Here is a 144,179-nt window from a genome sequence, read left to right on the forward strand (position 1 = left end):
CAGGCAAATCAGAACTTAACCTTACATCGTACCGTCCCATTCCGCTGGCTAGCTGCGTCGCCCAAGTAGGAAAAGATGGTGATTACACGCAATAAGTAGTACCTGGAACGTTACCGAATATATTCGGCAATAATGTCTGAGTTTCGACGTGGACGGTCTTCTCTTAACAACGTGGTCGACCTGGTATCATCCGTCCGCATCTAAAAACATTTGAAGCGCTTGACCCCACTATTCTTCCTGGATAAGAAGGGTGCAGATGAAAACGTAACTCACCAGGCCATTTTGGACCCTTTGGAAGTTGCCGAACTTGGTGGTTGCGTGTTCTGCTGGATACGCAGTTATTTGTACAACAGATCACTCTTTGTGCATACTTGTACAGAACGAGACCGTGCGAGTTCTTTACATAAACTCCAGTTAATCTTTGTTTTCTGATAAAGTGTCGCTTTTCATAATTCGTCGTCCTTCATGACCGTCTCGGACGGGACGCACCTCAGGTGCAAGTTGCTACTACTTCGAATCATCAAGAACTACAACAGAGAAAATTCACTACAGGATTCCTTCGGTACAGTTTTCCTGCACATGGAAACATTAGAAAAACAAAGCCACGAGTACGATGTCTACAAAGCGTTCAAGCTCAAGTTCTCCGGACCTGCCTAGGATTGCGGATATGTGCCTCTACGGACGCAACCGTACTAATGGCCCAGGAGAATACATTCACTACCTACCTAACAGTTGACGCCCTGAGAGCACATTTTCGACACTTCTCCCGAGTCCCCTCTCACCATCTTGCCAGCCTTCCTATTACCAGGCCACGTACATCGTTTGCAAACACCATTGAAGTACATCGCGCCTTTCTGTCTTCCCTGTTCTCTCCACTGCGGAGCCTGCACCAACGTCGTGTGCTTTTTTCCATTCCCGGCACCAGGAAGAAGGTCGATTTATCGCTGACAAAACTAAAACATGCTACACCTGAACATTTGCATGAGCACCACGGAAACCCGCAGCACATCTACACCGACGGCTCAGTGAGCCCCACCAGTTCTTTGGGCTCCGTGCTCATCCCCGCGACAACTACAGTAATCAGAGTTAAGACATCTCATCAGACTTCTTCGAAGCGTGCAGAACTAACCGCTCTTCGTGTCGCAGTTCAGCATATCAATAAAAAAATCCCCAGCAATGGTCTATTTTCGCTGACTCCAAAGCAGTCCTCCAAGGCTTACAAGCTGCTCTTCGCCGTTGATCCCATGAACAACTGGTCGCGGAAATCCGAGAGCTACATCACTCTGACATCAATAAAGGGCACGATATTATTCGTGCGAAAGTACTGATACGCTCCCCAACACCGACCAAGACTCATCTTTGCATCTTGTGCCGTTGTCTAGCAACAACGACGCAACGTTAGGTCAAAAAAGGAGTCAAATTAACATCCACGACTGGGAGTCGAACCAGGGGCGGCGCGAACAGATCAGCTTCGCATGCCACTCCGCGAGAGGACCAGGCTACTGCCGCAGCTTTTTTTGTTTCTTTATTGCATGGAAAAATTGCCGAAAAGGAAAATCTGAATGTGCTACGCCAGGCTGCGTAACACGAGTCCACCATACCCCCGCACGTCCCCACCTTCCCGAACATCAAAATTCTGGGAGACACACACATGCATCTAGAAAGGAGAGATAGCTAGGCGGCTGTTCCAGGGCAGCATATACTCCCTGCACCAAAGCGCACTGCTCAAGGAAGAAAAATTTCGATGACTGTGGTGGCTCGGTGTGGCTGTCCATCATGCGGCTCTTCCGGAGACTAAATAGTCCCAGCAACATCAATAGATGACATGGCACAACACTGTTCTTCTCCACAGGCAGAAATTGGCTGTGGTTTACAATCTACGAGTGCGAAGAGACTATAGCCCACATTCTTTGCGTATGTCCTGCATACAGTTATAAAAACCAGACTCCCTGCCATGCGCTCGAGCGTCTAGAACAATGCCCCATTACTAAGATGAAGATTCTCGGCTACTGGCCGCGGCGATCATCGGCGGTGAAGGTCTCCCGTGCACTGCTCCGCTTCCTGGGAGCGTCGGGCCTGCAGGATAGGCTGTGGCTTCACCGCATGCTTCACATATCGCATGCTGACTTCATTTTCCCGCTACTCCCTTTTCTCCTGCGCCTCCATATCCCATCATCCCTCCCCCCAGTGCAAAGTAGCGAACCGGTTTCTTCTTCCGATTAACCTCCCTGCCTTTCCTTCTCATTTTCCTCCTCATCCTACTGAACTGCCTTACGTCTCTCCTGCAAAAAATCTGTCGAAGGTAAGGCTGCATGTGGCACATATGCTTTGGATCATTTGCGTTCATTTTTATTTTTCCGTATTTTACTGACAACAAACTCATGAGTTTTTTTTTTCTTGTTTCATTTAAATGTCTCAGCCGCAGTCCTCTAAGATAGAAAATGACATGCTGCATTTTGCAGCATTTTGGCGCGAGGTGTATTTGATCAAGCCCGCAATTCTGTCTGCACATCAGTGCTACTATGCCTCATATGCATGCACAGTGCGCAGTTTGCCATTTGCAATCCTGTCGGAACCGGAACAGGGCTCCCGACGAGATTGGCGGACCGCGCTGGGTTGAGAATAGGGATATAATTTGGCAGGCCTGGACCGGGCTTAGTGCCTCGGGTTGAGCCATCTCCACTGTGACGCTTTTGCGGTGGCGCTCGTCGGAGCGAGCCCTTCACCTCACGATGAATTGGCCATTGTTCGCTCTGTGCGTCGCGCCAACAAAAAAACGAATGCTGCGTCAGGCTCTCATCGTGTCTCATTTCGCTCGCACCAACAAGTTTTCGCGAGCACTTCTTTCAAGATAAGATCCCGATTTTCCCTCAACATGTAATTAGACGCCAAGTACTGTAGTCATGTATGAGGTTAGAAAAAGCGGTACGCTCAAATATGTGGTCTCGTCGAACTGCGATCTAGTTACCGCTCCTTCTCTCGAGCGGTGGGAGACCGTGCTGGCTAGCTCTAACCCCAGAACGCAAGTTTTGGCGGTGGAGTGGGCTGACAAAGTCGTCGAGGGCTGCGTACTCTCGACCACTTAACGCGACTTCTTACCAAGCTCTTTCCGGCGAATAAAATGTTTTACAATCAATCCTGGAATGCCCGGAACTGCCCGTCACCCCTGCCTGATATTCGATTTGCCAGAAAAGAAGGCTCCGCGCCCCATCCTGACTGTTCCGAAGCGTACGTTTTATAAGGACCAACGCTTAGCACTAGCCCCGACCTCTCTCCCGTTCGCCCGCACTTAATTACACCACATGGAGACGCACCAACGCTCGTCTCCTCGGTGACCACTACATTGTCTTCACCTCCCTGCACCTACTAAACTTCTACAAACACCGTCAAATACACCAAATGGGACAAATTCCAAAAAATTCTCAAATCCCTGCCCGTATCCACATACTCCTATAATAAATGGATCCAAGCTTCCTTCATACCGCACAGAAACAGGCCAAGCGCATTGATACCACACAGCCCCGCGACTGATCGCCACAACCCGCATCTGATCCGCTTGTGGAAGCGACACCTCCAACGGATGAGTTAACGATCCTCATCTCGCAACTCGCCACACTCACAAAAAGCATCGTGGCTCACTGCTCGGCCCTAGACGGCACCTGCTCGAACCAATTATGTGATCAGATCAACGGAACCCTCGATGATCAAAAATCCTCCCGACATCTTCTCCGCTCCCTTCTCGGTCCTCAACCCCCTCCCACCCCCACTTTATAGAAATTTCTCTTCAAGGTCTAGCATAGTAGACACAAATCTTGAAGGACATATATATATCTCCCCTTCTTCCGTCCTCCCTATCGCGTTAACTGCATCTAGTCGAGCTCGACTGGGCTCTCGCTTGAAATTAGAGCGCATGCACATCTGCCCCAGGGATGACGCCATCGCCTACACTGTGCTCATGAATCTCCCTGAACGAGAAAAAACCCGCCTTCCCCCCCCCCCCCCCCCCCCCCCCAAGAATAGAAATAGAAGTCTGTATGGTGATGATTCCCAGTCCTGGCAAAACCCCAATGCTTCAAAATCTACGCCCCAACTCCCTCACCTTAAGTGTGGGGAAGACGATGCAGGGGATGGTCCTGGACTGTTTTCTGTTTAAAAGACCTTGAAGCCATTGCCTTTTTCCCGCACTCAAAATGGCATGCGCCCTCATGCCTCCACCCAGGACTTATTTATCCTCCTGCAACATGCATTATTCAACACCCCATCCTTTCAAGTGCACGCGCTCATCGCAGTGGACGTGCGCAAAAGCTTTGACAGTATCTCCCATGACCACATGCTCGGTGCCACATATAGAGGAAAAAAATACAGGGGCGCTTAATTATCATTCTGCGATGACAATACATGAGTTAGTAAGTCCGCTCCTTGCTTGGAGAGTTTCCCGGCTTGGCGCATTAATCAGCGAAAGCTGATTGGCCCTCCACCTCACACGGTAGCCGCCCGCCGGGTAGTTCCCGTGGCAACCACCCTCAAGTAGTGCATTCCTCCGCCCGCGTCAGAACCTCCTCCGTCCACGGTAGTCACCCCCAGGGTTCTTCCCATAGCAGCCACCTTCCGGCCTTTCCCTCTACCCACTGTGGCACCTACCAACCGTGGCAGGTCATTTTTTCGTTGAATCATTCTCATTTCTTCCGAGTCATTCATAGTCATTTTCATTTTTGGGTTCTTCCCATGGCAGCCACCTTCCGGCCTCCCCCCTTCGAGTGGATAGGGGGAGTTCCCTCTATTCACTTTGCCACCTGCTAACCGTAGTAGGTGTACACGACACTGCGCCGCCGTACTCCAGGGACTTTTGTCACGGTGGAGCTTCTAAGCGAACGCATTAACAACTACATCAACCTACGAAATATTCCGAAGCCCACAGCCCAGTTCCGCCGAAACGGCACGCTCACCCTACCCGCGGCACATCCTAAGGGGCTGTGCTTTCCACAACTCTGTTCGACATTGGCATATAGTCCCACTTGCCCAACAGCTTCAGGAAGTCTCCCACGTTTACCACCTATTCTACGCCGATGACGTCACTCTCTGGTGTACCCACGGGTTACTAGGGGAGGTGGAGGCAATGCTAACGCGGCCTCGACTTGATCTCCTTTTAATCCAGCGGCGCGCTTGAACCCACCCTGGCGGCAAAAAAATGAGCTCCTGCTCCTCTCTCATAGCCCCCTGCCAACGCTGTCAATCACCTCCTCTCCTTTTACGTAGATAACACCCCATCCGTCGCATCCCAGCATGCAAAGTCCTCGGCATCAGCCTCCAAAAATGCTCCCATCAAAAACCGGTCAATTCTGCCGTCACCGAATGTGACTCGATCACTCATCTAGTTCTGCGAGCGGTCAAGAGACATGCGGGTCTGCGCGAGAAGCAGGCATGTCAACTCACGCATGCTGTGGCCCTCAATCGAATTCTCTATTCCGCACCCAATACACCAAGCTCTCCTCCGCCCTCCACACCCTTTACAAGGCTGCTCATATATCTGTGCACATCTCCACCAAAAGCCTTTACGTCACAGGTCTGTTCCTTCCCCTTTCACACTTCAACTCCGTAAGGACCGCCAGATTACCGGCTGGCTCTCAGGCACGCACCAGGGCTGACAGCTTCTGCGGCAGACTGCAATCCCTTGTATCGACCTCTCGCAATATATTCCAAACATCCCTCTTCCCTACAATCTCCGCCTAGCCCTCATCCCACGGAACATATCCCCAAACCTACAAGCAGGCCGCCGACAGGCCGACGCCCCACGTCATCCTGCCCCTCCTTTCTCCTGTACCACTGCTTAAGCGGACGGGACCTTGTCCTCAAGCGGCAATATCGGAGCAACCTCGTATTGTATCTGCGAACCCCATTCCCCTCCTCCCACCACCCACACGACGGGACCTTACACTACCCCTCCGTCCACCACCGTCCTTGAGTTGCTAGCCATCGTTCATGCCATCATCTCATTCACCCAACTTCCCTCCTTTCCCTTTTACACCATATACACAGACTCGATGGCCGCAGTTCGTGCTCTCCAGTCTCGCAATGTCCCCGAAGACCTCCACGATGAACTCTGACGCCCCCTTGTCTTTGAGACCCGCCTATCAACTGTTACGTGGATACCTGGCCACGCTGGGATCACAGACCATGAGCTCGTAAATCAGCTCGCCCGCGACACACTTCATCGGGCATCTGCGAATGCTTGGTCAAGTCCATCCACCGGTCACGAAGCCCTCCTCTATAAGACGCAAATCACGCAACACTACCCTCATTCGCGTGAATCCCTGCAGACGGTTCCTTCCCCGATCTGAATCTCTCCATTGCTCGCTCCCACCTCTTTCGAAAAGCAGCTAAACACACTTCTTTCTCCAGCCCGACCATGAACCTCGCTCTTCCAATACCCTATTGCACTGCCATCCCTCTACTTCTCCCATCCTCCCGCTCCACCTGGAGTGCCAGGCGGCACAACTGCCGACCAACTAGCCCGGGTGCGACATGGCGGGAGCTTAATCTGTCGCCAGATAAAGTGGTTCTCTCTCTCCCACTTCCTCTCGCATTTCTGGTCGGCATGAATCACAGAGGATCTTTTAGAAATGCTGCGTGCTAAACTGACGTTCCCAGGAAAAAAAAAAAAAGAGATGACAGAACAGAAGCCCAACTCGACTTTCTGTATGTATCCTTTTTTTTCCTATGAACGTCAATTTAGCGCACAGCATTTCTAAAAGATCATGCACCAACTAGCCCGTCAGAAAGCCTTACTTCAGCACAGATGGTGCAAACGACGTGATATGCGCTACTTGTGGCCATATTAGGGAAGATTCCCCGCCATGGTGGCTCAGTGGTTACGGCGCTCGGTTGCCGACCCGAAATACGTGGGTTCGATCCCTGCCGCGGCGGCCGAATTTCGATGGAGACGAAATTCTAGAGGCCCGTGTGCTGTGCGATGTCAGTGCACGTTAAAGAACCCCAGGTGGTCGAAATTTCCGGAGCCCTTCACTACGGCGTCCCCCATAGCCTGAGTCGCTTTGGGACGTTAAACCCCAATAAACCAAACCATTTTAAGAGAGATTCATGATTCGCTTCCCCCCCCCCCCCCCTTTTAAGATAAAAGTCGACTGCAATGGCGATTGAATATAAAACTCTTACATCGGTCAATGTCGCTTTTGACGCCCAAGTCACTATTGCAGGCGCATCAGATTCGCGCCGATTTCATTTGTGCTTGCTTCGGTGAGACGGCCAGCGGAGAACGTTCTGCAATGAGCGCCGATGCAGCCACGAGTTTTTCTGCTCATCGAGACAACAGAGCACCGTGTCTCGACGAAGGAAGTGTAACGGTCTGAAGGCATGCATGCATAAAAATGATCACCCGTATAGCAGCTTGTAGCATGTGACAATTTACATTGCCACTGAACTCAGCTGACGCGGCCATTTTTATCCCAAAAGGCACGCCTACGGCCGAGACCGATGGCTCCCCGGTATTCGTCCCCACTGAACTATACACGCCTGCACCGCCCCGGACCTCGAGGATCTCGCTATAGTTGTCGAGCCGAGGCCATGCAACGGATTCCACACGTACCAGCAAAACTCGCCAACTGGAAAGCATATCCTTATAAGATGCATGGTCTCTCAGGAAGCGTGCAGGCGCTTCCAACGAGGCAGCCTCACTGCACCGCGGCACCAAACTCGTTGCGCAATTTGTTACCGCAGGTTACCAGGCCACTCGGCTGTCCGCGGGTACGAACGCGCACACGCGCTCGCCTTCGAGCAACGGAACCAGGTTGCCATCGGAATGTCTAGGGGAACTAATGAATCCCATTGAGTAGCCCAGTCGGTCTCTTTACTTCCAGATGGTTCTGACATTCCGATTGGTTCCAGACCCACAGTGGGAAGTTTTTCAACAGGAATGTCCACTTGGAAACCAATGACTTCCTCGAATGGCATTACTCTCCACAATCCCAGAGCAGAGAATCAGGTTCTTGTAAAATAGATATTAGCAGCTTAATCTGCTCAATTATCTTCGTCATTTCCGCCACCACTGCAGTAGTGATTAAGTAAAATAACTTCGTTCGACGGACAAGCGGTGTGCTGGCTCTGCAGGAGGAGGGTCCAATGAAAGGGAATATAAGCCTGAAGGAAAAAACCTGTCCAGTGGACATATACTTAACTCCTTGGTGTTGTGTCACCTCTTCAGGCTTGAAGTTTTGCTATGGGTTCTACGTCTTGCATGCTTGCCAATGAAACCAATTATTTTTTTGCCTGGGCGGTGCAATTGCCGACATACCCAGTGTAAGTCTAACCCCACCTGCACATAAACACCGCTACCGCCCTTTTTGAGCCTCGTGGGAATATTGGCAGTCCATCTCGTTGCCTCAACACCAGCTTCTCTTGGTGGGCTTCTGAAATGAGACCACCCTCGATAGCAGAATAGCTTCCTCCCTCTCTCAAGCGGCCGACGACGACGAGCTTATCCTTGATTTGCAAACCGCGCCGAATGTGAAGCTCTGTGGGCTAGCTGGTGATTGTGTGAACGTAGTTTCAACGAAGTATTTTTCTCGAAAAATCAGTTATTGCTCATGTGAGCCCTCTTCGAAGTTTCCGCGAAGAAGCAAAAGTTGGTTGAAGTTATGTTTAAATCAAACGTGAAACAGGGTACAATGACGAATCCTATTTTAGAACATTCCACTTGCGTTATTCTTTCATCTGACTTTATTACACGACAGCGTATACAGCTCGTTCGGTCGAAAAACCAGCGGCGTCGGCACCGCGCGTCGTAAAAAATCCTATCATGCCAACCGTTTGCCGCAGAATGTTCCGGTCGGTGTCAAACGATTCATGGTGCAGCATAAACTTCCTAGTTAAGTTAGAGACTAGCTCGCGGCAGGGATTCGAACCAGCGACCTATAATCGTGGGAACCGCTATAATCGGGGGCTGCGTATCATGCTCGGTTCGGGTGTCCACCGAGACATGACTGTTACTGCGTCATTTCCTTTTCTACAAAAAAAAAAACAAAAAAAAAACAATTTTCGACTTTTACAACGGGCAAGGCGTCGCGCCGAACGAGCGATGACGTTCCGTGGACTCCCTGGCAGCGCTGCAACACGCTGTTGCGTTTTAATGAAGCAATGCAAGAATTTTCCGCGTTTTCTTGGTTCAGTAAAAATGCAAAAATAAATGGTATTTTACCAATTTTTTCACAAAAAAGTTGTAACGTCTCAGTCATGTTTTTCCTGCTTTAACCTATACAGTACTTAATGCGTAAAAAAGTAATTTACAACTGTTAAACAGAGCACTTTTAAAAAAATACTTCCAATGTTCACAAAAGTGACCTCTTACTGAGATTTGAAAGGTTGTGCGCTAAAAAGACGTACACAGGAAAAAGATAGAGACGACCTTTCAAATATGAATATGTACCAACTAGCCCGTCAAAAAGCTTTACTTACTGAGATTCAGACATAAATTAAGGATCAAGGCCCTCCAGATAAAATACATGGGATGGCTACACATCAACTTCATTGCTTGGCATCTAGAAATTTTAATCCTAATAAATTCTAGTAAAGTAAAAAATTCTAGTAAAGCAAAAAATAATTGAAGTCCGGAACCAGCCTCCCCGGTAAGCACTGCCGAACTGCCTTCACTGCAGAACACGTACTACCGCGCTCAATATGAACTTCCACGCACAAAATGTGATAGGAGCTCAGTTCTCGAAGCAGTGCGAGCTCAGTGGTGCTAGAAATTGTTCGAGTTAGCTGTCGCTGCACACAGCAAAGTACACTGAATGTCTGTGCAAGTCGGGCGCTCTTTGATATGGGCCACTGATTTACCAAAAGTTGAAACATCAGCTTGAATGAGCACGAAAAACATTTAATGCACAGAATAAATCGACGTTAGTTGGGTGGGCCCTCATTCCAGGAGCCCATAGTCTTTTGCCGCCGCCGGGTCACCAGTCAAAGGTGATCTTCCAGATGGGCTGGACGGCGGCCCCTCTCAGTCCTCAGTTGTTGGGTTATTAATTACCGCAATATCTGGCTTGTTCTGACATACCCATACCATGTGCTATAAGCCATTTCACCGAGGCAGGCGCAATGCGGATCGTGCTTAACATATAGCTGAACTTGACATTGCAATTCCCTTAAAATGACCCCTTGATCCCAGTTTAGATTTTTGTGCGGTTCGGAGTATACTTTCCTCGTTAATCTCATATGCTGAGGTAATTCCCTGCGAATGTTGAGGGACCTGGGGTAATAGCGCGCGGGCGGGAGCGCGCCCGGCTCCCAACCTCTCCCATCGGACGCGGTGCAAGCTATTATGAGCGCAATAAGTGCGTGTCGTCACCTATTTTTCAGGCACTAATATGCACCGTGGCTCTCTGCAAAGCGAACAGTGCCGCTTGGCGTCAGAATAAATACATCGTAAGCGACGCATCGCAAGCACTGCAGGCACGTGCATGTTCTGCAGTGAAGTCTCATTTCAGTAGTATCTACAGAGGTTGCGGACTTCTCGCCCGAAACAAAATTTGCACTAATTAAAATGTCTAGATTACAAGCAACGAAATTGGAGTGTATTATAAGCCATATCACGTATTTTTATCTGAAGGACCTTGATCCTTAATTAGATCTGAGTCCCAGTGAAAAGCCACTTTTTGGGAATTTAGAAGTAATTTTCTTAAAAAGTACTGCAACAATTTTAAATTATGCTTAGCGTTAACCACAACAACAGGTGAAAGCGGGGAAAAAAATGACTGAGACGTTTACGTAAAAAAATATATTGAACGCCACATTTTTAGTTTTACTGAACCAAGAAAACACGGAAAATTCTTGGATGGCTTCATTAATGGAGTCAGAAGAACAACGCACGTGAAATATTCTAAAATAAGATGTCATTATAGCCTGCTTCACATTTGATTTAAAAATAAAATGTGAAACTACAACTTTTGCTTCTTCGCGGAAACTTCAAAAGCGTTCACATGGGCAAAAAAAATAGCAAAAAATACTTGATTGAAACTCCATTCACGCAATAGCTAGCTAGCCCTTTTTTTTTTTTTTCGAAAGAATCGGCGGTGGTTTCATTTGGTGTCTGTAACGTTCCGAATGGAATGACCCATATTTGAGCATGCGTAATTAGTTTATGGCCTCTGTTATTTCTCTGGCGACTATATCGGCTTGTACCAACAACTTGGATCAAGGTGCTGATGACAGTGCAACAAAAGGTGATCGTCTTTATATACCTATTAGCTCACCCGCGCACCTGAGGAATGCTAAAACACTACGCACAAGGCTGCTTTCTTTCCTCAGTTTCATGACCGAATGTCTTCTAGAACGCCTGCCAATTGGTACATCGCTTTAGAACATCGGCCAATTGGTACAGCCTTTGTCAGAAGTTTAGAGCCCAGGGGGTTTGCTTCTGGGCCACACTGCTTTGCTCGTAATGCGTCCTCGGCGTCCCAAATCTCCTGAAGGTAAGAAGATTTTTCGTCCTCCTCCCTTCGATGCGTAGGACTTCCACGAGTGCTACAGCAGCCGTGCCATCATCCGTGCCCGTGATGCGGACGATGAGACACAAGAAATGCCTGACGCGTCATTCGTTGCTTGTAAGCACGACGCACAGCGAGCGAAAGAAGGCAAATTCATCGCGAAACGAAGGGCCACAGAAGAGCGCTTGCTTGGCTTGCTTCGACAACAGCCGCCATGTTCCAGGCTGGAGGCAGACTGGGGACAGCTAGAGCAACTGCTAGGGGAGAGTGTAGAACATGGTGCACAGAACTAGGGCGGCTAGGGGAATAAAACTAGGGAGAAATCTGGCACTCTGTCCTCACTTGAATACCGCCAGCTCTGCCACCTCAGTAGTGTGCTTGCCTTTTACAACGTAGTCTGGGGCTGACAGGCTATACCCTCAACCTCACACCCAGCTCAATTAGCCTTATCTCCCCCCATAACTACCGGGAAAACGCAGCTGACCGGTCCCACGGCCGCAGGGCTTTCGGCTCCCCACTGCCTCTTCTGCAATGAAGACTGCCCCCAATCCACCTGAAAGCGCGCCGATATCCATATGGCCCGGAAGAGGAATTTAGAGCCCCGGGATCACGTTTCCTTTTTTTTTTTTTTCATTTTCGCAAGCAAGCTGGTTGTGTCGCATGCGACTTTCCTCGAACCGAAATCGATGATAGAACGGTTTACAAAATTGCAGGGCGTTTTTTATTGGAATAACAGTACAGTATAAAAAAGGCCAAGAAATAATTAAAATGGTAATCCTTCTCAACAGAAAAGGCTTGGGCAGGTAATCCTTTTTGTTGTTAGTGGCTATTTATTAATAAAAATAAAAATGGAAGGAAAAGTAGTTGCTATAGCCGCGGCATCTGCCATCGAAATCTCAAGTACCTGAGCTGCGGCTAGCGGGAGTAAATGGACAGGGAGACGACAGGAAGAGTATAAAGAAAGGAAGGAGCGATAGTAAAAAAGGATAGGGGTAGGGCGACAATATACACTATGTACAAATACAGGATATTCCTTGTTTCCATACTGTGTATTTGGTCATGTTCTGCTTTGCTATAGCTCAGTTTATTTTTGTCTCAGCACAGTGAAATTGAACTGTATTACTTCTGTGAACAGGAGAAATAGAGAGAGAGATGGTTTACTGGGAAAAGCAGAGAAGTTGGCCAGAAAAATGAATATCTGGCCTGCTACTCTACACTGGGGAACGGGAAGAGGAGAAAAAAAAAGAGGGTCACGATGGGGGATGATGATGGTGGGAGGAGGCAGATGAAAATGCATATGTGTAGCAGACTGTAACTGCCACAAGCAGTGTATATGCAGTAAATATGCGCAAAGCCTCACGTTGTTTTGTGACCAAATCAAACAATTCATAAATCAACCTCTTGTACTTGTGGATGCAAATGAAGATTGCTGTGCACTGCTGTACAGCACCTGCTGCTGTGACATTTAATGAACACCATTGCACACCACTGCACACCATTGCACACCATTCCAACACCATTTGTTGCCCTCTCTTCAGAGAGGAACTTGGTGCTGCTGTCTTCAAACTCCTTGACATCATCACCAAACTGTCTCACATGTCCTCCGACTCATCACTGTTATGTAAAGATGAAGACTCAGATTCATGAGCCAGTGCCTGGGCACCCTTTCGAGGAGGGATAGCAGCCAACATGGCCTCAGTCCATGACCTTCCCTCAGTCACCTTGAGCAAGATTAAGAACACTGCAAACAGACAACAGATTAGCCCTAGGTTACAAACAAGAACCGCACAGCGTGCAGTGTAGAAAAAAAAATGACAGCATTTTCCTCAAAGGAGTATGAACAATACACTTTTTGTTGCAAGTTTTTTTTTCTTTGGAACAGTGCATAATACATCAGTATACATGGATCATTACATAGGATTTGCCTATGCCCAAAAGGTAAATAACCTATAACTGAATTTCTTCTCTTCACCGTTTCAGCTTGGGTTTTAACAGTTGAATGGCTGCTATGACAAAGTTGACTTTGGAGATCATGCAAAGCATAGAAAAATGCTGATTTAACTGCTGCTTTGTTTCAACTCACTACATCCCTTAAGCCAGCCTGCCTAGAGAAGCAGAATGACAACGGATGAAGAAGCAGATACGATATTGCTGTTTTTGTATGCTTCAAGTGAATGCACTCAGGACGCACAGTCAGCCAGGCAAAGTGCACTGCAGTACCGAAGGCAGTGGTTTCCAATCGACCCTATCTTGTGCAATCTGCAGCCACCCTGTAAGCAAACTTCCTCATCACACAACACAATCCAAGTCGCTGAAAGCCTCGGCTAGGATCACATTCTCTTTGTGTACACTCTGTCAATCATACAGGCGACTGGGTATTCATTTTGAACATTACATGTCTTAACAGGTTCATTTTCTCTTTCAGTTTCAACTAGGTTACCATCAACTACACCTGCTTTTTGATCAACAATGCTCTTTCGGGTCTTTAATGTCACACTTAGTTTTCCTTTCCACTGCTCGCTGTAAGTTTTGAGTGTCTTTTCAAGCCTTTTGTTTATGTGCTTCACTTTCACAGGTGAATATTGGCAGGGTAAACTGATCACATACAGGATGCGTCAAAAGCTCCCAAGTCACAGGGTCTCCTTTTCAGATGGTGTAGTGAGCATTTACGACACTCCCTAACCTCGAAATCTCTGTAGAGGGTAGGAGAGGTATCATTCTCACCTCCAAGGACTTTGGTAGCTTCATAGGCAGCTTAAATGCCACAATATACTGCAGAAAAGCAGACTCTGTAGCCTGAAGCTTTTGATGTATCTTGTACCTTCATATCAAGAAATGCTAGAGAGCTGCTGTTACATCATCATGAAAGTGTCAGTAAGATGCACTCAAACCCATTATTATTCTACTCCTTAATCCTTTCTCCTGGCCTGGATCTGTAGTGACCACTAACCAGGTCTAGAGAAGGGTATGCCGCCACTGCTTTCAATACCTCACTACCTATCATAGAACGCTGTTCCTTTGCTAGACTGCAACATATTTGTCTTCTTAATATTAATTTTTAAGCCCACCACTGTATTTTTAATGTTTAGATCCGCAATCAACTGCTGTAACTCTTGCATCTAATTCTTTCAAATCCAATGCTCTAGTTACTTCCTGAAAACATAGAGAAAAACTATGGTCAGATTGCGTCTCCATACCTGTCAGCCTTTCTGACTAGCATTTTTTTGCTCTTACTGTGGAAAAGTATGGTTACTGTGCAGATTCTGCATATGTATTTTCCAACATGTTTAGTATACTTCCTTACTGCTCTGGTTATGCAATGCCTGCATGACTGATGGTGTACTGAATCAGTTTTTTTTCTGTAATCTATACTGGCTAAATATAGGGGCTCATTATACAAGTCTGTAAATTTCTCCATGACCTGACTGACGAAATAAATGTGGTAGTATATAGTCAATTACCATTCTCGGAACCAGCCTGTAGCTTGTAATGTCTAACGGTGCTCTAATTTTATTAGCCAATACCCTAGTAAATGTCTTGCATGCAACGCAGGGTAAGCTAGAGGGTCCATAAATTCTGCAGTTTCTGCCATCATTTTTTTTTTCTTTCTGAAAACTTGTATTATGTTCACATCTCATGATAGCTTCATTTCTCAGTGCCACTGCGGTGGCTCAGCGGTTATGGTGCTCAGCTGCTGACCCGAAAGACGCGGGTTCAATCCCGACCGTGGTGGTCACATTTCAATGAAAGCGAAATGCTACAGGCCCGTGTACTGTGCCATCTCACTCCACGTTAAAGTACCCCATGGGTGGTCGAAATTATCCGGGTCCCTCTGCTACGGCGTCTCTCAGTGTTGCTTTGAGACGTTATACCCCATAAACCAAAAGCCAAACCATTTTTCAGCATTGAAAAAGCGTAGCTTGTTGGGCCAGTTGGTGCATGTTACTAAGGAATAGAAAAACCAGCTAAACAGGACGCGTTCACACGGCGAAGAAATACACATGGACAGTGCTGGAACACCTGGCCAGTTCCAAGCTGAAGGCAAATAAGGCGAAGCCAGTCATGCAAATGACCCACCTGTCTATGAAGTGAAGGCGATCTAGGAAGTGAAGGCGATGGCGTCAGCACCATCGCCTTCACGTACTGCAAGGCTCGATATTATTCATACTGTATTTGGAATGAGCTGCAACCACAGGACGTCATCAACCTCTTGGGTCTTCAGAAGCCCTCTGTGGGCTATTGGGAACGTATCTGCCGCATGCTCAAGACTGAACTTTATTCGCCTTATTTGCCTTCAGCTTGGAACTGGCCAGGTGTTCCAGCACCATCCATATGTATTTCTTCGCTGTGTGAACGCATTTTTCAGCAGATCTGTGGTCACTTGATCAACCCGTGCTACTTTTCCACTACACACAACTTGTAAAGATTTCTTTACTTGTACTTCAGTATTCAAATTTCTTCAATAACATTGCTTTTATGAATTGTACCCTGGCTGGCGCGGCCAATGTACGAATCAGTACAGAATCCCTCTGCTACCTCATCTATCTTACCTAAATCAATGATGACACTGACATCTTTATCTCTTTCTATGCACAGTCAGCATCAAATAAAACGCAAACAAGATAACGAAAATGGAAACAGCAAAACGAGTACTCTTAATTTTCACTTCAATGGTGCGCAGACCGTCGCATGGATGTGTTAATAAACCTAGCTAATGTATTTCTTCTGCACAACCTAATATTTTTGTGTTCTTGTGTTCATGTTTTATTTGACGCTGATGATGCATCTCATCTGTACCAACCCCTAGTGTTCCCTTCACTGCTACCAGGATTTCCTCCATGCTTCTGTGTTTCCTTTAAAGTCTCCAATATTACACACCTGAACAATTCTTGCTACCTGCTTAGTGATGAAATTAATCATTGGGGCCCAAAACTTTCATGAAGTCATGTTTCTTATAAGCCTCACTGTTTGCTAGGACAACTAGCTAGTATCCTGCGTAGTTCCCCTACCTCCCACTTCAATTGTCCATTCTGCATCTCCATTAATATTCTCTGGCCAGGTTGCCATGCATAGTCTGCACACTACATATATTTTCCTCGGCTTAAAAGGGGTACCCCATTTCTTTGATAAGGTTGCTATGCATAGTCTCTCCTCTATGTCTGTCCTCTTAGGTGAAGAAAAACTTGTCATTTTCCAAATAAAAATGTCCACTGCTGCACATTGCCCCCTTACTGCTACTAATATGCTTACCATCAACATAAAACTTTTTCCCCACTCACTTTTAAAATTTACGCCCATACTAGCCGTTGCGATGCTCTGGTTACGCTACTTCACAACTCTATACACTGCACGATACCAAGAGTGATGCAGTATGGTAGCTTCCATATTTATTTTCTGTATTGGGGCTCCTCCATGTCCGCTTCCCTTTCTATCATTTACAGAAGAAGACATTCACGGTTTATATTATTGATTGATATTATATCAACAGCTCTCCCCTGAAACCTATTCCGTGGTTCCCAATGATGTCCATCCAGGTATAGCATCAGGAAATTTGAACTCCCAGAAGCTTTTGCAAAGCACGGCTCTGGAGTACCTGGTCATACTGGATATGCTGAAGTGTCATCAAACGATATATGAATATATGAATAAGTCAAGCGTGATATAATGAACACGGACATTATGAATTGCTGGCTATATCAACCTGCTCCTAAATATTCTTAACAACCCATGCAATTTTTAATATATATATACAGGGTGTTTCACCTAAGACTTTCTGCAATTTTTAAAAATAAGCTATTTGAATTAGATGCGCGCTTTTTCTGGCATAGCATTGTCAGTGGTGTAGTACATCATAATGCATCTAAGACGTGCTAACTAGCAGGCTTGTTAACCAATATTTAATAGTTAACTTTTAAACTATTACCGATGGGCTCCTTAATTATTGTGAGGCATGCAGCCCACCATAAGTAATGTCCATATCCGTTTTTAGAATTTCGAGAACGCGATTATCCTCGGCGCTGTGGCCCAACAAATTTCTCTTACATCGCGCCAAAATACATGCGGTTTGAGCAGCTTGCAGGCAAAGCAACCTCTCCAGTGAACCTAATTCGTCGAGATAGCCAAAATTTGTTGGGCCACAGCGCCAAGGATAATCGCGTTCTCGAAATTCTAAAAACGGATATGGACATTACTTACGGTGAGCTACATGCCTCTCAATAATTAAGGAGCCCAACGGTAATAGTTTAAAAGTTAACTATTAAATATTGGTTAACAAGCCTGCTAGTTAGCACGTCTTAGCTGCATTATGATGTACTACACCACTGACAATGCTATGCCAGAAAAAGTGCGCATCTAATTCAAATAGCTTATTTTTAAAAATTGCAGAAAGTCTTAGGTGAAACACCCTGTATATAGCGAAGTATACGCTTCGTTAAAGGAAACATATTTATTCGACTCGACGTTTCGATCGGAAGACCGATCTTCTTCAGGAGTGATTTTACTTTGTTAATGAATCCCTTAATGTTTCCTTTAACGAAGCGTATACTTCGCTATATACTCTTGTAAGCAGTCAAGTACTTCATTCTTTCGCAACCTATCTATATATATATATATATATATATATATATATATATATATATATATATATATATATATATAAAATCAAACGTGGTTTGCTGTAAAACAGATATATCGAACTGCCGAAGCTGTGCAGGTGGCAGGCTTTGCCTCCCTACACAAGTGACTACTGGTGGTGCGGCAAGCTTTCGCGCCACAGTTCACGCTTCACCTCGCACTGGCCAGCAGCACCATGGAAGATATAGCGGTGTGAACCTTTGGTAGCTGGACAGCCAGCACCCTTCTGCGCCTCTCGCACCTATCGATAGTGCACTGGAATCAGAGGTATGGTCGGTGGTTGTAGCTTTCCAGCAGCCATCCTCTGCTCACATCGACTTCACAGAGGTAGTGAAAACGGTGATAGCTTTCGTTCTGACATCTCAATTTTCACATGACACCGGTGTAATGCAGAAAAGCCACCCTGCCGCCGCCATGTGCTGGTGGCGCTGTGCAGGGAAGCCAACTTAACTGACGTTTGGTGCTTGGTCTTTTGCGGCTTCACAATCACCGTGAGCAGCTTTGAAATGGCACTAAAACATCGGAAAAGGTCTCTCCCAGTTGCCATCCTTTCACTGACAAAATTGTGCTTATCCTGCTCGAGTGTCGTGAAATTTTATCGTAGGAATATCAGCTATATCGATTTTTTTTTACCTGTTTGCTATAACAAGGATTGACTTAGATGTTTACAATTTTAAAGCATCATTGGGCCATTAGTTACTAGGTGCCGAGTGAAACTGTGTCAACTAAAATGAAATGAGTGAGGCTGAGTAGGAAAGTTAGGGTGGTCTCGGATGAACCAGCAGATGATGCGGGTCAATGCAAAACCAAAAAGCCGCCGCGGTGGCTCAGTGGCCATGGTGCTCGGCTGCTGGCCCGAAAGACGCGGGTTCGATCCCGGCCGCGGCGGCTGGAATTTCTTTGGAGGAGAAATTCTAGAGGCCCGTGTGCTGTGCGATGTCAGTGCACGTTAAAGAACCCCAGGTGGTCGTAATTTCCGGAGCCCTCCACTACGGCGTCTCTCATAGCCTGAGTCGCTTTGGGACGTTAAACCCCGATAAACCAAACCAGCAAAACCAAAAAATACTCAAATGCCACAACTCCATCACTGCAACTTTTGGTTTTCTTTTCAAAAGTGCTCTTTCCAAAATGAACAGCAGCCTCTTCAGGAGCAGGCACAGCAGAAAAAAACAATGGCAAAGGCAAGCTTCATTAATGGCAGCAGCATAGAATGTCTGCTGCTCTATTTCTGAATGTGGCATGCTACAAGCAGTACAACAGCCCCAAAGCTGCATATCAATGCATCTGGACATAGGTACCGCCCTTTATTCTTGTGTAAAACAATTTTTTTTTGCCATCTTTTTCCACACCGCCCAGACTACATAAAAAACAAGTTAAGACCTTTCTACTTGAAGTTAAGTTTCTACTAGAAAAGGTAGAGAAAAGCATTGGAGATACTGGATGGGAACTAGCACATATCTTAAATTCGGTACAGAGCAGATTCTTTAGTTAGCTGTTGGCGACTGAAAAGACAGTGTTTGTGAAAATAATGAACTACACATAACGCATTTTATGTCCCAAAGCATAACAAGGGTCCAAACCCTAATCAGGAAATTTCCCGGAATTATCTGCTGAATAAAACCAAGGAAAATCAAATGACATACCTGTTCCTTCAAGAACTTGATTTGTACTCAATTTTCAACTAAAATACACTACCCAATTAAGTTTTGAGTTCTCAATTTAAAAAAAAAAAGTAAACATAAAAACAAAGGGCCCTAGACAGGCAATGTCTTCCTACTTTGTAAAGGGACCCTCCGTAAGAAGAAAGCACTGTAAAGGAACTCTTTGATGGACCACTGCTGAAAACTGAAGGGTTTGGTATGGGCCCATAGCTACAATACCAGACTCCCTGTTGGTCATGCAGTCCTCTACCAGGCTGCAAGTGCAAATATATGCTGTTGTCAGCCTCAAATGGAGGGGAAAAAAAAAAGCCATCACATTCCTTCATGCACTCCACATGCCCCCTGTTTCAAGCTTCTGCTGGAACCAGTTGCACAGCCGGCACTGGTGCTTTTGTAAACAGCACAAGCGCACACAGTAAACGCGTATCACACAGACATAATTCCAGTTGATAACAGCATGTGCTGCATGAATTCCAAGACCTCTTGCTGTCATGCCTCTGCAAGTCAGTGGAGAGCAAGCACACCGTTTAATCTACTTTCTTTGTTACCAGCCATAATTTCTACACAACACCAACAAATCTTGTTTATCTGTGATGCAAGCCTGCCTTATTACCTCCAGCACACTGCTGAGGAAGTATGGTGCCAAGAGCGAATCCCATGCAAACAGGCTGGTGGGACAAATCAGAACAGCTCAGACAGGCAGCCATTGATCGCAGCAATTAGCATGCAGCAGTTGCTTTTTAGAGTAATTTGCACGGAGTCGGGGTCGTATACTGGCAAAGAGTCACTCGCACTACAGGCGCACCTGACATTTGAGGCAGGCATACATTTCCTGCCAAAACCACAGGCTTGTGTGCACTCAAACCTTACAGAATTCGCACTTCTGAAATGTACCAATAAGGCTAGCAGTTGCTGCTCGCTTCCTTCAATGTAAATCAAAACACACAATTTTTCAGAGCAAAAGCTAACTTAAGTATAAGCGCTCGAATGTGGTGCTTCACATGCCACTGCCCCCTTAGCACGGTAAGTGGGAGGAGTGTTCTGTTTCTCTCTCAAGAGGTGGCAGCTCTTATAGCAAGCCAGGGTGCATTTGAATTTATTGTGCACAAACTCAGCAAGCATAGCAGTGGACACAGGAAACTGAATGAATTCAGCTTCCAAACTCATAAAGTATATCCATGAAGTTTGTATTCAAGAAAGCGAGTAGCTAAAGCCAACGAGAATGGGATTTAAATATTGATACGCGTGAGAAGCCTGAGTGATGTGGGCAAGAAGCAGTGGGATGACAAAGTTTAAAACTGCTACACAGAAAGCAATGAGCAATTTGTGAGGTTTAACATCCCAAAGCGACAGATGGGCTACGAGGGATGCTGCAGCAGAAGGTTCCGGATGAATCAGACCACCCATGGTTTTTTTAATGATGTACAGCACACGGGCGCCTTTTGCGTTTCACCTCCATCAAAATGCGGCTGCCGAGGCCAGGACGGAACCAAGGTCCTCTGGCTTAGCTACTAAGCTGGAGGACTTGGGTTCAATTCCAGAAGGAGTTATGAAGTTGTAGATGACAGCCCATCTTTTCAATCGCCCAATATGCTTGGAATGGTTACATCAATTATCAAAAGAAGTACATGACTGGATCATGAACACTGCCACCCTGAAAAATTTGTCTTAGCCAGCCATTCACCACAAGCTGGTAAACAAGCATCACTCCCTTTTGAAAGGAATTCATACCATATTTTTGAGAAGTCATTTTGGAAAACCCAGACTCACACTCACAACAGCACGACAGTGTAAGTACAGTCCAGCTACTCCAACACTACAACAGCAGTCTCCTGAGCACACCCACCAGTACCACTGCACAAACCTCACCCTATAAAAGCCAGCGTGGACATGGCTTTTCTGGCGCCCAGCAGCTGGGCTCGAGAAGCGACTCCCCACGACTCCAACTTACCCTGGTCAATGGTCAACACCTGGCGAGTCTTCATGACCAGACAGTTCCCAATGGGCAGTCTGGCGTGTTTCACACCCTGCTCCTCTGCCAGCTTGTGGCACAAACCCTGAATGGTAAAAGATGGTAAGACATAAAGTTCTGCTGTTTCAACAGTGGTAAATGGGACACAACACTTCGAGCAAACTTCTAGAGAGGGTTGCGCATACTTCGATCACAGAAATTTCTAATCAAACTAATCCTCAGGCCAAGGAAGGAGCACACAATCCAGATTTTGGAGAAAGTGAGAGCACCGTAACTCAAAATAATAACAAAGAAAAACAAAAGCAAGTGAACCAAATTCGGATCTTCAGTGGAACTCTGCACAGAGTGCAGAGGCTGGTTACATGCAGTAGGAACATTTGTTTTCTCCACCGAGGCACTCCGCCCCTTTCATAAGGGATTACCTTTTCTGTGCTCTGCGTGAAGCTGCACCTCAAAACACCCATATCAGCACTAAGTCTGGCTGGCCTCATAAATTGCGCATATCTGAAAAGCGGCACCACAGTGAGGGAAAAGAACAGTGACAAGTCAAAAACCTTGTTGCGGTTATGGTCTACAAGACCTCCAATGATGTATGCCTTCCCTTCCTCCACTTCCTGGAGCTCATTCTCAGATTCACTTGACAGGTAGACCACATTCTCCTTGCCGAAGCAGCTTACATGGTCATCCTCTGACTTGTGCACCTGCACAAAATGGCATAACCAGAAACAATGAAACATGCAGTCTCACAACAAGAAGCAATGCTATGAACACTGTGCAACAAGTGACTGCACAAAGCGTGGATAGGCCAGCCAGAGGAGCCTTTAGTGCACCCCCCTTTTTTCGCTTTTTTTGTTCTGAGAACACAGAGTACAAACTTTACAGTGCTGTCGGACAGGACCCCAAGCAATGCTCCCATGCACAGTGAAATTTTGAGCACAGGTGCGTCTGAATTTTCGCATGTACTTTCAAAATAGCGACAAATATCATACCAAGCATGTGAACACACAATCAGCGATATGAGTGTTCACCAGCACAATGTCTTAATCACCGTGCTTCCCAAGGGAAACAGGTGATGTCAAATACAAGGTGGTGCCAGTATTAGCACCAATTCTCCCAAGACCTTAAACAATAAGGAAGAAGAAGTGCAAGGAATGTCAGCTAAATTAAAGATCTGGGACAGAAAATACAAAAATAAAGCGTAAAGAATTTTTTCCTACTCTGGCTGTGTGCTCAAAACAGAAATGTGCTCAAAATTAACACTGACAATGCAGAAACACATTTAATTTGTACACACTTCTTCAGAACAACAGGAAGTACTAATCATTTTCCTCCCGACTTACTGCACCAGAAAAAAAACAAGACATTCTATAAGAACCGATGTCTGAATCCGCTGTATGAGGAGAACAGTGCATATCCATTGGAACCTCACTGACACATTCTTGGTTTGTACAATTTCGTGTCTCGTAAGTCTAAAGTCATAAGCGAAAAAAAAGTTCACAGCTACTGCTTTTATTCCTGGATAACCCAATCTCAGGCAAGTATGATCATAAATTCCTCAGATTCCGGATGTATGATATGTTTAGCGACCAGCAGAAGGTGCGCTAACATAGCAGCGAGCTAAGCCGAGGGGCATGCGACATCAGCAGAAGCGCAGCAGAATGTAAGGGCAGCTTTCTGCAGGGGATAATTACAATGGGGTGAAGCACTAAAAAAAAATCCGACGGCGATGCACGACCATACAAGTGGGTCGAGCCCAGGGGCACGCTACACAAAGAGCAGAGGTGCAGTGGCTTCCCCACAGTGCATCAATGCAATAGGATGAATCGTCGGATAGCGCCAACAATGCGATAACGAGTGGGCAGGGCAGAGCACGCATTGAAGTACTCGGCAATTCGGCTATACACAGGCAAATTCTGTGGTCGGTGAAGACGCCCCTCACCTCTCCTTGGTGCTGTCACTGGACACAAAGCGCAGCAGCAGTCGGCTGCCACAATGGCTTCTCAGCAAAGCGCAAGTGCAATGGGGTGAAACATTAAAACATAATGGCAGTGACAACAGAGAGGTCCCAGTAACTTTCACCTTTGCCGGACCGGATATGTCGCGAAGTTTATCCCACACTAAGGACAACGAAAATGCCAAGAGAAGTCGAAAGCACTAGAAATGCTTTTCAGACCCTGCACCAACAGGCGTTCACCGGCCTTTTTAGTGAGTAAAAATGTCAACAAATGCCCTTCTACTTCATTCTTCCCGCATTTTTAAAAACCTTATTGTTTTGGATGATATTAAGATAACACACTTTTTCCCGCACTTCTAAAAAGACCTGTCAACCAGGTTTACTGCAGTGCACCTCTTTGTCCTTGATACACATATGAAGGAGGTGTCCCTACAGTGTATTCAGGCTCCCTGCTCCCTTGTTTTCCGAAAGCGATTCCCTTTCATATACAGAAGAAGCTACTTGTGACATTATCATCTAAAAACACACCACAACATGTCCAAGGCGTTGGTACAATTTGCCTCAAGAGCATCCGCTATCATGGAGACATCAGGTGTTTGAGCTCACCAACAGAACCAATAGCTACAGTCACAGTCACCAGCAAAAATGCTCAGCAAGGCAATACCCACAAGACAATACCCACATTTTGGACAATGGAATACCCTCTGACAACTAATAACACAATAAAGTCATTCCCAAACTCTGAGGCTGATCTCCAGAGTAATCCACATTTTCTGCTGGCTAAGTGCTGTCATCCATTCAGTGCTACATGAAACGGAGGACTTTTTTGGCTTTTTATCAGCAAGCAAAGGATAAAAAATCTGCAATGTGAACAGCACAGTGTGTGACTGTTTTTACTGCCACATCATCATTGTAGATGCTTCAACAAATCACACTGTGAATTTGAATTCTTGAAACTCTATAGCTCCCTGCAGTTCCCAAACAAATGTTGCTCACAACAAAAATTTGGCATGTGCCATATTCAGCAAACCACGTATTTGTGTACACAGCTATAGTCAAGACAACAAAATCCCTACCTATGGCAACCCAGACAATTAAGCTGCCAGTTAAGGGGGATCGCGATTTTCAGCAAAATTTTTTTTATTCCTTGATGCATTTACATGAAGTTTCTTTAACATACTATTAGAAATAATATTATGACTACTCTCACAAAGTTTCACTATTATATCTACACAAAATTGGTTTCTAATCCATTTTTCCTCTGAATCTTGTGGAAAGGCTGCAGAGTTCAGAAAATGTGGTAGAAAGCTGGTTCAACATTCATTGCATTTCTACTGGTGTGCTGCAGGTCAAGACATTCTTGGAATTTTTTTCACAAAGCACAAATTTAGGTTGTCAATTTTTGCGATGCACTGTCCACTGACATATCTAGAGTGAGAAGAAAATTTCATACAAGCAGTTTAAAATTCACAAATTTTAAAAACAAAATGTCTTGACCTGTCCCATGGTCCCAGGAGTGCAACAAAACAAACGAGGGTTAAAATATATCGAACAGCCATGAAGAAATGTGCTCCACAAGGTGAGCATCTAGGCAGAAGACCATAATGGAGAAAAACACCCACTGTTCGAGCCTTTCCCACAATGCACAGCAGCCATGGTTCACGACACAATTTCTTTAGAGTAGTTCACAGCCAATTTCAGCACTGAAACTGCGGGTTATTAAAAAATCAATTTTTCTGGCCACTTTTTGGGATTTCAATGTTGCGTCCTCCCTTCAAAGCATGACCCCCTTGAGCACAACATGCATACTGAGCTCACAGAAATTAGGTAAACCTCATAGGAGATCGCTACTTCAGCACTATGGTACACTTTTATTAATTTTGTAACCACAGGTTACTTGTCAAGCAGGCCGAATGTGATATCCATGGGGCACAGTCAGAATAAACAGGCTTTCAAACTGACACCTGCAGGCACAATGCATTCACTCCCAGCCTACACGTTTCGAAGGGATCAGGTGAACCTGGACCACACTCTTTTCATCTTTAGCAAGCAGGTGAACGAGGCAGTTTTCAGTTACGAAATGTCACAGTGACAATGACGCCATTTATGTCGGAAAGAATACCCTGGATAGCTGACAGTGGTATAGTTCAATTCAGTGAAGAGTTGCTTTAGAGCCTAGACGGTGCATCACTTGACAGCACATTAGTACTGCCCCAGCAGTGCAATGTGGTTATAAGAGTGTGACCGGGACAAGCTGAAAATGAAGAAAATGTGGCTGAAAGCAAATGCCCAACCTCAGAACAATTGAGACCAATATTCAGGAAGTTGCTTCAAGGTACACTACTGGCATCCTGTCAACAAGGGCAGACTTGCAGCATTGTGTCCATACACGAGATTAAACCGGAAGCATAGGGCTGTTGAAAAGAGCTGCAACTCTCATTCCGACACACTAATACCCGTGCCACATGGACAGATTTAATGCCATTAAGTGCTTACTGCCTTAAGTTTTAATGGCATTCGTGCAGTGCCACACGCATAAATTTAATGGCATTAGCCTTACTGCCATTCGCGACCTACTGAGTTTGCCACAACTCATTCGCCCGTGCAACCCGCAGCAGTGGCTGAGTGGTTACGGTGCTCGGCTGCTGACCCGAAAGACGCGGGTTCGGTCCCAGCCGCGGCGGCCGAATTTCGATGGAGGCGAAATTCTAGAGGCCCGTGTGCTGTGCGATGTCAGTGCACGTTAAAGAACCACAGGTGGTCGAAATTTCTGGAGCCCTTCACTATGGCGTCCCTCATAGCCTGAGTTGTTTCGGGACGTTAAACCCCAATAAACCATTCGCCCGTGCAATGCGTATTCTCGTTCCCATTCCACACGCAGAAAGGCATTCAGCTTTGTTAGTAACAACTTCCTAACCAGTAGGAAATGGTTAATTCTTAACATGAGGCATCTATACTGCATTTTCGGTGCGAAGAGCGCCATTTTAACCAGCCTTATTGACAGGTACTCTCGACTTGTGCGCTGACATGCGAGTTTATGGCTACTTCTTCGACTTGTAAAGCAGGAACAGCCATATTTTCTGGAAAATTGTTTTTACATTACATTTGAACAACATTCGCGATATATTGTGCTCATTAGCAATGTTTATATTCAGACGAAACTTTTGACTACCTCGCAAGCGTTATCGTCATCGTCACTTTCGATAATGGAATGTGGACGTGTAGCACCAACTCCGAAAATAATGGCATTAACAAACTTAAGGCCTTAAGTATTTACTGCCATTTCTTGTGCGCATGTGGCACGGGTATAACTCTGGAGTAAATCACACTCGTTCTCCTGGTAAATAAAGCTCCCAGGCTGTTCACCATCCTGCGGGTGAACAACTGACGGCAGTGATGCAGACCCCAACGGACGCAGACCTCAAGAGACCCAGCTCACACAGCCCTGTGAAGGCCAGGTAAGTATGATTCTTAATAGCCAGCAGACACATGCCAGAGCTTACGGCCATGACATAAAGCGAAGGTGACACTACTTGTCCCAAAAAAAGTCTCTAAAACGCAATGAGCACAGAAAAGACTCACAGAAAGACTTGCAGAAAGGATCGCAGCAGAATGGCACCATGAGCTGCAGCTAATGGTGCCATAGTGAAGCACCACCAGCAGCACCTGTTCGCTTGGTGGCTGCTTTCGGGCTGCTCATTGAGTGCACTTCACAAAAAGTTGTCGTAACTGCACCTGCTGCAGTGTGTAGGTTGCATCTAAAACTGCCAACTGCAATACCATCGTATTTCACTCCGCAAAGAAATAAACTGAGGGAGCTATGGCAACTTACATCCCATCTGTCAAAGCCGTGCATGTAGGATGCACTGTTCTTGAACAACCCACTGATGCCAGTCAGGTAGAGCTTGAAGGAAAAAGAAAGGGAAGTGTGAAATTTAAGGCACAATCCTTTTGGCCACAAACAACAAACCATGAGGGAGGTACAGAGAAAATAAAAAAAAAAGACTGCCATACAGGACATGCCGACAAAGGTACAGGTGAAAACACGTGTGGCACTTTGTAGTGCAAAGGCAAAACAGAAGGCTGATCAAGCTGCACTGCAAAGTTTAGTATTTAAAGCCTTTTTGCAACGAAGGACTCAATACAAAGTTTGAGAAAGGAAAGGCCTGCACCCTACCTTTAACACTGCCAAAATGCAGCCATTTGGGCATACTTCCAAGACAAGCACACTACAACGGTTTTCCGCAATTGCAGTGTACAGTACGGTCCACTGTTAAAGGGAACATGCGATCGCGTGCCCTCCGCGCTTCACGAAGCCCTGCCGCCTAGATGCGGCGAAAATAGGCGGCATCAGGCGCATGCGCGGAATGACCGGCCGTCATGCTTACTGCGCATGCGTCTTGTGCCAGCAATTCCCGCAAGTTCTCGGCGGCAGCGCTCCGCGAAGCGCGGAGGCCACGCGATCGCATGTTCCCTTTAACAGTGGACCGTACTGTACATCATTTCGTATATCATTTTCATTCATCTACCCCTTCTCCCAGCATGCTACATGATTTCTGCATGTGTGAAAAAGGCATCTACAGTTTTGCAAAAAATATATAAGCCACAGGCTTTGCTACAGGGCCACTCAGCAGCAAAGCTGTGGTAGGGTGAGGACGGTATGAGGCGCGTCTGGAAAGTAAGAATACACTGCATGCCACCCACTAGTTACAAAGCTAGTCGAGCAATGAGAACAGTACCACACACTTTGAACCTAAAGTCTACCTCTCCCCTCCTGTTTACAGTCCTCCACCAGCGCATGACTTAATCGCACACATGACAAATACCTGCACTGATCCAGACTTCTGCCAAATGCAGGGTACAACCCGTGATGAGCCTTCTTAATGCATGCAAGAGGCAGACCACTAGCAGCCATTCCCAGTCTGACATCTGCCATTTAGGAAGATGTCAAGAACCGACAGAATATGGCAAAGTGGTGCCGCGAATGCTTGGAAGGCAGAGGCGACGTTTACAAGTAAAAAATGAGTGGGAGCCCGTCTGTGGTCACTGGTGACCTTCTTTGCAAAATTGAAGATGGACTTCGTTTGAATAGGCCGGTGACGATGAGGCATATCACATGAACTCGAACTCCGTGCCTCTAGGCACAATAAATAATTCTGCTGCATACTGAGGAACCTGGGAACAGTTGCAGCAGTACACAGTAGGTGGGAGACTTCTACGACCACGGAATCCAAAAGCCGATTCCCATGCTAAACAATTGTTTGGATCATGGCGGCAAATATGTGGAAAAATGAAATGCAGAATGACTACTGCTGAGTTTAAAAGTTTTGTGGAGTAAAAATTTCCCCACAGCCATGCTAGCCTTGTATCTTTATTTTCCAGACACGCCTCATAGTTCCCCTCATCCTTGAGGGATTTGGAGCACTGTTGACACGAAGCGATCCACCCTGCATAGCTCGAAAATAAATTTGGCAGCCTGTGTTTTTTTCACAAAACTTGGTAAATGCCCTACGCCACCAATAAGAACTATCAGTCCTGGAATTTGAACAAGCAGACCTAAGCCTAGGCTTGAATATAGTCCGTACAGACTACAGTGGACGACAGCAGAGGTTCCGTAAAAAATACAAAACCTGAGGAACAACACCTGGAACATCCTGAAATAAATTTTTAGAATTAAAAAGGACGCATTTTCAACAGGATACATAACAGTAACTAGCCCCTAAGAAAAGCACTACTCTGGAGAAACATGAGGTTTCAAAACGCCTAAAAATATGTACAGCAACCAGGTGAACAGACGGCTCATTACGTAAATAAACTAAGAAGGCAAGTCTATGAAAACAAGAAAAGCAAAATAAAACTTGGAATGAATACATTTTTAATTGCAAAAGTGAAATCTTGCCATTACCTGTTTACACTGAAGATGAAGTGACAGAAGACGGAACAAAAACATAGCACAAAAGCGGACTTCTTTCATGCTAAGAAAAAAAAAAGATTATACATTTGTTGTATACCACCTGCACAGGGCCTGCCTAAACACTATTTTGCAAGTTGAACCTTCTGCCCAGTACACCAGGTATCACAACCAGGAAGTGATTTGGCAGTTTACAATGTCAGGATGTAATGTGCCCATCATCTGTGCGTGGTATCAACCTAAATCTAGCTGCTGCGTTTATGTAGTACTAATTTCATTCCAAAAGAGTGCAATGCAATCAAATATTATGCATGTATCATTATGGTCAACACATCCAAACAAGTCCTTTTGAATCAGTGTTTTCATGTACCAAAGAATGGACCTTAAAACGACTGAGGTGCAGCTCAGAAACATTTTGGGAACCCTATTTGGTTACCTGCCAGCCTGGAAAATGCTCGACGAGTCTTCCAAGAAAAGTTTGGTGCGAATATAAGGCCTGCAGGCTCACAACAGTGTTTGCGAGAGTTCTGCAAACCGGAGTTGGTTCAGAACAAGGGAATAACGACTATTTAAATCCACCTGGGTGCAGCCACATGGCTACACAGGAAAGGTCTACAGCTTTCTCAAATCTTCATAGTATACACCTGAAAAATCTGCCCAGGTCTGAGGCCCAGGACCAAGACAAATGCTTCAACTGCGAGGATTGTGAGGAAGCTGTCTAGCCTTTCGATGCGGCCGTATGACTGTGCTTGGGTGGGCTGCGGTAGTAACAATAACCTCTCTGCTGACCAGGCTCTGCTTTCACTCCAAACTTTGCTTGGAGGGCTCTTTGAATTTTTTCAGGGCTTTCAAGTGACTAAATGCCTGGTGTTTCAGGAAAAGCCCACCACTGATATCTAAAAATAGGCATTCTGAGCTACAAAGATGGCTTCTATGGTATAATATACCAGCGTTGGCAGACATCAGAAGACAGGCGAATCATGTTAACCAAGTTCTGAGAGTCAACTTTCAACTATTACAGCTAGGCACCTGGTTGCAATTACAGAATGTCAGCGATATTCCATATCAGTTTTCACAACTTCAAAAACATGATTACCCTCGGTGTTGTGGCTCAACAAATGTTGGCCATCTCGTGCCCCTATCAAAAGGCGTGTCTTTGGCACATGCAAAGCAACGCCCACCAGCGCATGTCTACTGGTGCAGTGGCAAGCACCTCAGTGTGGGCGAGACAGAGAAGCTCACGTGACATGTGCCACACAGGAAGACATAAGCCTTGCTGTCCACAGTATACTGCCAAATAAATCTGGTTCCTCTGCTATCCTGATTACAATCCAGTTAGCAAAGTCTGTCTGGTTTTAAAAGTACTGGGGCTCCAGCTATTAGTAAGGTCACACCCCGATCTCTGCCTTAAATTAGCCCGTTCTAGTAGTTAAAACTTGAAACAAAATGTTGCCAAACCACTGCCAACCAAAATCCTTAAACTGGTTGGTTCCTATTTTTATCACTTTATAGCAGCACAATGTTCTTAGAGGACAAGCTGAAGAAGTACACCAACCGTGACAGCGGAGTAAAAGATGCAGAGCCCACGTCAGAGGAGTGTCTAAAATGAGCCCTGAATTACCACTCAAGCATGGCAAATTAGCAAATTCAGGGGGAAAAGCATGTGGCTATGACATACTCTACGTACAATGAAATGCTCGAAACAAAGCAAAATGTAAGCACTATTTTCTTTCAACAGCTTTTCTGTCTAATTCATGCTTTCATAGAGCAGCAGCCATGTGACACGAATGTCTATGTCCCTATGTATGGAGGCTGGCACCTGTCTTGCAGGTGCAGTTTAGGAAAATTTCTTTTGGTACAATATTTCAGACCCCTCATTTCATACTTTCCTGCAGCAGCTGTGCTGCCACTTCTTGCCTCGCTCCTTCATGTTTCGTGCTGCACAGGTCTGTCCTACCCCTAATGGCTTTCACTACCTTTTCTTCTTTCTTCGGACTAAGCTGTGTTCTTTCAACATTCGTAGACAGTGCGTGCCGCACGCTTTGCCTCAGTGACCCAAGGTCATCGAGAAGCTAGCTTCCTGGCATTCCCTCGCAGCTCACGAGCCTGGTGGGTGAGCTTGCTGTGGGTTTTCTCAAAGAACAGCGAAAAGGATTCACGCTACATTCAGTTTCACGGACTCCAGAACGTTTTTGGGAGTGGGGGGGCAAGTATTGTCTTTGCTTCATCACCATCATTAACAGCCGGACTAGACCCACTGCAGGGCAAAGGCCGCTCCCATATTCCTCCAATTAACCCGGTCCTGTGCTAGCTGCATCCACTTGACTCCTGCAAACTTCTTATTCTTATTAATGTTTTAATTCATTGAAGCCGTTACAATTTTACATAATTGCATCCTCGCTTATTCTACATCAGTATATACACTTTAAAAATGGTTGAAAATTTCATAATTACTGAAACCTGCGCAGACCGCGCAAGTGAGTAAACGGATTCAAAAGCTGCATTTTTAATATTTCTGATGTCACGCTCGCACTGAAGCAAATGTCAACTGATATATTCATGCAAGTAGACATGAAAGTAGGCACTAGGTACAAAGCTATAGTATCGCAGACTGACGAGCTTCAAGGCTAGCATGACAAGAGGACGTTGGGCAGGAGAGGTTTTCAAAGGAGGCCGAAGGTTGTTCGTTCTGCCGTTCTAGATACGAGCTCTTTCATAACGGCATCCAAATGCAGGTCCGCAACTGTCTTCTTGTGCACGTGGAGGAGGAGAAGGTGTGTCAGCCTCCTCTGCGTCATTCGATTGTGCAGAAATGTTTTTACTCTGAAAGAGCACTGAAAGACTGCTCTCCTGAAGCAGCTGACACAGGCACAGAAAACACGAGTTGCAGATACCGGACAACCTGGTCCATCACATTACGCATGTCTGCAGACTTCCCCTGCAGAATCTGTAAAATGCGTTCACTTGCGACAGGACCATCGTCACGCAGGAGCGTTGGGAGAAGCACGAAGCACGGGGCCATCTTCTCTTGCTGTTCATACGAGATGCAGTATTAAACCTTGTTCTTGTTAGACAATGCCATCGTCCTTTGCCGGAATCTGCCGATGCTCTCCACGGGACACCGGACCGCCAGGTCAACGCTACCCTTGGGGCTAGCATGCGACAGCGGTGGGATGTCGCAGGTGAGCCCCATGTAACGACCGGTATAAGTCTACGTTTGGTACATCTATGTGCTTAGACCGAAGTGGCGAGCACCGCCGATCGGGCGAACTGCACCAGCTATCGGGAAAGATCCAGGGAGGGGCAGCGCCCCCCCTTGAAAAAAGTTGGGTGGGCAACCACCCCCCCTGCCCCCCCCCCCCCCCCCCCGGTTCCGGAGTCCCTGCACCGTGTGGTTCCAAATGTTTCACACGGTGCATTCTGAAGCAGAGAATTCACAGAAAAGGCTCACTATTTTCATGCAACTACAGTAATACTGCTTTCGACAAGCGCCACTATCGTGACTCTTTCCACACAAGCGTGTGAGCGCATTGCTGCCGAGTCGCAGCGCTTCAGGCGCTAGCTTGCTTGTGCGAAAGGGAGAACAAGCATGGCAAGGCACCAGCAGAACTTCGTTATTTTATCCTGCCTTTCATGCGAATTGAGACGATTAAATTAAACACATTCCCACCATTCGACACATCTTTCCTACTGATGTCCACAAACAAAATGTCACCAAAAAAGAAAACGTGGCTGCTATACACTATTCCGCGAAAAACGCTCAAACCTGCAATCGCACGATGTTTTGTTGCGGCCAGTAGAGAGGAGTTTCAGGGCCCTTTTAAAGCGAGGCAATTGTAACTGCGATAAAGTGATACTGAGATTGCTATGTTACCTGGACAGGGGCTGGAGAGCGTCGGTTAAGTGAATAGCAGCGTTGAACCTGCTTGCGGCACTTTCCTCTCTCCTGCAGTCAGAGCAGAGTTTCCAATTAGGCTTCTGCAAATTAAATTCAAAGCATTTTTTGAGCTCTACTCTCAAGCTGAAGCTTCCTTCAGCCAGTTATGTAGCCAGGTCACATACACTCTTAAAGGAGGACAGAAAACCTAACTCTTGGGTGGGTGTTTTCTTCTTTGTAATGATGTGTAAGGCATTAGTGCACATGAATTACCATGTGCTATTCGCCTGTGACCAAGAAATAATTTACAATCGAATTTCTCTCTCGTGATGTTTCAGCTTTGGTGCCGAACGGCAGCTGTGACATAAAAGTGGTGTTTGGGTCATGTGAGGCACGAAAGAACTTTGATGCCTCATGTGACCTAAAAGCAACTTTGGGATTACAGAGTGGCTGAAACCAAAGCCAAAACAGCATGACAGAAAAATTAGATTATAAATTATTAAACGGCCCTTGCCGAATACTGCGTGGTGATCCGTGTACAGTAATGTCCTGGACATCACTGCAAAGAAAACATGCCACCAAAATTAGGAGTCTACACTCCTTTCATTCTATTCCAAACACATCCCAGAAGAGAGCAGTGGAAATAATTTCAGACACAGGGACTGAGGCAAAGAAACCAAGAGAACGAGCACCCACTTTAGTGACAGCACTCGTTCTGTCCATTTCTTAGCCTCCATCTCTTTGCGCTATTTCCAATGCTGTCATGTCTTACGAAAATTTTCACTGCTCTAGAAGTCAGCAGTCAAATGAATAAATGACATGTCACTCTCAATACAAAAAAGCAGAATTTGCAGTGCCAGTACACTCCCAATAGGGGATATTCAAAATTCTGCAAGTGCGCTTTCCCGCATAACAATGCTGCCCCTAACAAGATGGCCGACTTCACTATAAAGGAACTTCGTGGTCTTCAGGACAGGCGCTAAAGGTGTGGATAGAATGTAAGAAACGTATTTTGGAAGAATCAAACAAAAAAACCAGTCTTTCTTGCTTTGTTTCAGCTGGAAACGCATGGTCCGCCATCTTGTTGGGGGCAACATTGTTATGCGGAAAAGCGCACTTGCGGAATTTTGAATATCCCCTATTGAGGAGAGGTGAGCAGCATTTAAAATCACAACCATAACCATGGTCTCATACTGCCACTGACACAGTGTATTAAACTAGGTAAATGTGCTCATGGTAAAGTTTAATGGGCTTCTGGTTCACAGTTTAACAATGAGAATCATTGCGTATGATGTGCAACTCCGCTCATAAAGTATTCCTGAAGCCAAATCATGGCAGGCACTATGGTCGGTTAAAGAAAAAAATTGCGTCGAGTAGCCCACTTTGGGGGCAAAAGGTCATGTAACTTAAGTAATGTCGAATGTTGGGCCAGCTGGTAATGATTCATTGAGAAACAGTAAGTAGAAAACCAGCGGAAAGGACGCATTCACAAGGAGAAGTACACAGGACAACGTTGTCCTGTGTACTTCTCCTCCTTGTGAATGCGTCCTTTCCGCTGGTTTTCTACTTACCATGCATCAACTGGCCCAACAAGCTACGCTTCTTCAAAATTGTGAAACAGTGTGCACAAAAAAGGACAAAACACAAAAGTATAGAACTTTGTGTTTCACCCTTCCCCGCAGTTGGTTCAAATTCATGACGTTCTCACTAAAAAGGACAGGTTACTGCAGTTCTGAAGTGAATGGCAGTGTGGCATATCCTCTGGTATCCACACCAAAAATCTGCATCAACGCATGCACTTGACTCGCGAAATTTGCTGGTGATGGCGACACCTGTATATCATTTTTTTGGTCTTTTCTAGCTAATAAAAGCTCAGTCTTTAGTGAAAGAGGTCTCTTTGTCTTTAAAGTGCCATTGTCTATTGATACAGGCCAACTTCAATTTGTCCTCAGTGTCCCTTTAAAAGGAACTCCTGTAATGGTGATTGTAGGTTTACTACACCTTGTCGGTCATATAGCCATCCAAGGAAAGGTCAATGGCCACTCTAATCATGCAAGACGACCTGCTCATCTTCATAAACTTGGGCTCGACATACAATGGAGCTTCCCCATGAAGACGCCTGAACTCCTCCCGTTTTCTTTTTTGCTTTTCCTTTTGAACCGCCCTGCAAGGAAAAGGTAGGACCATATCCCAGCAGTCCAAAGCAAAAACTCTCTTTCAGGATAGATGCCCTCAAGCAATGCATTTATATGCACATAGTGCATCTTCACAACACTTGGTAGCAGCCAAATCTGTTAAACAACACAATCATCCTCACAAAAGTCTCAAACAAAGCACTAAGATGACAACATTTCTATATGAAATGTACATTCATCAACAATACAGTCAACTTTCATCTCCTTAACTTCATAAGACTGCACATTTCTGCAAGACTTCTTAATTATATTTTAATTATATCTAATAACTGAATAAACTTGATTCAAAACTAAACTGCACTTTTCAAAAATTGCAAAGAAAGAGAAACTGTTACCCTCACAATCAATGACAAAATGCTTGTAAATATTTCACAACACTCCCCTATGGATGCAACATTTCATCCCCTCTTCACATTATTTAGCTTCCAGAATAGACTGACACAGATCCTGTTGATGAATCTTAATTCAGTTTCACCTGTAACAGCCAGCTTCCCCTTTAGGGAGAGAGTTTTACACTTTATCCAAAGAGACACTTTTTTAAAGGTGAAAAGAAGAGGCGATGATTCCCATCAACTGGTTGGCAGCAGCAGGATAGATTCGCGTTAATTTTCTGGTAATGGAACAGGTGAGTGCCAACTTTCCTTGAGATTCTGCCAGGTCTTTTGGGAAGATGGTGAAGTTTGGACATATAGGTTGCTGCTCATTGAAGGTGTTGGTTTTGTTTATTAAGGGTCCCTTCTTGGCAGCTTTGGAAAACAGAAGTCTTAGCTTGGGGTGACCCTGGATCTGAACAAGTTGAGAAAGCTGGACTTAGTGCTGATCTGTGAGGACTTGGGACTCGATGTGGGGAACATTCACAGGAAGCCACATCTAATCCAAGCAATTATAGATTACAGTGCGGATGATGACGGGAATGGATGATGATGGGCTTTCTGAACGCTGGAACTTCATTCAGGAGAGGCAAATAAAAAGAATGGGAGAAGGAGGAATGAGTGCATTTCGAACACAAAGAGGCTGAGGAACGAGAGTGTCTCAAGTGCAGAGAGGAAGAGGAATTGGAGCATTGCAGATGCAAAGCGAACACCAAAGACAAAAGAAAAGGTTGCAGCTTTTAGTACATATAGAAAAGGCAAGATACACCAGAGGTCAGGAAGCCAGCAGTCAGGGATCTTTGGTAGAGGCCGAATCTAGTATGTGCGCTGCGAAAAAGGGCGATAAGGACAAGGATGCAGCAGCTTCAGACCACCACAAGCTCCATCTGGCTGGAACGCGCCATGAGGACAACAAGGTAGATGAACATGCACTGCCTGTGGCTTAAAATGTTGCCAAATAACATATGAAAATAGCATGATATGTCTACAGTTATACTGGTTGTTCTTTGAATTTTAGAGGTGCTTGTTAAGCTTAAATGCCAAACTTGTCCATACTGATTACCCAGCACAACATTTATTAATATTTAGAAATGGAAACTCTGCTGTCAGGACACAACTTTGGCATTTTGATGAAGGTTACTTAATAATGTACTGGAAAGATAGTGGGCCAAACAAAAGCATGCAATTCTTTAAAACTAACTGAAAGTGCAAGCGACCAACATTCCAACGCTCACAAGCCAATTGTACAATTTGGTGCAAAAATTCTCAGACCAGTGCATCCTAGCCAAGAGCAAGGTTGCGCATGTCTTGGCAAAACAACAGCATTAATTTGCATGAGCTTGTGTGTGAGACTTGAATTTTTCTCTAATGACTTTAATCAGAAAACGTGTGAGTGCCAGTAATCACTGCATTGTCATGCAGCCAGCCCCATGCCTATCCTGGTCATGGCTGCTTTGCTCTTCGAGAACTTCCCTGACAGATGGCTCTAAATGACTGTCCTCTGAACTGAGAGTGTACAGCTGACCAGGTGCTGCCCACTAGTGATAGGACTGGCTTTACTACTCCTGCAGTGTTCATACTGAATGTAACACAATTGCCTGAAGCAAATATAAATTACCCTGGCTAAAGTGCTTGCTCTTTTGCACTTCAACTTCCCACAAAGAAAGCATTTGATGGTCATCATCATCATCAGCCTGACTGTGCCCACTGCAGGGCAAAGGCCTCTCCCATGTCTCTCCAATTAATTAGCCCAGTCCTTTGCCAGCTGCATCCCCGCAAACTTCTTAATCTCATCCGCCCACCTAACTTTCTGCCGTCCCCTGCTACCCTTGCCTTCTCTTGGAATCCACTCCGTTACCCTTAAGGGTAGGTTCTGTTTACCACCATTTCTGGCTTGATACTCATTTCCTTCATCCAAAATAAATAAATAAAAGCAACCACTGTCTGCAGCTATAACAATGACGAGTGTAGACGCAGCTTCAACATATTACCACACAATGCTAGGAAGGTGGACTGTCCACAGTCATCATGATTTCCATTGTGGAGGGTATTTTGCCTTCATATGGGAGACAGTGCCAACACTTGTTGAATTGCCAATTTTTGGCCTCTGTATTTCAGCATCACCACAGGTGATAGTGTAATTTGTTTTGGATAAAACAGGCATCCTCTGCATTAAAAGCGTTATTAACAAAACCCACTGCCAAATGGCACCACTGTGTGAAATTTGAGTGCCAAGCAGTCTGACCTGAACCACTTGTATACCTGCCTCACCGAAGCCGATAAACATATACAGACAGTCACGTCCATCAGAGGTATCTCCCCAGCACCAGCCATAAAGAAGTGAACTTGGGAGTCATCTTTCTCATATATATAACTGTTGTGCCACATCAATTTTCACTACCACTGAAATGTACTAATAGGGCAGAACCGAGTGTTATAGTAGTACATGTGGTTCAGCAGCCATAACTTCTATGCATATGCACAAGACTTTGGAGGAAGAATTTCAACATTCCTGAAAATTCCCATTACCCAGCACCATCGGTGTGCGCAAAGAGGGAGCACAGGGCAGTGGCCTTCCTAATAGAATTTGGGACAGGGGGGGAGTACTACCATATTGTTCTATGCATGCTCAATGCTTGTGCATAATCTCATGAGTAGAGATAAACGATACAAAGTGGTCAGTAGAGTGGCTAGTGCGCACAGGCAGACCAAAACACAACAATGAACGTTTTTCAGCTGTGTCTGATGATCAAATAAATGGCCAAACAGTTTAGCAAGCGAACGGCAGAAGATTCCTTAAACTGGACATTGGCTGCTTTCCTTCCTGCAATCAACAACAGGAGACGCGTGCAAATTTTAAATAGAATTATTGAACCTGGGCAGACTGTCTGCATTTGGCAGTTGTCAACCATCACAGAACTCCTAGCGACTCAGGTTCATGCTAACCCCGCAGAACACGCCACAAGATGAGATGCAGTAAGTGCAATATGACGATCCTGAACGCTCAAACACTGCTCAACTCCGTGTTTGCAGCCCCACAGCACATGAACATATCAGCGCCTCCTCACCTTCGTTCAGGCTTCCGTTTCAGCCACTCGATCCTTCGCAGTGCTCTTTTCCTGTACCGTTTTGATAGCGCGGCCTCGGGGTCATTCAGCACAGCCTCCAGTTCGGCTACTGTCAAAACGTTGAACTCCTTCTTCGCCGAACTGCTATCCACCCCGTTCGCGATGGCCTTCGAATCAACTTCAGAGTCGCTCAGCGTGCTTTTATGTTCTCCCATCGTCTCTTCCATCGCTCCAACCGTAGCGAACAACGTGAACAGTAGAGAACAACGTGAACAGTAGAGAACAACGTGAACAGTAGAGAACAACGTGAACAGTAGAGAACAACAGCGCGCGCCGTGCTCACGTACGGCCGCACACGTGCGCCACATAGGAACCGCCGGAACTACCGGAACAGCTGATGTTATGATCTGCAGAACGTTACTAGCGCCACATGCGACAACTTTTTTCTCAATTCTTTATGTGTATAATTTTCTTACAAATCCTATTCGGAATTTCACAAAAAAAAAATAAGCGAACAAGAAAAATGTGCGTGACAAAAAAAAAAAAGCTGGCATGCTGCCTGTGCGGTAGTTAAGCGCTAGGTTCAAGGGTTCAAGACATTGCCTCTATCATTGCATTACACCCGATGCGGTGTGTTCCGTGGTGTAGCCAAGACGGGTGAAGCAACATTTATGTTCCCAATACCTAAAGCGTGCAACAGGCATGTAGTCGTGCGCGAGCTTTTCCTAGAGAATTTAAGTGGGCGCGCTTGGGGAACGCGTGCACTACGGTCCCTAGACCATATATCTGGATCATCACGAGGCGTCGTCGCTTGCTGCTGCGGCCGTCGCAGCCGAAAGTATTTCTAGTTCACTGTAGCCGTGGGTATTCTGCGCGCACAGCAGCGCACAGAAAGAGAGACGCCCAACTCGCGTAACAGCGGCAACGCTGCGTGTGAAAGATTGCAGGTGCACGCTGGTTAGCGTTGGCTTGTTAACAGAATTTTTGTGTAGAAAACTGGAAGGATGCTTCGCTCGGGTTTTGTAGAGACATTGTTATTTTTGATAATATGGCATGTGGGTTTTAACGTCCCGTTGCTGCACCTGGGCGACCTGGGCTATCTTGCAATTGGCCTTTGGTTAATCCGCAACACAAATGACTGAAACGCGCGCACAAAACTATGCAAAACCAATTATCCTTTCTGTACCGTGGGAAATGTACAAACGCGTGTTTTGCGGCCTACCAATGCCTCCCTTGGAAGACTCGTACGAAAAAAAAACTGTCTTCCCTTGCATGGTTACGTGATAAAACCATTAACGTATTGTTTTGCGCTATACTGACTGTTGCAACGTTAAACGCGCACCATACGCGAAACAACTTGCACTTATGGGTCGCCAGTGCTCAGAGTATTTAATTAAATAATTAATTCTGATCAGATCAGGAAAATACATCATCCAAACTTGGTATCGACAAAGCAAGACTGTTGTATATGCCATCTCTGCGCCAAATTACAGCGCGATAAGCGAGCGATTTAGCCGAGAGAAGCATTTTACGGTGCGCGTTTAGCGTTGCAACAGTCTATATTGCAGAGCAACGTACTGCAGACAACCGCTATGAGCGAAAATGAGCGCAAACGGATTTAGGTTTGCTAGTTAAATATATATCCTCAGTTTCATATGCTTCGCGGCTTATAGGGACAGGCGCAAAAGAAAGGTAGGGACTTGTAGGTACTTTTTGGCTAGAGTGGGGATTTTGAGGCAAATTCGGTCGGCAACGCTGCCGCGAAGCGCGTTTGCGAAAAGCATAAAACCCTGTAGTGCAAAAAATTCGTGCACTCTCGCTGTATTCGTGAAGCTGCGAGAGTTGCGTTCGGCAGCGCCACCACGAAATTACGGCGGGCTGTTTCAAAATGGTGGTGAACATTTTCAGCGACAGCCTCAGACGAATCGCTCAACATTCGGCTGTTGTTCAGGCCATCATTCACGCCGGAGCCGAGTTCACACAATGAGGCTCACTTGTAAAGTTGCGCTGGATCCCCTGGGGGCCTGCTTATCCCGGGGCACCACGAGGCTGCAGACAGATGAAAGGGAGGGGGGCGGGGGGGTGCAAATTTTGTGCATATTCCCTGCTTCCCAAAATGCATGAATGGACGCTATCATGAACTTTGGCCCCATTATGGAGAAACCTATTAAGGCGGGAACCCTCAACGCATTAGGCGAAGAGCCTGTCAGCACGACGCACCTCCCCCGTTTGTGCTAATCCGTCCTACACACAAAAACACCACGAAAGCCCACACTGCGGTTATCAGACGTCCAGACGTCTATTCCCGTGCATACCTTCAGCACGTCGCAAATCCGTGCACTACTAGCACTCCCTTCCCGTCTCTCTTTCATTCATATACTCCCGACCGGCGCATAGCACATCCTTCTCAGCTGTTGTTTGCCCGAGCCAGGCCGCCGCGGAAGCATTTGGCTCCACTTCGAGCCACCCTCGAGCCGTGTATGGACTCTGGTCGCAGTCAGTCTACGACCGTATTGTATATCTCTTCCTTTCGGCGTCGATCTTGCAAGATTGCTAGCTTCGCGCCCAAGCCACAAAAAAAAAAAACATTAGGTCCAATTGGGCTTTCGAATGGGAAAATTCGCATTGTGTTTTTGAGACCTCCAACTGTAGTGTCCAATTGAGATGGCATGCGTGTTCAAAGAAAAATAATCAGTTTCCAATTCGATTTTCCCATTCTGTTTTTGGAACGAATTGGAAGCACCAACAGGGGCTTCCAGTTGAAACGCTTATACTCCTGGTGCCCAACTCAAGTGGCTATAGCTCAGCATGCTTGAAGCTTCGACGAGTTCGGCAGGGATTGGGGCAGTGCTTGCATGGCATATAAATCATATATACACTACAGACCTGAAGAGGTGACTCGGGGTTCTATACCTCAATCAGTCATATGGGACTGTCCTCCTGTAGCCAGTGGCACTTTGTTGAGCCAAAGTATTGTATCTAATATCGCATTGCAGCTAATAGTGGAAATGATGAAAACAATTCAGCAGATTCAGCTGTTAATATCTCTTTACAAGAGCATGATTAATTCGTTGCTCTGTGTGTAAAGAGCAATATGCAGATCCCACTCAAGAAAATCATAGGAAGCCACCGACCGTGCTTGGAATCAGGGAACTAATTAATTGGGCTGCCCTATTGAAAGTAAGGAAACCAATTGGGCTACCAAAATGGACCCAGTGTTTCTTTATTTTTGCTGGGCAGACGTGTCTCCGGTTCACTACCTTGACCCCCAAAACTTGATTCGATTCCTACCGTAGCAAAAATTCTAATAGCAGAATAGCCTATCTGCTTATTGGCAATTAGTTGGAAATAAATCTTGGAGATTCCCTGAAGCTGAGAGGTTGCACATCTGCAGGGCTATTAACGTGACAGAGGTCTCCATTTGAAGCATACACGTATGCTATCTTTCAGGAACACTGCAACATCACTAGCAGAGCACAGATCTTCTACACTTACCGTATATATAAATAGGTAGCCTTTACGGGGCTTTTATAGCTTAATGGTGCAGCCATATGTACTGGTGGTGAGTTGTATCAGCAAAACTGTCTAAATAAGACTAGATATTCATAATGTATGTGTTATGTAATACTGAGCATGCTTGCCTGTAACATTCTGTTAGTAATTGAAAACCGCAGTAAATGGTGACATCAAAAGGTATTATAGTGCTGTTCTTGCTTCAAAGTGTACATGTTGCTCCCTCTTAGATTGACACAAACTCATATCAGACTATAATAGCGGACCAAATGCAAAATACACCAATACTTACTTTACAGTATTGACAATTTTCACTAGGCTACCCCTCTCGTATGTTCCTAATCTCTGCTTGAAGCACAAGAGCCAGAAGTCAGCACAGCGCCCACTCCTTTTTTTGTTTTTTGAAAAAAGAAAGTTTTATGAATACAACAACTAGCAAAACATTTCGCATTATGTGTGCACTTTGGGCTGTAATTTAATGTGCTGTGTCCAAGTTCCAGCAAAAAGTTACCACTATTGGCACAATAATCCCGCTCACGCTATTTGGCAGTCAATGCCACCAATACCGCCATCCCTTTCAGACAACATATCCAGGGACCCCAGAACAGGGAGGCAAGGGAGCGGTCGCCCCCCCCCCCCCCCCCCCCCCCACCCCCAACATTTTTCCAGAGGAGGCAGCGCCCCTCCCCCCACCCTCCGGCTACACAACTGCTTGCACCCGGATTATATTTTTGACAAACGATTCAGTTCTGGGATGTTATTAAAGTAAATCACATTGTGGCTGAGCTAGTTATTGGCTTCGTAGCCAGTTGTAAAGGATTTTCAAGCAACCTGGTCATGTCCCAACAGAAGTCGTTGAGTGTCTGACCTTTGCTCATGAGCAAGATTGGCAGAATTGAAACAGATCGATCAGCACGAATTTTTTTAATCCAGTCGATCACTCGTTGTACGTACAGACAGGCCAGAATCAAACGCGAACACATACATGCCGTACTTTTCTAATTTGCAGCGAGATGTTCCTTTCCAACCAGTTTATGAATACATACTTAGGTAGATCGGCATGTGCCCAGAAACATGAATCAGGCTAGTTGTATGCTGCAGCTGAAAGTACACAGGTAAAATATTTTGTTTGTTTGCAAGCGCTGCCCATTTAAATAAAAGTTTTGTATGCATTAACAGCTTTGAACAGCACATAATTTAAAAATACAATTAAAAAATGTAAAACTGTGTAAGTATAACATGAAATAGTTAAATAACAAAACAAACTTGAAGCCTTGCCACCTCACTTAGAAAGAAAGTTCAGGAGTTCCTGAATATATCCCTTGAATTCTGTCAGTAATGAACAACCTTGCAAATATGTTCACAAATTTTCAAGATTTTAGACGTCATGACACACCACTAGAAGTGAGAAAGATGTGGCGAATTCTCGTGTAGCATTGAAGCATTTGGCTCTCTTTGTATGCATCAAATGCTGTCAGATGATCGAGGCTGGTTAAAGGATGTATTAGATCATGTCAAATAGTAAGCCCTCAGGCATGAAACTGCCTGACTATAGCTAGCTGTTCATATAATGTAGGCAAGCACATGCCCTGACAATTAAATCGGCTTATAAACAACATTTCTGTACAGGGACTTTAGAATCAAAAAAGCGACTGGGTGGCAGGAGTATATTTAGAAGGGTTGGCACACCACACTTCTAGACCTCCTCACCTATTGTGAAGCAAAAGTGCCATGGTCAATTACCATACCATTTTTGCTTCACACTTTAAAGTGTAAAGCAAAAATGCCATGGTACGTCACTATTGCATGGAGGCATAATAGAGCCTCCACATAAAAAAAGTGCTTTTATTTTTCGGAAGTCTGCTTTACACCACTGGGATCTGCAATGCCTCAGCAGCAACCTTTGTCATACTCGGTGAGTTTCAGTTCAAAAAGGCTTGCATTATGCCACTTCCAGTATTCATTATTTAATTATAATATAGGATGTGCAAAGATTCTCAAATACTAATCGAATATGTTTGACCCGATTATTCCAAAATTCCCGAATATTCAGCAGCGATTGAAAACCGCACCGATCTTCATTAAATCAACCGTGGCAAAACCGAAATATCTGGGAAAATTATCCAAAGATCGATTTTAAAGTGCCAGGACGAAAGCAGTACAAATGCTTCCTCCTCGCTTTCGTCTCTGTCGTACCGTCGTTTATCGCAGGGCCCTATCACATTCGGACGCCGATAAGCTTGGACCTCATGCAAAATCGCGCAAGTGGGCTTTCCCTCATATGCTCTAGATGGCCGCGACCAGCTTCGAACAATCGCAGCGAGAAAGGGAGTGATTTTCTGTTTGATACTCTCAAAATGTGTTGCATACTTAACGCCTACATCCATGACACTCATACGTCTTGTCGCCTTCACAAATCTTCTAGCGTGAGCTCCGCCAACTCGTTTTGGTGAAGTGACATGCGGGAAAGCCTGCTTGCGGAATTTTGCGCGAGGCTCCCGAAGGAGCGAGCCGAGGTGTCGCAACAGAGCAATTGATCGCGCAAAAAATCCCGCCTATTGCATGGTGCATCGTAACCCGCACACGCCTTAAGCACCTTAAGCGCGCGTAACGGCAGGCATGACGGCAATTGGAGGGCTGGTGTCACTATATGCCATAAAATAGTCTACAGCCACGTTGTTTCGGTTTCTGAGCTCCGCCGCGAGCCCGCGGCGACGGCATCTGTCCTGCGAAGCCACCTACGCGTCGCTAGCAACTTCTTTTTTCCTTTTTTTTTTAAGCAGTTTCGTCGTTCGGACGCCAATGTCCATTCCCCTCGCACACGGAGATCCCAAGGCAAAGCTTGGGCGTCCTCAAAGTTGTCCGGAATTTTTTTTTTTTTTCGGTACACGCGGCAGTGTATTTCTTAACACAACTTCCGTATAATTCGGGTATTCCTTCCTGTCCCATGAAATGCAATTAGGTAATGAGGGTTTACTAGCCATGTTTTTAGTTGATGTTCATTAATGGATTTCGTCGTGTTCATTTTGCATGTCCACATTATACAGGTTGCATACAGTTACACTGTCTAATCAAGCAGTATACATTTCTGCGCATGTATTCTTTTTTTAATGATATGGAGTTAACCTAATTTTTTTCATTTCAGCAATAAATACTATTTTGAAAACAGTGAGGGCAACATTTGCATATTCATTGTTCTTAAATTTTGTTTCTTCACACCGAACAGGTATTTTGAAGGCAGTTTTTCTTAATTCCAATTAGGAAATCAGTATTTACACACCCCTAATTATAATACATGAAAAATCATAAGTGGCTCGCTCAGTGAAGGCTTCCTAAACCCTTCCTCTGTGTCAGGCATGTAGCCAGGGATTTTTTACAGGAGGGGCCCAAGGTAATTTCTTTCAGCTGGCTGTGCACTGCCAAGAGAACAGGGAGCCTCGGGCCCGACCTTGGATATGTGCCTGCTCTCTGGAAATGTGGCCCGTGGCCAGGTACATCCTTGGTCAAAAATCTTTGGCCCACATGCTTTGTTTCCCAGCTGTGTGGTGGGGAGGTTATGGAGTGAAGCTTCGAATCTGTGCTGGACAAGGTGAACCCTCGTCCATCTTTTCTTCGGTCTTTACAGGTGCTGGCACAGCTCCCCTACTGGGCTCAAAAGCAAACAACGTGGCCTGATGAATTGACAGAGGCTGCACTCAGCCGGCACTACATTATTTTCACTTCATTCCATTCCACCGTCATGTGCCGCGTCGAGTGGCCAAGTTGGGCAATAACTCTGGCATGGAGGCCAGTGACAAAGGCGGAAAAGAATGAACTAAAACAGCCTTGTCATATTATTGTGGCCCTGCAACTCTGCACAAATACCCAGCAGCAGAATGCCATTGCTGCCGTATTACAAACACTTGAGAATCCCTGTGGCGGTTCGGTGATCACTCAAGCTCTTTATGACCAAGGCTGAGCAACAGTAAGCAAACAGACAATGCAGTCATTATCAAATAATTTATTTACATCCTAGGTGCTCATTAAACGCAAGTGAATCTGTCGTCCCATTTTGCACAGCATACGAAAGGAAAGCATACGCTGTCAAAAGTGCACAGCTCAGCTGCCCTCAAAGGCAGCTACGTCATCATGTTACCTCGTACAAAATTGAACCATGTAAAAGAATTTTCATCTCTGTGCTATAGATGTACAAAAAAAAATATACATTGTTCACACAAGGTGTGAAGTTTGCTAAAGGATCTTGGAAGAAAGATCAGTTCTTGGGGCTGACCTTTTTTGACAGCCAACGTGTCGTGTAAGGTCACTTTGTGCAGCTTATGAAGAGCCTTAAAAACATGAGGCATGAGAGCTAAGACAGTCACAGCTCTACTTACAACTGTTGCTGCATTCCATACAGGTTCACTATTTCCTTAAGTGAACCCCAGATTAGTTCTTTTTTTTTAGTCAAATGCCCTCAAAGTGCTTGTACATTCAAGACACAAACCGGAGAACAAATCTTCCCAGCTCAAACCTCTACAAAATTATTGATAACTAGAGGCAAAACATTTAAAGGAACTTAACTGCTACATTAACATTTTTTTTTTTTTCAGCTGATGGTGCACACACATGCAACAGAATTTATCAGATTTCAAACTCAAGCCACACAAATACAACTTGTCAACCAAGTTACTGTACCAACACCTTCTTGGTTTCAATGTCAGCCAGATCAGTCAGTTCAGGCAAATCAAACACTGTCCCTTCCTTCTGCTCTCCCATTCACCAGCCTTTGCGCATGCTCCGCACACACAGTGAGAAGGGGGAGAGAACCCAGTAACTAGCGACATACAACAGGCAAACAAATCCTTCCTCACATCGCAACAACTAAATGAACCAAGGCACCCAAATGGGTCTCGAAGCAAGGCGAGCGATGTGGCTGGCATTGAAGTAGAGGATGTACATTAGGTAAAAGCTTAAGCAGCGAGGGGAACCTTCAGTGTACAAACACACTCATACATCATCAGTGCACAAACAGCTGCTACAATCCACACCCGAGACATGCATAACTTATCACAAGTAACTATGATGAGGAACAGCAACTCCAGGTGAGTGACTGCCACAGCCATGAGGAAACACTTCGTGCAGCTGCATTTGCACCACCAGGATGCATGGAAAGAGCAGACAGGAGCACACCAGAAAGGATAAAATTTTGTGTGTCCTGGAGAAACTACCCTACCCAGCTAGTACGCAGCGTGTACACACAAAAAGCATTGGCCTCTCAGTGGCTTAACGAGCTGTATGACATTCAGCCACTAACTTCTTTTACCAGACTTGCACTGAACACCAGAAGTAGAGCCCATGGAACAACAAAGTATACAGACTTTACATCCAAGAAATGCGAACGGACAGTCAAACAAAGTGGTCTGTGTCTGGTTCACAGGAAAAACAAAACAAAAACGAAAAAAACAAACAAACAAAAAATCAAGTTCGAAGATCATGCACAAAACCAACAAAAATATTGCTCTGAGTGTTTGCAAGGAAACGCATGTGTAAATAGCATTTGAGTCTCACAAAACCCCGCCACGTGTTGCATAAGATACGAATTCTCTGCATGTGGCAAGATTAGGTTTTCACACACAAACTGAAAGTCAAGTGCACTCGGGTTGTTCACTAGGTTTCAGATGCGGTCAAGCTGAAAGCAACACCTGCACAACTCTGCTAATGCCTCCAACTACATAAGGCTTCTGCACAGCCTGGGAACAAGACAGCTGTGCCGCGACCACCATACACTACGAGTGCCAAGACTCCACAAATCAATAGTGGCAAAATGACGAAAAGACCAGACGCTTACCGATACACACCAGAAAGTGGATGGTCATTTGACTGCAAAGAAATGCACCACAAATTTTAGTGTTTTATGGTGCAAAGGAAACAGTGGCCGCCAACTACCAGGACTGTAAAATTACCCTACGCAGAGCACTAACCAACTTGAACTGCAGGTTATTAGAAAGATAAGCGCCTGTGACCTTCTAGAGGGTCTACACAGCTGGCAAAGGTATTTTTTTTCTTCTCTCAAGACAAGGCATCCTTGCCTGCTTTCACTACTTTGGTTCCCCCCCCACTGGACGAGAAAAGAGGAGCAAAGTCGCACTGAGCAGAAGAAAGACCACTGATGGGGAAGAGTAAAATGCAAGCTTTAAGGAGAAGAGCAGAAAACTAGCAATTTGCCACGACTGCACAACATTTCATGCTCAAACTGAAAACAGTGTAGCAGATATGGGCACCACTGACACATGGCAACGTACTTACATGCTCATAATGCACAATGTAATATTGCATGCCTCCTTTTATCTAGTTTTTGTTTTGCTCCACAAATTTGGCAACAGCCCTAATTTATTTACGCCAGCAGCTTAAGCCTCGATCATTACTCGGCTACAGCTAGATTCCAGACAGTGTCACAAGTCTCTAGAGATAATGTACAAGGCTTGGAGGGAAAGGGGGATGGGCTTCTTGCATACAAGGATGAAGAGTATGCGGCCTTACTTGCACTGTAAGCGTATACTAGAGATGCAGAAAAGGTGACCCAAAAAGGTGCACCCAAAACATAGCAAAAAATAAACACAGAAGCTGAAGAAAAAGAAGTGTAGGCATAAGAACATACGGTAACATACATTTCTCAACACCACAAAACTCTCATGGATGTACAGCCTCATTGCCATTTCTAGTTTTCTTTTCTTATAGGCAATTTGTAGCACTTCATGCAACTTCCAAGCTATGCTGCAAAGAACCAAATAAATTATACTGCTGTGAAAGAAACCAAGCACACAAACTCAAAACTCTAAGAACACAGCAGATTGCTAAAGGCTGAAAAACTCCTGTGGTTTCAGCTGCATATTACATTTTCACCCCATGTAAACACACCTCATTAAACACAAAACCATTTGATGTGTTCGTGTTCTAGAAACTGTCTAGCACCTCTCTAACACAAAACTGAATTTTCCCTTGTGCTTACACTTCCACGCTGGCCAACTTTGCATTTTCCTCTGAGGAGGAAAAAAAAAAGCTTGCCGCAAGGGCCATCAATGCAGTACTACATGTGCACTAAGAGAAACAGCTGGGAAAATGTATGCAAAAGAGTTTGGTAATAATTTTGGGTACAAAAACAGCGTGACCGGACGAAAGACACAACATGGAAACACACAGACAAGCACTGACTCGCAATGTTTTTCCAGAAAAAACGTATGTATAGCTAACAATCACATGACCTAATAGCTCCCACGCACATGCCCAGAGTACAATCTAAGAACCACATCATAGGTCAATGGCTCAAAACCCTATGATGACCTATGATGCAGTTCTTATATTGTACTCTGGGAATGTGCACGGGAGCTAATAGGTCATGCGATTGTTAGCTATACATATTTTTTCTTCTTAATTTTAATAAAAATTCAGTTGCGAGTCAGCGCTCATCCGTGTGTTTCTTTGTTCTGTTCGTTTTGGTTTTTGAGGAAAGGAAATAACTCTGTAACTGTCTCACATATCTCGGCGGACACTTAAACCGCGCCGTAAGGGAAGGGAGGAAGGTAGGAGTGAAAGAAGAAAGAGGGAAAGAGGTGCCGTAGTGGAGGCCTCTGGAATAATTTCGACCATCTGGGGATCTTTAACATGCACTGGCATCGCACAGCACATGGGCGCCTTTTGAGTTTCGCCACCACCGAGATGCGACCGCCACAGTCGGGTTCGAACCCTGGTACTCTGGCTCAGTAGCCGAGCGCTTAACCACTGAGCCACCGCGGCAGGTCTTTTGTCCGTTCGCACTGTTTTCTACCCAAAACGAGCACATACCAACTACTAGTCCGACTATCCATTCTACTAGAACTTGGCAAGTGCAGCCCAACAAATGGCTTGAATGGCCGTTCAGTTTTACTGGGTGGGACTCAAATAACAACTGCAAAGGGCTAAAGAATGTGACAACCACAGGGCAACGTTAACAGCTTCCACGGAAGTCAACACGGCTTTCTGAGCATGCTTTGCTTTTGGCATTAACGCTATTTTCGATCCACACCACAATAACCTTACTAACACCCTTGAATTGGTTCAGAACCGCGCAACACGATTCATTCTATCTAATTATTCCTACCACTCAAGCATCTCAGCACTAAAAACTCGAATCAACTTACCCCCGCTAGCCTCGCACCGTAGGATAGCACGTCTTAACCTTTTTCATAAATTTCTCCATTCTTTGTCTATTGATAACCCCTACATAAAAAGAGCCCACCGCATCGCTCGGTTCAGCCACAGTAATGCAGTGTATCCCCTACAAGCCCATACTGCGACATTTCAGCAGTCATTTTTTCAGAGTACTGCACGAGACTGGAATGACCTGCTCACCGAAGTTGCCATTATCATCAACCCACTACAATTCAAGCGGAGAATCGCCAACCTTTCATCTCAACATTTTTTACCATTGTGTGCCAGATACCGTCCACTCCCTCATGTAATGTCTCAACCGAGAACTTTGAGGAAATAAATAAATAATTTACATGTGCATAATGCCACGCATGCATGCATATACACAAAAAAAGACAGCCCAGTGAAGCTACTCAAGTAGCCGCACTTCACCGTAATGCATAGGGTTTTTCCAGGACATCTGAAATGCAGACGGATATAGTCGTGAGGCTTGGCAGCAGAAATGCGGTGAAAAAGGGATACTAGAACCCGGCAGAGCAGTTTGCTTGTGTGCACTCTCAGCAGAGCAAGGGCCAATCTGATTGACACAGCTTCCATGTGAACAGGACCACGATGCCAGTATGATATGAACAGGATTCCCAAGATGAGTACAGTAATGCTTCACACTCTGGTAACAAATGAATACAAATAAAAAATAATGATGGCCCAGAGATTCTCCAAGACACTTCCACCCACATGTCTATCTCACACACACACTAGACATTTCAACTTGTTACAGTGGGTAAGTTCCTTGGCAGGTTAACAGTGAGGCAAGATATCTCCAAATAGAAAGCCGGAACTCCTAGGGAAATACAAAATTAAACAACACATGCATTCGGGACACACCAGGCTTTAACCCTTTCAGGCGCCATTTTTTGTTTCGACTGAAATCAATTATTTTTTCACCTAAGTAGTATATTCAGGTCTCAAGAAAGGGAATTTGCTTGTTTTCGAGCATGAAAGACCAGCAGGTCAGTTCTTACAACGATGTGGAGAATTCCGCACAAAGTGTAAGATTTGTTAGAAATAGTACCATCGCAATGTTCTCGTGTGTCAGGTAGACACCCTAGGGATCGTGGAATCACTTTGTGTTTCGAAGATGAACATTATGCTCGAAAGTGAGCAAAAATCATCGATGTTTTAACTCACAGCAAAATCTGTCTGCACAAAAACGGCGGACAAAGTGCTACCTAGCTCACTGTTATGTGAAATATTACTTACTGCGTTCTCTACATGGTACCAAAAAACAGCTTATCTGCAACAAGAAGGGTGCTCAATTTGACTGCAATAATAGACAGTTTTAGCTGTGCGTCCGCAAAAGCTGTGCGTACGCTACGGGCACACCTTGCGCGCCGTGCCACCCGTCCTGGCAACGACAGTTTTAGTTGGGAGTGGCTAGCGTAGCGCCCGGAAAGCGTATGATACAGTGGCGCCATCTAGCGACAGCAAGTCAAAGCTTCTGAACTGTGTGCTAAAAAAACTTTTTCCTCTTTTATTAATGGCAGTGGTGGTTGTATTCGAAGGCTTTGTTTCTTTTTTAATGTAAATCAATTGAATCAAATGAAAATATAAATTCTAGCGCAAAGCTAGAGAAGTACTTCACCGCAGGTCGTTGCTATGACGACAGTGTACGCCGTAGATAGTTAGGCTTAACAGCAAGAAATTCTTGGATTTATCTAAAGAACGATGACTATTTGTCACATATATCGTTACGGAGGGGTGAGAATGCACAAAATAAAAGTGAATACAACCGTTTAGAGCGAGCTATCGCGTCGAAAAATGCAGCGGCGATGCAGTATTTGGTCCGAAGCGGGCGTGCAGGGCGCCGCCATGTTGCCAACGTTAACCACGCAAGCCACGCAAGCAACGCAACGCAAAGTCCGCTGGCTTGCGTACGTACGCAAGACGCACGGATCGCGCTTGCGTTCTGCGCATGCGCACTACGGTCCCCGCAAGCTCCTTGCGTACGCTAAGCCCTTGCGGACGCACAGCTAAAACTGTCTAATGAAATCACTGTTAAGTGCTCCATTTTTTCAGAAAAAGCTGCAAGTTTGCCGCTTATGCAATTGTGTACAAAGCGCCAGAAAGGGTTAAGATTAAGATATTCAGTGGCTGTGCTTGGCTCCGGCAGGTTACACGCTTCCACTCCTTGTACACACGAAGGCATCCGACTGCAACATTCTCACATAACCAGTAACCAAAACTAATACAGGACAAGGCAAGAGAACACCAATGCTCAAAAGCTGTGCCACTTATCCAGCTATACATCAATGATAAAGAGCCCAAACATTAGCTAATTCAATGCTCTGGAATTCCCTTCACTGCTGAACCCGTGCAAGTTTTCAAGGTACACCACTTTTCACGACTGCAACTTTTTGCTCCCACTGAGCATGCCTTCCCGTGCTGGTGAGCAAATTCAGCAGACTAAAGCAGATTCTGTCGCACACTGGTTGGAAATGTGGCACTTGAGCAGGTGGAGTCAAAAACGCGTCAATCAACAGAACAGCTATCGATAACATACATGCATTGCCATCTTTCTTGGCAGGCTCTACAAAAGCACAAAAACCTTAGAAACATACGCAAGAACTCTATGCCCTAGCACATTTCGAAAACCCATACGGAACAGAAAACTTTTGGAAGAGCCCTGAAACATCCTGCAGGTAGAATAAGTAAACAAATGAGTTGTGTATAGAATATTAGCTTTTCCCATGGGCACTTGGAAACAGAAAAAAAATCAACAAACATGTTGAAAACAATTGGGACACAAAACGGAAGCGGTTTTTAATTTATGTCATCTCCTCCATCACTGGGCAGCTTCAGAGTAGCACACACAATGTTACAGCCCTTCTATGAATAATGCTTTTCTACACAGCGCATGTAATTCACAAATTTGCCCAGTAAGTTAACTCTTCTCGCCCAACAGGACTGTCATGTGACTGAATTCTTAAGCACCTTTCCACATTGGCAACTGCCAGCTGTTAATTACTAAGCCCCAAAGTGATCAAGGTGAATGAAAATGGATACATGTGATGTAAGGAGCACTACAACACCAAAGTTGGCATAGAAGAGGTAAGTGGCACTAAGAGATGGATTCAGCATAAAAACAGAAGAAACATACACACTGCTAACATGTCTGTGGTGAGACATGCCCCACACTGCCTCAGGTTCCAGCGGCAATGAATTTAAGCAAAAGTTCGAGATAAACATCTACGCTGTTCAACTAACAGGTGTTTCAGGGCACTTCAACGAAGTATTGTAGTCAGGGTACATATAAGAATAACAAGCATCAAAAAATGCAAGCATAGTGGTCAGGACAAAGCACAGATGTCAGAACCAGAAGTGAAGTCTAGCAAAATAGGATGCTGCTCTCACCAGATATGCAAAGGTAAGGCAGGGGGGACAAGGGACCATGGGCCTACCTCAACTGCTGAAAAAAAAAAAAAGAATTTTCTACAGAGGCAAAATGGGGGAAGGAGGTGCTGCTGAAAAGCCTGCCATCACCCCCTCCCCCCTTCACACAAACATCTGCTTGGCGAACAGCCCTGCAGTCCTCAACCATAAAAGTTGCAGTCAGTTAAGACTGAGCTCCATGTAGGCGAAAAAGTAAGCGACGCGACGACGGCTGGCTGTCGCTCCGTCGCCCACCGGCCAAGCTCCATGCGCTGCGACAACGCGAACGCGAAATGGAGACGACAATCAGTGTTGCTGGCATAATACACCACCGCAACGCTGTTTGCGCCTATAATAAGAGTCACATTATTTACAAGGATTAAAATTTTGGGCAGAAAAATGCCAAATAAAATGTGTTTACAGCTTTGTCATTGCATGCCATTGTCACGAGCGCCACCATGTTGCCCGAACATGGGGTGCACACCTGTTTGAACCTCGCGCGCTTTCTGACGTCAAACGACGAATACTCGCTAAGCCTAGCAGCACTGCAAACACAGAAGCAATCTGAAAATCTGGGTTGTTTTATCACTAAAATTTTATGGTTGAGGCAAGTTCACACAAAGCGAAAGCTTCGTGCGCGTTTAGTTTGCCATGAACGTGGGGCACAGCGTAGCGACGACGACGAATCGGTGGTGAAGCAAGATTCCCGGCCAGAGCCAGCCCCATCTTGAATTCTAGGCGGCTTTAGCTTTGCCAGAGCCGGCAAGAGGCTCGGTAGTGACGTACGCTGCCGGATTAGCTGCTATTGGCTAATCGCGTAGGCAACTTCCGGGCGACGAGCGAAATTTTCTGTGAGTGCAGATCCGAGCGACACGACAAGCAACACGGGCATTTCGCTTCGCGCGACGGCGTCGCTCGTCGCTTGCCGCTGTCGCGTGAGTTTTCGCTTGCCGCTGTCGCGTTCGCGTGAGTTTTCGCGTACATGGAGTTCAGCCTTTAATTATCAATGACGATGCAGGCACACATGACATCTTTGGTGGCTGCCACACTAGTTACCACCATCTGTGCCGCGGACTCAGCCCTTCATTCTGTGCTCAGATGCTTCTGTTCCAGCCTCTCGGGCTCCTTGGGTGGGGCATTTATCTGCTGCCGCAGCATGACACCACTATCATGGCATCATCTGCCATGCCTGTAGGAACATACTTTTTCTGTTACAGCATACAGCTCAGAACAGAGAGGGTGGCATATATCCAGTTAAGCACACGGGTGATGTGACGAGCCAGAACTCCCAAAATTTTCTGGGTGGACCTATCAAACTCATGCTGTTCGAAAGTACCTGATGACACCTTTTCAAACAGTATGTTTCAACTTCTCACAACTTTTATCGTTCGTATATAACTTAAGGCGGGTTCTGCGAATAATCTTTAAATGTCCTTTAAGAGAAGGCGGCGTTAAAGTGAATAACTTCATCAAAATAGTCTTTAGGTGAAGTTAAGAAAAATGGCTTTGCTCCTGGCCCATTAAAAAAAATACCCTTGCTATCAAAACACAGAAAACAAGCTGAGGAGCCTTATCACTGAAGAATAGTAAGGAACTAAAGCACTACAGTCAAACATCAATATAACGAAAACAGATATTACGAATTACTAGCTACATTGAACACTTTGTAATTATTTTTAACAAACATGTAATTTCTGCTTCCTGTATATCAAACACAGTTGGCCATGAAACGGATACATCGAATTCCCCAGCGCCGAGCAGTGCCCGTTCAGATGGCAGGCTTGGCTCTGTGGTACACAAGTGACTGGCGGTGGGGAGGCAAGCATTCATGTCAAGTTTTGCGCTTTTATCTTGCACTAGTGTTCTCGCACTCGCCAACAGCGCCCCAGAAGATACAACAGCCTTGAGGGTTGGTAGTCCGGCAGTCAGCACGCGTTCACGTCCCTTGCACCCATAAACAAGCAACCTAGAAGCAGCGGTGCGGATGGCTGCAGCCTTGAATTAACCATCCTGCCCTCACGTCAGCTGTCATGGAGGTGGTGAAAACAGTGATAGCTTCCACTCTGACATACCACTTTCCACACAACATGGCTATGGTGCAGGGAAGCCACCCTAGCTGCTGCTTAAAGGGAAACTGCATAGGTTTCACAAATCAACGAGCTTAAGAGGGTCGAATGTGTGAAACTTGGAGGTAAAGCATGCGAAGTCTTTTTGGGCTAGCACTTAAAATAGTGAAGTAATCGCAGATTAAAATCCAGACGCCCTTCAAGCTTCTCCGCAGCGCACAATGCCAAGTTGGGGGCGCATGATGACGTCATTGAAGGTATCGGTACATTTCCAACGCACAAACACCTGCTTTGAAGGAAAAAAACCAACACCACCGAAGGCGAACCCTGCCGAGAGTGGTTTGGCAGCGTCTAACGCGTCAGGGCAGGGTGTGGCTGACGACCGCGGTAATTTGAAATCATACCTTCCGTGACGTCACACTGAGTTTTTCTGCACTCCTCCAGTGCATGGAGGAGAAGCGCAAATTTCAATTGTGGATTACGTCACTATTTTAAATGCTAGTGCAAAAACACTTGGCATGCTTTACCTACAGCCTACATAGATTTGAATCCTTGAATACTGCGAAATTCTCAAAAAAGTGCTGCAGCTGCCCTTTAACCTACAGCCGTTGCGGGCGAACAGTGCTGTGCTGGGAAGCCAACCTCACTGGCACTCTGTTCCTTGCAGCCTTCGGAAATGCCACATGCGCCTTTGAAACGTTGCCAATACCTGGGAGGTCTCCCCAATTCTCTATCAAGAATCCCCCAAGTTTCAGTCGCTTCACGAACTAAATTGCACTGCTCTTGCAAGCGTTTCTTATGAATTTTTATATTTTCAGTTTCAGCTATATCAAACTACTTCATGATTTTCTACCTGTTTGCTATAATGAGGTTTGACTGTAACTCTATTCGGTGAGCAACCTGCAAGAATCGCCAAATGCACCCCTGTCAAAGAACACAAAGCAGACACAGCAGACAAACACGGCATGAAGGCAGTGAGCTCAGTCTGCAATGACAAGTTAACATGTTCCTAAGGGGTGTGGGTGTAGCATTTGCAACACCATTTCAAGTTTGTTCCTTAAAAACCTTCAGTGAGACTACCCCTTGCATTAGGTTGCAAAGAGATCTGAAGAAGATGGCATTTGGTAAATGTGAAGTGGCTGGCTGTACCTGAATGTCTTTGAATACGTGGCAAGGCAGCGAGGGTAATATGCGAGGAAGCGATACATAGGTTGCATGTGTCGTCACTTCCGCCCCCATCAAGCGCTTGCGGCCATGTTGCCGAACCATTCGGCCGTCCTCGCCCGTCCGCCCTGCGATGCCTGACCACTCCTCGGACACTTTGGATTATTTTCTTATCCTTTAGGGCGCGATGCCTACTCCACAGACGAATGAGCCATTCAGTGCAGGCTACTGGTCTGAATTTATTCGATCGGCGCGCGTATGCTACGCAGACAAAGCGAAAATTTGCGACAATACAGATCCGTGCACGCTGCGACCGGGAGTAGACGCGACGATGGGCGTTGATGTGTTCCTTGAAGTGGCCCACGGGGGATATCGTGTACTCTTTCCAGCTTTGTGAAGTTGGAAGAAATGAAAGCCTTCTAATCAACGGAGGCACACACCGATTTCTACAGTAGGTAGGTGAGAAGCCTGTCTGCGATGCGCCTACGAGCCGAAAAGCTCGGCCTCGGCACGTCGCTTTCTCTGCCGTCATTGCTCGCTGCTGTCGTGGCGGTCCGAACCGGCTTGTCTAGTGCTGTAGCTAGGATGCAACGACGCGGGACCCAGTCTGGGTTTGTGTTGTCAGACTAATCGGATGGGGTCAATCCAAACAGCAACATTCACTTCAGGGTGTAGCCATTGCTTCCCACGTTTTCGCAAACATTTAGTTGACGACTCAAGCCTCTTACCTGTCACAAAGTGGGCTCCGCACACAAGTAAATTTGAGTTATCGGGGTCGAAATCGTCGCACTTAATGCGAGCCAGCCACAGCTCGCGCAGATTCGTACTGAGCCATGGAGCGTTCGCACTTGCATGCCTACGATTATCTGACGAATGGAGGTGAAGTTCGCGTTAATCCGCTTCTCGTTTCACCTGGACCTGTCGCTACGGTTGTAGCAGCCAAGGGTGGCACACAAAACCATACTGAATCTACGGATGGACGAGAACCAACACGATGCGAGCTAACATAGGCAGCGGTAAGCTAGAGGCGGTCTGGCGGTGGTTCGGCAGCATGGCCGACTAGCAGCCGACGGCCACCGGATGTGACGTCGGTGCAAGCTATGTATAGATAAAGAGAGTGCACAACCCTTTGCAAGACTGCACCTGGTTTCTTTTTTCATCCTGAAATGTAAGTATAGCCTTTTAAACGAATTCACTCTGAGCCACAGTGCAAAAAAAGAAAAATGTGTGGACTGTTAGTGAACTGTTGGTCTAGGTACACAAAGCACAAGCAACAAGGACCAAGACACACAATACAAAAGGCAAGCAAGCAGCTGAGGAAATGATTGCGGTGTGTGGGGGGAGCGCCACTGAACGGTCAGGAAGGCTCCTCTCACCCAGGGTGACATGCGTCCTGCAAGCAGATGGCGCTGTTTCCAAATAACTCCCACCTCAAGCAACGTTTAAGAATCAAGTGTAGAATTGCACAACTTTGTAAGCTCCTGTCCTGTGTAAACACTTGCAGCACGAGCAGACTGTCAAGAAATATAAAGCAGGAAAAGATGGGGATGGCGACACAGTGTGTCAAACATACTACCGTTTCGGCTGTGTCCAAAAAAACACCCGGGTGTCCTAGTGCAGTGTCCCAGTACAGTGCTAAGCAGAAGGCTGGGCGGCGGCAAGCATAAGGAGAACGTGGACACGAAAAGGCAACCGGCAGGGGGTGGGTGGCAGCACGTAGGACCACATCTTCAGATGGAAGCAAGAGCAGGAAACGGCCTGTTCTAGCGCGATGGATTGCTGTCCCTGTCCTTGCTGGTAAGCTTCTCGATAAGCTCCTGCAGGGGCACTAGCTCTCGCCGATCGATGAGCCCAAACTCCTGGACAAAGAAGATGAAGTGCTTGAAGCTAGTGTTGAGGTGTGCCTCCTCGCCCAACTGCACCACCTCTGAGAAGTGCTGGTGGTAGATGTGTGCATACACCCGAAACAGCCGCTTCAAAATGGTCTTGGCAATGGAGAAGAAGTTCTTGGGGAACGGCACACCTGCATGCCACATAAACATACTCATCAGCATGGCCAGAGAACAGTATCAAGAGGCAACACTGTGCCCATGTTTTTTGGCTACTGCTCACTGCCCTTGAAGGGAAACTGCAAGCATACAAGTTACCTCCGCCACGCAAATATGCTTAACAAATGCCCGTCTTTAAAGCTATAACTGCATCAGCAGAAACTATGCAGTCTTTATTTACTACCTTACAAAATTGAAATTAACTCTTGATTAGTGGCGCCGCCGCTGTGGCTCAGTGGTTATGGTGCTCGGCTGCTGACCCGAAAGACGCGGGTTCGATCCCGGCCGCGGCGGTTGAATTTCTTTGGAGGAGAAATTCTAGAGGCCCGTGTACTGTGCAATGTCGGTGCACGTTAAAGAACCCCAGGTGGTCGACATTTCCGGAGCCCTCCACTACGGCGTCTCTCAGCCTTAGTCACTTTGGGACGTTAAACCCCATAAACCAAACCAAACTAAACCAAACCAATCTTGATTAGTGGCATTCTGTAAATGCAATGTGTGTACAACTTTTAGGAAACACTGATGAACACTTTACTTAGCTTCACAGTCAGCAACATAAATTATTTCATAACAAGCCATCATACACAGCACATATCCTTGTGTTTACTACATTCAACAAAATAAACATCTTGGCACCTATGGCCAGACACCCCGCACTGACACCACATGCATCGTCAGTCACCACATTGGAAAGGAGGTGCACTACGAGGAATGCACCTGCATTACAGCACTGCATTTCAGTGTCAGCACTTCCACCTTCTCCCTATTTCAGTCTACAAATTGCACTGTTGCACAAACTGCAACTGCCTCCCATACAATGCCATTTCCACAGACATTTTCAGGCAAGCTGAAACTCATAGTACTCGGAGTGGAGTAAAACTTTGTCAATAAATAAGCATACGTGTATTGTCACTGCGAAATATACTTGAGTGTAAGCCACTTTTAACTGTCCAATTCCTGCCAAGCAATGACTTGGCAACTTTTATCTGTCAGTTGCCTACACACTACAAAATATAAAAGGCTCTCATTAAATTTACAACAGAACATACGACACTGGCAGAAGAAAGCCTCTCTGTAAGCATTTGTGCCAAACCAGGTCTATTGATAATCCACATTGGTTTCCTTGAGTAGAAGTTGAGCTGAAGTGAATAAGCGACATTAAATGCCTAGGTATCCCTCTGAAAACCACCACAACGTAGGAAGATGTGTACTGATGCACATTGTACCGAGCTGACTCTTTATGCTGGTATATTAGATCTTGCTGACAAAATGAAAAAATTTCCATGGCCATGATGCACATGCTACAACCTCCCATAAAGAAATGTCCTTCATCTTTAATTCCTGTACATGAGGGCACCAAACTCCTTCAGTGCACTCCCCATGCTGCAACAGTACTGGCAGCTGCCATAATGAATGTTTTGTTGGTTTACTGAAGGAATATTATCACTGGTCAAAGGACCTAAGCATGAACTCATTTTAAGGAGCAGACACATCAAATTTATGGGTAGCATTTTTTCATACCAAACACCACATTTGGTGTCAGCAACCCTGAAATTCGACATACCATTCAGCAATGCACTTCAGATAATTTAATATGTACCTTACCAGCAGTAGTTTTGGTTTTGACTTTGCAAGTCCTAGTCAAGGTAGCATACCATAAGCAAGCAAACACAACAATGATGCATTTCCTATCATAATCAGAACAGCCTCTGCACAAGCTGCGCTATGCAGCCAGCAGCCAAATTTCTCTCCCTCCATGTCCCTCGCATGTATGCTGGTGACATAGCTTGGGAGGTCCAGCTATGGTTGGTTGGTTGGTTTATGGGGTTTAACGTCCCAAAGCGACTAAGGCTATGAGAGACGCCGTAGTGGAGGGCTCCGGAAATTTCGACCACCTGGGGTTCTTTAACGTGCACTGACATCGCACAGTACACGGGCCTCGAATTTCTCCTCCAAAGAAATTCAGCCGCCGCGGCCGGGATCGAACCCGCGTCTTTCGGGCCAGCAGCCGAGCACCATAGCCACTAAGCCACCGCGGCGGCATCGGAGGTCCAGCTATGTTCCGAACACCCTTTCTTGCCTCAAGTTGACAGCTTACAATGGGTTCTGAAGGCTGTAGTTCAGTGATGAATACTTTAAAATACAGTTAAGCATGTTTTAAGCATCACCTGCACTTGATAGCTGCATGACTCCTTGTACATGCAGAAAGCCATCAGCAGGCTTTCTATTGCATTAAACAAGTCCTACAACACATTTTTAAACAATGCAAATATGCTTGCCCACTCAGGTCATGTTGTCATGAACATCTAAGCTAAACATTACAACTTCAACTCAAAAGCTGGTTTGCTATCTTTGACTATTTAAAACTTGGGCTTCGTCATGTAACGTATCTATGCGCACAGGTTTTGAAATGGCTATTCACGAGATACATTCAAGCAGCACCTGAACGTTGCGCAGCAACCACAGCAACACAGAACCTAAACTGAAGCTCATGAGTGCTCGCAGCCCAGCCAATCATGTGTGCCATGACTGGAAGTAGCTGCCTCATGAGTCACAGGTAGAAGCAATAAAAGAGGGGACATGGAAGCAAGTAGCCTCCATGCTTCGCAAAGCACTACAGCTGACAGCCGAAGAGAATGGGTGGCACCAGAGGCATGCATGGAAAGAGCAGCCAGTCATGCTTACAGAGCATGCGCTTTTGCCGTCAATTCTCACCACCTCTCGGCAACAGCGGTCCGCAAAGTGCGGCGGCCAAGCGCTCCCATGTTCCCTCTCTTATTGCTTCTACCTGTATGTATGTAAAAACAACAAAAAAAACTACACATTTATATTAAAGATGACATTTTAATGAGTGGGGTTGGTAGAGAGAGCTTTGAACTTTCAAGGAATTATGAGAAAAAATGAAAATGTGCAAAGAGGAAAAGGAAAAATGTGATTTCTGATAATTCAGCTTCCCCAAAACACACTAAAAAAAACTCTTGCCTGAAGATAGTTATGAAGCAGTACTGTTCAACAATGAGTGCATGCCATGTCTTTTTTGAAAAGTGTCCAGGGCCCTTTGAAAACTCTAATTTATGCTACAGCAATAATGATGCCAAAGAATTTTATCTTGCTAATAAAAACACATTGCTGACAAATTAAAGGAACAAGACAGGTAAACAGACTTCTTGTTTTTCTCTTGCCACACTGATTTAACACCAACACAAGAAATTATTTTAAGCAAGTAAAGGTACATTTTTAACCCCAGAATGTTGTGCCCCACAATTAACCCTTTCAGGCGCCGTTTCTTGTTTTGACTGAAATCAATTATTTTTTTCCCCTAAGTAGCATATTCAGGCCTCAAGAAAGGGAATTCATTAGTTTTCGAACGTGAAACACCACCAGGTCAGTTTTTACAACGATGTGGAGAATTCCGTACAAAGTCTAAGATTTGTTAGAAATATTAACATCGAAATGTCCTCGTGTGTTAGGTTAAGGGATCGTGGAATCACTTTGCCTTCCGAAGATTCACATTGCGCTCAAAACTGAGCTAAAACAATCGATGTTTTCACTCGCGGCAAAATCTGCCTGCACTAAAACGGTGGACAAAGTGCTACCTAGCTCACTTTTATGTGAAATATTATTTACTGCATTCACTACATGGTACAAAAAAGGAACTTATTTGCAACAAGAACTGTTCTCAATTTGACTGAAATAATAAAATCACTGTTAAGGGCTCCAGTTTCCCAGAAAAAGCTGTAAGTTTGCCGCTTACGCAATTGTGTACAAAGCGCCTGAAAGGGTTAAAAGCTACAGCTCATGCTTTTCTAAAGGCCCACCAAGGTGGCTGAGTGGATATGGAGTTCGACTGTCAAGCACAAGTTCACGGGTTCAATGTGAGCTGCAGCCTGTGCACCGAGATTTTTGATGCTCATGAAAGAAACCCTGGTACACAAAATAAATCTGGAGCTTTCCACTATGCCGTGCGTCACAGCTTGAAGCAGGGGTTCTAAAAACTGGGCCCTGTGGAACACCGGAGTTTTTTGAGTGCTTTTAAGGGTTCTCCGAGCACCTAAATCTAGGCATGCCTCAACCATCACCTTTCCTCAACCATCACCTTTCCTCACAAATTGCTCGCTGCAAAGTGCACACCATACAGCAGGTTGTTATTAATTAAATTTGGGCATTTTTTGAGGTGCATGCCTCTGCATGCTCCTTTTTGCAAATGTCTCAGGATGGACGGGATGGAAGCCAAGACATCCAGGATTCCCCGAGGCCAAAAAGATTGAGATTGAGTGTTGCTTTAGCATACAAAAATCCACCAACGAAAAATGAAGTACTGTTTAGTCAATATATTTAAGTGCATGAACAGCTCGAGTGCTTCTGAAAATAAGCTCCGAGCTTTACTCTAATATTAGCAATATAAATCAAAGCTTGTGCATGTACGTCTCTACTGATGAAAGATAAAGTTCCATCTGAAGCAACTGTGCAGTGTTTTCAAGCAAGATGCACAAGCCAGTGAAGGTGCTGAGTCAAGAAGTCCTAACATAGCGTTCTAAAGTAAAAATATGTACAGGTGCCGTCAGAAATAAATGGAAGGCAGTATTAACGAAAAAATTTAACCACTGACCCCCAATTCATGCATCCTTGAATACATATGTGCAGCCTAATTATGATTTTTTGAATTGCACTGTGCACCAACAAACATGGACGATTATCCTTTATATCTAAAGAAATTAAATTTTTTTGACAAAGTCGCCTTCCCTATACTTTTGACGGCAAGTGTATGCCCAGCCTGATACTGTGGACTAAACCACAGCAATATCATTCACGAGGTACAATTAGCAATGTCATTTTAGCAGGGCAGGTATTTATGTCGTAAAAATTGTGATGGTAAGTGCATGTTCTGCCTGAGGGCAAGGCTACGGCACTTCACTCATATTACCTCCTCCTCCTAAATTTGGGTACCAAGGTGCTGACTGCAAAATGTGTACTGAAAAATTTTATTCTGCACCACCCAGTGTGTACACCAAGGAGGATTATACAAATTTCATTTTTTTTTTTTTCTGTTCCTACTGTTCTTTAACTTGACTTGGTATCTGCATCTCTCTTTTAATGACCAGTGTTGCGAATCAGCGAATATTTTTTTTTGGACACTTTGTACTCGTTACTACATGGAGCTCGAATACAAAGTTTGCTGTCACATTGTCCTCAGTAACCACTGATTTGCAATCAAAATGTTTGCCATCACTTTAAAACTGTCAAAAGAAAAAGGGGCAACGAGTGTATGACTTCCAGCCAAAGCCGAACAATTCGTTGTCTACTATTTTCTGATGACTTTTGCGGGACAACTTGGAAGCTATTTTTGGATAAAAATTGTCCTGTCTCTGGGCATGCAAGTTGGCTCGGGGCTGTCGATTTGGTTTTTCATACAATTCAGACCAGCTGCTCAAAGCGGCCCAAATGCTAATTGTTGCAAAGTGGTGACAGTCCCGAGTTCTCAAATTTTAGTGGCACTAACAAAATTTTCATATTGGCCCTTGAATGTGGGCACATTAGCCAGCATAATATGGAAGTAATGATTTTTTTTCCTTTAATTCCTCATAATTTTGGCACCAACGGGTTAAGCCACTTGGCACTTCTTCTGCCACCTATTTTCACTGTTGCTAGACTGCACTTCCACCAGTTAAAACAAAAAGCAAGCATTACGCCTAAGGGTAACAAATGGTTTGCCAATGCTTAGAGGTAGACACACCAAATTTTTGCTCCGTGTTCTATCTTCGGAACAAGGCAGAAGACATTACATGCAAGGATTGCAATTTGTAATTTGCTTGTGGCCGTTAAATAATTTATAATTAAATTTTATTTCTCTCATCTTGTTTCAGTTTTAACAGCCGAACAATGGCTTATGACTTCTCATGACTTCGCAGACGAGTTGAGACAATGGTAGGGTTATGTGAAGCATACAAAATTGTCATATAATAGATGCTTGTTCATTAGTTATCATTTTGGGTGTTGAAGACGGCTGGCCCATAGGTGAAGTGAATTAAAACAGCAAAGCAGCAATTTTATCGCACTTTTCGTACAGCTCCTCTGACCAAAACATTGCCTTAGCTTGTTCACAACATCATGGCCACCATTTGGTGGTCGAAACCAAAATCAAAACAACTTCAGAGAAAAAAAATTATTTATAAGCTATTTAGCGGGAGCAGGCATACCCTACGAATGTATCACACTCCGATTCAAAGAAATAATCACTGAACAAAAAATGTTGTGTGCCTGCTCCTTTAAACTCCCATATAAACCACTTGGTGCCCCTTCCCATTAACCCCTGCATGTCTGAAAGAGTGGAAGGGTCAAGTTCAGCCACACCTCACCTATCTTAGATGGAAACAGGGCCTCGTCATCAAGCTGGTCCTGTACCCAGGTCATGAGGTAGTCGATGTACTTGGGGGCCGAGCACTTGATGGGCTTTTTGACTGTCTGGCCGTCCGCCCAGTGGTACTCGTACTTGGGACCCGCCGACATGACTGCACAGCTGCCCTCGGTGCAGAACTCGGTCACTGTCCCGTACAACATGTTGATCTGGTTGAAGAAGTCCACCGTGTTGACAGCCACCCACTCGTTGAGGTCCTCCCCCTCGGGCAGCATGACGGCCAGACGCAGGTTGCCCGAGCCCAGAGTGGCCGCTGCCTGCTTCATCAGGTCATACTGGTGCGTGCCTTCGGGGATGTTCTTCTTCGGCTTGAAGGTCTTTGAGGAGCGGCCCCCGCTGCAACAGGAGGCTGGTTACCTCAGGCATCTCTTAAAGCAGCATAGACACCTAGCCTCTGGGCATGTGTTTTATTGTTTGTAACGATGCGCAAGGCATTATTATACATGGATTATCACGTGGTATTCTCCTACGACCACTAAATAATTTCTAATCGAATTTATTTCTCGTGCTCTTTCGGTTTTGACAGCTGACCGATGATGGTTTAGGTTTGGTTTATGGGGTTTAACGTCCCAAAGCAACTGAGGCTATGAGAGACGCCGTAGTGGAGGGCTCCGGAAATTTCGACCACGTGGGGTTCTTTAACGTGCACTGACATCACACAGTACACGGGCCTCAAGAATTTCTCCTCCAAAGAAATTCAACCGCCGCGGCCGGGATCGAACCCGCGTCTTTCGGGCCAGCAGCCGAGCACCATAGCCACTGAGCCACCGCGGCGGCAGCTGACCGATGACTGTGATGTCAAAGTGTGGTTGTAGGTCAAGTGAGGCCTGAATAAACTGCAATATAATCGCTGCTTCTGCATTCGTTGTCATTTCAGCTCTTGAGGAAGGCTGCGTTAGGCACTGTAGTGAATTAAAATGATGAAGCGATTGTACAGACATTTTTCCATGCCTCACGTGACATACCAAACTTTACGTCACAACCATTGTTTGGCTATTGAAACCGAAACTGAAACAGCATCGCATAAAATTCCCATAAGTTATTCAGCAGTCATAGGTGAATGCCACATGGTGATTCATGCATAGTAGTGTCTTCCGTATCACTGTACAGACGAAAACATGCCATCAAAATTAGGTATCTGTACACCTTTAACAAGCTGTCAGAATTTGAACCGAAATAGCCACAGTTTCAGGAAAGTTGAAAATGCGTTAAGTGCCCTTCTCTCCGTCCGCTATATTCAGCACTCAACCAAGTACAACTGAAAACCCTAGTAGCCTACACCTCCTTTCGAGCTCTCCACTAAACAAGTTACTATGACAACTCTGAGTCAGCGGAAGCCCCACTGCAAAGGTGCCACTGATGCTGCAGCTTCCTTCTGCTTTTGTTTTTCAGAAGTACAACTTTAATACTGAAAAATTAAACTACCGTGGGCACTTAAGTCTGCTTACATGCTGTGAATGCGAAAGCGTTGTGCACTACTGCTGTTTCCGTCAATGTTTATGGTTTTTTCATTTGTGTAACTTACTTCGAACTGGTCACCTAACTGCACAACATTCAGAGCTCTGTGGGTTAATGCCCACATATGCAGCAGAATTGGTCATCCTCTACCTAACATTCATGGACGGCGGCAAGTCCTCATACCAATACCAGCACAGTGGTTAAGCGATGTGCCACTGCACTGGCAAATGGCTGTTCCTGTCACAGCCTCCAGAAGGGATAGTGCGACCTATGTTGCGCTTCCCGAGCAACTTCTCGTCCAGCTTGCGCAGAGCTCCTCTGAACTTACCCGAGCTTACCCGAGTTACTACCTAACTGAGGTAAGCTCGGGTAAGTGTCCACACTTTCTGTTAACACTGTCTGTACGCACTGTCCGTGGATGCCATGCATGAGCCAAGTAATGTTTATGCATTAAAAAGCACTGTTATGTATCGATCAGTTTTCAATAATGGCTGCTGGCCCAGATAAGATCGATCGGAGCGACCTTCCATATGCTCATTACTACCTACTAAAACCATCTAAGGCTATTTCGTGAAACCCAAACTACCTTAGGAGTCTTAACCAGTTTTTTTGTAGACAATACTAATACACTACAATCACACTATTCAGCTTTCATCAGTTTTTTTTTCTACTAGATGCTAAACTTAACCATGCTATGCCATGCAACAACAAGACTTTCCATGTAACTTTCGCTCACCAAGAACGAAAATTTCCAAGAAAGCCTACACATATGTTTCTGGCTCCCTAGGGTGCTTATAAAATTGGAAAGAGGAACACTGAAGCAGTTGCTGCCACGAGTAATGAGCTCGCACATCACACATTAGCCGAACACAAGTACTCTACACAATGTGAAGCAAATACAAAACAGCACCTAGAAGTGAAGGCCTTACATATATTCCTCTTCTCAAGTTGCAAGACACATGACAAGGCAGTCCCTAATGCGGGACACATGCAGGCACTCTTGACCAGTAAGCTACAGCTCCTACCTATAGAACTGATGGCTTGTCCTCTTCAGTCAATGCCAAACTTCTCTGCATATGTTTTAGCACTGTCTCCAAAATAAAAAAAAGCAAAAGAAACTTCCACAACTACAGCAGAAATGGAGGTGGAGGCGCATTTCCACAAATGCACAGCTCGACGGCATGCCTTACTGTTAAGGCATATGGGGTCCATACAGCTGCAAAATTTCAGTAGCCCCACAACAATGTTCTTACGCGTAAATTTCCACGTATTGCTCCAATGAAATTTTCTCTTCCAACTTGTACAACTCCAATTAAGTGCCTCTGCAGCTAGCACCCTCTGCCCCTTGTTTTCTCACTGCACAAACAACACAAAATTCAGCAAGTGCTAAACACTTCCAATAAGAAACTACCACCAAGTCTGTCAAGTAGTCACTTCACACAGATTCAATGGTGCATACTTCTAGCATAATCCAAATAAGGATGACATGCCACTTGACAACCAGATGCGAGAAATTTCTCAACAGTCACGTGAAAACACTATGGGAATCGCAGCCGGCACACACTTTAATAAACAAAATGTAGCGATGAGGCGCAGCCTTGTCTGCACTTCCGAACTTCCTCTCGTTCCCTTCTAACACCTACAGCTCGCGACGGCGGTGTTGTGGCGTCGCCGCCTGCGTACGGACGCCACCCACTTTCGACAGCGGGCGGCAGTTGCCCTCGACGCCAGGCCGGCTTATTTTTGGCAACAAAAGTGGCCGCCGTCCGCCAGCCGTGTACAGGTCAGCAAAGTTCACAAGGGAAAGCGCAGGGTTGCCGATTCTCCCGCTCGGGAAAGTGGGGGCCCGAGAAGAAGTCAGCAGACACGAAAGTAGCGCCATCGAAGGACGGTTGACCACCGTGCAAGCAAATCGACGCGACGCGCGTAGTTATCAAGCGCTCGTCGACGTAGCTCTCAGGAGGTGGCCTGAAGTCAGCTCGCGAGCATACGCTGTGCTTAGTCTAATTTTTTTAAGCATAATGGGCAGCCGAAACTCGTTACCAGATCGCAAGAAAAGACGCGCCGTGCGCAACGGACCCGTAAAGCTGCTTCCCTTTTCCCTTATACGGAGCTCATTCCGTAAAACACTGTAATGAGGCTTGTGCAACTGGAAGTTCAGACGCGGGTCTGAGTGACTCCTCTGCAATCATTCTACCGTGTCTGTTCGTTGATCTTTTGCTTCCAAAGAAACACCAGGCAAAGAAGTTAAAACTGACCCTCACGTCGGCCTCACAACTACACCGCGACAACGATGTTTTCAGGGTGTAGATAATTTGCAAGGGAATTAATCACTTCCAATTAAAACATGCACGACGGAAGAGACGTAGAAATAAAAAGCATTATATGGCCGATTAATGAGTTAAGCTCGCACGGTTCATGAGCTCGCTTTTCCCACCAGTCCCATGACAGGGATCGCCAACTGGCTCAAACCCTGCATGTCCCTTCAAGAGCTTATTGATTAGCTCATTAAAAGGAAAAGCCTGACTGGGCCTTGAAGTGGCAACACTAGCGAGCCGCTGCGGGAAGGCAACCGTCCATAGAAATCCTCGCTTACGCATCATGCGAGACCAGCAGTCGCACAGGAAGTAAGGAATCCTGCCGAGTCTCAAGTAACAGCAACGGAAAGACAGCCTGCAATCAAGAAGAGATCTGCAGGGTTCTCTAACATGGACAGCCAAACAGAATCAGCCCGCCGGATAAGCTTCAGAAACGACGCGAAGGCAGCACAGTGCAATGAAACACGCAGGGCTGACTTAGGACTTGGCCACTAATCGCGCGACGTCCTTGCACTCTTGATTTTTGTTGTTCAACCCAAATAAGGTTACGTAACACAAAGTCAACAACACAAGGTGCTTTTCCCGCTACTTTTCTACTGAACCACAGTTGATCTAAGCCTATAAACTGACGTTTAATCACCGAACTGAAAATAGTAGCTCGCGCGAGAAGACAAAACGGCGCTTCCCCCCACCAGACAACAAAGACGTCCGAAGACGCAGTCCGAGCCCCGCCAAGACCGCACTGGAACCAAGCGAAACTTACAAAAGGAAGCTCATCTCGATGTCGCGCGTCGATTGTTGTAGAATACCAAATCACAGCCGTTCGCGTTATCCGGAAGTGACCATGTTACGCACGAAACCGTGACCAAGAACACCAGAAGCTTGCTGCGTGCGGTTTCCGAATGGTGTTTCCGGCAGTTCCGGCCGGATTCAAGCGAGGAGCGTTCATCGTGCACAAAAAGTTTGGTAGTTGTTATGCATCTAGAGGGCGCTAAATAAAAAAAAGTTAGGTTCTATGATATATTTTTTTAGTCTATATGCTTAGTTGCTTTAAATTTACACGCTTTATTTCACATTTACAGACGTTTGTTAAAGGTTAGTTCAAAATTCAAGTAGTAAATACGTAAAAATTTGCACGGAGATGAGTAAGCACCTACGTCCTCAATATTGTTCAAAAATAAAAGCAAAAAAAACTTATAAAAAGTACTATTTCGAACTTGCTTATTGTTTTGATATTTTTTGCTAAAAATTTCGTTTGAGAAACACATGGCCAACGCATGACAAGTTTCGGTTTTGTTTCCTGCCGCAGTCCTCCCCAAGTTTCCCATCTTCGTCGCATCGGAATTTCTAGAAAAAACGTGCGTGGTGAACGACCATCTTCTGCGTTGAGGGCAGAAGATGGGTTTTCCGATCAGCTTGGGGCGTCACGTGGGGACAGGACGGAGTGGAGGGAGAAACGCCGCTTTAGAAACGCAGCCAAACAGAGTCCATAGAGGAAGAGTCCATAGAGGAAGCAAAAATTAGCGTTCCTTCCTCCACGGGGTAGGGCCTTTCCTGTCTTTCCTTTCACCATAGGAGAGCCGGTGCGCGCGTACGTGACTGTGACACGCCGAACTGGATGATCGTAATATTGTAAGGCGGTGCTGCCCCAAATAGTCAACGCGCAGCTCAAGCTCGCCCATCGACACTGCCTCTGCCCTCCGCCTCGCAGCGAACAGCCGGCAGTCAGACGCTCTTGTTTTATGCAGAGTGTTTCACCTTAGACTTTGCACGATTTTTAAAAATAGGCTCTTTGAGTTAGAAGAACGCTTTTTTTTGGCATATCACTGTCAGCGGTGTAGTACATCAGAATACATCTAATACGTGCTAACTAGCAGGCTGGTTAACCGATATTTAATAGGTAACTTTATAGCTATTTATGCTAGGCTCTTTAATTACGGAGAGGTGTGTAGACCACCGTAAGCAATATTCATATAAGTTTTTGGAATACCGAAAACGCGGTTGTGACCCAACTAATTTTGGCTTCATGGCACCAAAATACATGCGCTTCCGAGATATTAATTGCGCTGGGCTGCACGCCCCTCAGTAATTAAGGAGCCTAACAGAAAACGTTACAACGTTTACTATTCAATTTTAGTTAAACCGTCTGCTAGTTAGCACGTCTTAGCTGACCTCTTATGTACTACAGTGCTAACAATGCTAAAAATTGTGTAAAGTCTTAGGTGAAACACCATATATATACACACGGAGAGATTTGTAGGCGGTCGTTAGCAATAGCCATATCAGTATTTAGACTTTCGAAAACGCGGTTACACCCGCCGCTGTGACTCGACAAAATCTAGCTGCATCGTGCGAAAATACATGCGCTTTCGAAAACATGCAGGCAAAGCAACCCCTTCAGTGCATGTAAGCCAAATATTGTCGACCCACAGCGCCACGGGTAATCGCGTTTTCTAATTTCTAAAAACTGATATTGCTATTACTAAAGACATGCTACAAAGCCTAAGACAGCCAGTTAACAAGTTAATTATTAAAAATTGGTTAACCAGCTTACTACTTGAGGCGTTTCACCAGTCTTCTGTTGTCAGCCAACACTGGTAATGCTGTGATGCAATAGCCATATTTTTAGCGTATAAAATTTTTTGAAACTAATATATATATATATATATATATATATATACAAGATAGTCACCAAAAATTGAAAGACATAACAGGAATATCACAAAATGAACAAGGGATGGGAAAACCTCAGGTTGCTTGAGCCAAGCAACCTGAGGTTTTCCCCTCCCTTGTTCATTTTGTGATCGCCAAGGACCATCTACCACACCCTCTCTCTACCATGGATAACAGGATTATGTTATGTTTTTCAATTTCTGGTGACTTTATCGTATATTGATCAATTAGCTGCCAAGAAATCTTTTTTGAAATATATATATATATATATATATATATATATATATATATATATATATATATATATATATATATATATATATATATATATATATATGAATGAAGCCAACAGCCACAGAAACCTCACGAGCTCCTCATTCCACTTCCCTTGTTTGCTATATATATATATACATACATATATATATATATATATATATATATATATATATGTATGTATATATAAAGTGATTTCTGGGCAGCTGATTGATATAAGTCAGAAGAAATTGAAAACATAACAGGATTTAATTCACGACGTTTTTCTGACTTATATCAATCAGCTGCCCAGAAATCACTTTTGATATATATATATATATATATATATATATATATATATATATATATATATATTTAGTGATCCGTACTTATCTGTCCAGGTTGTAAAAATTACTCCTGCGCAAACTACTGGCTTATTTGGTCTCAAGCATGGCTCACAGGGCAGCTTATGATAGTCTGCGTTTTCAGATAAATAATTTCAACATCGAAACTTACCTGGATTGGCTGCCATCGGCTCATAACTGCATCTGTGTGCGCAGAGAATTTTCGCCGAGGCGAGCAGAACAGCCGATTTGAGAGGATGCGCCATCTGGAAAACTGCGGGGCAACCAATGTGCCTGCTTGGAGAAGGCGCTGTTCAGCTGGGGCAGGTCTCGTGCAGTACCCCAGATGGCGAAGCCTGTCAAATCTACTGCTGTGCTCGCCTCGACCACAGTGGCCTCGACAAAAATTCTGCGAGCAGACGATTGCAGTTATTTGCCGATTCAGGACGGTCCACGCAAGCCAGAATGTTAAATTGCAAAAAATATACTCTATCACAAGCTACCTTGTGGTCTGTGGTTGAGCCCAAATAGTACATTAGTTTGTGGAGGATAATTGTTTACATTTTTTACAGATAAATGCGGAACGCCCTATATATATATATATATATATATATATATATATATATATATATATATATATATATATATATATATATATATATATATATATATATATATATATATATATCGAAAGGGATTTCTGGGCAGCTGATTGATATAAGTCAGAAGAAATTGAAAACAACAGGATTTAATTCACGACGTTTCGGCTGGAGGACCAGCCTTTTTCGAGTGCTGTAGAGCATTCAAAACACGCAGCTTTTAAAGCACGCGCGGGGTACTGGAATGGCAGTGCGAATGTGGGGGGGGGGGGGGGGGTAGAGCCCTGGTTGTCGCTAAGGCTAGCTGTTTTCGCATCGATGCCTGCAGCTGAGGGAGCTTCGGAACTGGTCAGCGCTGTAAAAGGTACTACTTTCGTCACCCCTTTGACTGTGAACCTGTCCTATGATAAAATAAAGACATGCTCGATTCACGCGTAACCTTCAGCAGCGGAGCTAACAGACGCCAGGCGAGCCGCGGCCAGGCAGCAAGTAAAGCGGCCATGGGATGAAATTTGCTTGTATCGCAGTATTCAATACTACCAGAAACTCGGAATTGGCCACCGGTCCTCAAAAATGATTTTTCACATTAATCTCTCCCAGGGCTTGTTATGAATGTGAACACAAATAATACTAGCGCGTTTTTCTGACGTCGGCGGCCGGCATCCAGGCTGACAGGCCGGCGTCGAGAAACGCGCCCAAGGGCTCTTCGAAGGGCCCTTCCTGGGCATACGCGCCCAGCGTCAGCGCTAAAATTGGTAAATTGCTTTTTGAGGAAAGGAAATGGCGCAGTATCTGTCTCACACATAGAGTTTCTTACTACTACCTAGAGGGAAAGCTGGCGGCGCTGCACTTCAGCCAACATGGACGCTCAAAGCATCATGGGGCGGTGAGCTACTTGTTGCGGCACAGTCGTAGTTTTTCGGGAACACAGAGTGGCAGTACTAAGGCGTTTCATTCCGAAAACGTAGTGAACGTAGTTCGTGTGTGCGCAGACGACTTTCGCGCGAACGCAGTGTGCAAAAGCCATAGTAGTGAAGACGCGACGACACACGACGCGAATAAAAGGTTTTACTCTTCCGAAATGCCATTAAAAAACCGCTTAAAGTATCTAAACAACAACATTTTTTTTAAAACATATTTACTTTTAAAAGTGCGCCTGTTAATTATGCAATATTAGTTTTTTTAGTGTTCATCACTTGGCCAATAGGAAAACTAGTCATGTCTTATTTTAGGCAAACTTTGCACTTAAATGCTTTTCTGCTCGTTTGTTGCAATCATTAGACAAGATATTGAATGTTAGGACGTTTGTAGCTATCAAACAGCTTTATTTTTTTATTATTTTTTGGCCAAAAGTTGCAGTTTCGCAACAAGTAGCTCACCGCCCCATGATGCTTTGAGCGCCCATGGTGGCTGAGGTGGTCACGTGGGGTCTCCATGCAAACTCCCATAGACGGCTTGCCAGCTTTCCCTCTAGGTAATAGTAAGAAACTCTATGGTCTCACATATCTCGGCGGACACCTGAACCGCGCCGTGAGGGAAGGGAGGAAGGTGGGAGTGAAAGAAGAAAGAGAGAAAGAGGTGCCGTAGTGGAGGTCTCCGGAATAATTTCGACCACCTGGGGATCTTTAACGTGCACTGACATCGCACAGCACACGGGCGCCTCTTGCGTTTCGCCTCCATCGAAACGCGGCCACCGCGGTCGGGTTCGAACCCGGGTACTCCGGCTCGGTAGACGAGCGCCTTACCACTGAGCCACCGCGGCGGGTACTCTTGGCGCACGCCAGAATCGGTCTGCGCACTTTAGGAGAATGCAGCGAACCTCGGCGAGGCGCCAATATCTGATCGGCGCCAGCGCACAGGCGCTGGCGCACGCGTCGGAAGCGGGGTCCGGTTTACAACAATAGGAGGTCCGCGGGGCTCTCGGGGACTCTTTTCTTCATGGTTTGAAGCTCTTTCAGGTTCCCCCCAACTTTCTTCGCGGTTTAAGTTGTCCTTTCAGCGCCCCTCGACCACTTTTCTTCATGGCTTGAAATTCTTTCCGTTGTCTCGAGAGGGGCGCGAGGCAGCACCAAGGACATGGAGAAGAAGAACCGAAAGCGGTCCCAGGTCTGATTGATCTATGGTCACGTGCTACAGCTTAACGGAGAACAATTACGTGTGCAAATCAATGAAAAACTTTATTTCACTTCCTATCTTTAGCGCACATCTATTATTTTAGGGCAAACGAAAGTTAAAGATATGTCTACGTTTCTAAAAGTCTTAAATGACGTAGTGGAGTAATGCGTGTGCCGGCCGACGGCGACGCATGGTCGCGTCATGAGTGCAAAAAGGCAATGTTTTCAAAGGGGCTTTATTAAATGCCGACTCAATATTGCGCCGAAACATTTTAGAATCAGGATGTCTAATGCTTATGGAAGCAGCAAAAATTAAAACCGGGCGGCTTCATTTTCTTTTCACGACCCCTACAACGTTCAGCAGAGATGCGGCCTGCACACAGCTGACTAAGCGGACCTGCAAACTACTTTGCACAGCGGCGCATTACCCACTACAATCAATCAATCAATCAATCAATCAATCAATCAATCAATCAATCAATCAATCAATCAATCAATCAATCAATCAATCAATCAATCAATCAATCAATCAATCAACCAATCAACCAATCAATCAATCAATCAATCAATCAATCAATCAATCAATCAATCCGCAAACTTTTGTCCATGACTGTAAATGCAGGTTCCCACTGGACAAACTCAGCTTGCTGCACAAATGGCTCCAAATGGTGGGGCAAGTGGAATTCAGGTCCACCAGGCACCAGACACTGCGCTCAGCTCACTTCGAGTCAAGCGTCGTCTGATGCTGCGGATCTCGAATGAACTGCCAGCGTAGCCAGGTGACTACACCATCCCAGAGCATACGAAAAATCAATAAAAACGAAAGTGAAAACAAAAAATCCAATCCTTAGAAGTCGACCCCAGGCCACCAGGTGTCGATCCGAAGCAATGTCTTCCCGGCATGCCAAGTGCGGTCTTGGTGGATAGAGGAGCCTTACTGGTGGAGGAAGTGCAGCGTCGCCAACTTTCCCTCTAGTCAATATTTAGAGACTCTATGTCTGGGTGGCACCATTTCCACCACAATTTCATAGAGGAAGGAAAGAATTCAGGAGAGGCCGTTACGCATGTTATGCCGCATTTTTTCAGCCGGAAGTATTAGGGTGTTATGATGCCTTCGGTGCAGTGACTCGTACATAAAAATCGACGAAAGCCACAACTGAACGCACGAATAAAGACGTTTAAAGCAGTTGTTGGCGAATAAAATCGCCTCGTCAGGGACTGAAGGAAGCCCCCGGCAGGTTTTCAGCGTGGTTCACACCACCCCTCGTCTCCCCTTTGCGCTGTCGCTGTCCCCCACCGTTTTCCTTGAGCATAGCGGCGGACATGGAGCCCCCTGCTACACTGCAAATGCCACGAATCACGTAACTGAACGGGCATTACGGAAGCTGTGCGAGAACCCTCCTATGCTACCTATAGTGCCTACAACACAAAAACTACCAGAACCGTGACCTACGCTATATGCAGTTGAGTATAGAGACAAGAATATAGGGACATCGAAGTTAGGATATCAACTTCGGCCTGTGGTTGGACTGCATTCTACTTTAAATATTATCACATTTCGAAAAATGTTCACGCGACTAATTTTCCACTGTTTTCACCGCCACCACAAAACTAAATAGAATACGTTTGTGTGCACTTTCCTTGGTTTCGATAAGCGCTCACTCCTCTCTTATATGCTTCCTAATGAACCGATCAGCTCCTTAACTTGTCTTGGCAGCAGTGATTTTAGAAAGGACCAGGTAGGGGGGAAAATAAAGTGTACGCCCCCGGAAGGGCTCGAACCTTTCATTCCAGCTATTCATTCATTCCAGCTACCACTACTGATAGTTTGTCCGATCACTGAGAGTAAAAAAAAACTAAAGCGGTCCTTCTGGGGCCGTATTACGCAACGATCAAATCACAAACTTGTCAAGAACGAATCAATTATCCCCACTCCTATTGGTCGGCCATGGCCGGCGGCCATATTGCTTTTTTTTTGCCACGGGCGGCTGCAGATTGCGTCATAGATGTGACAAAAGTGATGACGTTGCTACCTAATTATGCAAGCGCGAATGACTTTTATTTTTGTGATCGCCTCGGGGCGGCCGATTTGACTTTTTCGTTTGTGACAAAATGACGGTGGTGTACTTGGCGATACAACTGAGGCGGCTGCGCCGGCGCGAGGAACAGCGAAGGGCTGCGCGTGTAGACGCCTTTGACTTGCCGGACGAGCTGTTTTGACACCATTTTCGAGTGGAGAAGACTGTGCAGTGGCTGTGTGCCGAACTCGGCGATGAACTGGAAGATGTGCGGAGATGCCCGGCGGCAAGTGAAGTGTGCACTGGGGTTCTTTGCTACCGGCTGCTTTCAAGCTGCCGTTGGTAGCGAGGCCCACGTCGGCACCGCACAGACGACGGTGAGCAAACGTGTGCGGCGGGTGTCGGTCACCTCTGTCTGTCACCTCGGTCACCCGCGGTCACATCTGTGCCACAGCTACATATAAAAAAAAATGGCAGAGGCTTAGCTTGGTTAAGCCCGGAAGGTTGCGAAAGCAAATTACGAGCAAGTTTAGCGACTACAGTAGTGAAAGGCGAAAGCCTGAGTGCTGCACGGAACGCCGGAATCAGCTTAAAGTGCTATTGAGGTGTCCACTAAACCACAGAGTTGGTAAGGCGCCTTTACTTTCCTCCAAATCAACGCGGTCTACAACGCTGTCTTTGTCAGAGCGCATCAATGAACGCCGGAGTGCTATTGAGGTGTCCAGTAAACCACAGAGTTGGTAAGGCGCCTTTCTTTCCTCCAAATCAACGCAGTCTACAACGCTGTCTATGTCAGAGCGCATCACTGAAGGCCGGAATTCGCTTAAAGTGTTAATTAGGTGTCCACTAAACCACAGAGTTGGTAAGGCGCCTTTCCTTTCCTCCAAATCAACGCAGTCTACAACGCTGTCTATGTCAGAGCGCATCAATGAACGCCGGAATTAGCTTAAAGTGCTATTGAGGTGTCCAGTAAACCACATAGTTGGTAAGGCGCCTTTCCTTTCCTCCAAATCAACGCAGTCTACAACGCTGTCTATGTCAGAGCGCATCACTGAAGGCCGGAATTAGCTTAAAGTGCTATTGAGGTGTCCAGTAAACCACAGAGTTGGTAAGGCGCCTTTCCTTTCCTCCAAATCAACGCAGTCTACAACGCTGTCTATGTCAGAGCGCATCAGTGAAGGCCGGAATTAGCTTAAAGTGCTATTGAGGTGTCCAGTAAACCACAGAGTTGGTAAGGCGCCTTTCCTTTCCTCCAAATCAACGCAGTCTACAACGCTGTCTATGTCAGAGCGCATCAATTAACGCCACAACAGAGGTCAAGCTAATGGTCAAACGTGGATCCGCCGGAACGACGCTGAAGGCTCAAATTCGAGCGCAGTATTGCTTTCGCAGTAAAAAGAAATGTAATGTCAAGCACCAGAGCATGTTCACCAAATGCACAACCGATGTTTTTTACTCGCTTCCACTGTCCTGTCGCAAGGCCTACATAGGTCAAACAGGTCAATGCGTCAACGACCGTATGAGGCAGCACCGCACTTCGCTACACCCAGGCAACACAGCAAATCTGCCAAGACATTGCAACCACTGCAAAGACTGCACCCCTCTGTTCCAAAATGTCAGAATCATCGGCCGCGGCAAAACGCAGACAGAACGAGAAAAACGAGAAATCTTGGAAGCCTTCAAAATGAAGCAGTTAGGAACTGAATGCGTCAGCGACAGCTCTGTCAGGTTCACGGCAAAAGAGTACAGTTTCATGAATGGGACATAGGTTGCCACATGCTATCTTTCAACGCTTGATCAATTTTGTTCTTGTTGTTTTGATAGCGTTTGTGGTTGCTCTCGCGCATGTGCACCCTGTTCTGTGGTTGGCAATAAATGAAGAATATTTCAGTTGTTTTTCCAGCGTTGTCCTGTGTACTTCTCCTGCTTGTGAACGCGTCCTTTCCGCTGGTTTCCCACTTACAATGCACCAACTGGCCCAACAAGCTACGCTTCTTGAATACTTGGCTGATTGTTTGTCAGTTTTAGTCTCCCTTGAAACTTCACAAAAGAATTTTTGAGCCGTTTCCTGCAATTTTTTGTCTCATCTACTTTAAAAGAGGTCCGTTTCGTTTGTTTTCCTGGCCATGCAGGTATTCATTAAAACGAGGTGGCTGATTACTTAGCATGGTCAGCTCTTGGCGGGTCAGTGACACATCCCGTCCCGAATTTCAGTCTGCTGGTGATTTCCTGGTTTCAGTGCTTCCAACGCATATCAGCGAGGTTGCGTGGTCTCTTACTAAATACCACTGATTATCAGCACTTAGCATATAATTGGAACGTCCGTTCGTGTAAAACCAGGCTGTGTAAGGTATCAATGACGGGGTTGCGATGCAGTATTCCCAGTTGAAATTTGTGGCTGTGCAGTTGTGTGTGGTCACCAACAAACCTATGTGGCTGATGAGGGGACGTTGAATCTGCAGACCATTTCCTGCTATATTGTCAAAAGTTCGCACTTCAGAGAAAGATTTACCTGGAGGTCCCTCTCTCTGGGTTCGGGCTACTGTTATCGCTGCCAGTGTTATTATCGTTCGTTGCGAGCTCAAAAGGATTTGCTTGGGTGCAATTTGTGGGGTTCTCCATGATTACATAATTGCAACAGGTCGATTTGCTAACTCTTTCAAAATTCTTGAAGCTTTTCTTTTTTTTCTTCAAAATATTATTTAACTTTAAATAAACTTCTGTCGTTTTTCATCGATACATTTTTCAAAATTCACGCTTGGCTCTGATATTTTTGTCGTAATCGCCTACGCAAATTTCCTTGTTTATTACACTACACCGTGGCCAATCTCCCCATGTGGGTATGTGCCATGTCTTGAAAGGAAGAAGAAGAAGAGGATGTGCCATGGCTTAAGAGGAAGAAGAAGAAGAAGAAAACTGCCTTTCGAGGTTAGGACGCCCTTTGTCTATACCAGTTCTGCTCTAGTTTGGTGCGAGCGCCACGGGATTCTCGTTAAGCACTATTTGCGGCTATCTTCATGATTACATTATTGCAAGTGGTTGCTTACCGTGTTAACTCCATATAAAATTCCACCGCATGTCCCAAAAGCGTATTTTATTTTATTCCTCGCATATCTAATTTGTTTAATTTATTTAAAAATTTCACCAATTAATATATTTTCTAACTTCAGTCATTCTACCATTCTACTTAGTTTTTTTTTCCGCACATATACTACGTTGGCATTCACCACCGTACCTTGGCCAATCCCCCCGCGTGGGTATGTACCAGTACTGTGGAGAAGAAGAAGAAGAAGAAGAAGAAGAATGTGATTGTTTGCTTGTTCTTCCCTTTGCAGGGCTTTTGTCGTTGGTCTTGGGGCGGCTGTCGACGTCTTCTCCTGGTCAGGAGAACTCCCTGTGGTAGGCCAGCCTTCCTCTGGGCGTCTTTTTCCGAGGTGACATCGCAAGGCCCCCCCGCCAAGCTCCGAAGCGCGGGTGAACATGGATTCAAGGAGGAATTCCGGTACCCCGAAGACAGCAAGCGGCGTCGTTCCCGGGCCAGCGGTCACACTGCTACGACAATCGCCCAAAGCCGGGCCAGCGTCGGCAGACTGCTCTGACGATAAAAACATGCCATCATTCGTGCTGAAAAGCACGCTTTCACCAGAGGCCCCGGTGTTCGTACCAAGGCACTTCAGAGGCCCTCTGCCACAGGAAGTTGCAGAGCCCTGCCCACCCTATCCACCTTCACCACAGTCACAGGACGCGAACCAGTATGCAATGCTGAAGCTCATGAGCTTCATTGACGACGTCACGCTGTGTCCTGCTGAGTTCGACTCCAAAATAGAAGACGTCACAAGCATATTGAGTGGCATTACCGACGCTGGCGGTCTCTGTCAGGTGGTCGACACCATCTTCCAACAGGGACTGAAAGAGGCCAACTTCAGGTATAGCGGGGCACGCCTGTGCAACCATCTTGGAAGCAACCTTCACATTCGAGGCGTGGAGGAGGACTTTACAAACATGCTTCTAGACCGGTGTCACAAAGAGTGCGTGAAGCGAAACGACTTGGGGTCCGGTGATTTTGACGACGCCTACCTGCGCGGGTTGCTGCTGTTCATTGCTGAACTGTTCTCTCAGATTTTTTTTCTGCGGGAGGACCACTCCTACAAGGTGAAGCACCTGGCCGCCTGCATTCCCAACATGATGCACGCGCTTCTGCAGTCGCTCACCAAGGAGAACATCAAATGCACCATCCAGGTGCTGAAACTTACTGGCGCCTGCCTGGAGAACTATGCGAAGGTGGGCTCACCCGAAACCGACTGTTGTGCCCTCGACAGTGTGTTTGAGAAGCTCTGCGAGATCTCTCAGAAGAAGGACATTGACCCGACCGCGGCTCTGATGGTCAAGAATGTCCTCGAACTTCGTGAGAGGAACTGGGGCCGTTCTTCGTCGTCTTCGAGCTCCGCATCGGCTGGCCAGGCGGATGACAGCCTTCCCATTACTTGTGGTCCCGACGGCGTGCCGGTCTCCAGTGAAGAGGAGAGGTTTATCGAAGAGCTCCTCCTCACAGAACGGATGGGGAACATCGAAATGTCTGATGGAAGCGGTTACGCCAACAACTGCTGCAATGACGACATGGACGATGAGATTGCGGCAGCCTACGAAGAATTCCTCAAGGAGTCGGGACAATGAAGCTCTCTCCATCTCGGCAAGGGAGGGGACCAGAGTGGGTTGGCCGAAAGGTGCGAAGATGGGGAAGTGCAGGACAGTACCCAGTGTTTTCTTAAGTGTATTTTTTTCCTCCCTATGTTTGTGTGAATTGGGGTTGGGGGGAAAGTGTGGTGCCACTTTGTGCTTTTCCTTTTTTTCAAACAAGCTTCCTGCATCTCTTTCACTTTGTCCACGTGACTCTTTGCCCACAGTGACGAGATTTGAAGGCGCAGGCTCCTTTCCCAAGTAGTGCAACCCTGGGAAGCCGAGCACCAGGCCGGGGCATAGCTTGTACCCATTTTGAGAAAACCGGTAGGTACCCGGCCGGCGGCGGGAGTCGAACCCACCACCTCCCGAAGCCGAGGCGGGTGCTTTGCCACGAGACCACGGCTGCGGTTCGTCCCTTCGGGTAGGGTCGTCACCAGATTGAACAACCCGGATGCTGCCCAGACTGCGTTGCAGGCCATCTCACCTCTCTTCAAAATGATTTCTGACGTCCGGCAGTTCGGCTGAGGAGGCTTTGTGTGCAGATCGTCTGACCAAGCCTGTATTATGGATTTGCTGAGGTGTTCCTCCTTTGGAAATCACTCGGTGAGCGCTCCTATTTCGCCGCACTTGGCACGCTCTGAGGGTCTAGTGAGGGGTGTCGATTCCCGACTTAGTCCTTCGGAGGCGTGCTTGAAAAAAGTTGCTAAGGTTTGGCTTTGGTTAAACCTGGTAGGTTGCGTAAGCATCCATAGCGTTCCATTCGGGATCATCACCGGTTGTAGACGATTCGGTTTCGATAGAGGCGCGGTGCGCCCGTCTAGCAGCGTCTTGAGCGCGCCGCTTAGCAAGGCGCTGTTCGCGTTCTTCATCTGTCTCCGAAGCCCGTTGTCGTTTCCTGGCTTCGGCAAGCCGACGTAGCCTCCCTTTCTGTTTTCAGGCGGCATAACGATGGAGCCGGCAAGCGAGCGAACGCATCTTATACCCCCCTCCCCTCGTTCTCCAGCCTCCTCTCCACACTCCGCAGCTGGCGAGAGCGTGGCGAGGGCAGCGCCTCGCGCCGCCCTTCAAGGTCAAACGTGCCTCGCGGCCGCCCCGACACGAAGGGCTGAAACCGGTCGTAATGTTGCTTTCGCAGTAAAAACACGTTTATGCTGGCAAATAACTTTATTTTCCCCCGTAAATCACACTTAGTGGTCGTCTTCTGTTTCCAAAGGGAAAAGAAAGACAACCACACATCACACACTGCAACACTTCACCCTTCGACACTTTTGTCATCGATCGTAAGCGCCGAACCAGACTTCAACAAGTTGACTTCGTCGATTTCGTAGCAAGCGCTCCTTACAAGTTTGCTTGGCAGACACGAAGTCATCACTGCCTTTGGTCAGATTTTTCTGCGCACTTAGGTCAATATGCACAGTGCCTTCATTTTAGACGCCGCGTAAAGGTCGGTAACTTATGTATAGGCGTTGAATCAGCTCTTTTCGCGCAGAGCAGCGCACCACCGCGGCAGCAAAAGTTTCCGATCAGCTAAGTTTAATTGCAAGAATTCGGACGCTCCTTGTTTTAAAGCGAAAGCTTTACTACTTGCACTTTCAGCCTTTGCCGTGGCGCGGCGGTGCCACCAGTGACCTTTAGTTGACCTCTGTGTGACGTCATGTGTGACATCACGCCGAAGAGAAGGGCGACCGACTCGCGCCGTCGCAAGTATAGTCGCAAGCCGCGGCGGTGCCACCACCGGCGCCTAACTCCTGCGCTCTCCGCTAGGAGCGTTGTGACGTCACGCCGAAGAGAACGGCGACCGACTCGCGCCGTCGCAAGCCGCGGCGGCGCCACCACCGGCGCCTAACTCCTGCGCTCTCCGCTAGGAGCGCAACAGGTGTTGTGACGTCACGCCGAATAGAAGGGCGACCGACTCGCGCCGTAAGCCGCGGCGGTGCCACCACCGGCGCCTAACTCCTGCGCTCTCCGCTAGGAGCGCGATTGTGGCGTTACGCTGAAGAGATTAGGCTCTCACGTCGCTAGAAAGCAGTAGCTGTGCCAACCACCAGCGGCTTAACATTGCTTCGCGATCTCGCGCCGTCCGTGTGCGACGGCGGTGCACATGAACGGCGGCTTGACTGGACTGGATTGGATTGAATTAGAATAGATTAGATTACATTAGATTACATTGGATTGGATTCGATTGTATAACGGATGCATCGCCACAAGTCTAACCACAAGCACCACCACCAGTTACACTACCAGCTGAACCATGGCGTAGGTACGGATATTGCTTTCGCATTTACCGGGCTTAACCAAGCTAAGCCACAGCGAATTTTTTCTTAATATTTTTCAACTTTTAGCACAACTTTTTGGTAAAATAAAACATTGCTTATTTTATTGCTGCATTTTTCTTAAATCTTTCTTCAAAAAATTAGCCGACGGCCCCTCGCCGTGCAAATAAATGACCTCGGGGCACCGCCCTGTTGTAATTAGCTGATTCGTCGTTGCGTCGAGCGACGACGTCTCATCGTTTCATCATTTTGTCGTCACTGCCAATGACTTTTGATCGGGTTTGTGCTCGTTCCGTAATACGGCCCCTGGTAACATAACCTCTTCAATGTTCTAATTACATCCACTCACCATAATTTCTAATTTACATGTGTAGAGAAATCATTTTTTATTTTTTTAATGAGTCGTGTGACATTACGTGTCGCCTACGCGGAATGAACAGTTTATAATTGCATTTATTTTTACATTTAATTTCAGTTTATTTTTCAGCGGCCGAACGGTGGTTGCGCGTCACAAGTGTGCATGAGATCACGTTATGCATGCAGAGACTGCAATATATCCGTTGCTTTATCGTTTTAATTCGGTCGAATTCTTACGCTCAGCCGGGTTCAGAAGCCCAAATGAGAGCGAGTCACAACCGAACAGGCAAGGGTAGGGAAATGAGCGGCTCGTTATGACTTGGAAGCCAGCTTCTACGTTCTCATCGGTCATCTTTTAGTCATAAAATGATCGCACTCAGAATTCCCTTTTGATGAACATCATGTATGGAAAAAAAAAGCATTGAAACATTCCCCTTTCTTCCTTTTTTTTCGGTTGCTGCTCACTTGCTTGCTTGATCCTATACCGCGTGTTTCAGGGAAGTCCACCATTAACTTTTTAAAACGGGTTTTTTGAAGTACAAAGACGACTGCGGCATGTAATACTAGCGTTGGCGAACATCAGTGAACAAGTGCACCATCTTAACTATGGTAAGCTGGTCAACTAATTTCTAATTGTTAAATTTTTAACTTTTACAGCTGGTCGTTAGTAATGAAATATAAGTTCTTAGAATTTCCAAAATGTGATTACCCTAGGCGCTGTGGCTCAACAAATTTTGTCCATGTCGCGGCAAGAACTCGCGTGCTTCCGCGCGTCTTTGGCGTGACCTCTCTCCTGTGTGCGTTGAAACCAGCAGCGGTTGGAACTTTAGAAGCGGCAAGCGCCGCAGAGCCGGCGGGTCAAAGATGATCGCATGGCACGTGCGCCAGGTAGAGGCGTGTATTGGTGGGCGTTGCACTGCCGAAATTCGTTTAGCCACAACTGATAAGAATCGCTTTTTTGAATTTCTAAAAAACTGATGTCGCTGTTACGAACGGCCAGCTACAAGTCTCTCGTTTTAACCGGGCGCCTAATTGCACATCCCAGAAGCCGAAGAATGTACCCATTGTACAACTAGCGGGTACCCGGCGGCACCCTTGTCACATGGGCAATCTCAAAGCCCACTGAGTGAATTTTCGATGGCCATCCAGATGCACTGCTGCCACACGGCGGGTTTCAATGATCATCTGTGTAGTGAGCATGCGATCGGACAGATGGCGCTAGAGGTAGCAACATACTAGGGAGCATATACAGAAACTCTACAACATACTAAAGTCACTTTACAACATACTAGAGTTACTGTATAAGCACCTAGGGTGGGGACTCTCCTTACTCGTCCCCTGTGGTTCGCTTCCCCGCGAAGCACCCTTTTTAGCCTTAGATACTTTAACTAACAAGGGAGGGCGCCGGCATCGCAGCGCCACGAGCGACATGAATGGTGTGACCGCTGCGCGTGCGCGCGGGTGAGACGGCCCTCTCCGGTTCGGGATTTTGCTGCGTTCGAACGTGTCGCGCGGTGCTCCGCTCTTCGCTGGCGGGCGACCTTCTGATGGCAACATGCTCCCGCCAGCTCGTCCCATTCGGCCTCAGAGCATCCCCCTTGCACTGGCGTGGGTGAACATCCGCTTATAACCTTGCTGATGAATCAGACGTCCTCGATTCCTCCGCGTATTTTGTTGCTATCAGGCGTTATTGTTTTGTAGGAATAAATGCCTGTTTGTGTCAGCAAGTGTGTCGTTCCTTTGTTCCTTCAGAGCAGGGCCCGCTGTGGTCGGCGTGCGCTCGGTAGCGTACGCGATCATGGGGTGGGGTCGAGCGGTGTGAACTGTGTCTGCCGAGATTAAACGGCGGTAAACGTATATATATCTCCCCAATTAAAACACCACACGATCCATAGTGGTGAACTAAGGCTTCCCCCCCGCGCCGGGCGCCGGTCATTACGGTCCTCATGGGTCATGTTCGCAGGAAGGGGGCGCACATGGAGGCCGCATCTCCACTGGGATGGAATACGTATGCGCTCTCCCATTAGAGTGGTGGAGCCTCATTTTCATCTCTAACCCCTAAATCTGAGCATGGCGGGACACCCTCCCCCCCCTTTTTCAAATCGGCATCCCCCATTACAGCATCCCCCATTTAGGATGCCTCCAGCCGGCTCACCCGCTGGTAGTGACTGCGCGCCTAGCCGACGGTCGAGAGAAAGAGAGAGAGAAGACTTTTTCACACCGACATGGACCTTGGGGCAGGGGCTCAGCCATGGGGAGGGTCTCCCCTTGCCGGCTGTCCTGCGCCACGACCGCAGAGAGGGCCTTGGAGTAAGCCTCCTCCGCCAGGCGTGGGACGATCTTTTGTGCATCCGAATTTGGGCTGCGGATGTAGGACTCCCAGGCAACTTGATCAAGAGAATCAGTCTGTTTAGCTCCGGGCGATTCAGGGCATTGCCAGATTAGATGATTTTGACTCAGAGGTACGTTGCAGAGATTGCAAGCCTCTGGGTCGCCTGTAAGCTCATTATGCAGAGTAACATAAGAGAATAAGCGATTGGCCTGAATTTTTCGCCAGGCCCTACATTCCGAGGGTGTTAGGTACGTATCTGGTGGTGATACTTCTGCCTAGTCTGCGAGTCTCGGAGAGCTCCTTGTAGGTGATGAGGGGGTCTTTGTCTCCAGGTAGATTGGTCTCTATGGCCGCTCGGGCTCGAGAGAGGCGATGGGCAGCCTCATTGCCTGGTAGATCTTCATGAGCTGGATCCCAGATGACTTAAACCTCCCGTTCTAGCGAGTGCTTCCAACTTGCCGCCTGCTTGGAAATTAGGCCTTTGCCGAAGTTCCTAACAGCCGTCTTATAGTCTGAGAGAATAGTTTTGTCTCTATAGTGGCTGCACATGCTAGCGTTATCGCAACCTCTTCAGCTCTTAAAGCGTTACGCGTATTAACGGATCCATGACTTCCTGGGAGCGGTTCCCATCTACCACTGCTATGACCGCGGCCCTTTCTAGCCCGCAGGCAGCATCGCAATAGGTTGATTGCTCAGGAGGGTCTTCCAACGTTTTTACATAGGGGCAGCTTGAAAACAGCGCCGGCGCGCCACGTAGTGGTGTGACCCACGCGATCGCTGCTTATGCGGTGGCGCTGCGATCGCTTTAGGAAGGGCGCGTCGTCTGCTACTCCCAGCATGAGGAACGTCAGCAGGCGGAGGCTCACGTGCGTACAAAAACGTATTTAAGGACTACTAATGCAGTTTTCGTCTTAACTCTTTTGTATTAATGAAACAAGATGAATTAGCACCATTTATAACCATAACTGTAGCCGAGCACGTTGAGGGCGCATTGGCGAATGGCTGTTCGTCTTGTAGACTTCCCAGCTGGGAAAACTCTCAGGGAGCCGACATAGTGAGGTAATGCTGTCTTACGTTACTGTAGCGCACAGCGACACTGTAAAACGGAGGCTTTAATATCGGCGTTCCCAGCCGGCAAAAGAAGAAAATAAAGTCGAGCGGTGCGTGCTCGCTGCGCAAGCACGGCACGCGCTGTTCGGTTCGAGAAGCCTGCCATGCTGGACCTCTTGTTCTGGTGCTCCGCTGCGACCCCGTAATTCTCTCCAACGTTTAAGCTACTTGTTGGCGAATAAAATCGCCTCGGCAGGGACTGAAGGAAGTCCCCGGCAGGTTTTCAGCGTCGTTGACACCACCCCTCGTCTCCCCTTTGCGCTGTCGCTGTCCCCCACCGTTTTCCTTGAGCATAGCGGCGGACCTGGAGCCCCCTGCTACACTGCAAATGGCACGAATCACGTAACTGAACGGGCATTACGGGAGCTGTGCGAGAACGCTCTTAGTAGTGCCTTCAACACAAAAACGACCAGAGCCGTGACCTTCGCAATACGCAGTTGAGACAAGAATAGGGAGATCAAAGTTCGGATATCAACGGTGGCCTGTGGTTGTACTTTATTCTGCTTTAAATATTACTGCCTTTGTAAAAATGTTCACGCGACTGATTTTCCATTGTTTTCACCGCCACCACGAGAAGAGAATAAAAATTTGTGTGCAATTTCCTTGGTTTCGATAAGCACTTTTCCTCACTTTCGATAAGCGTTCACTCCTTTCGTTTATGCTTCCTAATGAACCGATCAGCTCCTTAAAGGGATACTGAGGCGGTTTTCGAATCAGCTAATTTTTTAGGGTTTTGAAGTAGTGTCATTGCTGATCACGTCTGTGAAATTATTTTTTCGATTTTGGCCAAAACAGTGGCGCAATCACCAATTAAAAACGCGATGTTTAAATCTCCCGCGCCCCGCGCGACCGCAGGAGAGGAGAACAGCGGAGAGAGAAACCTCGTCCATGTCGGCCAACGTGACGTCACGTTAAGGAGCCGGGGATACTTCGGCGCACCCGAGAGAGCTTTCAGCGCGCGTTGTTTCTCGTGCTGCATGCGTTGTTCCTCGTACTGCGTGCGTTGTGACCGTACAAAGCGTGTCAGCCGACCTTGAGAATCAGATTCAACACGAGGTACTACTCTGCGTTCGTGTCCACGAACAACTACGCCCGCGACTGTATCGTCTTTCACTGTTTTCCGCAAGATCATACGCTCGCAGCACAAGCGCTCGCTGCTGTGACGAAGAATTCAAGCCGACTAAAGCAAGCGTACTCTGCTCGAAGCACTTTCGTGAGACCGGCTACATGCAGAGCTTGTCCCTAATGGGATCTCTGGAGATTTCTGTCGCGGCTGAACCATGATGCAGTTCCTTTCATTTCCTCGCGCATGAGAGGCGTGTCACCATTTCGAAGAAGCGCCTCTTCTAAAAGTAGAAACATGCTCACTAAGCCCCTGCAGAAACCTAATAGAGGCTCAAGCATGTGTTGCTCTTCTCAGCTTAGGTGCGGCCAGACCACCTGAGGCGTGCTCAGCAAGGCTCGGTTAGTGATTTTATACTCGGTTCGACGTGTCCAAGCAAGCAAGCAAAGCAAAACACTATAAAGCAAAGCAAGCAAGCATCGAAGCTCTTCATATGCGGCATCTCGTTTAAACGTGGCTAAGCGATAAAAACGAAAGCGTTCGACGCTCTGATTTCGGATGCAAATTTAACAGAGAAATGAATGCCAACCAAGTTTTTGCAAAAAAACACCATGTCTCGCAACCTTAGTCGGTTTCTTCATCAAGTTGTGGCAGCGAACGAGTTGCAGCTAGCTTGGCTTTTAAACACACATATGGCCACTACTTCACTGAACCTAAACATGCAAATCTAGGAAGGGCGAACGTTTCCGAGGCAGTGATTAATATTTTCTGGCATCTGCTGAACGCGCCCCGAGTAAAGCCTTGTGCGCGTATTTACCTTGGTTTCCAGCGCACAATGATTCCTTCAATATCCTGTGGTCACATGCCTCGCAGTGCTTGGCCACTGCGCTTCGCTAATTTTGACATCAGCTTTGTGCTGCTTCATTGTTTCCTTGAAATACTTTCTTGCCTCAACCTACGCCGGGTAGTGAGCATAGGCCTTTTTGTACACAGCGCTTTGGGCCTTTTCTTTAGGATGACGCTCTTTCGGGCGAGCCAGTAGGCGTCCGGTGGTGGTAATTGACTTGAGTATTGCTCGCACCCCTTCCTTTCCGAGAATACCAGCCGAGGTTGTGCTGGCACCTTTTACGCATGGTCTGCATAGGTGTCTTTCACGCTAGCGTATGCTTGTGCTAGGCGTAGAATTTTTTGCTCGTGTCTATTTTTTGCTTTCAGGTGATACGTGGAATGAACAAACTGTAGTATCCTTTTCTTTGGAGGTCAGTAAAAAAATAGTCGCCATATTCGCTTTTACAACGCCACGGAAAGCTGCGATCTGCACTAAGCGCAGCGCCGGATCCGCATCGGCAGCTTCTCCAGTCCTCAAAGTGACGTCACGACCTCTCTTGACCAATCACGGGCGGCGGCGCGCCGCGCGGCGTGCCCCGCGGCACAGGCCGCATATTTCTGTTAAAAAAGGCAATTCGCTCTTGTTTTTGCCTTATTTGGATGCGATATTCGAGCATACAACATGAAAAACTACAGGACGCCGCTGCCAGCCGGATTTTCAAAAAAAGTGCTTCAGTCTCCCTTTAACTTGTCTTGGCAGCAGTGATTTTAGAAAGGACCAGGTGGGGGAAAAAAAAGAGTGCGCCACCGGGAGGGCTCGAACCTCCAACCTTTCGGTTAACAGCCGAACGCGCTAGCCGATTGCGCCACGGAGGCTTTTTTTTTAGTTCCTAAAACGACATAACATAAAGGTTCATTTAAAATACCACTTCAGAAATTGCGCCACGGAGGCACGTGGGTAGAGGGTTTAATCATAACTTTAAAGCTTTTTTTATTCCAGCTAGCACTACCAATAGTTTGTCTAATTATTGAGAGTAAAAGAAAATTCAAGCGGTCCTTCTGGGGCCGTATTACGCAACGATCAAATCACAAACTTGTCAAGAACGAATCAGTTATCCCCGCTCCTATTGGTCGGCCATGGCCGGCGGCCATATTGCTTTTTTGCGTCACGGGCGGCTGCAGATTACAATTGCGCGGCAGCAAATGTTTCCACCAGCAAATTTAATAGCAAAACTTCGTACGCTTCTTGTTTTTCTTAATATTTTTCGACTTCAAGCACAACTTTTGGCAAAACAAAACATTGCTTATTTTATTGGTGCTGTAGAGAATTATAATGAACGCGCCTGAACTATATGATGAACGCGCCTTTATGTTGGCTGGATGGCAGACGAAGAAGTTGAAGACGAAGTGCCGGCGCGCGGCTCCAGCTCTCTGGCTGTCTAGACTAACTGCGATTCTGCTGCCGGCCGCACAACTGTTTTGTGAACTGTATCGCCGAGTTCACTAGTGCAGGAACCCCCTTTCATTTGGTGGAGGTGCGGGGTAGGGGGGTGGGGCAGGACTGAGTACGGAGTCCTTGGCATGGTGGACGGATGGTGGACGGCGGGAGAATACGGCTGTGAAGGTCCAGGGCGTCAGACGACCGCAACCTCCACCAAATGAAAGGGGAGGGGGGAGGGGGGGGCGGTGGATAGCGAGAGAGGATAGGGGAGAGCTGCAAAAGCTTAACAAGTTTGTGCCATTCGCGCGCGAGAGTCCAGGCGCCGTCCGAAGTATAACCGCGCTCAAGCCTCTATCGTCCATATTTACACAACATGGAAATATATCACGTACAGCCAAGCCCACTTTAAACGAACCTGACGGTCCCACGCGGATTGGGTCCGTTTTATCCGATCGAGGCTAGTAGTAGTAAGCGGACTTCTCATTTCGCAATCAGAAATGCTGAGTCCAACGAAATTGGCGTTTATTTCTTACAAAAGTTCGTTATGCTCATCGGCTTCTTCAAAGGAGACCATATCATGGTGGCTTCCAAGCCCTCAGGAGCGACCATACTTCATGTTCCTCGCCTAAGCCTTAAGCACCAACAGTTAAGCTGATTTAGGAACAGGATATAGCCAATCATGGTTAAAGCGTTCACGGCAACTGGTGATACTCTGACCTACTCGCCATCTTCATCAGATGCTCGGCAGTCGGGCATCGCTCGTACTTTGCGGCTTCGAGCTCATATTGGTTACGGCGGTGTATGACTTTGTGACGCCTGCGTCATGATCCGCACCAACGAAGTCATCTCAGGCGAAGTCATGTCCGGTCATGTGTGCATCAACAACGCGTTGCTGCAAATACACATGCGTCTAATCACGCTAATGTTCAACAATATTTTCGGCCGTTCGTAAAGCATGCTTTACAGAAGCAATTCCTGATGCACTCCGCAGTCAATTCCATCCGCATGGAATTTCACAGCAGAGAACAAATATATATCAAACCGAAACATGGCCATTTGGTGTGTGAACTGCAGTATGAGCCGGATGATGCACACATAATAGGACATCTCGTGCGCGTGAGTGACGCCCATGTCCGCAGGCTGTACCCTGCACTTGGCATTTGGTGGCGGAGAAACGTTGTCGCTACCGGCAGAGAAGGCAATACGTGGTGCGTTGCAATGTTTTCTAAGTTGGAGCTCGCATTTTTTTCGCTACGTCATGCTCGAACTCAACAAGCCACTTGCCGAGCAAATCGGGCGCAATGCTATACCCATCGCATCGTTTGGAGCTTACGCCTGTTTGCACGCTAGTTAGTTGCATGGAAACAAAAAGTCATGCCGTTGTGTTCGGCCTGTAGCGTATGAAAACGCAGCTTCCAAAGCGTCGCAGTACGCAAGACTTACCGTTGAAAAAGGGCAGCCGCCGCGTCTTCACCAGTGCAGGTGTCGCCTTTCACGGCGTATGCATTTCCGAAGGCATTGCAAAACTATGCACTTTTGTCGCCCTTTTGTCGTGCGCCTGCGCACTGGCGACCCGCTATTCCCCTATGCCCCTAGCCGATAGTGTCGCCCTATTCTAAAATTCTCTAATCGCGGTCATTGTCCTGCGCCTGCGCACTGGCGGCCGCTATTCCTCTATGCCCCTAGCCGATAGTGTCGCCCTATTCTAAAATTCTCTAATCGCGGTCATTGTCCTGCGCCTGCGCACTGGCGGCCGCTATTCCTCTATGCCCCTAGCCGATAGTGTCACCCTATTCTAAAAGCACCTAGTGTTTCGATTTTTGTTGCGTTTCTGGGTCACTGCGTTCTTTTCAGTGCATACGGTGTCACTGGCGCTCGGAAACGCCCTTCCATATCTCTCCGCGAGTTTTTCGACTGCGGGACCGAGTTTACGGCGTCTCCTCGTTCGTTCTAACTGAAACGGAGCCCCATAGCCCTAATAATGTTACGACATACTACGGCATGTTAATGACTTCATCAGTTTTGAATTAATTGGCAGATAAGGTGTGACAATTAATTTCTTGTTACGACATACTACGCCATATTGATGACGTCATCAGTTTGACAGCTAGGGTGGGATAACTGCGGACGCACACGCCGGCAAGTCATGAGCCTATCTTACTATGAAGGCTTTCACGCTGCCGCTCTACAAATTTGATGGCGCTTTGATGGCTCGTTACGGCGGGAACACACAGCGCCTCTAGCTAAATACTGTCGCGATGGGTGGGAACACTGTTCGAAAAGCAGAGCGCGCGCACCTATTATTTGCGCCCCCACGTGTACAACGTGGCAGACGAGGAGCATATCGTAACTCGGGTGTCAGAAAAAGACGCTGCGATGGTGTTCAGCGGCAGAAAAATGGTGGTTGACCGTGACGTCATCTCAGCCTTCATCCACATGGATTCAGCACAAAACAGCTACAGAAAGCTGGACAACGGGAGTCTATTTGGGAATAAAGCTGACCTATATCCGACCGCTTCAGAGGTTATGTCAAAGTAAGGATTATCAGAGTGAAGGGACTCCTGGATGCATTTCCACATGACCTTGCATCTCGAAGAGGTCTCGAGGATCATCCGTTTGATTTTTACCGAAGTCGCTTTATTCCCGGTACGAAAAAACAAGGGGGGCCTGCCGAGGACCGGCTCACTTCCGTCAAGTTCACTGCTATCCAAACGGTCTGAAATCTGCTCTTATATCATATTTCGATGGATGCGAAGCTCAAAGGTGCTCGTGTGCTGTGCGATGTCAGTGCACGATAAACGTCCTCAAGTGGTCCTTTTCTCTTTTTTTTTTCACTTCCGGCCTTTCTCCTTTCCCACACGGCGCGTTCCACCGAGATGCGAGACAATTGCTGCGCCATTTCCTTTCCTCAACAAATCAATTTCATAGATTTATAATTAGCAGCCACCAAAATGGAAGGAACGGACACACTGATGTCGTCACCTCACTGCCACCTCAGGTCTTTTAGCAGATGCAGCGGCAACAACCGCCGCTTCCGGTCAGGGAGCCCCAGTCGTGTACGCACATGCATGACTGCATTGCTTGTGTGTCGCCAATTTTATTACCCGTGGATATTTTTGTTACCCTCACAAAACATCTACGCTATATAACCTAATTGTCTACACTTATAGTAACATTATGCCATACTCAGTTTGCGTAATCACAACACTGTTCTGAGGAAAAAAATTATGCACACTCGGCCACTCAAAAACGTTTTTAGTAAAAAGCTGAGTAAAAGTCGCTTTGCAGCGTTTGACGAGAAACCTTACAGCCGTGCAGTACTGCGCGACTTAAAATACGTTTTCGAGTTTTTGTGTTACATAAAAGCGCAGTTCCTGAATTCCGTAACACATATATACTTTCGCCAGTGTGCACAGCGTCGGCTCAGTCGTCCAGTGCAGACAAGTTCAGGAACTTGCACTCAGACATTAGTACTGTTCACAGTCCAGCGTTATGCTGTGTTACAAAGTTCCCGTTTCTTAATCTTTACGTAGAATACGTCCTTGTCACTGATCACGTAAAATACTTGGATCTACAAACTGCGCTAACTGCCAAAGGCGGGGCTGATGCAAAAACGATTAGCCCTTATCAGGGTCAGACTCTACATAAATAAGCACTCCGCTTTCATTTCGCGTTCGCAGCTGAAGGCTCTCCTGAAGTCTGAGGCGTTGACGGCCACGCCGCACATTGCAAGGCCGTTCGGATGTCCGCAGTAGTGACTGCAGTAGCTTATGTAGAAAGTCTGCGCTGGCGAGAACTTTTCGAGCAACTGGAGCCTCATGGGAGAGAGGTTGTCGCCGGAGCTCCTCCTCAGGGCGGCCAGAGAAACCTCGAGGGCGAAGAGATCAGCCACGGTCGACCTCTCGGCCCCAGAGTGCGCCGTGTTGAGGGCGCACGGCGTCTGCTGCTCCCACCAGGATGTGTTGTGTCCTTCGTGGTCGAGGCTTCTTCCGCGCTCGTCCACAGCTCTCACCACCTGCCTGGCCAGCTGGAACCCGAGGCCACTGAAAGTCATGATGCCGGATCCCCCGCTGAGATACGACGGGGGCAGCAAAGCCGCGAGTCCCAGCTGGACAGTGTTGAGCGAGTAGAAGTAGATAGCGGTTTTGGAGTGCCACCGGTACCTGGCGGTCATCAGGTTTCCGTAGAACGGGTTGCGATACGCAGCCTTCAGGGCCTCCTTGGACAGGAGCCACGTCTCGAAGAAGGTTTCATTGCGGCTGCGGGGGAAGGAGGCGTAGAGCAGGTTCAGGTGGTCGACGTGCATGAACGCTTCCGGCGGCCACAGGCTGGCGCGGAGATGCGAGCGAAGCTTTGAGGCAGCCTTACTTTTTGTCCAGTTTGAAAGAAGCGTGGAAGCGGCTACTTTGCCGAGAAGCGTTTCGGATGTGCAGTTCAGTACGTACGACATCTTACTCTGCTCGCTGACGTCAAGCTTTTCATGGAAAAGGCGTGCAGCCTGAACTATGCCAAACGACTCGTGGACAGCAAGAAAGCAAAGTGTGTAGGTCATGTTGTTCCTGGAGGTTCCCGCGTCGAAAATGTCAAAACCAGCGTTCACAATCCAAATATACACGTACGAGAACATCCATCCCAGAACGTTCCACAGTCGAGCGATAGGAAGGTCGTCAATCAGGCGGAGTAATTGCGTTAAAGAATGGTAGTTTACGATCATTATCTTGGTTGCAAGAGACGACTTGGTGGTCGAATTTAAGTACTTGTCAAGAAGCCGCATCCAGTCTGTTGAAGACACTGCCTGGATATAATTCTGAAGCCTGTACAGTTGCACGAACATGTCGTGATCTGTACTAGAGCCGAGCAAAATCTGTCTGACAGCGACTTCGTCCCTGTGCAGTTGTTCAACCTCCGTATCTTTGAGCCGCACAGTGCCTTTGCTCAAGAGGAGCGAAACATGCTTCACAAGGTCCGCGTATACTGGCTCTTCGAGTGTAGACAGTTGCTCCATCCGTAGAAACTGCAGAGGTCCGGGTTCGCTTAAGGTGATAATCCTGCGGCCGCTCATAGAGGCGACTTTCAGGTCGAACCACAGCGCCGCCCTCCAGTTGACTGCCAAGTCGAATAGGATGTCGAGGATGTCCACCGGAAGGAGCGTCGTGCCCATCGCCGGCCAGCGGATTCTTCGCTCGGCCATAAAAGCGATGAAGGCCTTCATCGAATCGACTTCAGAGCTCCTGTCCAGGCAGGCCGACAGTGCCATCAGAGCTTTGGAGGGCGCCGAGGTTGGACCGTCTCCGGACGAATTCGCTTTACTCAGGCTTGAAATTACGTACTTGGCGTAAAGCTGGTCCTCGGTGATCTCCTGCGGTGGTCGGCTGTCACTTCCGCAGACGTAGCCGTAAAAATCTGTGCACGGGTTTACCGACGTGTCGAGCGTGCGGAGCAGCTCCCGGGCGTGCTCGACGCAGTCGTCGGTGGAACACACCGGGTCAGTGCCCTTGTGTGGCAGGAGCAGCCGGTAGGCAGTGTAGCTGACCACAGCTGCGGCGAGGCCTGCCAAGACGAAGTAGCTGACACGCTTCCTGATGGTGCAACGCTTTTGCTCGCGCATGGAGAAAGACAGCCGCCGACAGCCGTTCCTGCGTCCCTGCGTGAGCAGAATGGCGAAAAATGAAGGTGAGCACGCGTAGCTCCGTTTCAAGTTTCCGACATAACGACGTTGAGGGGAAAAACCTATTTTCAAGCATGCATCAAGTCGCGTCAAGGTTTATGGGGTTTAACGTCCCAAGGCGACTCAGGCCATGAGGGATGCCGTAGTGGAGGAAGGGCTCCGGATAATTTCGACCACCTGGGGTTCTTTACGCGGGTCCCTAGCATTTTGGCGTCATCAAAATGTGACCGCCGAGGCCGCGATATATAACCCGCATCTTTCAAATCAGCAGCCGCGCACAATAAAGCACTGAGCCACCGCGGCGGCTCCTGTCGCGTAAAGTACGTTTGGTACGAGGGAATTCGAGAACCTGCCGACAGGCTCTATGAAATACGCGAGGGCGAAAGAATAGGTTGTAAATGGAAAGAGCCGTGAAGGTAAGAAAACGGGTGCGCGCATACATGCATACAAGTGCGCACGCACGCGCGCACGCGCACAAATACACAGGATTGTCAGGGACGCCCGCCAGTCGCACTATAAAATAGGTTTTCTTCAGATATAGAGACGGTTTTCAGCATAACAGACGTTTGTAAAGAGGAGAGGAGTGTACTAAACGCCTAAACGCTGGTATTCCTGTGCCACAGAAACCACATGAACTCAAAAAGCGCACGTTTAAATGTCATCGGCTGGCTTCTCTTGAACACCTTGTATAGACCACAGGTGTTTCAGTGAGGCCCGCCTCTAATTTTTAATAATAGGCCTTTTGAGGTGCGAAGATGGTTTCGATACCATTGCTGGCGTACATCAGAGGCTAGTCGTGTTAACTAATGAGCTGGTTAACTCATTTGTTGTAGTTGACTTTTCACTGCATCACATTTAGGCACCTGGCTGCAATATGCTTTGCAGCCGGCGGTTCGTAATAGCCATATCAGTTTCTAGAATTTCTAAAACGCGATTACCCTCGGCGCTGTGGCTCAAGGAATTTCCGCTATCACACGCCAAAAGACGCGTGCTTTCAAAAAGCGCGCGGTTTTGGAGAGCGTGGCTCAAGTGCGTAACCGTGGCATAGTAGTATGGTTTTGGCGAGCGCAAAACAACGTCACTATGTGGCGCACCTTGCCTCTCTCTCGTGTTGGCTGGAGCAGCGAGCACCGCAGCGTGGGCAGTACAGAGAACGTCACTATATATAACGTGCGCCATGGAGTGACGTATGCGGGGGTCCTTGCTTTGCGCTCGCCAAAGCAGCGCGCTATTCGAAAGCGCGCGTTTTTTTGGCGCATAATGGCGAAATTTCCTCGAGCCACAGTGCCGAGGGTATAACGTCGGCGCTGTGTGTTTTCGACATCTAAAAGCTGACATTGCCTGACGTCCGACAATGTACTATGTCGCTGAAGGCATCTTTATATCTCAAACACCCTGTTTTCAAATATTAGTGGCGGGCTTCACTGAAACATCACGTGTATTGTGGAGCCTGCGCCTGAAGCATATTGGTCGACAGGCTTTGCATATCTTCTTAAATACGGCGTGAATTTTCCTGCAGCGTGTTTTAACCTGTCGGCATGTTATGCACATTTTTAGAGAATTTTCAGCGGAGAAATTCCTCGGAACGATAGCCACGTGATCAGCAACGGGGGGGAGTGACGTCCAGCGCCCACAAGCCAGATATAGCGCGCACGTGGGTGTTGTCTTTCCACTGGGAGCCGGCTGGGCAGCCACTCAGACCGTTAAGGTGATGTCCCTTCGCTTTCGCACAAATGAGCCCTTTTCGGGTCTTTTCTTCAGGACGGCGGTTGCTGTCATGCAATGTTGCAGAAAAGCCTGTTCCACGCGAGATTAGGCACTAGCAGGAGCACCAGAAGGAAGCCCTGCGCGAACAAGTCCCGTTCGACTCCAGAAATGACTTTGTCCACTCTAACTTCGCGCTTGCACAGCCGCACGACGCACTTCACTAAAGAGTTTAGATTTACTGCAGTGTATTTCTATCTTTTAAGGCGAAAGCCTTTAATGCCTCATGCTGTCGTTAGCAATCCGTGTCGGCAGCCGTGTCGACAGATGTGTCCGTGTTTTGACGAGTGTCCACCGAGATATGTGAGACAGTTGCTGCGTAATTTACTTTCCTTAAATACAATTTTCAGTTTCTTCATTACGGCCCCTCTTTCTTCTTTCACTCCGACTTCCTCCCTTCCTGTACGGTGCGGTTAAGGTGTCCACCAAGATGACTGAGAATTACAGCGCCATTTCCTTTCCTCAAAAAGCGTTGCGTTCAAAGGGCAAGGCATTGCGCCGAACGGGTGGTGGCGTTCCGTGGACTCCCTGGCAGCGCTACAACACGCTGTCGCGTTCCACTCCTACAGGCGAAGCTTAAGCGCCATTAATTAACAGTCAATTAGTGTTGAGTGATTAATCAGTAATTAGTCATTAATCAGTAATGTGTCATTATTTCGCCATCAATTATATGTGACGTCATCCAGTGATGACGTCACCAGTGTCACATAGGCAAAGTGATGCGGAAAACGCTTTCGCCTCTACGCACTTTAGACAGTCAAAGTGCCCCCTGAATTGTTTTTTGCATTGGTGAGTGCGCACGCATTGAATGCGCGAGTATCTTTGTTCTCAGTCATGTGTATGTCGCCTCCTCGTCTGTGTGCATCATTGCGCTTGTATGTGTGGGTCTATGCATGCGCTTGCGGAAAGGATGTAGCGGGAAACGAGGAATAGCGCCAGGATTATGACTGCATGCGCGTTGGTGCTGGCTCGGAATCAATTTTCTTCGGCGCCGGCGGTGGGAGTTCGACAGTAAAAAAGTCTAAGTTAAGTCAGACGTTTGAAACGCCCGGGGTCGGCGTAGTTCGTCCCAAAGTGCTTACTGGGCGTACGCGCCCAGCGTCGGCGCTCTTGGCGTACTGCAGGTGACGCCAGCGAACCTCGGAGAGGCGCCACACAAGCGCTGGCACAGAAGCGGAGTCCGGTTTACAGCAATCGGAGGATCGCGGCGCTCTCCGTGGCTCTTTTCTTGAAGCTAGCTCTTTCAGGCTTCCCCCACTTTCATTCGCGGTTGAAGTTGTCCTTTCAGTCCCCCCAATCCATTTTTTTCCACGGCTTGAAATTCTTTCCCACGACTCGAGAAAGGGAGCACTAAGAACATGGAGATGCATGCCCCTTTCCGGCGTACGCCAAGAGCGCCGACGCTGGGCGCGTACGCCTGCAGGCAGGGCCCTTGGAGTTGGAGGAAAGACCCTTGTGTTCTGTGGTATGCTCTTTGCGCTACTGTAACCTTGTTCGCTCCTCAACGCGCATCTGAGGTCTCAATATTTCGTCTACATCATCGTCGTTGCATAAAAAAAGACTAATAGCCCGTGTCCAAGGCGGACGCTGTTTGTCTCTTTCGTTACCTGCAGTAAAAACAGGCGAAGTTCCATTGTCTGCGATAAAACTGGGTTAACGACCAGCACATTTAGTGGAATCACCCAGGTCCTCTATCATGTGCTCACCATCACGCTGGAGCGCGCTGTGTCAGAAATATGCCCATATCCGATTAGACGCTTCCATCGGCGGAAGCGATGGCGAGAGCGGCCAGCACTCACTTTCGGCTATACTGTAACAGGGACGGGAATACGAAAACGCTGTATCGACAAGTTCGCGACTATTTCGGAGCTCTGGCCTGTTCGGGCCTCTCAGCGCGACCACACGGACATGCGACATGCTCCCTTGCCACTGATTATGCTAAGCTGGGCGAGTTGGAGAAGATGCGTCTTGGAAAATTCAGCGCAACAAAGCGACGTGTGCGAAGGAAGGAGACCCATACGAGCGACAATATTCGCTCGTCTCAGGTTCGGCATCGCCCGTATAGTGCGGAAGATCGTGTCGCAAGTTCGCACGGGTACTTGGCATTTAGGCTATGTTATTTCTTAGCAAGCCATATTTATAATAAATGTGCCTAGATGACAAAACCTGATAGTAATTTGCTGGGTCGATAATAACTGCATGGGAGACAAGAGGGTCGGTTAGAGAGGAGGCGTTGCTTCGCGAGAGGAATTCGAAGAAAGATAAGTTGAACGAATGTGGACTGAAAGACCACACGGCATTCGTAGTGACCAAACCCACGGCTTCCGCCTGTCACGCTCCATGGAGTCACTTGTTTACCAGCGTCGCTCCTAAACGTGGCGGCGAATGTAAATTGTTAATTGTGGGGTTCAGCGTCTCGAATTGCGACATGTATGAGGGATGCCGTAGTGGAGGGCTCCGGATTAATTTAGAGTATACTTAGAGCTCTTTAACTTGCGCTGACATCGCACAGCGCACAAATGTCTTTGCATTTCGCCTCCATCGAGATGCGGCCACCGTGGCCAGAGCTCGATCCCGCGACCTTGAGTTAGCAGGCGAACGCCAAAGCCACTGACCCACTCCGGCAGGTCTTATGGCGGATCCACCAGCACGCAGGCGCCACTTGGAACGGAGTTATGGAACATACAACTACAGTATAGAATATAACAACAGCAACTGGCAACAACCGCAATGATCCTGAGTATTACTGCGCTAACAAACCACTGCGGCAAAGGAAATCAGCGCGTTAATGTTTCACTTTGTTAAACAAGTTAAAGGCATCAAAACTGCTGCGCTGATAATTTCGCCTTATGATAAACTTCCTGTTCATCACTGCTTTCTTGCCGCGGAGGAGCACTATGTGGCGATCATGAATGCGGACGGAGCTGCACTGTATGCTTAATTTCTATCCACCTGAAGCTAAAATCTCTTTGCGGTACAGGTGCGCGAGAGTGCGAAAGGGCTGGCCCGGTACATCACTTGTGAGTCATCGAAAGGAATGACCAACGAACTTGAGTTTCCGTGGCTGTAGGTGACCGTTGGTTTCGTTTAGTCAACTGCTCTACTTCTGCCACGCTGCCCCCGAGACTCGCTATTTGATAGCATGTTCTGGGGGACATGTCATACTACTCATTCTCCTCCGCGGCGTTGCCTGTACAGCCCCCCTGCAGCCCATTCCCGAGCATAACCGCAGAGGGCAGATTCTAGAGAACGCCTACTTTGAGCGGTCCTCGAGCCTCTCACGACTCAGGCCCACCTGGACAAACTCTGGTCAGAAGGTGATGACGAGTGTTTTCAACTACGACAAAATACGACGCTGATGCTCAGGCCGTTTACCCCGGAGGAAACCCCTCGTGCAGCTATCTCTGTAAGACGCAATTAAGTTGCATATGGAGCCGAGGACGAAACCTTGCCAGGCGAGCGGCAGATGGCGCGAAAGCGTGACGGCGACTGACAGCAGCTTCGCATTTCGTGTCAAACACACCGAGAGGGGCAAGCCACGATATGCGCGTTGCATGTGCAGTCTGGATACGAGGGCTCTCATAGTCAGTGCCTCCTAGAATGAAGAGGCCCCTGCACTCTTCCTGTGATGTCACCACCTTGACCGGTTGACCATATCATGGCATGAATTTGGAACACAAAGCTCAAGAAGCGGCAGCCGCCGCGTTCATCGCTTCTTAACACAGGAAGAGTGCAGGGGCCTTTTCTTTCTAGGAGGCAGAGCCAGAGCGCACAATGCTGATCTTGCTCACGGTTTCAATCCTCCGAATGACTCAAAGATAACGTCAGCAGTAGGAAAAGTTGGCAAAGTGTGAGATGGCTGCACGCAGCGAAGGAGATGTCAAGCTGTCGCACTGCTGAGCCAGTACGCAGATTCTCTTACATGCCAGTTGGCGCCGCACGCGCCTGGTGCGTGGCCGATGCACTGCGAGGTCCGGCGACGGGTGCTGGGGGACATCCGCGGCAGGAAAGAGCCTCGCTCCGTCGACGCGCTGTACTCGTGCACGGGGCGTAAGCGCATGTCGTCGTCCATCAGGGACTGGCTCTGATCGCTGCCGAAGGGCTCATGGCGAAGGGCCCCGGCCGGGCTGCTCTTGCGTAGCGAGGGCTTCCACGACGTCAGGTGCGGACCGGCCAAGAGGTGCCGGTACCTGCTCGCGGAAAGGTCTTCGTTGGTATGGGTTGTTCGGCCGATCTGCGTGAACGAAGAGTCGTCGCTTTCCACAGGCCAGCTCCCAGGGGACAGTGTCAAGGGGGAGATCCTTGGATAAGACTCCGTGGACACGGCACTTGGCATTGGCGTCTCGCAATCTTCCTTGATGGCGGCTGGGTCTATGGTCACACGGCGACTCGCCGAGCCGGCGGACGCTCGGCTTGCCATTGAAATCCGCCTTTTCGTAGGTTCGACTAGTTGTGGTTTCGCCGCGATGAGCTGAGAACCGGTGAAATGCGGCGAAGCAGGCAAGGTGCCGGGCCGGGAACCAACGGCCCGGTTGGCCACGACGTCACTGCCATCTGTGGTCGGAAATAGTTCTATGCTGCCGCGGGATCTCTGGAGCCGTTGCTCTGTTTGCCTAAGCTTTTCTTCCGGTGAGAGCTCCGAAGGCCAAGACATTCGGCCGCTCACCGAGACGCCGCGGCCCTGTGTTCCGGCTGGGCGTTGCGTCGTTTCTTCCTTACTCCCACCCGCTGCCGATCCTGCTTGACTGCAAAGCACTGGAGCAGTGGCTGCTAATTGCGCGGCGCTACCCGCCAGGAAGAGGCCCTCAGGGAGGGGGCCCACCATCTGGAAATCGAATTCTGAGCCTGACCTCCTGTGGGAGGCCCGCTTGATGGCAATGCTCTGAGCAGCATCTTCTGTTTCCGAAGTGTTCTCCTGAGCCGGACGTCTGAGAGCACTTTTAAGAGGCGCGGATTTGCGTTCCAACGCAGCCTGAGATTCCTGGCCGTTCTTGCGTCTTGTAACAGTTTGCCGGGAAGATGTACCTTGCGGTGACAGCCCATCCATGCTTAGCCCATCAGACTGTCCTCAGCTGTCCTCTTCCTCGTCGGCATCCATTAGAGCACGTTCCCGGTGAGGGTAGTTGGGTAAGAGGCCCAACATAAAGCTTTTCATAAGGTTTCCTTCACAACAGAAAATTACGGGATGATCAGACATCTGACACTACAATTTTGCGAAAGAAGCTGGATTTCCCGTCGATGCTTTTACCCCTGTTACCTGGGCACAAAAAATGACATTACAGGCACCCAATGCTCTAAGTTGCTTAATTTCATTATTTCCGTCGCCGATGCTACGCACCGAGGTTTAATGTCATTTGACTTTGGGATGATGATGCTCTATAAATTTTATTAAAATGTTGATAAGCGTAAAACACTTTCGGAAATTGTTGTCAGGGTTAGAAAAATACAATAAAGGTATTTTTCAGCAGATAGTGTTCATTTGGATGTGTCTCTTGCCAACTTCGTCGGTTGTTTTTCGGCCGCGTGCGGTCACGTTACCTGTATAGACGTTTAATTGAACTAGGTGTTATAAATATATTTTTTGTTACTTAATAGAGTTCTTTATATGCAAAATATATGCTAGTTGGCATACCATGCGGACCAATTCCATCATCAAAATCAGGTCGAATGATTGGTTTATTGGTTTGGTTTATGGGGGTTTAACGTCCCAAATCGAAATTTCGACCACGTGGGGTTCTTTAAGGCCGATTCACACGACGGTCCGTTCGCCCGCGGCCCGCGCATCACGTGTTCATACGCCACTAAAAACTGGCCTGCGATCCGATGGCTCCAAGCGTATCATCACCATCATCGTCAGCCTGACTACGCCCACTGCAGGGCCAAGGCCTCTCCCATGTCTCTCCAATTAACCCTGTCCTTTGCCAGATGCGGCCATTGTAACCCCGCGAACTTCTTAATCTCATCCGCCCACCTAACTTTCTGCCGCCCCCTGCTACGCTTGCCTTCTCTTGGAATTCACTCCGTTACCCTCAAGGACCAGCGGTTATCTTGCCATCGCAAGATAACCGAAGGAATCTAGAGGAATCTGAACTCGTATTTTTACCGCTGGAACTCCATCTACACGTTCCGAGCGTTCTTGGAAACTTTGAATTATTGCCCCGTGTGGCTGATTTCCCTAATTTAAATCGGATTAACGTCGGACTCCAGCCTTTTTTTTTAATTCCCTGCGAACGGTGGGAGGAGTCGACCAACCTTTCACTCAGCTCCGTGGCGGCTTGCCGCTCTGCCATCGGCGGAGTGATACGTAGTGATCGGCGAAAGCAAAGAGTCCACGCGTATTTTTATTTCCGTGGTCCTAATTTGCAGCTATGTAGTCTCTGATTAGACCTATTTATTCACGGAAACCTAAACGAAACAAAATAAAAGCGAAAGTAAAGCGGCCACGCGACTGCCTGAAAGGCACTCCATGCATTGGTCGACTCCTCCCACCGCATGCGGGGAATTCAAAAAAAAAAAAGAAAAGGCGGGAGCCGGACGTTATTCCGTTTTAATTAGGGAAATCGGTGGCACAGGGCAATCAATCGAAGTTTCTAAGAATGCTGAGAACGTGTAGATCGAGTTCCCGCGGCAAAGAGACGAGTTAAGATTCCTCTTCAGTGCACCTTAAAGGACCAGCGGTTATCTTGCCTTCGCATTACATGCCCTGTCCAAGCCCACTTGGTCCTCTTGATTTCAACTAGGATGTCATTAACCCGCGTTTGTTCCCTCACCCACTCCGCCCGCTTCCGATCTCTTAACATTACACCTATCATTTTTCTTTCCATAGCTCACTGCGTTGTTCCTAAATTACGCTGAACCCTATTCGTTAGCCTCCACGCGTTTATGCCCCATAGGTGAGTACCGATAAGATACAGCTGTTGTATACTTTTCTCTTGAGGGTTATTGGTAAACTGCCATTTATGATCTGAGAGAACCTGCCATATGCGCTCCACCCCATTCTAATTCTTCTAGTTATTTCCCTCTCATGATCCGGATCAGCGGTCACTACCTGCCCTAAGTAGACATATTCTCTTACTACTTAACTGCTGTTTCCTTGCTAGGCTGTTGAAGGAGCAGACGACGCGCTGGGTGTACCACAGTTGCCAGATTATTGTAAAGTGTTTGGCAATGCTGGTCCAACTGGTTTTTCCTCCCGACCCGTGGCTGTGCGTCTGCATGAAAGAATTACTTTATTATTGAACCGCGGAGGAAGTCCTGCGAAGCGGGTGCGGCCCTTTGTCCAATTCCTCATTGGCCTGGGCCATCTTGCTAGGTCAGTTGCCAGAGCTAGCGCACGCATCTTCGCGGTCCGCCGCTAATTGACTCGCTCCGCGCCCACCGACCGGAGCAGACGTGCGCGGATGGGCTCCCACCCGACCCCGACGGCTGCGAGTATCTTTCCCCACCATCGCCTGCTGTGAGCCGGCTGCCTCGACCGCCTCCCTACCGACCCGACCGGTTCGGCGCGGAACCTGCTTGCCGGATCGACGGCGCCACGGTATGAGTGCCTTCCGCTCGCCTCCCGCGCCTCGTCTCCGTGCTTCGTGTTGGCGGTTCTCATCGAAATAATTTCCCGTGAGGCCACAGGACCACCAAATGGCCACTGGATCGTCGATGAGCGGTGCGACACCGCTATGCGGCACCTCCGCGAATGCATTCTCTCCAAACCCGTCCCACGACGACTCCGAAATGGATTCCCGTGACACTTCTCCGCAGAACCAGGATCTTCTGTCCTCTTCGTCCGTGTTGAATGCGGGCTCACCTCTTGGCGGTGGCCCAGGCTGGGAGCACGCACTCGGCAAGCGACGGGCAAAGAAGCTCCGCAGACAGGCCAGGCAAAATCAAAATCCATCCACTCCGGACTCTTCTGCCTCCGTGGGCGGAAACCCGCCGAACACGTCTGGACAATCATCGAACGCAATCCGTCCACCGGGAACTCGCCGTCCCAAGCTTCAACCACTACCGAAAAATGACATCAAAGTCGTCATTCGACCGACACGCGGACTACCACTCAAGGCCTATCCGGCTCGGGTCATTTCGGCAGCGCTCGTTCGTTCCTGCCGAGACCCGACCAAGGTAAAGGACAAATACATTCTTCGCCCTCATGTCGGGTCCAACATCCTTGTAGTCAGCACCCCGCACGAAGAAACAGCGGCGGAGCTTTGCCAGATCACCCACCTCACCCTGGACGAGAGCCCCCACCCCGTGCGAGCGTACGTCCCTTTCCCAGCCACCACACTCCGAGGGGTCATTCACGGACTCGATCCCCGGGAGACACGCGACACCCTCATGGCGGGGGTGCGGATCAGAGACCATCGCATTGAGCTGTTAGACGCCAGAATCCTAGGCTCTTCGACGACAGCCCTTCTTACACTCGAAGGGCCCAAACTTCCCCGGTCCGTATACTACGACGGCTGCGAATACCCGTGCTTCACGTACAGGCCAGCCAGGCAATTCTGCCAGATTTGTATGCAACCCGGACACCGCCCGGACGTCTGCCCGACACCAAAGGTCAAAGTCTGCCGCCTGTGCGGGGCCCAGGACCCACCCCTAACACACCAATGCCAACCCAAGTGCGGACTGTGCGCCGGCCAGCACGAGACGGGAATCCGGGAGTGCCCGAAACGTCTAAAGCCAGCCAGAACACCGCGACCCGCCACTGACAAAGGCGACAAGAAGACGGCTCACCAGTCCCGTAAAGACATGGGACCCAAGATCTACTACAACAAATGGTTCTCATCGGACGACGAGGACACTACGGGTCGCAGCGAGAGCGGCAGCCGCTCACGGAGCCGCTCCAACTCCAGATCCCGGACGAAGACACCAGTCCCGCCCCCAGGTCTTCCGGCCACGGACGGCGGAAAACCAGCTAAGAAGACGCCACCACAAGGCCAAAAGCAGGTGAGCTGGGCAGAGAGAGTACAGGGACTTCCCGCTCCTTCAAACGACCCCCGTTTCCAACAGCTGCAGGCTACCATTGCGTCCCAAAGCGCCAAGATAGCCGACCAAAACACAAAAATTAAGGCCCTAACGTCCAAATTAGAACAGGTCCTCCAACAAAATCAAGTACCCCTGCACCCACGCAAAGACGCATAGCCACCCCTCGCAAAATCGACAGAACATGTAACCGTCCAAACGCTCCGCGACATTGAAGAACGGATAATGAACTCCCTGCAAGTCTCAATGTCCACGATTCTCCAAACACTAACGGAGAAAATAGAAACTATTCACCATACACTCGCGCAACACGAGGCTATTCTAAATCAGCATACAACTATAATTCATGCACTTCAAACTCAATACCGTAAACGAGCCTCGTCGGACGAACACAGCCAGGGCCCCTCGCAATTACGCAGTCGCACCAGCTCAGTTAGCAGCGATGCGGGTCGCACCTCATTCCAAAAAGCCCAAGATGGCTATGCAGCCTAAAAACAGCCAAAATGCAGAACACATAGAAATCTGGCAGTGGAACTGTAGAGGTTACAAGCGCAAAGCGGGTCTCCTGAAACAGTTCATTGCCACCACTCCAATCCGTCCAGATCTTATCTGCCTGCAGGAAGTGGGAGCCGATAAGGCCCCGACGCTGGCGGGATACTACACGATTAGTCAGCCCCTGATGCCATCGGTTGCGATCTTAGTGGCAAAAGAGATAACTGTCGTGGAACACGCCCTACCGGTACCGGACGCTGAACACTTGACGGTCGAGGTTGTGCCCAACAAGCGTGGCCGAGCAAGTACCTTTGTCATAAACATCTACAAGCCCCCCAAGCCTAGGAGAGGGGACTTCACAGATCTACTATTGGCTGTCTCTCACAAAGCGCAGCGTAATCAGCTCGTGATCGTGGGAGATTTCAACGCGCCCCACAGAGAGTGGGGGTATCGCGATAACACTGCAAGAGGTCAGTCTATAGTGAAAGCGATACACACGATAGGACTGGAACTCCTAACTAATCCTGCCTTTCCGACACGAGAGGGAAACAGTGTGTCTAGAGACTCCTGTCCTGACCTAACCCTGGTCAAGAACGTAAGCCATTCGAAGTGGACCAACCTAACGGAAACATTGGGAAGCGACCACTGTATCCTAAGCACCTCCATCACTTCGTCCAAAATCCGGAGGAGCATTGGACCAGCCAGAATAACGGACTGGCCAAAATTTCGCAACTCGGAATTCCCCACGGGACATATCGAGTCTATTCAGGATTGGAGCACGGCGCTCCGCCAGGCTCACAACACCGCCACCGAAGTCGTACAGCGCACAAACGAGACACCTGAGATAGACAGGCATCTACTCAAGTTATGGGATCAGCGCGCGAAACTCGTTCGCCGTTGGAAGACCCAAAAGTTGAACCGACAACTTCGAACCCGTATAGTCGAGCTCACGGAAGAGGCACAAACGTATGCCACGCAACTCTCGCATCAGAACTGGCAACATTTCTGCGAGTCACTGCGAGGCTCTTTGGGCTCGTCTCGGACATGGGCAATTCTCAGAAACTTGATGGACCCAAGCAAGTCTAAGTGCGAGGCGACCCGTACACTCAAGCGGATTTCCCACCTGTTCCTGGGCGACGACGCAGCTCTTCTCGCAGCGCTACGCGACAGATACATAGGCACTGGGACTACAACACCTAACACGACTAGCTACCAGGGCACCCAAAATCGAGCTTTGGACGCCCCCATAACTACGGCAGAAGTATACGCTGCGGCGCGATCCTGCGTTCGTAATACGGCGGCAGGTGCGGACAAAATCACCAACGCCATAATACGCAACCTCAGCAAGGACCAAATTCAGGACCTAACTCAATACATTAACGAAGAGCTCTGGGAAAAGAATTTCATCCCTCAAGAGTGGAAACACTCCGAAATCATCGTCATTCCAAAGCCGGGAAAACTGCCCACACTTGAGGCGCTCCGCCCCATCTCGCTCACGTCGTGTCTGGGCAAGCTATACGAGAGGGTGATCCAAACTCGTCTGCAGAACTATATCGAAGACAGCAACCTCTTCCCTCCTTCCATGATAGGCTTCCGATCCGGGCTATCTACTCAAGACGCTTTCCTTCTAATCAAGGAGGAGGTACTGGCGCACGTTCCCAGCGGAGGGGAGCACCTTGTGATGGCCCTTGATCTCAAAGGTGCCTTCGACAACGTGTCTCACGATGCCATCCTCACAGAACTGAACAACCTAAATTGTGGGGAACGTGTCTTTCACTACGTCCAAAATTTCCTATCCAACAGAACAGCTACGATCGGCATAGGAGGCACACGCTCGGAACCCCAGGACATGCCGCACAAAGGCACGCCTCAGGGTTCGATCATCTCCCCTCTCCTTTTCAATATCGCCATGGTTGGAGTGGCTCGCAGCCTTCAAACCGTATCGAACATCGGATTCACACTGTACGCCGACGACATAACAATCTGGACTACCAAAGGCTCTCTGGCGGCCAAAGAAGAAACTCTGCAGAAAGCTGCCACCTGTGTCGAGAACGCAGCCGCCCAGTGCGGACTATGCTGTGCGCCGGAAAAGTCAGAGATCATCCGCATAGAAGGACGTAACTACAAGTATCCAGGAGACATTCAGGTCCTCCTACACGGCGTCCCCGTCCGGGAGACCCGTCAGATCCGCATCCTCGGCTTATGGCTCCAGAGTAATAGGAAATCCACCCACGCTATCAAGCTCTTATCCACCACAACACAGCAAGTCGCCAAAATGATCAGGAGGGTGGCACGCAACCGGACAGGCATGCGGGAGGAGGACACGCTGCGCCTCGTCCAGGCACTTGTGGTGAGCCGCATTTCCTACGGCCTACCGTACCTGCAATTAACTCGACAAGAACTCACCAAAGTCAATTCCATGTTGCGTACTGCATACAAACATGCGCTGGGCCTTCCTATCTACACTTCAAACGCCAAGCTAGAGGCCCTCGGCCTATGCAACTCGTTCGAGGAGATCCAGGAGGCTGTTCTCCTCTCGCAACGTGCACGCCTCCTTCGCACGGACACCGGTAGGCAGACTCTGGAGCGGGTGGGCTACCCGGCAGACGTCCAGATAATACAGAGCACGACCAACCTCCCAACAACATATCGCTCGCGGGTGCACGTCGCCCCGATTCCCAAAAACATGTCGAGCGAAGCCGGCTCGGGCAGACGCTCAGCCAGAATCGACTACGTGAAGCGGACGGCGGCACGCAGCCCCCACACGGTGTACGTCGACGCAGCAACACACAGCGAGGCCACGCGGGCAACGGCAGTTGCTGTGAACTCCTCCCACAACGAGGTTGTCAGCGCCTCTTTGAAACACACGACGATCGTGGAAGCAGAAGTGGCAGCAATCCTACTGGCGATCCAGTACGGCGACGCCCGTGACCAGGGTGTGCACGTCATGACAGACTCCCAAGCAGCCTGTCGGCTCCTACTTGCAGGCAGAATACCTAAAAGGCTGTTGGGCATAGTAACCAACTCTATGAGCGCTAATTCCTCCCTCAAGCATCAGATAACGTGGGTGCCTGGTCACGCGGGATTAGAGGGCAACGAGGTCGCGGACGCACTAGCTCGAGGACATACCAACCGAGCGGGCTCCAACCCCGACCCAAGCTCTCTTACCGAAGTTCCCGTCACCTACAACACGCGACTCCACTTTCTAAGATCACAACGACAGCACTTTCCCCCTCCGCATAAAAAGCTTAACGCTCAAGAATCTCGGGACTGGAGGCAACTCCAGACCGATACATTCCCCAATCTTCACAAATACAACATCATTTTCCCCGAGCGCTATGAAGGAGAATGCCCGTGGTGCGAAGACCGGCCCGATGCATACCACATTACATGGGGATGTAAGGGCCCGAAACCCCCGGACATCACAACACATAGAACGAAGGAGCAATGGGAGACCTCTCTGCTCAGCTCAGAGCTTGATCAGCAGCGCTCACTCGTTGCGCAGGCTAGAGCGGCAGCCAAGGCCAGTGGAGTCTTGAAATGAAGACACCACCCATTGTACATTTCTCCTCGAGCATTTTGTTTTGCTTGTCAATAAAGTTTTCTACTACTACTGCCGCTAATTCCCGCGAGGGGAGAGGCACCTGAGCTTCCTTGCTTGACCAGTCCGCGGGCCGACAGCGCGCCTCTCATGTGGTGCGCGGGCTGCGGGCGAACGGATTGTGTGAATTGTCCTTAACGTGCGCTGACATCGCACAGTACAAGAGCCTTTAGAATTTCTCCTCCATCGAAATCCGACCGCCGTGGCTTGGATCGAATCCGCGTCCTTCGGGACAGCAGCCGAGCACCATAACACTGAGCCACCGCGGCGGCTGTCAACAGAGCGTAAGATCCTGGCACCGTGAGCACTGTAATCGACTGCCCTCAAGGCCTACAAGGCACTGTTTTACTTCCGGAGTGCGACTGGCTTGAGGGACCAATTGTGACCGTGCCCCTCGCCCCTTTTCTCTTTCTCTTCTCAATCCCATCAACCCTCTTCCCCAGCGCAGGGTAACCAACCAGAACACCCTTCTGGATAGCACCCTAGCCTTGCCTCTTCCTCTCTCTTGCGACTAGAGTTAGATATTTAAAATTTTGCATAATTAATTTTGGCTAATTAGCTGATTAAGCGGAATTCGAAAAGCACTCGGACGAGCGCCACACGACAGCAAACAAGCGGTATTTGCTTTTACCCAGCTATGGTGTTACATGAAAAACACTGTCGATCCTTTCCATCGGGCGAGGGAGATGTCAAAACGCCTCCCCTCTGGACTATTGCATACCGGTACTGCTGCCGCTTCCACCGTGCTATACTTCATCTCACAAGTTGTTTGCAGCACTGTGAAATGCAGAGATCTCTTGTCCATTCAGGGCCAAGGAAAACAACAAATTATTCCTCAAATATTTGAGCTTTGTTGTGATTATTTTGAAATTATTATCGCAATAATTGAAAAGGTCGTTCACGCTGGTGTTTTGGAAGTACAGCAGTCGTTTTATTCGCTTATTAAATTAGCAGAGTCCGCACGAACATATAGCATTGCGGAGGCCTGCTGTGAAGTGTTGCGCCCTTGGAGGAAGGAGAGAACTCCACGGGTGCCCCGCTATTCGTAAACATGGCGTCCGCCCAGTCGGCCGAACCTCCTGCTTGCAGTAGCTCGGCATTGGTGCTCTTTCCTTCTCAGGAATGGAGCCACTATAGTCGCCACTATGGCTACTGAGCAATCGACGGCTTTCTCGCAATCATGAAGGCTGTAATATAGAGGTTAGTTATATTATGTGCTTTTATCTGTCACCTGATTGATGGTGTGAATATGTTCTATTGTTGAGTAACCTTTCCGAAAGCCAGCCTGGTCTTTTGGTAGGCTGAAATCGAAGGTTGGTCTGTCTCGATTAGCGATAATCTTAGAAGTGTTAATCGTTGGGCTAGTTTGTACTGTAGTTGGGACATATTCACGAAATAACAGTGCAACCACTCCAGGCCAAAGGAGACACACAGAAGGAATGGCGGAAAGGACGAACACAGCGGTGACTCTAAACTCCTCATTCAGGGGCAAAACACACAGCTTTTATATCGGCTCAGACCTGCTCTGGCGCAAACCGTACAGGTACACGTGCTCCAAATTTATTGTAAATAATAAATAAATATTTATTATTTATCTTCACTTCCTGGAAGTTCGGTGCACAGCCATTACAAGTGCGACAGCGCTCAACAAGATTGGCACCCTCATCGTTCTTGCTCCCTCAGCCGGTCGTTGACGCAGCGCCCCGTCTGGCCATTTGTGGAATGCGACATCGGCGTTGTCTATGAAGTCCCACTGTCATGTGGCAAATACTACATTGGCCAGACGTTAAAGATCACCAGGTGGTCGAAATTATTCCAGAGACCTCCACTATGGCACCTCTTTCCCTCTTTCTTCTTTCACTCCTACCTTCCTCCCTTCCCTTACGGCGCGGTTCAGGTGTCCGCCGAGATATGTGAGACATATACTGCAAAGCGGAAAGTTGGGCAAGTTGGATAACGTTCGTGATGTAAAAAATAGCGCACAGGGAACACACGGGACGGAAAGTAAACGACGCAGACAAGCGCAGACAATCGCTTGTCTGCGTCGCGATTTACTTTCCGTCCCGTGTGTTCCCTGTGCGCTATTTTTTACATCATGGACATATACTGCGCCATTTCCTTTCCCCAAAAACCAATTTACCTATTTATTTGCGGAGCGTTGTGTGTCAACGTCCGGCTGAGGGAGCAAGAACGATGAGGGTGCCATTCTTGTTGAGCACTGTCGCACTTGTATAGCCTGTACAGCCGCCCACAGACTTAACACGGATGACGGAAAGCGTGGCCTGGACTGCCGTCAGCGCCACGAAGCAATAGTCATTGGTGCGAGACAATGCTCTCGGTATGTTTGCGGTGGCGGACGATAGCTGGTGCGCAGCTCGCTTTTACTGCTTTTCCGCTTGTGCCTGATCGCCGCGTGGACAGCGCGCTCGTCACGGGGGCGTTTAAGAGCCTTTTTCTCGCCGATTCGGCCTCCACGGACGGCCCCGGCAACGCTCTTTGCAGTTTTCTTATCGCGGCAGCCAGGAACTGCCCGCTAAGCTGCCGCGGATCGCACCTTCTATCACCAGACACCACAAACATTTCGAGAGCATTATCTCGCACCCGATGACTATCGCTTCATGGCGCTGACGGCAGTCCAGGCTACGCATTCCGTCATTCGTGTTAAGTCTGTGGGCGGCTGTACATCGAACTTTCAGGAAGCGAAGATACTGAGCAGATGCAGGTTGCAAACCACTCGGGAGAAGCGTACTATATCAGGAATGTTGGGCCACGTTGTGTTAGTGATATCTTGATTGCATCGTATAAAGGGGAAAAAATGTTTCTTTCGCGGGTTTTTCGCTAAAGTTGGAGCACGTGCACCTGTACGGTTTGTGCCTGCGCAGGTCTGAGCGTGTGTAAAAGCTTTGTTTTGCCCCTGAATGAACAGTTGAGAGCTAGCGCTGTGTGTGTCCTTCCCGCCCTTCCTTATGTGTGTCAATTCTTTGGACCGTAGCCGTTGCGCTGTTATTTCGTGAATAACCTTAGTAAATACCTTGTAAACAATGGACAGTAAGCTGATCAGTGTGCAATTTTTCAATTCCTTGACGTCCTCCATCTCAAGGGTTAAGATGATGTTAACGATCTTCAAGATACTGCACTCTCAGGTCGCGAGGCGCTGCGCACACAAGGGGTCAAGTTTTTCTAGCACAAACCAATACCCACTTTGCACTGCATATAATGCCTTTTTGTTTACTTGCTCTATCGTTAGTAACTGGAAGTGCACTTCGTCCCGGCCACTGGCTTAATCATCATTAGCATCCTGATTATTTTCGATACTGTAGGGATCTGTGCAGAATTCTTCGACTAATTTAACTATCGTAACCATATTGGTGTTGACATTTCCCTCTTTGTCTCTTAAAGCGTGTCGCTTATTGATCCTCTCCATGTTATATACTTGCTTAGGTCATTTACCTTATGCCTATGGACAACCATTGACCGTTCTGCCAGCTTTGTCCTATGTACGCATAGAGTTTCTTACTACTACCTAGAGGGAAAGCTGGCGGCGCTGCACTTCAGCCACCATGGACGCTCAAAGCATCATGGGGCGGTGAGCTACTTGTTGCGGCACAGTCGTAGTTTTTCGGGAACACAGAGTGGCAGTACTAAGGCGTTTCATTCCGAAAACGTAGTTCGTGTGTGCGCAGACGACTTTCGCGCGAACGCAGTGTGCAAAAGCCATAGTAGTGAAGACGCGACGACACACGACGCCAATAAAAGGTTTTACTCTTCCGAAATTCCATTAAAAAACCTCTTAAAGTATCTAAACAACAACATTTTTTTTGAAAACATATTTACTTTTAAAAGTGCGCCTGTTAATTACGAAATATTAGTTTTTTTAGTGTTCATCACTTGGCCAATAGGAAAGCTAGTCATGTCTTATTTTAGGCAAACTTTGCACTTAAATGCTTTTCTGCTCGTTTGTTGCAATCATTAGACAAGATATTGAATGTTAGGACGTTTGTAGCTATCAAACAGCTTTATTTTTTTATTATTTTTTGGCCAAAAGTTGCAGTTCCGCAACAAGTAGCTCACCGCCCCATGATGCTTTGAGCGCCCATGGTGGCTGAGGTGGTCACGTGGGGTCTCCATGCAAACTCCCATAGACGGCTTGCCAGCTTTCCCTCTAGGTAATAGTAAGAAACTCTATGTATGTACGAGGTTAGATGCTTTCATATTTTGGCGTTTTTTTTAATAAGATCTTCCGCCTCCTACCTACAACTTCTATTACGCACTCCGTAATGATATTTGTGGTATTATTACTAACGCGAAAACATTATATATATATGACCCATCGGCAACGAAATCCGGCGTCGGCGTTGACCAGCAGCAGTGGTGCCAAAAAATCCCACGTGACATCACCGTGGTATGAAGGAAAACTAAAATTTCTTCCGGAGGTGCGGGGAATTGAACCCACGACTTTCAAATTGCGAGGCGAACACGCAACCTAAAAACCGGTATATCTAGATAACTCGATGCCACAAAATGGCAATAGATAAGCTTATCTTAAGCAGAGAAATTCAGTACCTCGCTGGAGAAAATGACCTCGATGAAAAATAAGCCTACTTCCGTGCTCTGAATGCGAAACCATTGTTTTCTTATTTTTATTTCCTTTTATTTGTTATTTCTCTCATCATGTACTTTCCAATTGTCTCGCGCGCTCCAGGTGGAGTCTGTCTATCGGATGGAATGAACGAGGACGCTAGCGCTGGCGGAAGCATATGCGACGAGTAAAGCAGACCCACAGAAAGTACAAGAAACGTGGGCACTACAAGCACGGGAGAGCGCGGCAAAGGACGTGCGAAGGAGGCTATATGAAAGTGTGCTTGAACGAAATAGAGAACTTGATCATAAAGACACTGTGGGAGTTTCGAAAGGATAATAAACTGCAACATTTTCGAGGAGTCTTTTTTTGGTCATCTGCATTCATAAGCGGATCAGTTCCATCTCTCGCACAGTGTCTTTTATATAGTATATCTTTTGTTGTTAGTTCCGCACTGATTGCAAGCTAACTGCAACGTACATGAGCAAAATTAATTCCCTTTGCATAATCTTCTACACGTTTTGCATATATCAGATGGGGGGGGGGGGGCTTATCGATCTGTTGCATGCAGCAATCGCTTGGGCGGACATATGGTCGCTGTGGCGCATCTATTCTTTTAATATTTTCGTTCGCATATCTATTTCTTCGAGCTCCTTTCTGTCTGCATGCGGCCGTAATAGCGTCTACTATTTCCCACTTTGTGGACTGAACGACGGACAAAATCTGTGGATAAAGAGAGGTGGAAATGTAGTCGTTAAATGCATTCCTGCATTAAAATCATGGATTTAGTACTCACAGCACCGCTGCGTGTTAGTTGAATTTAAAACGAAAGTTGTTGCTGCCGGCTTTTTCGTTGAGTGCCGCGCAGGTTTCAACTGTCGAAACAAATGCTAATGCATATAAATAAACCTGGCGGGTACAGGGCTGCATTAGTGATGTGCTATGACTGAAGTGTGTCGTAGTACCTCGTATATAAGATCGCAGTACGGTCGCAACTTGTGATTTCGCACTGAAACAAGAGAAACCGAAGCGTTTCCATGAAACCGAAACTCGTACCTCAGTGATGGTGGCGCTGCGGTGCGTATGGAGTACTGGAGAAAGAGGGTCTGTGGAGTGAGGTTTGTGCGAGGGAGCTGCCGGACTTCGAAGGGACAATTCCTTTTATCATTTCTTGTAAACGCTTATTCATCCACGAGCGCTGCGGTTTCGGCCGATTACGCCAACTGAGCAGCGGCAGCGGCGCAGCGGCAGCAGTTTAAGCTGTGCAGTTGTTCAAGGAGTTGTACGCGGCTAAAACTTCGAGCAGTTTGAGGTTCTTGGTAGGGCGCGTGCGTTCGCAAAGTTAACGGCGTAAGCTGCTGAGCGGTAATAGGCGGTAACTTTGAGAAGTCTGCGCGTTGCAAGCGACTTTCCAGGATGGCCAACGTCAGTGGGGACAGCTTTCAGGGGAACGACAAAAATGGTATGTATGGCAAAGTAAGCTCGCTATCGAAGCTTTTGTGAAGGGATTTCGCTTGTCAGCGTATTAATACGGCCTGGAGTTCTCTGCATTACCTTCCTTACTTTGTTTCGATGCTATACGTCGTGCGGGTTGCACACGGTTTAACTGGTTCTACTTCATCGTGGCTGACGATGTCGCATAAAACGTTTTCCGTTTTACTCCATCGGTAGAGCCGTAAAGCACGCCGCAGTGGTGCATATTTTGTGGGTAAGTTTCACAATCGCATCGCATTGTGCTCTAGCGGATTTCCCGCGATAAACGTGCTTGCGTCAAACAGCTCTGGCTCGCTGACTTGCTGTTTTGCGTGTGGTCTGCTTGCTTTTGCTACGAATTCCGAAATTAAAACGTTCACTGGGACTTGTGACAAAGCGTGTCGTTGGCTGGCGTTATAATGAAGTGTGAAAAAAAAAAGAAAAAGGCGAATTTTATTATTTTTCTCGTTGATCAGCCTTATTTCTCGATTGATTAGCTGTTGTCGTTACGGTTAAACGTGAAAAAAAAAAACGAACAAAAATTGCACGCACGAACAGATGCCTTGTATCCCGCTAAAGCTCAGGATCTTGAGAATTCCCTGTCCTTTGCTTCTCAATGCTTAATGCTGTAAGATTTCATGCAACTGAAGGGCACATATTAGATCCAGTTCACTGATTGAACTGTGGCCTGTGTTTTTTCTGGGTGCAGAATGACTGAAATTTCTGTAAGTGTAAAGTCCAGAGTAGTGTTGCAAGTCAGAAAGTGTGTTAACATAGCTTGTGCTCAATAAGTTTACATAATAACTTAACTTGTAGCTGTCAAAGCTTCAAACAGCCTTATCCGTAGCCTCTTAGAGCTGCATTGGTGTTTTCATGTAGCATTAGCACTTCTTCTTTATGCTTAAGGTCATTATCACATTATGCATCATATGGTATTTGCATATATGAGTTGTCTGTAATAAGGGAGTAATTACTCATTGGCATCCACTCAAGCGCAGCCAAACGGCTACAAAGGAAAGCCATACAGCTTTCTTGGAAACTTTGTAGTTAAAGAAAAATTCGTTCTGGTCCGGGGTTCAAACCAGGTACCACCGCTGGAGCAGTCGCTCTACAAACCTAGCTTACTGGGACGGCAAGCTTATGGTGGGGCGAGAGCGAATTGATCAATGACTCGAAGTGGGAAGAGTGTTGGTCAAATGTTTACGGGAATCCCCCAAGGTGCAGTAAATTTGTAATAAGGGAGTAATTACTCATTGGCATCCACCCTAGCGCAGCCATACGGCTACAGAGGAAAGCTATACAGCTTTCTCACGCCACTTTGGAGGATTCCCCTAAACATCTGACCAACACTGAGTTACCTGGTTGTTTGCACATCTGTGGTGAGGAAAACACAGGCACAGCAGCCTATTCTGGCTTGATACACAGTGCTAGAGCTCACTAGCTGATAGTCACAGCTGTTCTTTAGGCTTCTGTGAAGCCCAGGATTGTGCATCTAATTTTTTCTGGAGGGATGTGAACACATCATGTGCAAATTGCAGCTCCTGCTTCAAAAGAAGCCCATTGTTAGTGTTTAGTGTGTGTATTTTGCACTAGTTTTGGTATTTTATGTTTGGTATATTTTATTCAGTGTTTCTTCACAATGAGCTCTTCATGACAATATGTAGATAGCAGTAGTTCAGTGAGAATAGAGCAGAAATTTATTTAATTTTAGCGTGCTGTGGCGTGGCTTTATTTTTAGCTCTAATTGTTCTTTTTTTTTTCTGGCTTCAGTACACTGGCCAGGGGCAGTTCAAGTAATTGCAGTTCTTTTGGTCTTAGAGCCCTCTTAATGTAACAGTTAACATAACAGTCTCTAGCTTTTGAAATGTTTTTTTTTTTATTTTGTTTCCTTCTCTCGAAACGTGGTTCTGAGGTGCCTGTATTTCTGTGCTAAATTTCAACTGATGTGCCTTGTGTGCATAAGGGATGGGTTGCTCACCCAGTTCACAAAATGAAAAAAGCACTTTTGATGTTAGGTCAGAAAAACATTGCTATGCAAGATCTGTGCAACATCTTTTGGGGAGCTTTGCAGTGATGAAAAAAGGTTAATGCAAATTGCAGGTAATGTGTTTCTGGCCTGTGCCTAATGCTGTTGTATCTTTTTCTGCCACTCATGGACATCCGGTTAGTTTTTCTGCAGTTTTTTATTACTCAGCCTTTTACTGTGTCATTGACAAAATTTATTGTGGATATGAAAAGAGCACCATAACTGGATGCTTTTTTTTTGTCATTTATGAGTACTACCACCGTGCTTAATGTGTACTAAATTATTAGGCTGCTGAAGGTAACAAAGCCTGCAACACATGATGGTTTCATTCAAATAATAAGGAATGTTTTTTTATTCGTCTGTGTCAGCTAGGATTAAATGCTTGTATAATCGTGCCTTGCAGATGTAGTCTGTGTGAAAATCGTATTGGCTGCTTTAACTGTAACTTAAGTTGACATCACTGAGAGCACGGTATGCAGCTTTTGTGTTACTGGTGGTGCTGTGAAGTCTCAGCAAGTGCGGTACTCGTGTGCTCTGTCTGTAAATTGCCAACACATTTGCACTGCCCCAGGTGTCTTAGTGCCACGTGGGGACAACTCTGATCATACACAGAGTAGCTCACATACTGGGAGACTCCAGCTCATGCTGCAAAAGTGAAGTGAATGAGACGGACCTTTGCCACCGCATGCAAATTTAGTAGACCTAATGAGAAAGAAGACTAGTGGAGAGGTTCAAAAATAAATGCAAGTTGCTGTTTAATTAGCTTATCTTTTTGAGACGGGGGAGGGGGGAGCAAAGACTAGTGCACAAGGTTTATGGGGCGGTATAAGGCAAGCATAGGTCCACATTGCCAGACAAAGGCATAAAGCTAAACTCTCACAGGTAATTCAGGAGGGTTGTGATGATCGGCCTTCTCTCTTTGTGCAGATTAGGGACATGTGGAATGACATGTCTGTGGCCAAGAATGAGATACTGGGACAGGTGTTCTGACCGTGTGATCAAAACTGTTGATGCGTTGTTTAGGTCACAGTTGCTTTGTTGTAGGTGTTCATTGTGGGCTAGTTGTTGAAAGTGTTTAGGGCATTGCAGATTGTTGCGAAAAAAATCTTATCCTTGCTGTGCAATTCAGTGTATGCTTCTGGTACCTACATTGTTTAAGAATATTCATTTATTGTTTGCTCTTTCTTCTCCAGCCAACAGCACCAGTGAGGTTGATGCCAGGAACATTTTCGGGGGGTATGTGACTTTCGTTTTGTTCCTAACAGCACTAAGTACAAGGCAGAGAAGGCAGTCACTGATAGATTGCTGAAAGAGTATAGGATTCAGTTCAATGACATTCATTTTAGTGGATAAGCCTCATATGGAGGGCAGCCTGAGCCACCAATTGGAGTGGCCCCCAGTATTGAAATTACATAAATGGCTGTAGCATGAGGCCAAGCATCTGCAACTGTAAGCCCCGAATAATAATGCTACTGAAAGTATCAGTAATGTAAATTTTAATTGAAAGTAGTGGAAGTACCAGAATTGGTTTTCATTACTGTTCGGTAGTTGGTTGTGAATGCGGGTAAACAGTAAATGCAGGTCGCTTACTTCTACCGTCATTGTGAAAACGCTACCCACGGAGGCCTGGCCATGGGTCGCGTTTTAGTGATGACAGTTGACTTTGAACAATGAAAACTCAAAAACTTAAATGCAGCTAAAAAAAATTTCCACATTTAATGAAATGTGCTTGTCCCATGAATATGCCAAATATGCATTTTTTTCAATTTGATGTTAAGTGATTGAGCCTCTAATGTGCATAATTTTTGGTCTTTTCGGAGTGCCACGTCTAAATAACTGCCCACTATAGCCAAAAACCGCTCACGACGTTCCAAGATTAACATTTCCTTTAAGTGCTGCATAACTGCACTCTTTTTTGGTACAATAGTTTTTCCCAAACGCATCCTTCAAACAGGCAAGTTGAACAAAAGTATTGTTTTATGTACTGCTTTTTTTGCTGACTGCACTCGTACCAACAATTATTGCTATTGGCAGTGCATACGGTTTAAACGTAAATACACTTATCTTAAGCGTTGTCTTTCTCTTACAAGTGGGAGGACCACAGCTATTGCGCATTGGCAAAAATGGCCGTGACCGTGAAAGCGAAGGGACCCTCACCTTAAAGAGTAAAAAATTGGTACAAAACTTGAAATTTCCGAAAATTTTTATTCACCTGAGTTTCTTGGCATTCTGTACGTGCATCTTGTGTATAATTAGGTGTTGGACTTTTCGGTATAAGATGAAAAAAATTATTGACGATTCAACCGTTTTTGTAAATGTGTTGTATGAGCGATAGCAGTTTTCCACACCTACGAAGCCACGTCAGGCTACAAAGAACCCTGTTAAGATCCATGGCATAAGCATCTCTTTTGAAATCAAGTCCAAAAGGTAGGAAGTTTTGCTAACCATTTTCCGCTTAATGACTGCGAGAATGCAATGGTCGTCCTCGATTTTACGTGGCAAAGTCTTGAGCATGGTTTCTGTCTCTACTGGAACATGAACAATCAGCCCCTTGATCCTGCACTGATCAAAGTTTACAAGAGTCAGCAAACCTGCATGAACGGGATTTGGTGGGAGACCAGCTATTCTGCAACTGAATTTAACGAAAGGAAATGTGTAGGTTTGAGAGGATATACAGACTGATCAGCTTACTGTCCATCGCCTACTAGGTATTCACTAAGGTAATCGCTAATAGAGTCAGGACAACCTTAGACTTCAATACCAAGTGACGAGGCAGGCTTTCGTAAAGGATACTCGACAATAGACCATATTCACACTATCAGTCAGGTGATAGAGAAATGCACAGAATATAACCAACCCCCTCATGTAGCCTTCACTGATTACGGGAAAGCATTTGACTCAGTGGAAACCTCAGCTGTCATGCAGGCATTGGGAAATCAGGGTGTAGAAGAGTGTTATGTGAAAATATATCATATTCCTTCATAAAGTCAGCAATAAAATTCCTATGAGGAAGGATGTCAGGAAGGGAGAGACGATCTCGCCAATGCTATTCACCGCCTGTTTACAGGAGTTATTCCGAGGCCTGGAATGGGAAGAGTTGGGGATAAGAGTTAATGGAGAATACCTAAGTAACCTGCGATTCGCTGATGACATTGCCTTGCTAATTCACTCAGGACACAAACTTCAAAGCGTGATCATTGAGCTGTATGAAAACACGGCCTGTATGAATCCCAACTCCCGCCTACCCATGCAATACCCGTGGGCAGTGACCCGACAACTGAGGATTCCGGCTGTCTTGGAGGTGTAGTTCTTCGTTGTTCTTGCCATGCGTTATTGCTGCTTTTGAGGCGCCCAACCAAACGCACGAGTGATCAAAGCTCTGCCGACACAATGATTAGCAATTCATTTCAATGAAAGTTATTTTGCTAGGAATTAATAACTTTTGCTGTGAAATTACTGCGTGCAGTGTAGTTCATTTTATTGCTAAATTAAAAGACCAAAAAGTAATTCAATGCATTACAAGTTACTGGAAAAAGTAATTAAATTACAGTAATTTCATTACAGTAATTTAAACACTCCAGTAATTTAAATCTTATCCATATTGCTAATGGCATTGCCCCCTTTGTCTCTTAATGAATGCATCTGTTTTTTGCCTCTGTCTAGTTTTCTCTTCACCACTTTTAGGCTACCTGCATTCTTTAGAGCATGCTTGATCCTCCATATTAAACTTCCTTACGTCGGCTAACTTGCGCCTATTGATTAACATAGATAGTTCTGCCAGTTCTATTCTGTCTGTGGGGTTAGATACCTTAATGCTTCGGTGTTTGTTAATTAGATCTTTTGTCTACTGAGGTACATCTCCAGTATCCTGTCGAACCAACCAACTGCCTACTTCTACTGCGCATTCCGTAATGAAGCTGTGGTATTATTGTTAATTGCTTGAACATTAAGGTCATCGTCTTAAGTAAAAGCCGAATATCTGTTCTGCAACAAGGTCCTGAATTCCTCTACTTCCCCCTAACTGCTTACTCGTTAATGGGCTTCCATTTCACTAGTTTCTTCGGCTCCCTCTTCAAGTCTAGGCTAATTTGAGACCTTACCATCCTGTGGTTGCACCTTTCCAAGGACCTCAATACCCTGAAGAATGCCAGGGTGAGCGCATAGTATGAAGTCTATTTCATTTTTCATCATATCATGGGGCTCTACCACGTCCAGTTCCTGTTTTCTTGTTTGTGGAAGAAGGTATTCATGATCCTTAAATTATTTCTCTCTGCGAACTCTACTAGTAATCACCTAGTGCCTGGTCTCCAGCCCTTTTCTTTCCTACCTTTGCATTGAAGTCGCCCATCAGTACAGTGTACAGTGTTTTTACTTAGCTTTATTTACTGCTATGACACTAAAAAAAGAAATAAACAATAAAGGTACACAGAGTTCAGTTTTCCAAATGCAGTTTTAACTGAAAAGGTCAATATTTTCAGCGTGCAAGGCATAGTCAAAGTTTAAAATTGATGGTTAACGAGCGCAAGAAAGACGACAACATGGTGCTCTGTGTCGTGTTGTCGTCTTATTCTCTTCGTCTTTCTTGCGCTCGTTAGCCATGAATACGCACCAGCTAGCCCAACTTCTTATGTTGAAAATTGACTTAAGTAGGAAACACAGGGGCATGATGGGACGATGGCATTGTTTGATAAGCATTGTAGTTCTCCAAATTTGACATATAGCTCAGCTTGCTTACACGCCTCTGCAGACCGGGAAGCACCACCTTCCTTGCGCCTACTGTGGTCGGGTACAACTCAAGAACGGAGCGGTTTTTTCCCGACAAAGTACCCCCTTTCCAGCCAGTGGCATCGGCTGATTCGCATGAACCTGCTGGCATGACAATGCAGGGAGGGGACTGTCCTCGACCTTGGGAGGAAGGGACTACCCCCTTTCATCAGCCACTCCCTGCATTTCCCCGCTAACGGGGTCATGAGAAACTGTTGATTCCATTTGCTGGAAAGGGGGTCCTTTGACAGGGAAAAGGCACTTTGGTCTTGTGTTGTATCAGACTATAGGTAAGCACTGTTTGCTCACTATCATCACCCGCTTAGAGCAGTTAGTCAGGAAGGTTTACCGTCTACATGCACGACACTGATTTGAAATGATTTATGGGAGTCACGAAAAAGTGGCTTGTTCTGGCTACAGGAGCAATTTATTCGTAGTTTCATCACCGCCATGAACCCGCAGACCACAGGATGCCCTGCCCTCTCGTTCAGCCCAGCGCGACAACACTACGGTAACATGTCAACCTAGTTCTTAGAAGTAAATGTCCACTTGCATTCATGTCTGCCAGCTGTCTAACTTGCGTTGCTCTTTCAATGACAGTAGCAGTTCCCTGTACGAGCGCAAATTCAATTACTGCCATTTCAGCCTTAATTACTGGTAAATAAACTGTTCATACTGACGAAAACACCGAGATAGACTAAGTGACTTTTGACCTTACAGGACTGTCGCAGTAGATTGCTGGAAAAAGTCAGTGATTCATTTGTCGATAATATTTGCGAAAAAAAAAAAAAAGAAATGAAACTTATGTTTTGAAATTAACACCGAAAAAAGTCTGCCGAATTAAAAAAAAATTAAAACCGAAAGGTCCAACACCTGTGTATGGTAGTGATGCTCTCTCTCTCAGTGTTCTGCGTGGTGTCCCTCGCTGTCGAGTGTGCTGTGCTGCCTCTGTGTTGTCATGCTCCCTGTGCCGTCCTTGCCCAATGTCGCAATCATGGGTGTGGCAGTCTGTCTTCGGGCTGCTGTATGCCCAGAATGTTCAGCAAGCGGCCGCCCACTCAGTACCCCGTGCTGCCCACATCGCTGGAGGCAGAGGAGTACAACATGGGGCACCCCAACCGCGGGAAGTGTGTCATCTTCAACAATAGGGTGAGTGATGGTCGAGGAAGTACTGTCGACATAATTTTTTTTTTGCTTGAGAAAGACCACTAGCCAGGTGCCTTTCTCGATTGTGGGTGCAAGCGTGAAGTGCTTGTTGCAGTGTGCAGCCTAGTATCCATTGCTGTAATGCCATCAGGCCTTCAATGTCTCGCTGCCTTTGTGCAACCAAGCAGGCCATTGGCTGAGTTGGAATCCATCCATTGCGATGAAAAAAAAAACAAACGCTGTTGGAGAGATGGGCTTTAATGAAAAGCAAAAAATGCACATGTGGTATGTGTGGGATGCAGTGCACATATCATATTTTACACTTTTCTTCTCTATCCCCTGTCTATCCAGTGCGATATATATTTTTTTCTTCATTGTGAAGGACAGCTTCTCGCGTGACTGACTTCATTGCATTGAAGTTTCTGCTTCCAAGGCCACTGGTTTGACTAATCATTGGGATTTTTTCTAGCGCAGATATGACAGTTCTGAATGGCAGATTTCAAGCTTTGCTGTGAAGTTTGCTTTTGGTTTTTAAAACTTGCTCATTGTAGCTTCTGAAATGCCACTTGCAAGCATTTCATGCTCTATGAAAGTTTATTTGTGCTTGTTAAGGTAAGGCACCTAAAACTCTTTAAAGGTGGATGCAGGTTTCAGAGGTGAATGTTGTTATTTTTTTGAGTACAGCTGTGAAATTTGGCATGCTTATTGGAAAGCCGAATGAATGCTTGAATATAAAATATCACTGAAATATCTTGAGTAGTTTTTTTATATGCTGTATTGGTGTACCAAACTTCCAGAAAGCTTTGCGTGACAATAATGCATGGTAAGAGTCAGTAGTCACCCTTTACCCAACAATGCATGGTAGGAGTCAGTAGTCACTCGTAGGTTTTACCCAAAAGGAATGGTTGATGCACTCACCTTCTCCAAATATTTTTAGCAGCCTGACATTTTTCTATATAGAATTTTATATCCACACTTGTGTAATGTACTCATTGTTGTCATGTCAAATTAGTGACAACATAAAGAATGAAAGAATTCGCACTATAAGAATGCCACTGCATAAAGAATTTATCAGGAAACACAGTGCAACAAACTGCGTGAAAATCAGTTGTGAAAATTGTTGTGCTACGCTTTGTGCAAGCAGGGCAGTCAGGTCAAAAAACTCGTATGAGATAACTGGTATTTTCGAGGAGATTTCAGCCAGTTTTTTGCTACATACCATCAGAAAAACATTTTTTAAAGTCATTTCTGTGCTGTTTTTTGGGAAATTTTTTTTGGGCATATTTAGAATGACCTTATAGGTATGAAATCTGGTGTTTTCTAAAATTAATTTTTCTCGAAATTTTCTTGATTTTTGTGATATCTCTTGGTGGACTGTGCTTTTCTCTCTTGAATGAAGAGAAACTAAACTTGAGAGGTTTAAGAATATTGCAGAAAGGTTACTAAGGTTACTTGTCAGCCTCGCATTTGAAAAGTGGTGATTATGGCTTTGCGTAATGGAAGCCTTGTTCATATGGTGTTCACATCTTTGCTAAATAAGGATAGCAGCTGGCAGAACATTTAGTTTACATGTATTGCTCAGCCTTAAAATTGATGATTGAGCCACAGTTTTCACTTATTGAAGGTTTATTTGTCCTAATTTTAGTTCTAGCACATTGAGAAAAACATACTCCACTTGTCGCCGATAGTTCGAAAAAACTTTGGTGCAACACTTACAGGTGTTAACCCAGTTCACATCTCATAAGTATTAAATTTTTTTCCTGAGCTGCTGCCACTGCACATCATCAGCAGGACCTGCCTAAATTGTAAGCAAGTCTGGGATGAGGCTTGCATTCCTCGTTTTGCAGTTTGCTTATGACAGTTCGTGTCCTGGTCTCTTGGATTCCGCTTGGCAGGAGTGGCTAACCATGAGCTGGTCCTCTCTGGGCAAAAGTCTAAACCCACACTTGTAGAACAGGTGTGAACTCAACAGAAAGTGAATGGGATGCATCTAGCATGACAAGGCAGGGTGCAGATATTAAAGGTGCACTGAAGAGGAATCTGAACTCGTCTTTTTGCTGCAGGAACTCAATCTACACATTCCGAGCATTCTTAGAAACTTCGACTTATTGCCCTGTGTGGCCGATTTCCCTAATTAAATCGGATTAACGTCCGGCTCCCGCCATTATTTTTTGAATTCTCCCCGTGCGGTGGGCGGAGTCGACCAACGCGTGGAGTGCCCTTCAACCAGCTCCGTGGAGGCTTTGCTTTCGCTTTATTTTGTTTTTTAGGTTTTCATGAATAAATAGTTTCATTCGCAGATAATGTAGCCACAAAATAAGCCCGCAGAAATAAAAATATGTGCGGAATATTTGCTTCTATGGATTACTACGTATTACTCTGCCGATGGCAGAGCGGCAAGCCGCCACGGGACTGGGTGAAAGGCACTCCACGTGTCGGTACGGGGAGAATTAAAAAAAGAAAAGGTGGGAGCCGGACGTTAATTCAATTTCATTAGGGAAATCGGCCACACAGGGCAATAAATCGAAGTTTCTAAAGCCCCACTTCCGAGGCGTACGGGCGGAGCGCCTACGTGCACGGGCGTACGCTGGAGCCTGTCTGCGCATGCGCGAGGCGCAACGCGCGAGCAGGCGCGAGCAGGGCGCAGATATCTGTGCATGTCAGATATCGGCGCCTGCGCACAAGCGTCAGTTGACAACTATCGGAGGACTGCGGGGCTCTCGAGGACTTTTTTCTTCATAGCTTCGTGTTCCCCGAACTTTTCTTCGCGGTTTAATTCGTCCTTTCAGCGCCCCCCAACCATCTTTTGTTCATGGCTTGACATTCTTTTAGTCGGCTTGGGAGGGGGAGTGAGCCAGCACCAGTAGCATGGAGGTGAATGCCACTTTTCGACGCCCGTCGCGGCGTGTGCTGGGCGCGCAGGCGCTTCGCGTGTACGCCTGGGAAGTGTCCATCGAGGTGGGGCTTAAGAATGCTCGGAGCGTGCAGATTGAGTTCCTGCGGAAAAAAGACGAGTTCAGATTCCTCTTCACTGCACCTTTAAAGGAAGGAGCCATGAAGTGGCCGCGTGCCTGGACTTGCAACTGCTTTAAATATGTGCAGATAGTGTGATGGTAATGATGCTGGTAATGCACAGCTGGTGTGGAGACTACTCTTTGCATTCCTGCACCTTAGCAAACCCTGGAAATGCAGGGACCTCTGTGAATCATTTAGTAAATTATCATTTTTACTACGACACCATAAATTTTTGAATATCTGCATCAGAATGATGACTTTGACATGTGGGAATAGTGGCGTATATTAGGACTTACCAGGTAATAATATGAGGCATGGGAGCCCATGGGTGTTTCACCGAGACCAAACTCCTACAAGCTAGAAATAAGAACTTTAGTAAAGGGCTTGTCAGGCAGGTTTTGCTATATTTGATATTTATTTTGCTTTTGACGAAAATTATCGCGTTCTTTACTGTATATTCCATTGTTCCTTTTCTGAGAAACTTTTTGACTGCACAGCAGTAAAGTTCCCATCTCTTCAGGGTGTGAAACCAAAGCCCGTTGCATTTTCGCACTGCTCTGCTCTGATCCTGCAGTATTTTGAGGCCCACACGAAGCTGAGTGAACGACGAGGCACAGACCTGGATGCTGAGAATCTCTACTTTCGCTTCCGGGAATTGGGCTTCGAGCCGGTCATTCATGCAAACTTGTCTCGCAAGGACATGCTGGAGGAGCTGGAACGACGTAAGTTGAACCACTGACCTTGCATGGCTTTCATAATGCAGAAGCAAGAGCCAGTCATTGTGAAGATAATGGAAATGCATTGAATGGCACTACGTACGATTTTAAAGTCCTCGTGCAGTGTATACTATAAATTGCAATGTTGGCTCGTTTCGAGAGTTTGGCTAAGGTGTTATTCCGTGGAGATGAAATTTGGACACAGTGGAATAAATACAGTCGACGACCGATTTTTCGGACTCTCTAGGGACCGCGAAAACGACCGAAAAATCGGGCAGTCCGGAAAATCAAATTTCACCGAAAAAATCGCGAACTTATTTCCACTATGCCGGAGAAAGCGGCCAATTGTATTGCACACATTCTAAAGCTCCTCATGAGTCTATTTTGCCGCGCGAAATACCCTATAAACGCGTATAAGGGCCGCACTTTTTTTTTTCCAGATTCGAGGGCCAATTTTCGGGGTGCTGCCCATACACGCGATATGCGAAAAAAAATTTTTTTTAAAGTAAAAACACACCAACCAGGGATTGAGCGACATTTATTCTACGTTCAATCGTCACTCGCGAAGTATTTAGACTCCTGAGCTGGTGCTGCGCTCTGGTGCACGCTCATGCCAAAAGAAGCCGCGCAGCATGTCCGCTGTCAACGCGTAGCCGTTGTTCCGAAATTCCATCACATAGAGGAGCAGCTCTTCTTCCAGTTCAGGAAACTCGCACGGCTTGCCTCGGAAAGCGCGCTTTTTGCAGCTTGTGTTTCTCTTTTGGTTGCACTATCATCGGACGCACTTCTCGGCCACGTCGAATTTCCCGCCCGCCGCACGCTTTCCGACCGCGTTCGAGAGCTAACTCCCAGCCGTGTAGCTTAAGGTGCTTGCCCATCGCGCTAAAACTGTGAAGCTCGGCGGCAGCACGCGAAAGCCACTATCACGGCGAACGCGCTAGCACGCATGCTAACACGCCACGAAAGGCTGGAGCTGGGGATACTGATGCCGATGTGAACAGCGGAAAATCGCGGCAGAGAAAAGATAATGATCACGGCGCCATCCAACGGCGCCATCCATAGACGGCACTTGGAAGCTCCGGTGCGCGCGCGTCGCCTCCGCGAACGGCGCAGCGCCGGAGCAGATCGCGGCCGAGATAAGATCCGGCGGCGCGATAAGATCCGGCGGCGCGGCGCGGCCCGAAGCGCGCTTCAATCGCGGAGGCCACGGCGTGCGCGTAGCCTCCGCGATCAAGCGCTCCGCGATCGTATTCGCGTTCCGTGTTCGGGACTAAAGACTCGGCACAGATGAGTTCCGTGAACTCAGACTACGGTTAATGTTCGTGCGGTGGAAGACATTCAAGGACAGTACGAATTCGAAAACACGCGAGCGCAATGTGCCGACTCGCGCAGAATTTCAGCGTCGCAAGAGGCTCCCTTTAAGCTTGAATTTCGTTTTGTTTGATCAAGTTTTCGATATCTCCTGCAGTCTGAATTAATGAGGTTCCACTGTACACATTATATGGCGGCTTGGGTACTGGCGGCGAGTGCGAACGAGGTCCGAAAAATCGAGTGGTCAGTTGCGGTGCGTCCGAAATTTCAAGCGCTCTTACACATTGGCTCTATGGGCCATGTCGCGGTGCCGCGAAAAAGTCCGAATAATCAAGCATGTCCGAAAAATCAGGTGTCCGAATTTTCGGTCGTCGACTGTATAACGCTGGTGTAGGGAGTGAAAGAAAACTAGAGTGTACGAGTGAAAATGTGTCTAATACTGCTTAGGAGATAGTGATTTGAGTTTTGCACCCATTGTTACTACTTCCATATGGGGATTGCAGGCCAGTGAAGCATTTTGAACAGGCGTGGCATGTCTGGCACCTGTCAGGCAGATGGTCAAAACAGCAGCATTTAATTTGTTGTTGTTGTGTTGGGTTTTATGAATTCCCTGAGCCTACCATGCGCCAAATGTTGGGTAAATGTCTGCTGGAGTAGAACTAAATGTCGCAATACAGTGCAGGCTGTTCAAACATTTGCCTCTGTTAGGAATATAAAAATTTGTTCAGCATCTTCGAGAAGCAAGCTGAAGTGGAAGGAAATGTACTCATCATAAAACTACATGAGATACTTTTGCCTTAGCTTCTCAGGATTTGTGCATTAGAACTATAAATATGGCCTGCTGTTGTTGTCACATATCTACATAATTTGCGTATAGGCTTTTATTGTTTTGTGAGTGTGAAGCTGTGCATAATGTGTGAGTGTCCAGTGTGAAGACGGCATGAAATCTCTTCGACAAAGTGTTCTTTGTGTCTTATTCCATGTGTCCTGCCATTTAGTACATTTGTGTTTACTGTGCACTGGCATGAAATTCCTGTGGGGCATGTCTGCTGCCTTGATTGTACTGCTGCCAGCTTGTATAGCACATGAATCATCTCTCTCCACTTATCACGACCACTTATCACGACCCAGCAGAGCCTTATCATATGTCCTTGTCTAGTGACTGTGTTTTTAAGGGTACTAATGGTTTGAGTGTTTTTGGAGTGTAGTGCTTTCAGTAGGCTGAGGGAATATATGTGTAGATAATGCTGTTTTTGATGTTCTCATTTTAAAATTTTTCCACAGTGCCACAGACAGCATAACTTTCGGAAGTAAAAATTGACGTGCATTGCAACAGTCTGATTAGTTTCTCTACTTAATTGTGCTGCATCACTTTCTGCATAAATTGCCATTTTCAAACCGTCTGTGTAGAATTTTGTGCAATCCTCATATTTTTCCTTTGGTGTGTGATGTTTTTGTAAAAATGTTTTTGTGTTTTTTTTTTGTGTGTGTGGAAGTACGTTAAGGTGATATCACAATGGTGGGGAGGATGTACTAAGGTTGTAGCAGATCATGTGTTTGGGCCATGTAGGGCAGTTCATAGCCAGAAAATTTTCTCGGGTGGGGCTCAGGACAAATGAATGGTGAAGGCTGGGAGGTGGGGGGGCGTTCCAGAAATTGAAATAAACAAAAAACGGGCAAAAGAAAGGCTCTGTGGTGCCTGGAAGAGTGAGCAGATACTCAGAAGGTTCTCTGGTGTACTTTTTGCGCTTTTCTAAAAAAAAATGATTGGTCTGTGTTACTGTATTACTGGCTGCACAATCACGTGAAAACAGGGGTCATTGTGGGTGTGCCGAAAATCTGACTTGATTGGCCAAAGTGACCTTTCTGACTGTGGCTCTCAGTGGAGCTGAATGTCAAAGAGGTTTCTGATGATGATTTCTTGCGTGTTAGGGATACTTTGAGAAGTATCGCTATCCAGGCTTATGAGCGCCACGGCAACTATCAGATACATTCAGGACTTCAGGAGATTGACGGAACAAACAAGACCTGTTTTGCCTGTTCACTAAAAAATTGCATCTAAAGACATGTATGCTCCAAAAAAGTGCTTTGCTTATCATTAATGAAGTGCACACCGTAGAGGTCTTGACGGCTATCATATCGCTCTTTGCATGGCTCGAAGTTACATTTTGCGCCTCTTTTATCATCCAAAAAGTCGAAAAAACCAAGATCGCTACCTAGTTCTACATATAGTCAGTGCTTTCCACTATGCGACAACTGAATACAGTTGCTGACTGATTTTTTGGACTCGGCGGGACCGGAAAAATGGTGCGAGTAATCACAGTCCAAAAATCGGCCAACTTAAAAAAATAAACTTTTCTGCGAAAAACCGGCTTTCAAAATCGCGAAAATCACTGCTCCCCATGTTCCTCCTGCAAGCGATAATATTAGACTCTGTCTGAGTCATAGCCGTGCTTTCCTCATGCCCGCACCCTATCACATCATGATACCAGATAGTGCGACGCGGCCGTGGTCATGCCGCGAATGAATGGACTCGCTGTGCGAAGCAAGAAGTCAGTTTGCATGGAGCAATGACGTTCGCGAATACGCGAGCGGAAGCGAGTGCCTCCGAATGCAGTCCCCCCCCTCCCCCCTCCTCCTCCCGTCTACCGCGTTTGCTGCCCCGCACCACGGCGGACGCTGCAGCTGTCCCGCTGTACCGTTTTAAATGCGATCGTGCGCCCTTTGTAGGCCATTTTGATGGCAATGGAAAGCATCTCATTATATCGAATGGCAACGATGTAGAACAAATAGCCAAGCCTATCCAAGCCAGTCCAATTGTGCCCGCCGAGCAAACGGGTTGGTAGTGACAGCGATGCCCGCTCGCGTCTATATTAGGCCGAAATAACAAACTTTCGGTTGAAAAACACTCACCACAATATTGTTGGTGTCTGTTTTAATCCGAAAATTCGAACTTTTAGACTCCACAAAGGCCGAAATATCGGTCGTGAAAATGTACATGTTCCTATGAGGTGCGCGACGGTTCCTCAGCGAAGTCTGAAATATTGCACTATTCCGAATTATTGGAGTCCAAAATATCGGTTGGCTACTGTAGTATGAAAAAAAGTACAGCTGTCACCAAATGAGGTCTACTGCACCGTGCAGCCAGCAGCTGAATTTTTTCCGAAACCATGCGAGACCACGCCAGTTGCACTTACACTGATACGTCCTCTGGGACTAGGCCATTAAAGATTTTCACGTTTCGAGACTGGTTTAGCTTGTTACGCAGGAGAAAGTTTTGAGCATAGCAGGTTATTGCTGCGGTAAGTAATGTTGCATAGGCCCAGGGTGTGCAAATTTGGCAGCACCCCCCTCTCTTAGGCTTCACTGCCACACCGGGTGCAGTGCTCAGTGGGAGTGCAGGTTTTTCAAGCGAGCGAAAACTCTTGTGTGGTCATGCTTCGGACATAGTTTGTCATCTTGCCAATGCAAGGACGCTCGTAGCTGGCCTTCGGTAAAACAGTCCTTCGGCACTTTCTTTTGATAAACGAATTTTGAGTTGGGGTGAGTATCGAAGTGTTGAAAACTACTTGTGGATTAGATGATGCTTCTTTCTAAGTGCATACACTTGGGAGCTGCTCGCTAATCCCTTCAACATAATTTATGAATAGCCAATCACAGACTAGGGGCAGACGGGTTTGATGCTTATGTGAAGGAGTGAAAATGTTTCCCAGGACCGTTGTGAAAAAGGGCAAGCCTGGAGGATATGCCATGCGGCAAATCAGGCTGGCGATGAAGCCTTCATGCTTCAGGTCTACAGTGACAACTTTTTCAATTTTTTTTTTCCTGTGGTGGACAAAAGCATAAGAACCACAGAGGCACTGAAGATACTACAAACTTCTCCCTGTTGGAAACTTGATGTGAAGGGGCATCGCCTGATAGGCGACAACTACCATTTTGGCCTCTGCACATGCAGTCCTTGCATGTGTTACGTGTTTTCCCATTGCCTTTCTTCTCTTGATTAGAGCAGTCTCAGTGTGCGTCGCACCTGAATGTTTTGCCCACCACACCAGCCACACCATGTTGAGTGATCTAGGCTGGGAGAAGTCTCTTGACTAGCATTGACTTCATTCTTTGTACTTCTGAATTTTACCTGACCAGGCAGATATCAGCTGAGTACGTTTACCTCAGAGACGTTTTTGTGGCTCCTGCACTCAGGCATCCTAGTGTTGGTCCAGTGTTAAGGGTATCCCCCAAGGTGGAGTTGATTTGCCACAAGGGATTAATTACTCATTAGCACTCACCCAAACACAGCCGTACGGCTAAAAAGGAAAGCTATATAGCTTTCATAGGAACTTCGTAGTTGAAGAAAAATTCGTCCCAGTCCGGGGTTCGAACCCGGCACGACTGCCTCACCGGAGCAGTCGCTCAGTAGCTATGTGGCAGCGCTTGGATGGATGCTAATGAGTAGTTACTCCATTATTTACTCCAACTTTGAATCATAGCTTTTATGAAAACTGTATAGCTTTTCTTTGTAGCCGTATGGTGTATGCTCTTGGGTGGATGCTGATGCTTGTTACATATCAACTCCTCCTTGGGGAATTTCCCTAAACACTGGACCAGTAGCGTTCCCACTTCGAGTTGCTGATCAATTCGCTCTTGCCCTGCCATCTTCTGGCCGCCTGGGTTAGCTCAGTTGGTGGAGTGACTGTTGTGTTGAGGTGGTGGTCCCGGGTTCGAACCCTGCACTAGGACAAATTTTTCTTCAACTACATAGTTTCTGTGAAAGCTTTTTCATTTGTAGCTGTATGGCTGTGCTTTGTTGGATGCTAATGAGTAATTGCTCCCTTATTACAAATCTTCACCTTGGGGGATCCCTCTAGCCAATTGGATCAACACAAAGGCCTTTGCAGTGCCTGTTTGACAGGGTATTAAAGTTGTGTGACATGTGAGTGTGGTTGTTTTGCCTGATAGAGGCTGTTCATGGTTGGTGTTCTGTATGCACTAATGGAATGATGCTTACCTGCAGTGCGGGCTGAGTTTAACCATTCCACATATGACATTCTTGTTGGGCCATATACTGCGTCTGTAATCTAGACCAGAGTGTACAGTAGAACAATACATGTGTAATAGACATGTTCTTTTGGAGTCCCAGCACTTCCTTGACAACACCTTTAGAATGTTGAAGGTGTGAGAAGCTTTCTTTTATGCATTTGCTTGGTAGAAAAGTAACATTTCTGTCAAAGTTTGCACCTAAAACTTTATGTTGGTTTTTTGCAGGTAGTGCTGCCTTGTTTATGTAGAGAGTGAGATTTGGTTGTATGACTTGTTGTAATGAAAAAAAAAAAGAGCACCGCTCATTTTTCAGGGCAGAATATAAACCTATTTTTTTACGTGACCAGTCTGCTAAATTGTCTTCTATTCATTGTTATGTTGGAAGAAGTAGAGGCTATCTAGATCGTCAACATAGACTGAGTACATGATCAGCTTGGGTGTTATTTTTGGTAGGGAGTTCATTTTTACTACAAACAGTGCTGTACTTAGGAGATACATTCCTGCAGTGCAGTATTTTCTTGCACGAAACTTTGTGAAAGAGTTGTACCTCGTCATACTTTAAATGTATGTACTGAAAGGAAAGAACTCAAATAGTTTAGCATCTTGCTGCAAAAAAAGCCTGTAGGCTTTTTTCAGGTAAAAAAAAGATGGCAAGAGTATGTCATTTGTGTAATAGGCTTCTCGTATTGTGTAGTTGGCATTTTTTCATTGATGTTGGTGTGAATACAGTTGAACCCCTCAATAACGAAAGCCCTCAAGAACGAAATTCTCGCGGCAACGAAAAATTCTGGCGCCCCCGGCCAACTCCCATAGGGTTCAATACATTTGTCCCCTCTCAACAGCGAAGGGTTTTTAAAAAGCAGTCCCGCATTAACGAAAGTTTGAGGTAGTGATCTGCAACATTTTTTCGGCACATCAGCCAGTCGGGAACATAGAATGGGCAAAACTGCAGCAGCACACTCATCCGACAAGTCGGGCCCATTCATTTCACCTGCCAACAAGCACCGGCGCAGCCATTTTTGTTTACTTTCAGTTGGTTCGGTAATGATGATAGCAAAGCAATTTCTTTTTTTGCCCGCTGAAAGCGGCTTTTTGCTAGCCCGTCTGTTGGCGACTACGAACGCACGTGACGTTTCGCGTGACTACACCGCCGGCCAACCAGGGAAGAGCAAGGAACCCTTTTTTTTTCTTTTCTCTAGTGCGCCGACCACGCTATCTTGCCGATCTCACCGTCCGCCTTGTGCAAGCCGAATTCGCCCGCGACTTGCTTGTGTACAGTGTTTTTTGTTGTTTTTCGACTGTCGGAAACATGCTGTCTCCTGTAAAGAAGCGCAAGTTTTTGACGCTGCAGGAAAAGGCTGCTATCATCGCCGAAGCTGAAAAAGGTAGAAAGAAGACGGACATTGCGGAGGAGTTCAGTATCCCGTGCAGCTCACTTTCTACGATTCTGAAATCAAAGAATGGCATCATGGCGGCACTCCAGAGCCGTCAAGCCGACTCCAGCCAGAGTCGTCAAGCTCCTGCACAGCAATGTCAAGCAGAGCAAAATAAGCGACTTTTTTCATTAAATTTTGGTTCTGGAAGGTAATGGGTGTGCTTGTTTGTCCATTTTCGCGACAGCGAAATTCTCACGACAACGAAAAGGTTTTCCTTCCCCGGCGGTTTCGTTATTGCGGGGTTCGACTGTATGTGCTTTTTCGGTGGAGATGAGCTTGTAGAAGCCATTGTGCAGAAGCAAACAGTATGAGGGAAAAAGATAAGAACATTCATCTTAGCATTGTTTGTTTGTCTCTTGGTCATAGTGCCTCACGATTTTCTAATCTTTTCTTTTAATTCTTGCAGTGGGTGCACAGAACTACTCCAATGATGACTGCTTTGTCTGCTGCATCCTGACACATGGTGACCGTGATGTCCTATACGCAACTGACGGCAAGTTCCCGGTAGACAGTGTGATGGATCCTTTCCGTGGCGATGTCTGCCCCACCCTTCTTGGCAAGCCTAAACTGTTCTTCATTCAGGTGGGCAGCTTTCAATTTTTGTTCAAGATACATTACAGTAGAGCGGCAGCCGACAGATTGTGCTCTCACTGCTGCAAGGGGTCATCATGAAACAGGAGCTCACCTGCTCCTTGTGTTGCCCCTTACTCTCCTTACACTAACTTAATCACACCGACTGCTGCGCTTGTGCATTTCTTGGTGTTGATGGCTGTTGCAAGCTGTTATATGTGCATTGAACGACAGGAATTTGATTTGTCATCGACTGGGGTCTCGGATAGGGTGCCGCACATGCTGAATCATGCTTCTTTGAGGATGTCTACTATTGGACAGCTTCTTTAGCTGTCGTTTTATTTGGTCATTGGGCTTTGAAAAGAAACAGAATATTGCTACCAGTAACGTGTACTGTCGATCCTGATTAGAACAAACATGGCCATCACATGGCTTTTGTCCGTTACATCCCAAAATTACATTTAGTGGACTAAGCGTACTTATCATTCTCATGTGAGGCTGACTTCCGTGCTGTGTGTGAGTTTCCACCCACCCAGTGAAGTTTTTGCACTGCTTGGCATGTTGCCCGTTTCTGCCCTGGCTAGAAGACAGTGTAAACAGCGCATGCAATGAGATCAACAGGCGGATCAGTTCAAGTTGTTTTGATTGAAGCTTGTGATGTGATCTCCTCTGTTATGACTTGCCGTGAAGAGAAGCGCAGTGTCCTTTGTCTGAAGGGTAGAAGGGCAGGTAGCATTGTCTACCCATTGAGTGCCCCTCTCCCCTTTTCTTCTGTGCTATGAGGCCACTTCCTCGAAGAGTGAAGGGAGATATATTACAGAAACAAGACTCTTTATGTCGGATTGATAGATTGCTGTTCAGGAACACTGAGGAGGTCTTTTCCACGCGGAACAGTGACTGCACTGCTGAGAAAATCGCTAATGAAGTCCCGGATTCTGCCCCCATCATCAGTACTTCTTTGACTGCTCATGTTATGAATTGCATGCCATTTTCACCATGCTGGCCACGTTTCACTTCTGTCTCTGTGAAGGTTGCCAAAATTATCAGAAAGTTCTCGGCAGGGTATCTGTAGTGATGCCATGGATGAGGTCACCAGCATGTTGAGAGTGTGCGAAATCAAATGGCTTAAATGAAGGCATATTTTTTCCACAAAATCTGTACTGATTCACGTGCCACCATGAGTGGGGTCCCTAAACTTCTCTAAAAGCTTCACTTCCCAGAAAAAGTAGACAGTGTTTAAACTAGTATTCATTTAATGGAATTTGTTGTGTAATGTGGTGAGTTTTTACTGTGCTGTGAAGTGTATTTTACAGCAGTCATCTGTATTTGTTCAGTTCGCATATTGTTGACAACAATGAGGTTCTTTAAGGCACTTATGTATCGAGTTTTATCTCATGAAATGAATAGTTTCTTTTGTTTCTGACTATCCGAATGAGCATCTTGGTGAGTGTGGTGCCGGATGAAACAGATAAGGTGCATTGTCTTTGTGATGTCCAGGCTTCAGCAAGACATTGGTTTAGGAAAGCAAAACTACACTATGGCATCTGTGCAATATGCTGTATGCAGGCACATGACGGTCAGGGCAGTAAAGGCAGGAAAGTATTGCTTTTACAGTAGAACAGTGGTGTTACGTTTTTCACGGGATGGTGGAAAAAAAACGTTTCAGTCGGGAAACGTAGTAGGCGGGAAGCACTCGTAAAAATGTGCATCGTTGTCTGCTGTTTTCTTTTTTTTTTTACTTCTAGTAAGGACAGCATGCTTCTCTGGAATTTGCAAGGCTTTGTGGCTCTTGTAATCATTTGCATGCACGGAGTGTCCTAAATGCCTTGCGATGGTTCTCCGTCTGCCTGAGCAGGTGTTGGTGGATCGGTGGAAGGGAGACAGCAGTGAAGAGGGAGGGTGCGTGGAGTGGGCAAAGTTTGGTCACACGTGTTCGCTTGTGCACTGTTTTCGCTCAAGCTGCTTTAATCCTGCACAGTCCTCATCTGTCGGAACCTAGAAATTGCATTTTAAAGTTGCGGTGACAAGGCAAACGCAGATGACAGAAACCTGCGTCAGAGCCAGTTTGTGGGTATCTCGTTTGCCGCAGCCAAGTTTTATTTTCACGCCTTCGGTCGTTTGTGCTGACGCCGCAACAGCAATGGAACTGCATCAGTAGCCGCTACAAGACTCACACAGCCCATAAGTGTGCTCGGCATCTGTGCAACTCGCCAGAAGCTGTTGAATACGGTGGTTGCCAAAGTGCCTGTGAAGTCTGGAGTCCCACTTTGGCCGGTCTGCTGTCGCCATTCTGCACGCGCTAAACATAGGCTGTTGAAATGCGGGCACTGAGTCACGCATCCCACTGAGTCAGTGTAAGAAGCGCTAACTCAATAGACACATCCTAGGCGCACGGGTGGAGCACCTGGAGCACATCTGGAGCACGGGTGGAGCTGCATGCCCCTTTTCGACATCCTTTGGCGCGGCTCTGAGTGTGCAGGCACTACGCACGTACGCCTAGGAAGTGGTCATCAAGTTGCCGCTTAACACTGGCTGAAATTTCAAACACGGTGCAACTGATTGCTCAATTTCTCTTATCTCACTCTTATGGCATGCGGTTGTGTGAGTGCACTACGCATACATCATTGCGCATTGTCCAGATGTCTTGTGCTACACAAAAGTCGAAAGACATTCGCGAACGAAGGCACTGCGTACGCGCCATCAGTGGCACACCAATCTGCGTCAATCAGAAGGCATGGTACCCGCAATTTCCGAGATGTGTCTCCGAGTGTCCCTGCGTAGATCAGCTTTGAAATGTTGTGCGTTGTGCTGCTGTGGGTGTAAAAAAGTAGCAGCGAAACACATGGGCGGTGTACCCCTACTCCAATGCTGTGGGCACGAGAAGATTGTATTGCCCTTAGAAGACCACGCATCTGCTTCAAAATGCTTTGCAGTCCTGACTTTCACATTGTGGTACCTACAATAACTGGTACTTCAGCTCTCATCAAATATGAGCCTTTGAAGGGTGTAAACAAAAATGTACCGCTGGCTTCGAAGTTGGTTTCCAGCAGTGTCACAACTACTAAAGCGCTCTATGATGGATCGCTTGTCTCAGGCACGCTGGTGGTTCTGCATTTTCTTTTTTGTAGTCTTCGTCTTTTCGTTTCGGGCCCTGTGGGCAGCGGGCGCAGCATAGTTCCCATTGCAGTGTGTGCACTTTCGCATCTGGGTTTTATACGATCACGTGTGCTCATAGGTGGTGTGCAGCTGTTGAAGTCCGAGTTTGCAGATGCAGCCACTTAGCTGTCGCCTGTGTGCACGACGTGCACCAACATCCAGAGCAGTGCAATGGCGCAGAAGTGTCAGAGCATGCATGAGACCGTCGATTGCTTCCTCCAGTAGCTTGTAAATTTGGAGTTGAAGGGAATTTTTCGGCTAAAGTTGATTTTTTTTTTTATGTTTGAGCGATCCCCATAGAGTCAGAATAATCAGTCATAGATTTGTACTTGGTTGATCTCTTTCTTGTCCAAATTAATGGCATATTTTCATGCATTCTCGAGCTTCTAAACACTTTGTAAATATTGGGCGTTTTCGAATATTGCTATTCGCTTCAAGCCGGAATTGAATACCGCATTATTCGCTTTGATATTCGAAACGTTCAAATATTCGCACTACCCTTGCGCGAGCTATGAGCTTATCCCACTGCTCCTCAGCTCTCCACCTGATCTTCTGCTGCTTTGTTTTCCTTCACTTGGTGTCCCTTGCGTCACTCAAAACACCACCTGTTTCCTGTTCTGTGTGCTATGTGCCCTGCCCAAGGCCACTTCATTATCTTAATTTCAACTAGGATATCTTCAACTTGCGTTTGTTCTTGCCTTCTGTTGATTAACACTCTGAACACGGGGAGGCACTGTAATGCGGTTTATGAAATCAGTTGTCATTGCGTTCATGTTCCTGGTTTCTGCAGTTTCCTGGTTTGTAAGTTCTCACGAAAAAGACTGTAGTGGGGTGGTGGTGTAGGTGTCACACATGGAGGAGGCTGCGATATTATAATGACAGCCTCGGCCTAAACACCACCAGTGAGTGACGAGAATGGGGGTGGCTGTTTGGTGCCCAGATTTTGCTGGCTGTAAGGCAGAGATTGAGATGGAATTAAAAGTGTAATGGAGCAGCGGTCGTTTATGCCACTGAGAAAATGTCAATACCAAACAGCTATCAAGTGCAAGTGCAAAATAGTTACAGATGTGGGGGAAGCTAAAGTACACAGAGATACCATTTTAACATCAACTATAGCCAGTCTAATTAAACTGGTAGGTTTACAGCAGTGCATGGACTATTGTATGTGTGCTGTGATAGCCTGTTGATCTGAGGATGCTCTAGTGGTCCTTTTAAAAGACAGTAACACTTCTATAGGAGTGCACATTTCACGCTGGTCATTGACGTGCTGAGCAGCAGTTGATGTAGCCTGGGAGGTGTGCAGTAGCGGTTAGTTTCCTATAACAGTGTTTCTTTGAATGTTGATCTTTTGGTGTCAGTCATGCAATTTAGCAGGTCAGAGCAGCTAGCTGTCTTAGGTTGGCTGGCTAGCGGGATGAAGCATTCTTGCCTAAATATGTACGCATGAACGTCACATGCTTGAGCTGTGGTTCTGCATAGACTGCCTGACTATGCAAGCCATCTGTTATGTATAGCCATTCTGCATGTCTCAGTTACTTTGCCCAAGCTAGGGTGCACGCAAAGATAGTGTTGGCGGCATGCACACGCCCTGAGTCTCCCTCCGGCATGCTCGGTGCCATCGGTCAGAAGTGAACGGAAAGGCAAGAAAACTCTGGAAGGTTTCTGCGCAGCCAGCTGCCATGCCTCTACTGTGCTGTGGACAAGGTGTCGTGGGGATTTGCACACTTCTTCACAGGAACACGAAGAGCTTGCAGGCATTGCCTGGAATGTTTGCTGGCTTGTGCTGCATGCTTCAGATTTTGGTGCATTGGCTCTTTTTAGTATGCTGTGAAAATGCATGACCAAGAACACTGAAAATGTCTTGTTAAATTCATAAAGCGTAACTGCCCTTTTCCAGTTCATGTGTTTCTGCTTAGCACAATTTCGATACTAATATGTCCAGTGTTTTTCCATATTTTGACTGGATATTATGTTTCCTAGTGAATGGACAATACCTGCATGCAAGTGGGTCTCACTTCAGTGTGCGTAACTAGAGTATACCAAGGTCACAGTCAGGCCATTGCACTTTTATGGAAAATCGGAGCTCATGTTTAGGAAGTGCATCATGCCTTGCTTCACATTTCATTAATGCATGCAAACGCACTGTCTCTTTGCACCTTGGGAATTCATAATGCGGTCCCGCCGCATTATGGCTAAGTGGCTAAGTGGTTACGGCGCTTGGCTGCTGACCCGAAAGACACGGGTTCGATCCCGGCCGCGGCGGCTGAATTTCGATGAAGGCGAAATTCTAGAGGCCCGTGTGCTGTGCGATGTCAGTGCACGTTAAAAGAACCCCAGGTGGTCGAAATTTCCGGAGCCCTTCACTATGGCGTCCCTCATAGCCTGAGTTGCTTTGGGACGTTAAACCCCAATAAACCAATAAACCAATTCATAATGCATGGGACAGGAGGAAACTTTCAAAGAGCAGTTTTTGGCGCCTGTCAGTAGCCATGGAGGCACAGCACAGCTTGAGTGCCATGCCTATGCTGTGCATGGGTGAAGGTGATGTATTGCATCGCCACGGCTGCCTCAGAGGCATGCCGAAGAACCAAAGCCATGGTGGTCAGGAAGAGAGCAGAACCTTGTTTTACTTCGAAGCTCGGCTCGCTTTT

At 46.9% G+C, this 144,179-nt stretch overlaps 5 protein-coding genes and 1 non-coding gene across 9 annotated transcripts in view; 3 read left to right on the forward strand and 3 right to left on the reverse strand.

Annotated features, from left to right (window-relative positions):
* Positions 1 to 12,196: 12,196 nt before the first annotated feature.
* On the reverse strand, positions 12,197 to 39,553 carry LOC149357942 (uncharacterized). The gene is made up of 7 exons (XM_089585001.1): positions 39,141 to 39,553; positions 35,508 to 35,670; positions 33,504 to 33,575; positions 27,551 to 27,622; positions 22,319 to 22,465; positions 21,744 to 21,849; positions 12,197 to 13,239 (listed from the first exon to the last, which is right to left on the reverse strand). The coding sequence occupies exons 1-7, from the start codon at positions 39,506 to 39,508 to the stop codon at positions 13,091 to 13,093; spliced, it is 1,077 nt and encodes a 358-aa protein (XP_089441127.1). The 5' UTR covers positions 39,509 to 39,553; the 3' UTR covers positions 12,197 to 13,090.
* A 7,085-nt stretch (positions 39,554 to 46,638) lies between these two features.
* Positions 46,639 to 70,639, reverse strand: LOC149357943 (MOB kinase activator 1B). Of its 2 annotated transcripts, XM_089585003.1 has the most exons (4): positions 70,481 to 70,639; positions 68,425 to 68,486; positions 65,883 to 66,277; positions 46,639 to 59,501 (listed from the first exon to the last, which is right to left on the reverse strand). In XM_089585003.1, the coding sequence occupies exons 3-4, from the start codon at positions 66,205 to 66,207 to the stop codon at positions 59,242 to 59,244; spliced, it is 585 nt and encodes a 194-aa protein (XP_089441129.1). In that variant the 5' UTR covers positions 66,208 to 66,277; positions 68,425 to 68,486; positions 70,481 to 70,639; the 3' UTR covers positions 46,639 to 59,241. The 2 variants fall into 2 exon arrangements, with proteins under 2 accessions (XP_089441129.1, XP_089441128.1); XM_089585002.1 differs by lacking the exon at positions 68,425 to 68,486.
* Positions 70,640 to 81,197: 10,558 nt separating this feature from the next.
* LOC149357944 (polyadenylate-binding protein-interacting protein 1-like) lies at positions 81,198 to 82,400 on the forward strand. The gene has a single exon (XM_089577996.1). It carries the CDS (start codon positions 81,198 to 81,200, stop codon positions 82,389 to 82,391), a length of 1,194 nt encoding a protein of 397 aa, XP_089434122.1. The 3' UTR covers positions 82,392 to 82,400.
* Positions 82,401 to 91,162: 8,762 nt separating this feature from the next.
* Positions 91,163 to 91,236, reverse strand: TRNAN-GUU (transfer RNA asparagine (anticodon GUU)). The gene has a single exon. It is a non-coding gene; the product is annotated as a tRNA-Asn (tRNA).
* A 15,444-nt stretch (positions 91,237 to 106,680) lies between these two features.
* LOC149357946 (uncharacterized) lies at positions 106,681 to 108,368 on the forward strand. The gene has a single exon (XM_089576687.1). It carries the CDS (start codon positions 106,869 to 106,871, stop codon positions 108,366 to 108,368), a length of 1,500 nt encoding a protein of 499 aa, XP_089432813.1. The 5' UTR covers positions 106,681 to 106,868.
* Positions 108,369 to 117,994: 9,626 nt separating this feature from the next.
* The window catches only part of LOC149357947 (caspase drICE-like), a 37,788-nt gene continuing 11,603 nt past the window's right edge, over positions 117,995 to 144,179 (forward strand). Inside the window, exons 1-5 of one of the 3 annotated variants that reach the window (XM_089585006.1) lie at positions 117,995 to 118,343; positions 121,574 to 121,616; positions 126,152 to 126,293; positions 129,880 to 130,027; positions 138,209 to 138,384. In XM_089585006.1, coding sequence (XP_089441132.1) covers positions 118,298 to 118,343; positions 121,574 to 121,616; positions 126,152 to 126,293; positions 129,880 to 130,027; positions 138,209 to 138,384 — 555 coding nt within the window. In that variant the 5' untranslated portion in view covers positions 117,995 to 118,297. Of the gene's footprint in view, positions 118,344 to 121,573; positions 121,617 to 125,509; positions 126,294 to 129,879; positions 130,028 to 138,208; positions 138,385 to 144,179 lie in introns of those variants that run through there. The other 2 variants (XM_089585007.1, XM_089585005.1) reach the window with 2 other exon arrangements.

This window comes from Amblyomma mixtum, chromosome 3 (genome assembly GCF_055824585.1).
Source record: "Amblyomma mixtum isolate Tamu chromosome 3, ASM5582458v1, whole genome shotgun sequence".
NCBI lineage: Eukaryota > Metazoa > Arthropoda > Arachnida > Ixodida > Ixodidae > Amblyomma > Amblyomma mixtum.

Excerpts from the sequence above, each read along its gene's own strand:
- LOC149357942 (XM_089585001.1), bottom strand. The coding sequence starts at position 39,508 with ATGTGGCGCACGTGTGCGGCCGTACGTGAGCACGGCGCGCGCTGTTGT. Across the intron at positions 33,576-35,507 it reads ATGGCTATATGACCGACAAG|GAGAGAGGAAAGTGCCGCAA; the intron begins GTGTAGTAAACC and ends CTCTGACTGCAG. Across the intron at positions 27,623-33,503 it reads GCTCTCCAGCCCCTGTCCAG|CTCTACCTGACTGGCATCAG; the intron begins GTAACATAGCAA and ends TTTTCCTTCAAG.
- LOC149357943 (XM_089585002.1), bottom strand. Across the intron at positions 59,502-65,882 it reads CCTGTTTCCATCTAAGATAG|GTGTGCCGTTCCCCAAGAAC; the intron begins GTGAGGTGTGGC and ends TGTGGCATGCAG.
- LOC149357944 (XM_089577996.1), top strand. The coding sequence starts at position 81,198 with ATGGATTCAAGGAGGAATTCCGGTACCCCGAAGACAGCAAGCGGCGTC.
- LOC149357946 (XM_089576687.1), top strand. The coding sequence starts at position 106,869 with ATGGCCACTGGATCGTCGATGAGCGGTGCGACACCGCTATGCGGCACC.